Consider the following 143086-nt stretch of genomic DNA (forward strand, 5'->3'; position numbering starts at 1 on the left):
GCATACCAGCACTGAACTCTAAGCACGAGGGGCCAGTGTAGTCTCCGCCTAATAGAGACATAAACTTAACTCATGATTTGAGTCAGCTACCTACAATTTTAAGATCAACCAAAATATATGCAAAAAGATCAAGATGTGTACAGAACCCCAAAGTCCATTCATCAGAGCTGGCTCCTGGTAGCTGTCATGGGACTGTCTTTCTTTCTTACCTGGTGTCCAGGCCTAGCTCAGGACTTAACTTCCTTCCCATGATTATTTTTAAGATTTCCATTTAACAGTGTACCATAATGCATTTATATTCATTCTTTTTCATCTTCTCTGTGTCTGTGTCTATCTCTAGGGTGTGTGTGTGTGTGTGTGTGTGTGTGTGTGTGTGTGTGTGAGCTATTAGAGTTGAGTGTTCCCCTTTAGGAGACCATAGTCCTTTGGTGTCTTACTTTCAGACATCTGTCTTGTGTTACTTCATAGGGAGAGAGAACTCCATCTTGCTGGGAAGCCCTTTGTGACAGTTATTCACATATCTTAGTGAAGACTAAATGTCTTTATAAATATTGCTCATGAGCAAAGTGTTGCTCAGACATACTCAGGCTTCTTTTGTTATTGAGTAGGCTGTGAACCACACATTTCATACAACAGCAGAGGCCTTCAGGCCTGTACTCCCCCCCTGTACACAGGAAGGTAGGTGATCTTCTGTTAGGATATAGTAAATGTCCACCACATGGGGTGGAGTACAAAGATGTCATTCTCTGTATCACAGCTATGGCCTTAGGAGGAAAGGTGGAACTGGCTGACAGTGCCCCTCCTTCTACATGGATGGAGACTTCCTGGCCATGACAGGTTACTGTAGCTCCATTTAGATCTCATCTTCCATTAGTGCTGAGCTCCCATTGTTGACCAGTGTGACTGGAATCCCAGGTCAAGGCTGCATAGGCAAATTTCAGTGTGTGCTCCTGGGAAGAAGGAAGCTCTCAAAAACTCTTGTAGCAGGATGGGTGTCTGCAGCCAGTCTGAGCCACATTTTTTTTTCTCCACAGGTTTCATTCATGGCTACAAGTGCAATTCACACAAGCTGAGTTATCTCTTGTGGAGGGGGACACTATGCCCAGCCTTGAGGATGTGTGGTGAAGAATGTTTTTAGCCAAAAGAAGCAAAACTTTAGGTTATTAAAACTTGAAACATTTTAATACTAAATTTGTAGAGTTATAGCTGAAGAATAAAATGTGATATTTTAGCTAATGGGATGTATAAATGTTTTTCATAGGTGATAATGTAACTTTGTCATGGAGAAGTTCAGTGAGAACCACTGGCCAGGTGAGAAGGGTTTGCTGGGCTGTCTCAGATACCTCCCAGTGGAAAGGACCACTTGCCCATCTCTGTGCTCTGTGGGCCAAACTGCCTCCAACATGCTTCTTCTCAGTCTCAGATTGGATTTCTGGGGGTCAAAGTCAACCAGGCATATTACTGTGGCTGGTAAGGGGCTCAGTTAGCAGAACCCCAGGCTTAGAGAAGCTTACCTATTAATAGAATTTTCTGTGACACCTTGACTGGCCTACACTGTAACTCAATGACAACCTGACCCTGCCTGTGATTCTAGGAGACAAGCTCTCTGCATGGAGCAGTGCTAGATAGAAATTAAGCTGAGGCCCAAAGCAGATCTGTATTTAAGGGTCTCTAAATTTGGCCCCATATGGGTGGAAAGATGTAGGGTGGTATGCAGGGAGAACACTTTGCCATCTTCAGGCCTGCCTGCTCACAAGGCAAGCTCTTAAGGTGAGCAGAGAAGTGGCAATGCCCCAAGGCTAGGTACTCCTCTCTTCCCTTGGAGTTCCCCAGAGCTACGAGACCTCTGGTCTCAGTCTAGTTGTCATGTTTGACAGCCACTTAGGGGCTGGAATTTGCTCATGGCTCATTGTCAGTGAAGGCCATAGGCAGGGCCTTCTTGGCACCTTCAGCAGTGGTATGAAAAGAAACTGGCCATGTCTGTCCATGATGGTTTGAAATATGCCAAGCTTTTCCCAACAGTAAGAGCATCCTCACAGTCCTTCATCCTCAGAACAGTCCCCATACCCCACAGCCCAGCTACCCTTATCACTTCCCTGGAACTGTCTTGGCTTGAGGCCTGTGTACACCCCTGTGTGCACTTGCAAAGCAGGACCCAACTCCATGGCCGGCAAGGCTCTAAAGCATGCAGAGTCAGCCTTTGCCTTTAGCAGTACCGTTCTTTGTTGCTGAGCCTGGGACCCCTTCTGCTCATGTCACCAGTCTGCCTAGTCCCCATAAGGATCGGAAAGAGTAGGCAGCTACCTATACAGGGCCCACCAGACCTCATCTGCCTGCTCACACCTACAAAGAGATGCGATTTGGCGTGGGAGACATATCCTACGGAATCCACCAGAAGATACACTAGAAGTCAGGCTAGGGTTGCCAGCAGCAGCAGATGACTTCATGTGCCTATCTCAGGACTTTAGAGAAACACAAAGACTGTCAACAAAGGCTCCTGCCAGGCAATAACAAATCTCTGGAGCTGTTTTCTTGGAGACCCTGAGGCACTAGTTGCTCTCCCACAGTGGGCTGCATTTCCAAGCCTGCTAGGACTACACCCAGTAGGCCCTTGCAGGAGGCTGCACCTTCTGGTCTCTGTGTGACCCCTGATGGAGACTCCTGTAGCATGTTCTAGGACACTGCTGCTGAGGCCCTCTCTGGAGGAGACAGAAACACCTGTGCAATCTAGCTGGAAACCTGCCAGTGCCTCAGCATAGCTCTCATTCCCCCAGCCACTGTCCTCAGACTTTGGAGGTTGTCCCCTCCCTGAACTCCATGGTGTTCTAATAGGACCCATCTTGGCCAGGCTACTGCTCTGGTGTGGGTATCTCCCCTAGGCCTGGGTCACAAAGAAGACAGCTGGACCTTACCTTGGTCTGCCGCATTTGCATCTCTGGAAACCTGGACATAGTGGTCTACTTAGGTACTCTGATGCTGTAGGGGTCATGTGGACACACACTTGTTACTGGATTTAGGGTCCACTAGGACAATCTAGGACAAGGTTTCATCTGAAAAACAGACACTAATTCCATATGCAGACACCCCTCATGCACCTTTTTTCTGGTCCTGGGGATACAGGTAGGAAGGAGCCTTTTCCACTGAACCAAGACCCTCAGACCAAGACCCTGTTTACACATAAGGTCACATTTTGAGGTTCCAAATGTAGTGAATTTGGGGGCACACCATTGCCCTAGCAGAGGTGTTTTGCTGGGTCACTATGGAGGGATGCTCACCAGAGGCACTTCCATCTAGATTTGGTGGTGCAGGTCCCCTGTACAGGCTGTCTCCAGGTGAGAGGCTTGTGGCTTCAGCAGCTCTCATGTTGTAGGAGGGTCAAGTCAGAAGACATTATCTGAACCCTAAAGCCCATCAAGCTGACATCTTGGACTATAGTTGTTAACAGCAAGTCCTCTAGAACTTTATAGTATTGATATCAGTCTGCATGGGTTTGGTTCCCAACATTGGGCATCTCACAATTACCTGTAACTCCAGTTCTAAGGCATCTAACATACCCATCTGGAACCCCAGGGCACCTGACAGGCATGTGGTGCACATACTGACAAACAGGCATATATACACACAATAAATACAAATAAAATTAAAAAATAGTCGTCTTTTGAAAAATATGCTAGTAGAAACATAAACATGAATGCCAGGTTTTCAGTACTTTGCTTACATTTTGATTTCCAGGGGATGACAGGGCTTGGGGCTTTGTGGGACATAAGACAAGTGGCCAAGCCAGGATCCCATAAAGAAGAGCTGAGTGACAGAAGAGGGCCTGGGTGTGGCTCTCCACTCTTCATACCTCACAGTCCTGTACTCATATGACTTCCATAGTGGGAATTCGCAGGAGAGCAAGAATTAGAAGTGACTTAGTCATTTTTGAGTAGCTGAAGAAAGCAGGCAGTCTGAGGGATTTGAGAGTCAGAGACCACCATGGGGGAGGGGTAAACTGCTTCAAGTGTCAATGTGGGTCTCGTTTCTGAAGTTTCAGAACAAACTTCCCTCAAACAGGAGTTAATTTGTCAGACACTCATCAACACACACACACACACACACACACACACACACACACACACACACACACACACTCCCTTTGGGTTTACTTGGCTAGAGTCTGAGTTGAAGTCAGAGGCTGAACCCTGAGTAACCTGGAGGGCTGCCCCACCTTACCAACTCCATAATCTTCTACAGAGCCAGCTCCTACTGAGGCAGTGCGGCCATGACCTCACCTCAGAGTCAGCGGGGTAGAGATCCCGCGGCAAGTATCCCTAGGAGGAAGGAAAATCAGCAGATTCTCGGGATCTTTCTCATACAGGTACCCGGAGCGGCCAGCATCTCATCACGTGCATCTAGCTCTCGGCGCAAATAGGAATCAGCAAACGGCTGCGTTCAGGGTAGGCTGCAACTGCGCCACCAGCCTCAGCTTCTCTTCTTGGGACTGGCCGCACCCCCCGGTGCCCCAGGGCCAGGTGTGCCCCACTAGCTCTTCCCCAACCACCTCCTGGTTCCCACGCTCCTCAGCTCCACAGACGACCGCGCCCTGGGTCGAGCTGCGTCTATAGGCTGGGGGTGCCTGCCGCAGCCTTGTAAGGCAGTAGCGGTCTTCGGTCTCGGTGCGCCGCGCTCCGGTCGGGAGGAGCCTCAGAGCGCGCCTAGGCAGGGCAGGAGGAGGAGGGGCACGTGGGCGGGGCTGGAGGGCGGGGCCTGCGACTCTGGCTGCTCAGCGCCCCCGGGCGCAAGTCTAGTCGCGGAGGCGCACCAGTGGACGCATCTTGGAGGTAAGCTAGCGCTGGGCGCTGTCCGTGGTCCGAGGCGCGGCTCCGGGGCCAGAGGCTCGGGACGCCTCCGGTCTGTGAGGCTGGCCACCTGCCACTCTCTGCGGCGGCTGGAGCAGTGGTTCCTCCGAGACCTTGGGGCCGTGGTGTCAAGAGTGGGTATGCACGTACACTGAGCCAAGCGCATTGCGTCGCCACCTAATACGGTGGACCGAAAGCACCCCACGGTTCCCCACCAGACCCAGGTGCTAGGCCTGGCCGGGACTTGGGTCGCTGCCCATGGAACCTGGAGGCAAACGATGTAAAGAGAAGCCACTGACCCGAGCCACGCATATGGGAGCAGAAGCTCCCCTCGTCCACGGGTCTCGAATCCTGAGCCCGCGTTGCGTCCTGCAGGTGACAGAGCCTGTTTGGTCCTTCACCCTCCTTGCGAGCCTACATCTCGCAGTCGAGATAGCCAAGGGTTCTGTCAGGGTCGCATCTTGAACGTCCATGTTTGCGCGCGGGAGAGGGAGGGTCCGACCCTTACTCGGCGGTTTCGGTTATGTAAACGAGGCCTTGAATGAGGTGGGGAAAACAAGTAATGTCCTTTGTGGCGCAGCGTTGGACAGGCTTTGCTGTCCTGGTGATCGGTCCTGTGCCTGTCCCGGGGCTAATGATGGCGTTCGGCCCAGCGCCCACTTGCGTATCTGGCCTCTCTTGGTCGCGTAGGTGGCCTGCATAGGAGGTGTGAGCTCCCCAGGACTGGAGCAATGGGGGTGGGGTGGGGGTGGGGGACCCAGCTTGATTAGCCTTCAGCTGGGTTCTCTGGCGGCGGGCTGCTGTTTCTGCTCGCGTGCCAGCCCCTCTCCCATCACGTGACCCTGGAGGCCTGGCGAGGGGGAGGGGCACAATCTGAGCTTAGCGTCTCTAAAGGACTCCTCTATTCAGAAAAGCTCGTGATTGCCACAGGGGCCCACCATTAGAAAAGGTGCCCTAATTCAAGTGGCGTATTGAAAATCCTTGTCTTAACCGATGGTGAAGTGAGGATAACTCGCGGAGCGGCACGTTTTCCTCCTGGTGCTCCTTGGATCCACCTTCTCCATTCTTTGAGGTTGTGGAATATAGCTATTTTAACTATCACCTAAGGGTTTGGAAGTTTTTATAAGCATTAGAAATTTTCATTTAAGAAACCTGAAACCACTCATGAGGGGTGGAGGTTTGGGAGAAGTCCCCATATTTTTCTGGAGATTTCTGGGCCTTGAAAACAGCTCTACTGGGTTCCACAGAGGATGAAAACCAGCAGAGTCTGCTGGCCTATCTATAGTGCACAACTGAAGGAGGAGCCTGTAGGAGGCGTGATTTCAGTTCTGCCAGGAAAGGGGACCTTGCAGTCTTGTCCAGCCCTTCCCCCTTGCCCAGCAAGGCTGTGCCCAGAGACCCCACACAGGAGAATGGAGCTTCTCCCTTCCTACTGGAAGGAAGGGATGGAGCTGCTCAGCCACAGCCTGGGTTCAGACATGGTGCCCACCCAGCCCCTAACACCTTCATGGGGTCTCCTGCTGCTGGTTCAGCCTGGTAAGACCAGCTTCCTCATAGAGTAGGGTCACAGTGTTTCAACCTTAGCATCCTCTATTTATGGACAGGGCTTCCTTTGTCCACAGCATCCCACTACCTACAACACCTCCCAATCAAAGCAACCCCACTCATGGCAGCCACCACCCATAGTGGCCCCATCCATGACCCACAGAATCTCCTTCACCAATGGCATCACTCACGAAGGGCATTCCCCACCTAGGACAGCCCCACCAAGGACCCACATCATCCTCCCACAGCACCTTCAGATCCATGCCCCATCTTACCTCTGGAGCACTTGAGGAGCCTCTTCCTAATGTCCTATGCCAGACCCAGGAAAGGCCCTGCTGGGGTCCCAGAGGATATGGTTTCTGTGACCTGAAGCCTGTACTTGTGTGCCCCACAGATGACTTACTGTTATCAGAGTAAAGTCCATGCAAAGAATGTCACTTCCTGATGAAGAACGAAACCTTTTTAGGTCCATGGTCTCTGTTAGCTGTACAGTGATGCATCTTAGCTGTAAGCTGTGGTTTGATGTCTAGATGCCCAAATGTAAGGCTTTCTTTGGTCTTTCAGGCAAGTGTGAGGAGTCATGGTTCATGAGTCGTATCTCAGGCTCCTCTCCCACCTGCCAGGCTTAATGAGCTCTGCCAGATGGCTGGCCCCTCAAGGTCCCTCCCATAGGGACCCTGCTTCAGTGCTGTAATTTCAGTTTCCTCCTGGCAGCCATTCCCATTGCCCTTTGTCCCGTGGTGGAAAGTGTGGGGGTGGAAGGGTCTTATTAGTTTCATGAACATATATCCCTAAACACTGACTTAGCTCTTGCCTGTGTTTTTTGACCTTTACACATATGAAATCACACAGCAACAATTCTATTGGACTGTCTTGACTAGATTTAGTCTAAGCAGACTCACTCATAGCTCTAGCTTTCTCTTCTGTGAAACCTCTTCTTTCAATTGTCTTTGGTTGCTTCCCTATTGGGAGATCAAGAATACAGCCTACAAACTGAAAGGCTCCTGAAGAACTGAAGTTGTTAGGCCTATTTTGTGCACCTTCAGATTTAGTGAGCAGGGGGTGTCCCACCAGTTACCTTCCCGTGTGGTGCTCTGTGCTCCACATTCCACCAACAATTGCCTAGGTCAGTCTTAAATGTCCCCACCTTGCAAGGTGTGTCTGATATCTGGTTGGGGCTGTGTCTGCACTTTCCTGATTATACTAATGAAGCTTGGCATTTCTTGTGTTCTCTGGCTCTCCCCTGGACTGTCTTGTTCTGTTGAGTAATCTCCCTTTTTTTCTTATTGACTATAGAGGCTTTTTGTATATTGAACAAATCAGTGTTTGTTGTATATAACAATCTTTCCTTATTTGAGCTTTGTCTCTTAATACTCTTTTAGTCTCTTAATACTCTGATAAGCAGAAATTCTTAATGCCAGTCTGGCGCTGTTTAGAATCTTTTCCTTTTGGGAGTATGTACTGTATGTACTGTGGCAAATCTTCCCTACACAAGAGAATTTGACTGTGGACAGAAGTATATGGACACAGGAGCTGATCTTCCTCAAGTTCCCTGTAGGTGTGTTGTGTGATTATTCTACATCTTTGCTCACCTTGTCTGTGCACCTCCCTTTTTCTGCCCCAGCACATAACAATTGAAGGTGAGATGGGTGTCACAGAAGACAGTGCCATATGTAGTTCCATGCAAAACTCAACTTGGGTTGACTTCACAAGACCTCTTGGTCTAGCCCCATCTGACCCTCTGACCCCCTCATTTGGCTTTGCCCTCATGGGGCCTCTGCTTAAGTTGCTCTGTCTCAGAGTCCTGCTTCCTCTTTTGGTCAGAGTTTAGAAACTGTGTGATGACAATGACACACTGAGTGACTTAACATAACATAAACTCATTCTCCTATGGTTCTGGAAGCCAGAAGTTCAATGTATCAGGTAAGCCGTGTCCCTGCCCTGGCTCTGGTAGGTCCTTCCTGTCCCCCAGCTTCAGGTTACTTAGGCATTCCTGGCCTTGTGCCTTGACACTCTGATAGTCTAGAGGTCATCTTGTAATTCTCTCTCAAGTCTACCTTTGCTACTCTAACAAAATGCCAAGGATGGGGAATTTATACAGAACAGAAATGATTTCTCACAGTTTTGGGGGCTGAAGTCCAGGATCAAGGCACTGCAGGGTCACAGTCTGGTAAGAGTGGCTGCTTCCAAGATAGTGCCTTCTTGGAACATACTCCAGAGGAGAGGTCAGACCCCATGTCACCACATGGTAGAAAGGCCTTAGCCAATTCCTTACAGCCCTCTTGGGAGGTCTTAATCCACTCATGAGAGCCCAGGAACCAGATTTAATCCCTTCCCCAAAGGCCTCATACTTTTGGAGGGATGCATGCAGACACGGCACTGCCTGGTCTCTTATCTTGCAGGGGCAGAAGGGAGGGAATTGACATACAATTTACCTTCCAATTGTGGATAATCTAGGTTGTCAAGACCCTATTTCCAAACCAGGATCCATGCATAGGTCCTGGCATTAAGGTGTAGATACTTGTTTTATTTGGTGATCATGAAGCCATGTTGATGCTGAATTAGGAATCAGTCATCTACTGGCTCATCAGCATCTTCAGGACCTGCCCCATGGAGCTTCTAAAGGGAGCATGGTGGCAGACCTTGACATTCCACTGTGAGGTAGACACTTGAAGGAATTGTCATATAGCATCTCTGCTGTAACTTGATCCCAGAACAGGGACCCACAATAAGCACATCTCTTGATCTTGATTTTTATCCATTTGGATTTGTGTAGAATGCTGTATTGGCAAGTATTTTGGAGGATGGTTTAGAAAGGGTGTTTGATCAGATGATGTGTGATGCGATTTGATTTCAGTATTCACTACTGGCTTTAGACAATTTTCTAGAGCCTGGATCTCATACTAAATGCTGGATATGAAGGGGCTACCACTCTCTTACTCTCCATTCACATTTCTACAGCTATTCAGGGTTCTGGGGAACCTGGTCTCCGGCTAGACAGTGGGGACACCTTAAGGAGTCACTAAACACTCTGAAATGTCTCATGGTTCTTCTACATGCTCAATCTTAGGCTTCCACCTAATTACAGGGGTTTGTTGCATTTGTTCTTTTTTTAGAAGGTTTCTGTGACCCCATAACCAAGAATGGTGGCTATCCTCATTCTCTTATTCTAGAACTGTAAGCCAGAAGTTCAAATGGTCACTCCTGAAAGTGGTTGTACCCTTGTATTCCCTATTGAGGGACAGTCAGGGCAACATTGTAAGCAAGGTCTGACATGTGGATTCCAGGAAGGTAGGGACACTGGGTAGCTGGATAGAGCATCCAGTGACTTTGGGGAGTTCTGGGCCCCGCTTCTGTTGCCATAGCTGTTGAATACAAAGAAGGGCATAGGAGGATAGAGGGGTCTAGGACTTTCTCAGTTTCTTATCTTCTGTGCTTTCCCATTCTCCTTGTCCAGGATACCCCCTTCCTAAAAGTGTGGGATTTTCTGGAGCATATAGTCCTGCTCAGGCCTCAGGTATAGGAAATGAGTGGACATGGATACTGGGCTCCCGTTTTCCTACAACACCCAGGAGAATTGTGTTCTGTTTGACCTAGACACAGTGAGAAGCACAGGGTTTGGTTCTCAGGTCACCCTGTAGGCAGCACCCTGGCCTTGGGACTCCAATCCTGCTGACTGTTCTTGAGCAGTGATTGAGACCGTGTACCATCCTGGTTAGCCCTAGTCATACTCTGGGCTATAGGCTTCTGGATGTACTGTGTAGATGTGACATGGATGAATGACAAGGGGCCTGGCTGGTTTTCCTGATAGATTTGGGCTTCTCTTATTGCCCCTGTGTGCCTGCAGGGTATATACATTCAGAAAATGCCCACTTTGTGGGAGTTCACTTTGCACAGGATAGAAGTTCCCATTGAGATAAGAGGCCACTCACATGTAGTATTCTGATGAGAAGCAGGGTGTATGGCTGTATTATTAATGAAACAAACAATTATCAAAGGATGTGTTGTGTAAGTACACTCTAAAGTACAGAGCTTGTATAGGACGGGCTGCCTATGACCCATCCTCAGATGAGCACTCTCTAGGGCTAGCTGGATGTGTCTAGATCCCACACTGTCAGCCTCACTCTGGTTTTACATGGGGTCCCATAGGGCTCAAGCCTTTGTGGAATGTAGTGAGGAGGAGGAGGTTGTGAGCTCCAAGTGGATATTGTCCATTTCTTCTCCTCCTCCTCCTCCTCCTCCTCCTCCTCCTCCTCCTCCTCCTCCTCCTCCTCCTCCTCCTCCTCCTCCTCCTCTTCTTCTTCTTCTTCTTCTTCTTCTTCTTCTTCTTCTTCTTCTTCTTCTTCTCCTCATCTTAGACAGACTTCTCTCTCATGAATATCAGGGCACAGTTTCTAATTAGCTGTCCCTGGCCTCACTTTTGCTGATGAGGCCTATGGAACTGAAAACAGCTTATCTGGTGGTCAGGGATTGAGTGGCATGTGTCTTGCAAGTGGATAGAAGTCTCACCTCCCTAGATTTATCTGGAGATTGCTTATTTTGTGCCCTATGATTCTCCATGCCCTATCAGCCTCCAGTGACCAGGATGAAATGGCATTCATGGGACATTCTAAAGAAAGAGCTATCCCTGCCCTGTGTACTCTTGAGCCTTCTCTGCTCACAGATACCTTTTCCTTGTAGGCATCTAGTTGTAACAATACAGTAAATAGAACATTTACTGATCCCTCATTTCTACTCCTCCTGTAACAGGCTGTGCCCTGAGCTACAGAGCAGTTGAAAATAGTGACAAAGTCTCTCCTCTGTCACCTTTAGGTTTTTCTTTCCTTCATTTTTGATGGTGGAGATACATGTGTACATGTTGGTGTGTGTTCAGATGTACCATATATGAATGTGTGTGTGTGAATACATGTGGCAGCCAGAAAGAAACCTCACTGTAATTTCTCAGAACTCACTAATTAGGCTAGTCTGTCTCCATCTCCCCAGTGTATGGGGGATTATAAATACATACTACCATGCCTGTTTTTTTTTTTTAAACATGAATTGTAGGAATCAAATTCACCTACTCAGCACCAACTTATCTCTTTTACAAATATACTGTTATAGTTTTCTTCAAGAAATTGGTTTATTTTTAGGATTTGCTTCAGTATTTTTCGTTCTGAAAAATGATTTCCTACAGGCTTTGTTGGGGACAGGTCAATCCTTTGGAGTTGGCAAGGAAGACCTGGGGTATATGGGATACAAGAAATCTTGCCTGAGCGAAAGGGAGCCCTCAGGGTTTGCAGAAAGCCCTGTCTCTGGCATCTGACCATGTTCCCTCCCACTGCAAGATCTGTAATTCTACCTCTCGCTGGCCTCCCCTGCCCTCCTCAGGCCTGGTCTGAAGATGCAAATCTGGTAATATAGTCTGTCCCTACACTCAGTGCTGCTGTGGATAAGTTACCATCTCCTGTCCTCCTGGCCCCTCGGGGAACATAAGCAGCCATCTCTGGGTCACCAGCTGGCGCCACTCCCCTCCTTCACAATACCTTCTCTCTTGGCTCCCAGGGCAATCACTGCTGAAGGAGGCTGGTCCAGGAAAGGACACCTGCTGATAGGCAGACTCCATAGGATGAAGTTTGACGTACATCCCTTCTGGCTGAGACAGTGAATTACAGGCTATAAAGAAAGGCATATCCTAGGCATACAATGCATATCTAGGATACGTATTTGAGGTATAGGACTCACACCTTGGAAGTGCAGAGTACACCTGAGAAGTTATCATCCCTTTACCACCATAGCTGGTGGACCAGGTGCCTTCCTGGAACCTCTTCTAAAGCCTAACTTCCCTGATGGAAATTTTAGTGGGACACACCAAGGTCTCTTTAAATTTTAACTTTGCCTCAGATGCTGTGGAAAGGAAAACCAGGAGGCCAGGGCCTTTGAATGGAGGTGGGCAAAGGCTGCAGCTGGCCATCCCACAACACTGGAGGACTGAAGGAGAGAATTAGGCCTGTAGGTACCTCCGTATTCCAGGATATCTTGGGTGCAGTTTTGATTCTCTTTAGATTCCTATTTTTTTCTCACTGCTATCACTGTGAGCTAATGGAGCAGTCCACACTAGAAAAGACAGCCTGTGGGTAAGAGCTCTGTGTCCTCACAGCCTACTCCTGGGTGTGCTCTGATAGCACAGCACCCTTCCTCTTTCTTTCACACAACAAGTAATAGTCTAGTGGTCTTTGTATAGCCACAAAGTTAGGACCTAACCCACTGCTACTTTTATTTTAAAGGCCTTTTAATAATGTGCTTGCTATTCAGGTAATACATGTTAAGGGTAAAACACATCAAAGATGGAAGCAGAGTCTGGAGGCCTGACTACTGCACCAAGGTGCATCCTGAGCACCACCCAGGGAAGGGTGTTGCTGGTGCCCTTCAGTGGTTGCTATGTAGATCTCATACTGGCCTGATCCTGCTGAAAAATCTTGGCACTGGGGCTATAAAATAGTGTGGCCATGCTGTCAGCTTGTCAGTGAAACCATAGATGTCAGCTGCTCTGCCACAGGGTCCAAAAAAGCTCCAGGATGTCTTATTCTAGGGTTGAGTTGAGATGGGTTCTGCTTTCCAGACTAGCAGCAGCTTGGATGTTACTTCATCTTCCTCTTGTTTTGTGCAGGTAGCTTTCGACCTTCCTGCTGCCCTGACTCCCGAGTCTTGGTCACTCATCTTCCTAGAGTGTCACAGCACTAATGAGCTCTCTGAGCTCCCTCTGCAATCCCTAGTCCCCTGGATGTGGGTAGGAGTCCTTTCCAGAAGCCTTTCTCCTACAGCAGATGAACAGTGGTGGGGCTGCAAGTGAGGGTCGTCCGCTACCCCTGTGGTTCTGACTCTTTCAAACGAGGCTCCTCCCCACCCTGGTACCTGTTCACTATCTTGTGGGGCCAGTGTGCTGTAGGAACCTGGACAGAACACAGTTGACACCTGTCTGATGAGTAGTGGCCACACAGTGGGAGACATATGCCATCACTTTCCTAATGTGCCATTACCGTGTTGCTGGTTTGCACAGAGTTCTTTCACTTGGCTTGAATTTGTTGCTTGCCAGGATCTGACCTGCCTTAGTGTCCTGCAGTCCTCAGAAGGGCAGAGCCCATCTCGTGTTTCAATATCCTGTGAGGGCTCAGGTAACTGATCAGGTACGTGGAGTTGATTCACCACCGTGAGTCATGTCTTGTGGGGATACAGGAACTCCTGAGCTTCACACTCAGCTCAATCTTCCCATTTAGTCTTTGCTGTCCTCATCTGCCCTGTTTGGGGCCCCCACAAAGCTCCATTTGGGGGTGCATTGGAGTGCCTTAAGAAGAGTCCCTCATCAAAAAGGCTGAGCTTTTCTGCTATGCTTTTATTACCATTTTCAAAGGGAGTGGGCAAGAAGGGGACCTGGCCCTGTGACTGACTGCTATCTGTGTCATTCTGTCTGTTTATGGAACTCATACCACTATGAGCTCAGCAGGGGCCACAGTTCACATCCCTCAGGGTAAAGATATGCCCTGGTCATATTGACATTGAGATCTCCAGTCTGGACAGGGCTTGCACATTTCAACTTTGTCACTGACCCTCTATGGAGTGTATGCCTATACCAGGAGCTCTTCTTACATTGAGCTGTTAAGCACTCAGTTCCCAGAGAGATGCTTACTGGGAGTTCATTGTCTCTGTTTCCCAAGCTAGAAATGGCATGTACCTGCCCTTGCTGGAACAATAGTGGCCATGTTGCGATCATCTGCTTATCCTTGTGGTCCTGATTCTTGCTGGGAGGTGACACCATCTCCTTAGTCTTCTTAGCCTTCAGGGATGTCTGCCTGTCTTGAGAATCAACAGCCTGAAAAACCCAAAGACTATGGCTATACTTCAGGCTTCCCTATGGGTTCCCTCCTCTGAGCTCAAGGGCCAACTGCATGTACTAGGATCCCAGGGTGGACCCTTATTGTGTGTCTCCAGGGTCACTTACCACCCGGGCATGGCTCATCTTCTGATCAGAAGACTCAGGTCAGAGGGACAGCAAGCATAGCATGACAGGCCTGGGTCCTAAGGATGGCATCATTTTATAGACCCAAAGCATCCCTCCAGGCAATCACCCACAGCAGGTGAGGTCCAGGGAGGAGGCTATGGAAATGCAGCTGGTGGGATCAAGTTAGAACCCACTGTTGCTGAGTCAGACCCTGTCTCCTTTGCCCAGAGCCTTCATGTGTCAGGTTGGCAGAGTCAGTTCCAGGTCCAACACTGACCTGCTGGGAATTCAGCTCAGAGGGGTCCCAGCCCCTAGGGAGCATGTTCTTCAGCTCTTGCCATATCTTTCTGTTTTTTGTTTTTTGTTTTTTGGTTTTTTTTTTTTTGTTTTTTTTTGGTTTTTTGAGACAGGGTTTCTCTGTGCAGTTTTGGTGCCTGTCCTGGATCTCACTCTGTAGACCAGGCTGGCCTCAAACTCGCAGAGATCCGCATGGCTCTGCCTCTGGAGTGCTGGGATAAAAGGTGTGTGCCACTGATGCCCGGCATACCTCTTGCCATATCTTGTTGCCTGGTACCACATACTGCAGCGAGAACCAGGGACACAGATGGGCTGTGAGAAGCAGAATGACCCTTTTCTTCCTCTTCCCTAGCAACATGGCTGACAGCAAGGCCAAGCCTGCCAAAGCTGCCAACAAGACACCACCCAAGTCCCCAGGAGATCCAGCCAAGGACAAGGCTGCTAAGAGGTTGTCACTGGAGTCAGAGGGTGCAAATGAGGGGGCAGCTGCAGCTCCTGAGCTCAGTGCCCTGGAGGAGGCCTTCCGGCGGTTTGCAGTACATGGGGACACCAGGGCAACAGGGAAGGAGATGCATGGCAAGAACTGGTCGAAACTGTGCAAGGATTGCCACGTGATCGATGGGAAGAATGTGACTGTCACTGATGTGGACATTGTCTTCAGCAAGATCAAGTAAGTGTCATGCAGGCTTAGGTAGCACAGCTCATATCAGTAGCTGTGAGGGTCCCTGAACTATCTTGCTTGCAGATTCTGTGCCCACTTCTTAGCTTCAAGCCTCCAGAAATGTCTGGGACAGTCTGGGGAGTACATTGGCCCAAGTGCCTTGGAACTCCTTGGCCATGTCCTGAACTGTGGTCTTAGCTTCAGTCTGTTTGGCCTTGGGTGGGGGCTTTCTGGACTTGAGAAAACTTAGTTAACTCTAACCAATACCCAGGTTAGTGAGCTGTTGCTAGACATGATCAGGATCTGCTTAGGTGAACAGAGACCCAGCCACCGTGGGCTGAGTCTATGAGGTTAGTGTGGGGTCCAGGCCTGTTTGGCCTTGTTTCCAGGATATGGCAGTGGCTCATTACACCCTCTTCCGGTTCCTTGTCATCTCTGTTAATTTTTCACTTGAGAAATGCTCACACGTGCTGACAAATTGATGCAGATCAGAGAACGTCCATTCATCTCCTGTGTTGTCAAATATCTATGTGCTATCAGGTCCTGTGGTTGATCTCTGTGGGTGCTACCAGCTGAGCATTACTTCTTCCTCTGGCATTGGGTGGGTGATGTGGTCTTCGTAACTGTGGTTGTTGATCACCATTTTGATTGTGGAATTGTTGGTGTTCTCTAGGCATAGTAAGGCTTCCCTGCCCTCAGGTTGTACGCTTGTACCTGGAGGAGTCTCTGAGCAGAAAGGTAGAGGTAGCCTGGCAGATGGCTCACGAGAGCTCCCACAAGTATCTCATGCCAGGAATTTAGACATTCCTGGCAAGATGGAGGAATTTAACCTGTGTTCCAGTGGAGAGAGGTGAAGTGAACAATTACTAGATGCAGGGCACCGTGATCAGGGGATTTGGGATATTGGTATCTTCCTGTTCCAGATGAAGCCACCTGTAGCTTCCCCCAGATCCTGGTTGAGAGAGATGAAAGAAGGCTTAGCTAGAATTTTCAAGGTCCTGGCTCCAAGGAAGGGGCTCTGTAGAGATTACTGAGCCAGAGCCTAGCTGTCTCCACCCATCCCAATGCTGATATCAACTTTGCTGTGTATGGGGAGTTTGAGATTCTACAAAGCAAGAAAATCTGAATCCCATGCCCCCTGGTGAACTTCCTATTGTACATAGTATATGAGAGTGTGTCTGGAGTATCTTAGGTTTGAATAAGTTGTACTGGAAAGGCTGAGAAACGTATCTCAAAGGGGCTCTGCATCCTGACCTCCAGGCCCCACTGACCCCAGAGGACTCCAAAGAGAAGTCTGAGCTGGTCCACTCTGCTTGCTCTGTTTCCTTGTGGCTTTCAACCCCAATGAGAAGCTGAAGAAGAGACTCTCCATGCAGCCTCAATCTCTGAATGCAGATGCTGTGTGTACAGAGTTACCCCCCCCCCCCACTTTCCCATCCATCTCAGATCCTGTTCCTATGATGACTCAGACCTACCTTGTCCTGAAGTTCAATTGTTGTGAGTTAAGATGTGAGAAAAAAATTATGGCCAGTGGCTCAGATGTGATCACTTTACCCTGATGCTCACTGTGAAAGCTCTCATCTCTATTTTGGCCAAGTTCCACTGTGATAATACTGGCACCAGTTCCTCCCAAGCCTATCTGGGAGGCACTTGGCCAGGGATCCTATGAACTTCTAGACTGTAGTTCTTAGGTTTCTAAATCCTTCTTTCTCCACAGCTTCTTCTGTGTGCAATACTGTTGAGTAGCACTGGCCCCTATGTGACTCCCATAGAGGAGGGTCTACTGAACGTCATATATTCATTCTATTGCTTTTATAGCAGAACCCAAGACAAAAGGTCAGAAGATGGCTTTTCCCTCAAGTCCCTAAATAGGACTGCATACTCATTGGAGATAGGGAGCTATGAGGAGTTTACAAAGTATAGAACAGGTCATAAGGACACAGGCATATGTATGCAGCAAGATATCTATCAGCTCAAAGGACCTCCATACTGCTGCTCCTCCTTCATAGATGACCGAGAAATCTTGATGCTTATAGTCCCTGAGATTCTCTAAATTTCACCAAAGTGACTGCACCTGAGTTTGGGTACTGACATCACCATGGGTCTTGTCTGTCGGGGGCTTTCCCAGACTTGGTAGAGCTTACTGTGTTTATCACCTGGCCTGTCCCAGCTGTCACCTGCTGGGAAATGTGCAGCCTCCTAAGAGAAACTGGCCTTATGGGTTCCACTGGAAAGTTCCAGGCAGGGACAGACAGGTAGGTCCTGGTAAACAGAGGTGCTCTGGTAGGTTGGCCAGCCATGAGTGAGGGGCACTGACCCAGACTGCAAAAATGATCAGCACTAGAGCCTCTGATACAGACAATTTTCTCATCATGGTGCCAAGAGCTTGTGTTAGGCCTGTAGACATGCCCTGCAACACTGAGACCTAGAAAAACTAAGTTAGCTGTGTCTAGCATGTGCATACAGTTAAAGCTGATTACTTTATGGAGCTCACCACCCTGTCTAAGCTGGCAATGAACTTGGATAGCTCCTCACCTTATCTTTCCCCATGTTCCTTCTCCACCAGCAGGTGTCCCTTACAGACCCAACCCAGAGCTTACCAGAACCCCTAGAAGCTGTTCCTACACTGAGAATACATGGGGTGTCTTTTAAGCAAAGCCAGTGAGCTCATCATGCTCTTCTTAGACATGTCCCTCACGATACTATGTCCTCAAGATAATCAAGAACTAACCCAAGAACAAGGAGACCCAGAGACTTGTGTCTTAGGAAGCTTCTAGAAGGAATTGTTGGAAGGTAGGAAGAAGTGGCCTGTCCAGAGGTTAGTCATCTTCAGTTTCTTCTGAAGAAGGCTACCTTCCAGCTGTTGTGTGCCTTTATATGTGCACCCCACCCCATGTAGGACTTGTGTTTTTATCAGTCTCTCAGTGGGTGGTACTATGTGGTCATGGGTCTTTTGGATGATGTGGGCCACAGAGGACTGAGAACTCCAGCTCCACATGTCCTTCCTGACATGTTGTGAGTGCAGGGGTGGGGGGTCGGGAAGTTGAGGGGGGGGTGGGGGGGGGGGGTGGGGCACTAGACCCAAATAAGTGAGCCATGTGAAGGGAATGCTTATTCCCAGAATGTAGAACTTCAGATGCTTAGACTCCAGGACACAGCCATTCTTCACTATAGACTCTGGGCTGCCTGGAAACCTTGGAGGGTCTCTCCCTGCCTTGCAAGTCAAAGTCCTGGAAAGCAAGTATATGCAGAAGCTCAAAGAAGGCTAAAGGCTGTGAGAGTCTGGACAGACAAGCTTCTAATGCCAGCTGTGCTCGCTGACACTGCACACACTGGGGCAGGTGTCTAGCTGGGTGGCTGGGGGAGCCCAGGTGAGGATCCTGCACTAAGTAGAGGCCTTCACACCTGGATCCTTGAGAACCTAGAAGCTGCCATTCCCTCACCTCTACCATCTTTGAATTCTCCTTCCCTCTCAGAACCTGAACTCTATTGAGGTTATGCCCTATGTCCCACTTGGAACATCTCTGTTCTTGAGGAAGAGCCTCACCTCACAGGCATGTGTGAACAGAAGATTTGGACTCAGACTCATGCTGTCCTCAAGTGTAAGGGGCAGTATTCTGAGTACCAGGGTGATGGAGAATACTGAAAGGGCTTCAGAGAAGGACGGGGGGACTCTGGGATTGAGATTTCCAGGAAAGTTGTGGCTGTGGTGGCACTGTTTGTATTATGAGAGCTGGGTGTTTGTGGTCCCTGAGGGACAGCAACGGCAGCTGCAGAGGCCTTTGCCTCCTATGGGAATTTGGGGCCTGGGAGGAAATTGCTTAGGTACCTCCAGGAAGTTGCTGACTCTTGACAGGACTTGAGAGAAAAAAAGTTCAACTATTTCTGTTTTGGGGCAGGTTGCCATGGCTCTGCAGGCGTGGCGCCAGCTGGGGTATCTGCAGCCTTTGTTTAGGTCCTTGTCACCATGGCAGCGCTTGTTTGTTTTGATGTTACCATGTGTTAAATTTTAAACAAATTTCTTGAAGCTCTATACCAACTTTTATTGTGGACTACTGTTAACCTAGACTCTCCATCTTGCAAAAGGCTCAGCAGTGTCAGTCTCCACAGCTAACAGAGGCCTGACACTGAAGCAAGGCCAGGGGTGCAGCTTGAGAGGTACCTGGGGGCCCTCGGGATAGTGTCTGTGTGGTACTGTCTGTAATGGTCTATGTGCCTGAGTGTCTGGTGTGTACCTGCCTATGCTTGTGGAAGAAGAGGTGTAGGAGCCTCGGGGTTGGGCTGAGCTTACCTACTGCCTACTTACTGTGACCACCATACTACCAGATGAGAATGCCCAGAGATCTTTGGCCTCCCTGGGCCAGGATTGGGTGCTGGGTACCCTCCAGAGTAAATGCATGGATTCCTGCCAACAATGTGTAGAGTCAGAAAGTAACTTGGCTAGGGTGTCGGGGCTGGGTGTCCATTATGTCTGGATACAGGTCAGAAGGAAGCAAGGCCAGTCCCTACATGTAGAAAGCAGGGTCTAGATTTGTCTAGCCTGAGATTTGTCAGCTACTGCCGAGTATATGAGTTGCTTGGTGTTCCTTACATGCCACAGCTAGTCAGCAAGGCCTGTTGGGATTCTTCTGACATCTGTATGCTGCTGAGGAGGCTCAGCAAAGCAGCTACCTGGGCTAATGTAGCCCATTATTCTTAGGAACAGGCTCTAGGTATGGAGAGTCCTGGCAAGAGTTTTGGGAACCCATGCGAAGGACAGGGTTCTGTATGTACCCACCCAAACACCCCAGAGATCCAGGAATCTGGCATGTGAGGACTCTTGGAGGCAGCCTCTGTTCCTGTGGAACCCACCCAGTTCCTTCACCTATGGCACACATGTCCCTCGAGCTCCTCCTTCAGGATGGGTCTTGGGTAAGACTATCAGTCACATGCTCCAGGGGAAAGTGGCCTAACCCTCCAGGCCTTGAATGGAGCAAGATCCAGCATGCGTCTTAGTCTTCAGGTGTCCCAGTGTCTGAAGCCTGGCTACTACTATTCTTGCTTCTGCATGGCCCTCTAGTGGCTGCATATGGCAGTGCAGTGTGACCCCCCTCAGACAGCTGCTGGGTTCTGACCTCTGCTGGGGGATAGACAGGACATGTAGACTTTTTTTTTCCCCCGATAATCATTGAGCTAGTGGACCCTGTGGCTCTGTGGTCAAGTCTTCAGTAACCAGGTAAGGATCATGCCGCTGTGAAGAGAGGTACCTTCCTGCTCCTCAGCTCCTCCACCTAGCCTTGGGAAGTTGGCTGGCCAGTGTATGAAGGACATGTAAGAGAATGAATATCCATAACTTGTCACTTGGAGAATGTTTATCCCACAACCTCCAGCCCCTTGGAAATCACGAAGTGACAACTGCGAAGAGGCTTTAAGGATGATGTGTCCCCAACAGAGGGAAGTAACCATGCTGCAGGTTACAGATGTCCCCTTTAGGCAAGCTGGTGCCTGCCTGTAAACAAACATCTGGAATGTGCCCAGAGCAGGGCTACAGCAGTGTTGCTGCCGGCCTCTGATTTCCTGAAACAGGCAGAATCCTTGTGGCTGACCAGCATCCAGGCCCCTCTAGGCAGAGAGCACACTGCCTGCTCCCAAGGAATTTCCTGGGTCCAGTGACCTGCTGAGGTTACAAAGAACTGGCAGCCTAGACTTTCAACAGCATCAGCACAGAGCCTAAGGCTGGGTCTTGAGGTATTTGGTTAGTCAGTGGGCATGGGAGAGACATGAGAAAGAAACAGGAGACTGGTGTCTCAAGAGAATGACCAGATTTCTGCACCCACCTTGAACACATCTAAAGAGTCAGAGACATCGGTAGCAATGGCCAACTTGAGGCCCATGGCAGCTGAGGCTGCTCTGTGGTTCAACAGCCTCAGGTCAACATCCATATTATTTCTACAGAAAACCTCCAGAAAGGCTTCCTATGAGGAAGTATCCCTGCAAGGCAAGACCCTGGACTAGAGGTCCTCACTGCCCAGGGGGCCTTTCCAGGTCCTTCAACTGCCCTTAGACCACCACACGTATAGGGAGGGTATATCTTTCCACCCAGGAATACCTTCTCTGCCTGCATAGTATCTTGCTGACAAGGATACTCCCTAGTGGTTACTTTAGAAGCAATAGCTTCTGTAAATTCCAGGAACTAAGAAGCCAGGCATCCCTGTCTTGTCCTGTATACCCCATCTTTCATCACTTAAGAGTTTTCTTATTACTCAAGCATTGACAGGGACCCCTTCACAAAGGTGATGAATAGGCTGGACTAGGGGCTCTGTGAAAGCCCAAAGCTGAAGTGGGGAGTGGTAGTGTCTGTGGTATTGGCCATAGAGTAGACCTTCCTCAGAGGACTCTGTTGCCTGACATTGGGTCCTGGCCCCCCTAGCCAGGTCCCAGAGTTCCCAAGAGACTGAGAAGGTGCCCTGTACATATGTGGACAGGGCCTGGGAAGCAATCCCAGGCTCCTGGAGTACATTTGAGCAGACACCCACTTGTAGGCTAGCTTTGGACAGCTTGGGAGCCAAAGGCAGGGAAGGCCAAGCCCTAGGGAGAGTCCTCAGTCCTGGGAGCTCCAGATATAGACTGTGTAGGAGAACCCTGAAGAGGTTTTCTCATTGTAAAGAAGAAATGGGCATTGTCTTCCCAGAGCTAGTTGGGAATTCTGCTTCAAGAAGTGCCTGGGTCTCCTGAGAAGAGTTCCCTGTGAACTGGGCCTCCTTTCCCCAACAACACAGTTTGACTTGTGGGGACACAGGCCAGAAAGGGATTCTTGGTACCAGTGGGGCAAACTTCCAGCTCTATCTGAATGTGGCCTGTGATGGAAGAGCCCCTCCAGTTACTCCATCCCCTAGTGACTCATGCTGGTAGTGCCTGGTGCCGAGGCTGCCCAGAAAGGGCCGTGTGCCCCAGCAGCAGGTTGCCAGGCTGACCATTAGGCCTGGCATCCTCATGTCAGCCCAGGAAGGGTTGTGAGTAGGAGACAAGAGCGCCATTGACTTCTCAGGACAAACAGAGCAGCCCCAAGGGGCCTTAGATCAACCCCCCCCCCCCCAAAGTCCTAGTAGAGAGGGAAAAGCTGTCAGTCCCAGGCACCACTGACTATGAGGTCAAGCAGCTCAAGTGCGCTGGATCACCCAGTATTCCAAAGGTAGCTGGTAAGTGCTGGGGCTGAGAGCACTGAAGGACCAGAACCCACCCTCCAAGACACAAGGCATCTACTGAGGCTCCATTACCTGTATCACAGGCAGTTCTACAATGTTCACACAGTCCCACTGTGGGGCTCTAGCTCCTATGTTGTATTCTTGATCCTCAGTGGCTTCCCCAGTCTCCAGAGAAGTAGGGATGGCCCACATCATGGGGTTCTGTGCATTTCTCAAAAGATATTTGGCTCAGTTCTCCTATGTATTCCAGACAAGTGTCAATTTTGAGACTCTTTTAGACACCAGTAAAAAATCAGGGTATGTGGGAACAGTAGTATTTTCAGGTCTGGTTCCTTAGCCCAGCTACTGGGGGTCCACTTTGTTATTATGTTGTCACTGTGTATCCTTACAATGCTGTCCACAGAATGCTTTATCAGGCCACTGCTAAAGGGCATTTGGGCAGTTTTCAAGTTTGAATGACTGAAGAAAATCTGTACAATATTCACACATGGGTTTAACATGAGCTTAAATCTTCATTTCTCTCCAATCACCCTCCCCTCCCTCCCAGAAAGACTGGCTCATGGTCATTCCTCCTTATCATGCAGCAGACATTACCCTCATTACTTCTGCTGTTCCCATGGGTGACTTCCTGTGTGTGTTGGCTCCCTATCCATGGGTTTTCTTTGGTGAGGTGTCTGGTCCAAATACTTGGCCCATTTGAAATTTTCTTTTCTTACTCTGAAGTTCTTGGCACACTTCAGATCCAAGCTCCTTTTCAAGTTTGTGTGTCCTAGTATTTTTGCAGCTCTGTGGTGTTTATCCTCAATGCTATTTGAAAGAGCATGGTTTTTAATATTCTAAAGGTCAGTCTGTCCGTTTTCTATTATTGAACATGATGATCTGGCGTCATTTCTAAAAAAACCTTGCCCACCCTAAGGTCACCCAGGTTATCTACCAAATGTACTTGAGAAAGTTGGCTCTGGGGTCATGCTCTGAGTAAACTCTGCATGTGGTGTGAGCTGTGGACCCTACTTGGTTTATTTTGAAGAGGTAGCAGTTGTTCTTGTTATTTTTTGAAATGTTCCTTTCTCCTTGACCTTGCTCAAGTTAGGCACCTGTGTGGGCATTTCTGATCTGTATGTCTCAGACCTTGTTAGTATCTCTCATACTGTCTTTTTGTAAGGTGTATTGGAATAGTGTGGTCTCAGGCCTGCAACTGTTTGTTTTCTTAAACTCATCTTGGCTGCTCTGGATCCTGAGCTGATGGACAGCCATAAGAGCCCCACTGGGATTTTGTCAGTCAGCTGTATTAAAGTCCTGAACTCTTAGCACTGCAGCTGGGGTCAGTGGCATGCCTGGCCATAAGAGGTAGCTTATCTCAGGCCATATGACTAAACTCCCCAGCAACATGCAGGACTTGCAGCCTTGTGCCTCATTCACATTATGTCAAAACTTTGAAAACTTCACTAATTTGGATTAGTTGGGGGTGAATGCCAAGTTGAAAATGGCTTAAAGTAAAATTACTACAAATAATTTCATAACTTTTAAAAATACTACCTGAGCAGCCTTGGAGGAAAGTTTTTGTGAAATGACGGTATCTGGAAAGCTCCCTGATGGCCGGGTGCACATGGTAGGTGAGACCTTCAGCCTCATCACCACTCCAGCTTGGGATCCTGATAGGGACAGGTGTTATGGCTCCTCCGAATCTTGCCTACTTAGGCCCCTGCTGAGCCACTTCTGACCTGGGTTTAGGCCTAGGCTCCCTCCAGCTCCTTGACTGGCTAGGGTGTTCCTAAAGGAGATAAAGTGATCTTCTTTCCTGGTTTTTCCTCTTGCCCTCCCACCCAGAAGAGACCACACTGCCTATTGTGGAACAGTTCTTAAAGAATATGCTTCCTTCATTCTTTTCAGGCTGTTGGCAATTGCTGGTGATTTCTGCCTGTGACCAGTAGAGACCACTGCAGAGTGAAGGGAGGGATGGTATACATGTGGGGTTGGCCCCAGAGGACCACTACCTGAGGACTTATAAGGCTTATCACCCACAGAGGGAAGTCCTGCAGGACCATCACCTTTGAGCAGTTCCAGGAGGCACTGGAGGAGCTGGCCAGGAAGCGGTTCAAGGACAAGAGCAGCGAGGAGGCTGTGCGTGAGGTGCACCGGCTCATTGAGGGACGAGCGCCTGTCATCTCTGGTGTCACGGTGAGGGGGTGAGGCAAGGGTGGGGCTTAGTACTCTTGATTGCATCTGCCCTTGGGTTGACTTATTAGCCCCATAAGTCTGGGGCTAACCTGCAGCCAGGAGAGGTAATCCCTTGTCTGGACATGTGGCCTAGCAGATTCACATTCCTCGCCAGCTCCTCCCACAGCCCCTGCCACCTCCCACTGAAATGCTGCAATAGATGGTGGCAATTTTTACCCAGTTCCCTCACTTGGCTTGTGATAACACCCTCTTCTGTTCTCTTTCAGAAAGCTGTGTCCTCACCTACAGTGTCACGGCTCACAGACACAACCAAGTTCACAGGCTCCCACAAAGAGCGATTCGACCAGTCAGGAAAGGGCAAGGGCAAAGCTGGTCGTGTGGACCTAGTGGATGAGTCAGGTTATGTGCCTGGCTACAAGCATGCAGGCACCTATGACCAGAAGGTGCAGGGGGGCAAGTAGCCTTACAGGTCGAAGCTCTGGACACTGCAGGTGCCAGGCACAGGACTTACACCCATTGCACTTCATTACATTCCTATGTTCAACTGGGCAGAACTCAAAATACACCTCCACTAGGCAATGGTGGGGGCAATGCCCAGGCCTCCTCCCGCTGGGTGCTTTGACACTTCTCTCTCAGACCCCAGGTTTGGGCCATCATTCATTGTCCTTTCCTAACATACCTGCCCTGTCCACAGCTGGGAAGTGGACCGCTACTTCCAAACTGTCTCCCAGGATCATACCACACTGGCCACTTGATCTGCAGGTAAAAAGGGGTGTTTTGAGTGCTGTTAAGTATAAGGATGAACAGAGCAGACATTAGAACTCACTGACTTATCCAGGCACTTCTAGGGCAGTAGGAGCTAAGGAACTAATCAACTGCACAGAGTAATTCATCTTTCCTGACCACAGGACAAGACTGAGGCTATCTGGTTGTTGTGCCAGTGTGTGTGTGGAACAGCTCATATCAGTACACATGTGTACACACACACACACACACACACACACACACACACACACACACACCTCATGCTCATCAACCAAGTTCTTGCTGAGGGTAGCCAAGAGACAATGGAAGCCCCCTGGTTACCGGGGGAGTGACTTGGAGCATGAAGCTGGAAGTTTTTTCAGTGCTGGTCTAAGAAATGGCAAGACTATGTGATTGGTCTCAAGAGTGGTCCAGGGAATCTAGAACATGAAGCTGCCATGACTTCTCCTTGCTCTATCCCATCACTAGGTTGGGACACATATGATGCTGAGACATTTGATTCAGACCAAGCCTGGGCAGTTTTTCCACCAGTGTGAGATGGGAGCTTCTGCCAGGGCAAATTATGCTGTACTTTGCTCAAAAGTATGTGTTTTCAGCTCCATGAAGCCACCTCGGGGTTCAATTTCCTAACTTTTCTCTCGAGTGCAAGTCCAGGGCCATGGACACCAGAACTAACTCCCCCTCCCCCCAAAAAAGGCTTGCAGCATCTACTAGGGTTTCTTTTACTGCCATAGGAGAGAACACATGACTCAGCTTATCCACATGTAAGGGTGCCACTTAGGCAGGCCCAAAGGCATGTGCTGCCATCATTACAGCCCCACAGCAATTGTTCCTTTGCATGCAACTTGCTGGACTATGTGTTCTTGTTCCTAGAAAGAACCCACATTGGTCTCAGGACATGGCTCCTAGACAGGTGGTTGTTGATGGTGGGACATCTTACATGCCTTGGCACAGCACAGGTAGACAGCAAAGCTGTCTTCCTCACTGCCATAGCACATAGTAACATTATCTACTCTTCTGGGGCCCAGAGAGCATACCTTCACTGCAGCATGAGAGAAGACTGCCTACTAGCCTGAGAGAGAAAAGCAGGGGCCTCAGTACCAGACCTCCTCCCACAAGGCTCTCTGAAGGTCCAAAGTTATCAAGCCCCTCAACACAGCCACAACTGGAGGATGGAGGTGGTCCTGTAGTCTGCTTCTTCCCAAGGTTCTGAGAGTCTGCAGTACCTGGCATTCAAAGCCAAGTAGTGGAGCCTCTGTTCTGAAATCTGACCTCGCTGGTCTGGAGAAACAAAAGGATACTGGCATTTCTCATACTCTCCTCCAGAACCCCTAGTCCCCATGTAGCTGGCAGTCTCTTGGTCTGATGCTGTTCTTTTCTACTGCCTATGAACAGCCCAGTTGCCACCATCATAGCTGAGTGAAATGGAGCACACACAAATTCATCAGGAGGTGACTGCATATGGGCCAGGGCAGGTTAGGGTGGTGTCTAAGAGTTCCCATATCAGGCAGTGGGTCAGATGTTTTCCTGACCCCATAGTAGTCTAAGGACCCTGGACACAGTCTTCCATTCAAAGGGCCAAGATAAAAGATTGATATCCAGATGAGGACCCAGGCAAAGTCCAGGGTTAGCTGCCTGGGAGCACCTAGAAAACAGTGTTGCCTATGAGCATCTAGGAAACAATGTTAAGTGTCCACCTTCATGGGACCACCCAGCCTCATGGAGAAGCTTCATTATCAACTGGCCACCTTGCCCATGTGCTGGAGATTAAACAGAACAGCTCAGAGTGGCAAGCCCATATAGGTTCTGGGCAGCAGAGGACCAGAACTGCTATCTGAGCTCCCACAGGTAAAAGCCTCAGCAGGAGAATATAAAAACTTCAGAAAGCATTTGGTCCAGACCAGACCTGGGCAGTTGTCCCATCAGTGTGAGATGGGAGCTTTTGTTCTAACACAACTTGGGCTCTGAAAATGAAAACTGGGTCACACTGCCTTGCTGGTCCTCACTGTCCTAGCACAGAACCTGAACACCCTTGGGCCCCCGAGGGACAGTCTTAGGCCTTCCCATGTAGTCCCTCAGCAGCACCCTGAAGGTATGCCAGACAAGTGGTCTTCATTGTGTCCCTTTTACTCCCAGAGTTTCCTCACACAGCACCTTCCTTTAGTCAGTGTTAAGTTTAACTTTGAAAATACACCCTCCCTCTAGATGATATATCATCTAGCAAGGAAAGGGTAGTAACAATTAGATCACGAAGACTCAGTGTCTCCATACTGTCAGTTTAAAGTGTCTATGGAATGCGTTGTGGCATCTGTGTACCCTCTCAATACAGAAACTGGTTGGACTCCAACTCTTCTGCACAAAACAGATGTGCATTTTCCTCAGTTTCTGATTTGAACACACAGGTAGAGTGTTTGTCTCTGTTGCATGTTTTATGCGATACCAATTAGCTTTTACTAAACATGGATAAATAGAATTCAGTATCTGTGAATAAAAAAAAAAAACAACCCTGCATAGCATGCAAACTGAGACCCAGAGCCATGTGCTATTAGATGATAGACATACAAGAGACAGGGACAGGTTCTCTCAGGTGATGACAACCAGGAGATGACATTTTTTTTCTGGAGCGGATACCCAGGAGACAGAGACATACTCTGTTGTGGGCTGATACCCAGGAGACAAAAAATATACATTCTTATCAGGGGAGGACACTCAGGAGACAAAGACAGGTTCTCTTAAGGTGTGACAGCCAGAAAATAAGGAGAGGTTCTGTTAGGGGCAACACTCAGGGACATGGGTTAGAGTGACAGAGAAGTTCTGTTGGGGGTGACACTCAGGACATGCTCTGTGTGGGGGTGTTGTATACAGGAGGGGACATTCAGGAGAAAGGTACGGGTTGCAGGAAGAACAACGTAGATGGGATCTTAAGTGTCAGGGAGGAAGGGAGGGAGGGAGGGGGTCTGAGAACACTGACTCTAGTGGAATTCTTATTTATTTCTATTTAATGCTGTAAGATAAGCAACTAGTTAGTGGGAATGTTTTACCAAAAATCAAAATTCAAATTACATGTTTAAATATTGTTCAAAGTCTATATTTATACTGGAGTATTTTTACACCTTTCAGTATCCTATTACATGGGGCATAGGGACATTATGACAGATGGAGAGAGTTCTGAAATGGGCTGCACAGCCACCTCTGCCACGTTCCTGCAGTCTCTTCTAGGGAGATGACAGGTGCCTGCCCTGGGCCGCTCCAGTTTGTTTCAATGAATAGTTTTACTAGCACACAGCTGTGCTCGGGTGTTTACATCCTGTTCTGTAGCTGCTTTGGCATTAGAACTGGCTGAGAGGATCTAGACAAATGCCATGGCACAGACACCTATGATATTTGCCACCTGTCCCCTTTCAGGGGAAACTGCCTGTCTGCCTGGCTATCTCTCCATCTGCAGACTTGTATACTACCTGGCTACAGCATGGGCACATTGGGAAAACCCCGCCAACACCTTTTAAAATGGCAAGGGTGACAATTTAGCTGTACTGTGAAGACAGAAAATCCTTCCAACACTGAGCCAAACTGCTCTTCTTCACCAACATACTACTGACCATTCTGAACTTTACACTTCAGGGGTGTGGCCATCTTGGGACGCTTAAATTATCTCTTCCTTTAGACCTCTTAAACTAAACCAAGCCAAACAACAAAGGAAGCCTGTACAACTTAAACTTGAAAGGAATAATATGCTACTACTACTAGTTTGTACTAAGTTTTTTTTCAAGAAAGGGAGTTAAGTTTATATATATATATGTGATATATATTTTTACACTATTTTATTAATGTTAGGGAATATGGAGTATATCACTTTATCAGTGTGATGGGTAATGTTGATGTCATGAGTGTTCTGACTCAGAAAGGCACTTATGCTGACATCTATACCACACTTGCTCAGAATGTCTGTCAGGTCAGGATGGCCCTCCTGTCCCTCCTATAGAGTACAAGGCATCTTAGTCACCTGTTGGACATATCATCATGGCCTGGCTCGTATTGCTTTAGTGAAACAGCTTGTATCTATCAACATTTTGTTCATTGTGTTTGCTGTTATTAACATTGTGTGTCAAGTTGGTAAAGTGATGAATAAAGGTGTTAAAATGTGGATTTCTATTTTCCTCAAAGTATATGCTATCTATACGAGTTGTCACATCCTCTGGCCAGCAGGGCCTTGATACCTGGGTACTAACATGGAGGTGCTAACCAGCAGAGAGCCTCATGTTACTCTTACTCAGACAGGGCCCATACACCAGCCATCTGTTGGATTCAAGGCCAGGTCTGGCCCTTAGGTGAGGTCCAGACTTAAGGCAGACCCCATAAACTTGCATACCAGCATTCCAAAGGCAGGCACATCATCAATCTGATGAGTAAAATTCAGGTCAACCTCAAATACTAGTCCAGGAAGACTGCTACTCAAGAGGAAGGGAAAAAAGTTTTTTTAGAAATTAATAATTTGCTACCAGTAGGCAAAACAAACAAACAAACAAACAAACAAAAAACAAACCCAAAAAACAAAAAAACTAAATGCAGAAAAGTGGTCACAAGGAAATGTCTTTGACATAAAGTAAAACAAAGACAATAAGCAGGCAGGTGGCTTCAGATTAATAGTAGCTATGCAAATATTTTGTGAAACTAAAAATATTTCATTAAGATACTTGGGAACAATCACACACAAACCCAAAGGTGAAAAGAGAGGCTAGTGCTCACAGGCTCCTGTGTACCTTGGAGGTATCCAGAGTGCTGGCCAGCTTCCTGATTAGCAGGGGTAGAGAAGCTAAAAAGACACAATCTAAAAGTGGCCAGGAGTAGTGGTGCACACCTCTAATCCCAGCACTCAGAAGGCAGAGGCTAGAGGATCTCTGTGAGTTCAAGGTCAGCCTGGTCTACATGGTGAGCTCCAGGCCAGCCAAGGCTACATAGTCAGGACCGTGTCTCAAAACAGAACAAATAAAACAACAACAACAACACCCCAGAAAAACCAAGCACCAACTAAACAAACAATGACGACACTGGAGCCAGAAAAAATCACACTAAAACAAATATACAAAATGGAACGGCAGACAGAACAAAAGCAAAGAAATACAAAACAGGAAAACTGATGAAACAATAAACCCAAATACATTTGTAATTTTGGGAAATGTCTAATGCCATGACTGGCATCAGGAGGAAGGACAGACAGGAAGCTGGTTCAGCAGATACATGCTGAAAAGGTAAAGCACAGAATGAGCGTGAGTTCACCCACCAGTAACTCACTGAAGATGGGAACACCAGGCCTACTTGTTCACTGGCTTGATGAGCATGTCTGTGGTGTGGAGCTGAGGTAGAGCATGTCTGTGGTGTGGAGCTGAGGTAGAGCATGTCTGTGGTGTGGAGCTGAGGTAGAGCATGTCTGTGGTGTGGAGCTGAGGTAGAGCATGTCTGTGGTGTGGAGCTGAGGTAGAGCATGTCTGTGGTGTGGAGCTGAGGTAGAGCATGTCTGTGGTGTGGAGCTGAGGTAGAGCATGTCTGTGGTGTGGAGCTGAGGTAGAGCCAATGGCCAGAGACTATCTTCTTACCCAGATAGCGAGGTCTTCTTATTAAAAGCTCAAGTGTCACAACATATCCACACATTGGTACAACTTCAAATACTGAAGCTGTTAAAGCACTAATCAAAGATTATCAGTTTTATGTAAAAAATAATCTGAAAACCAAGGCAACGTAAATTAATTCATAGACATACAGGACTTACAAAAACTCAAACAGATAGACAGTTATCATACAACTCCTGACTTGGGGGTTAGGAGCTGCAGAACACAGCTGAATGCCCCCAAAGCCTCAAAGTTGAGGCTTGAAACTCACTCACTGCTCTGAACACAAAATCTACCTGGGCCAATGCAGGGCTTGGGCGGGAGAATCTTTCTGACCTTGTGAGGCTGAGACCAAGGTCCATTAGGACAACTACTGAAGTGGCTCAGCAGCTGGCTTTTCCTCTGTCTGGTCCCGCAGGACACACCTGAGTTCCTCACACACTGTGGCCCCAAATCAACTCAGGAGAGACTGGGCTGTTGGAGAGAACAGGCTCTGCCACATCTTAAAACAATCATACTGAATTGGTATAAAAACTCTACTCACAAAGAAAGTTCCTGCAGCAAGCACACAAGCCTCTGAGCCAACCTGCCACTGCTGCCCCAGAGGCTGCAAACAGGAGTGTGGGGTCTTTTTGTAATGTGGGTGCCACTTATTACGATCAATCCATGTGAGTCTATTAAATGGGCAACAGAATGTAAGATATAAATTGAGGAAACATTCACAAATACAGAATGGAGTAGACAGCAAAAGTTGTCCACAGAGCTGACCAGGAGCGAATCTGCCTTGCGTGCAGGAGCAGGGAGATGGGGCATGTGACTCTTCTCCAACTCCTTCTAAGAGGTCACATACAATGGCAGGAAGCACCACCTCTTTTGGGCTGTAGAGCCCAAGGTCATGGGTGGAGCAAATATCACTACAAAACTCTATTATGTAGGCCTTATTAACTCTGGTCATTGGTGATCTATTTAACCATCATCTCCTTCACTTCTGGGAGCTTAGGGTTGGGGGTCACACTGTATCTTTCCAGTGGCCAGCCACATCCTGAAGCCAAGCACACAATGATACCATCCTTCAGAGAGTCTAAAGGTTCTAGGTGCTGTGTGCTTGGAAACCAACAAAACCCAAATATTTATTTCACAATATCACAATGACCACAAAAGGAAAACTTAAAAAAAATTAGTACCAAGAATGAGCTAATAATAAAAAGACTGATACACAGAACCAGAATAAAGTTTGAAAGTTCCCTCAGAAATATTATTAAAAAATAAAAAGGAAAGCCACTGTTTATAAATATGATCCCCAAATCCCAGAATCTTAGGCTATTTCTCATATCCAAACTTGGAACAAGTGTTCTAGATTTCAAATTTTCTTCTTTTTTTTTTGGAGCTGAGGATCGAACCCTGGGCCTTGTGCTTGCTAGGCAAGTGCTCTACCACTGAGCTAAACCTACCCCCCCTTTTTAATTTACAGACTTCCAGGTGAGCATTCCTAATCAGAAAAATGTAGATCTTTCTGGGTATCATGTTTTGTTTTGTTTTTCATTCCCCCACTTCAGGCTAGAAATGGAATTGAGGCTCGTGTATGTCCGGCAGGTATTTCACACGGAGATGCACTCCTAGTCTAAGTGTGACTATTTGGACACCAACACGATGCTCAAAAAGTTTCAGATATTCAATCCTTTGTTAGTAAGGTTTTATTTCATTATGTTCATGTTTCCTTCGACTCCTTCAAGATATTCACAATAGCTTTCTAGACAACCTCAGGCATTCTCAGAGTGACTGTACTCAGCAGCACCAGTACTGGTGCACTGGCTTCACTCTAGAAGAAGTATCTTCCTGGTGGGTTAAATTTGCCTATTCTAATGAGCACTTTTTACATATTTAGTCATCAGGGTTTCATTTTGTACACTGTATTTAAGTCTTCCCCTGGCTTTTGGCTGAATTGTCTGTTTATTTGCAGGAGTTACTGCAAGCTAAGGGTGAGGCAGGGAGTGGGGAGTTTTTTTGTTTTGTTTTGTTTTATTTTTTTACTATGACATGGTAACATACAAACTCTTAAAATGTTTTTCACATTTATAAATGTTATTTATTTATTTTTTTTGTGGAGCTGAGGATCGAACCCAGGGCCTTGCGCTTGCTAGGCAAGCACTCTACCACTGAGCTAAATCCTCAACCCCTAAATGTTATTTTTTATTACAACTTGGCACTTACTTCTTCTTGCTTATTTACTGTGTGTAACTGGTTTTTATAGAAGAATTTAAAGAGAAAGTCAGTTATAATTTATAAAGAGCCACTTAAAAGGTTTACTTTTTAGACATAACAATATATTAGTTCTTTAAATAAAGACTTCTTGTCACATGAAAACTTATTTTAATTACACAAAAATTTCACGAAATGGGAGGGAAAGATACTACAGGTACTTTATGACAGGATGAGTAATGACAAACAGGCATTTCAAACTCGGCAAAGCCCCAGGGTCAAAGATCAATTTAGGACAAATAAGCAAGCTGAACTTTAGACAATGAACACATTTTGAGGATTCTAAGGTAATTACAGTCTCACCAGGGTATTCAGATGGATACCTGCCCAGGCACAGCTCAGTAGGAGCTAGCAGGACTGGCGGCCTCCAAGTCGGGAGCTATGGTGAGGGAAGAGGGCAGCAGTCTTCTTAAACTCCTGGAAGCTCCAGTGCATCTGCTCTACCTCGGCTCTATGTTGTGCCCGCGTGTGGCTCAACTCCTGCAGGAGATGTTCATTGGTGCTGACTAGGGAACTGGAGGACAAAAGGAGAATAACTGCCGAGTTCCTCCCAGTACCCAGCCTGCTGTCGTGTCCCAGCTGCCACAGCCTAGCTCAAGATCCACCAGCATAAAGGCATCTCCAGCCCTTGTTCTGGCCGAGTTTTCCTGAACGCAGCAGTGCCAAGGCCACCACTTGTTCATGGCTCCATTATCTTCCCCTTCTTACTGACGACTGTCCCTGTCTATGACTTTCCCATACCATACATGGGGTGCAACCTGACCCCTTGGCTTGAGCAAGCCTCCTAAAGGCACTTCTGGTCACTGTGAGCTGAGCTTGGGAACAAGCTGAAGGAGTGAATGGTGATGTCTTCCTGACATACCACAGTTCTATGACAAGACAATGATAACCTTTATGGCTAATAAAGCCATATTCTGCTCTAGAAAGACCCACTACTGCAATGTTTCTAATTCCTAGTCCTACATGGTTAATTGTGCTGTGGCAACAGTACGTGCAGAGCTGGATTCAGAATGCTACTGCATTTTTCACAAATTCTCAACACCACTCAGTTCCCCAAGGTGTCCACAGTGAACAGCATCACAAGTTTAGATAAAGCAAATAATACTAACCTCTGCCACTTTTGAAAACAGTCACCCCATTGAATAGTCGACTAAGCAGGTGCTGGCCCTGTCTGCTGAAATCACAGAAACGGCTACTGCACAACAGCACGCGCATGAGTGGACCAAAGCCTGACCCACTGTCTTCAGAGTTCTGCACCTTGCTCTGCCCATATCTGGGCTGGGATGCTGAGAGCTCAACCACCAACGTCACTGGATATACCACAGATGGCCCATTGGATTCCAAGAGTATACTGTTTTGCCTGCTATTGCTTTTGCCCCTAAATGAGTAGCTCAGATTCCTTCCTTCCATTCCTCCCTACTGAGTCGCAGTACAGTCTTTTCTGCCAAAAGCCTTTCCCTCCAACTACTGTAACTCAGGCCTGTGATGGGCCCTTGGCCGGCCTGTAATGACCTAAAGGGAGAGCCTGGCTTAGCTTGACTCCACATAAAGGTATGTGGTCACCTAGTAAGGAAACAATGAGAAGGGTTAGAAGGGAGGAAGGAGGGAAGTGGTAACAATGACTACAGGCCAGCCCTCCCACTGGAGGCTCCAGGAACAGGGCTGCTCTGATGACCTGTTGCCTCCTTCCCAGAAGAAACTTGCTCAACAAAGCGAGGGTCTGCCTTTCCCAACCCAACATTCCTAGTCCCCCTTTGACTACCCACACAGAAGAAGTAGAAATATAATTTCCATTTTTCTAGGTGAACAGCCGTGGGCTGCAGTGAAGGGAAAGTACATACCACAGGAACCATGCCTCACCATCTCTCACATGTACTTAGCCCTCAGATTTCCTATCCATACCTCCTGATTCATGTACACCTCAGGTGTTCACCTCAGGGTGTTCACCTCAGGGTCCACACCTCAGGCTGCATACTTTCCAGACTATACCTCAGAGTGCTTGCAGTCATCATCATCTCAATTTTTACCAAGAAGGAAATATTCTCGGATGTGCATGTGGGTCCTGAACACCAACTCCTGAGAGACACTGTCAGCTGTTTCTCGGTGCCCCCACCCCACCCCTGTGGCCCACACAGACATGGACCTGTGACTCTCCTGCAGCATCTGTGTGAGCTCCTGGATCTTGTCATAGTGCTCCAAGTGCTGCTTCAGCTCCACAACTTCCCCTGAGAGCTGTTTCATACTTGCCTGAAGTCCTGAGGGAGGAAGAAAGGAAGTAGTGTTGTGTAGTGATGTTCATTCACACTTTTTGACCATTCTGGTTTAGATTACAGCCAGAAAAAGAATATCAGAGACACAAAGACAGGGGTGAAGAGTATCAAGGCAACATCTGTCTCCCTCTATGGGAACTCATACCCCTGCCACTCATACCTGATACCCTAAAGCTGGTAAGCCTGAGGAGACACATCCCTATGTGGAAGCAGAAGGTGATGGCAGACACAGACCTGGCACTAGCAGAAGACTCCTCCACTGGATCTGCCTGTAGAGTCTCCTTCGGGAATCAACCTACACCCATGAGGGAGCCTATGGCTTAGGGAGAAGCATTATGAAGTCTGTGGTGGCCATATGGCTGATGTACCCACTCATTTCTTCCTACCACTGCCAGAGCTGGTGTTCTCTTTCAATCTATGTGACTCTTATTTATTTCTGAGTTTCCAATTCAAGAGGGAAAGAGATACCTCATTTACTGGCTCCCCACATCTGAACAAAGGATACAGATAAAGCCATATGAAGACACAAGGCTCCAGGAAGGACAGTGTGGTAGAGGCTGGCAATGGCACTGGCATACACTTCTCAGCAACCAGCAGTGCACAAACATCTGGGATGATTTGTGACAAGAGCATAAGTCAAAGGGGTTCTAGGGAAGACAGCAGTGGCGGCCTGGCCTCAGGGCCTCCCAAGAGCCCCACATTAACCAAACTTCAAGAGATGCTAGATGAAAACCCAAACCCCAGAGGAGTGTCAAGTCCCTAATCCAAGGGACTAGGCCAAGCCCCAGAGGTATGGAATTGCATGATGTCTACATCTATGGGGGTATTTGTCATTAGTGAGGCATCTGACAGATACAATGTGGAAGAGACCCAAAAGACCCATTTTCCTGGGCCACTGACAGGACTATGGTAGATTAAGTGAAGGTTTCACCTTGCTAGTGAGGGGGAGACCAGGTGTTGTACTTTGTCTAAGGAGTTGGCCATCCCAGTCCCTTTTAGAACAGGGTCCTCATTGGGAAAGACAGCTGCTGTTGGAAAACGCTGAGCAAACCATGACAACAGAGAGAAGGGGGAGGGGGGGACACCAAGAAATTCCAAAAAGGAGGCAGCTGTATTTCTAATCCATGTACTCAGAAAAGGTGCCATGGCTTATCTCCTTGAAAGACAAGTGTCATGTAAAGTGAATGATAGAAAGGTCCTGCAGCCACAGCAGGAGTGTGAGGAATCATAGCTCCTGAGAGCCAGGTCTACAAAACAGGTCCACCCCCACTCCCCACCCACCATTTCAAAATGAGTAAAGACAAACATAAAATGACACAAGAAATAAAGAGCACCCGAATCAGAATTACAGAATGTCAGAAAACTCATGCTAGATTAGCAGTAGAGAGTATCACATAAGAAGTGAGGGCAAGGCTAGAAGGAATAGGCCAAGACAATGTATGTAATGTCTCATAGAAACAACCAGCATGGCAGGATTAACCCTAAGGGTGCAGAGTGGCATGCATACCTTGGCAATAACCAAGAGCTTTCATTATGGACCTAAGACCCACTCAACAAGAGGGAAATCATGCCTGGTACTGGAAACCTAGGGCTAGTGAAATCATGAATCTTGGAGGAAAACCTATAACCATCACTTTACCAAACCAGCATAATCTCTAACTACACTTTAAATTATATTTGTCCTTATACCCACAGATAAGTATAGTCCTCCCCCCTCATCAAGGAAATGTCTCTTTGCAACAGATTATAGAAAACAACAACCAATCAAAATGCAAAATTGTGGAGCCCAGTCCCAATGGATACATCTACAAATAATTCACCACACTTAAGTTTCAGGAAACAGTGTGGAAGAGGGGTGGGGGTGGGAAAGACTGTGAGAGCCAGAGGATCATGGGGCTGGCTATAAGACTGTGTCTTCTGGTAATGTCAGAAGCTATACCCATAAAATCTTGTCAACACGACTGCTTAAACATGAGCTGAACAACAGACATGCCTAAGTGGACAGGGAAAGACCATGAAGCTTCAACCCTACACAAAGAACTAAGCATACATACAAGTAACATTATATAGACTGAGAAGGTTATATTTAAGAATATATACACATACACATATACATACATATGCATATATGCACTTAACAACAATTAATGAAAAAGGAGGCTATGAATTTGGAAGTAAATGGTATATGAAAGGGTCTAGAGGAAGGAAGGGGAATGGGAAAATGATATATTATAATCTCAAAAAGAAAATAAATAAATAAAATGGGATGGCACCTGAGGAATGACATCCCCCAAACAAAACAAAAACCAAAAATCCCCTCTAATTAAAAAAAAAAAAAAAAGAAAAGAAAGAACTCGTATTATTCAACAAAACACCCTAATAATAGCAAGCAGCAAGGAATCTGAGGAGACACTTGGTTCAAGAGTCAGACCTGGGTGGCACTCCTCAACTGTAGTGCTTTGTGTTCCAAAGGCTCTGGTGCCAAGGATCAGGCAGGAGGCAGTTACCTCCTAGCTCTCTGAAGTTTCCCTTGAAACAAGAGCAATGTGTGATCAACAGTCTGCCCTTCTGAAACACAGAAGGCTTGACTCTTTTTGAAATGGAAAAACAAAACACCCCAGAAAGTACATAAAGAAATAAAAATTATCTGGATCTGAAAGAAACAGTGATCAAGACACCTGCTTTCTCAGGAAGCAGAAGAGTCAAGATGTAGATGGTGGTGGAAAGAGCCAAAGAAGTGACCTCCACACACTGCCCCAGACTAGCTGCTATAGATAGCCATTAACAACTGGACTGGGTCTCTAGACCCACTCAGACAGTATTCACTGATTCCAACTCCTGGCATAAAGTTATTTAGAACAATGTCTACCCTATGCATGCATGAGCACTCAAATTTCACTAAGGAGTGTTACCAAATAAACTGTACACTTACCAGTGATCTGCAAAGTTAATGCAGCTGACGTGTCTGAAGTTTTTACTTCTTTTTTCATGCTGAATAGAAGAGATTTTAAGTTACTATTCTCTTCCAAAGATTTGTCTAAATGTTGCCTCAATGTGTCCTGGAAGCATAGAAAACAAATGTAGACAAGTCAAGTTCAGTCAATATATTTAACAAATGGGATAAAATTTTGGACACTCACCATAGACTCAAGTTTCCCTTTCCACAGTATAATTCTGAATCACAACACAAAGCAAAAATCACACTCAAGCGTACTCTCCCACCAGCAGGCTCCCCTAACTCCCCATGGAAGGGGAAGGATATGAGGAAAGGGGAGAGGGGAGGCGGGATATGCATCAGAGGAATTCAGGTGCAATACTAGAAGAGCAATGACTATAGCTGGTGGGTCCTCTCCCTCCATGAGGATCATATTGTCACAGAGATGCCCAGGGCTTCTATACTATTCAGTATTACTGGTATCCTTCCTATGGGAACTCCATTATGATCTGGCTTCTCAGTCTACAAATGTGGGGGAACTCTATCAGTTATCCCCTATCACAAGTAGGAATTGAACATCTTCACAGGCAGGGAAAAGGCTGACTATAAGCTGGGTGTTAAGACTGAAACATAAGACAGAGACCAGGACTACTATCAGAGTCAGTAATGACAGCTGTTGCAAAGGTGCCAAAGGTCACCTTCTCGACAGGAGCCATGCAAGCTGCCTGTGAAGTCAGGGCTCCCACAGATCTGTACTCACCCACCTGCAGCTCAGGTAGCAGACATACTCATAAAGGTCTAGGCTCTAGACAGGACCCCATGCCTCCCACCAGGAAAAGAGGAGTATAACAGGCATAGCACCAAGACCCAAGACCAGTTCACAGGAAACTTATTTTGTATATGGCAAGCCTACCTTCTCCACACAAATATGCCCACTAGGCAGGATGCCTCCTATTAAAGGCTGGCTGCCAGACCCAAAACCATTTCTCTCAGCTGCATCTTTAAATCTTCCTTTCAAAGCACCTCCTGCAATGAGGTCCCCACATAGGCTCTTCCTTCTGGCACTAGCTCTCAGTGCTGGGTTGTGCTGGCTCCCACCTCTCAATCATACTCCATGCTGTGATGGGCAAAGGCAGCAGGGGACTGAACACATCCAGACTGGGCAGGTACATGTGCCTTGGAAACTATTTAGGATACCAGGTTAGGGGCAGAGCCTCTGCCTCAAGACATAATTCTAGATGTCACAGGAAGCTCCATGCAGACTAACGTCCCTACCCAGTGAAGCTCACTAGGACTTGTTAATAATCACTCTGGACAGTGGCTCTTATTGGTCCTTTACAGGCACTTTCCCAGCTGTCCAAGGAGGTGGTTTTTACCATATGAACTCCTGATCCACTTTCTAGGCTACCCCTTCTTCTCCAAGGCTTGATAACCAGAAGCATAGCTCACTCAGCTCACTCAAAAAGACAGGGAACTTTAGCCTGTTCCTGTCCTGGCACTTAAGGCTGCCCTTCAGCACAGATACTTCTGTGTATTACTTCCATACTGCAGGGTTGACTCATACTGTGTCTGCCTTAACAGGTACTACTGATTGTTTTCTTGTAACACTATACTGTGTCCCATGGGGCCAACAATCCCACATAGACAATACTCTGCATAGCACTGCAGTCTAGGTACACTGGGCTCTGGCCCTCTCCAGATGCAAGAGCTCTGTGCACATGCTGGAGATCCATAGTGCTTTCAATACCAGCGACCATCTGTGTCAGTTCACTGTTCTTTGTTTTCTAAAATGAGATTCCGAGTGTCATCTCTTGTTTAGATCTTCCCAAAATGAAGATATTATTTGTCAGGCAACTTTAAATTTCCCCTAGAAATACTGTGGTATATTCATCTATTTTACAAAACAGGTGACTAACACAGGAGACAAGCCAGGCAGCTGCTGCAGGGACCCACTAACCCAGAGTGTACATGGTTCCTAGGTGCTGACCTTGCCAGGAGTGGACCAATCCACTGGCAGAAGGGATAGACTCGTATCCCCTTCTTGGTGTCATGAAGACTCCCGCAGCCCATACAGAGGCCCACATATCATCAAGGCCTTCTGTGAGCAAGCCTGAAGAAGATCCTGACCTGTTGGGCTTTCAGATGAGAGTCTTGAGTCTTGGCAACTGATTTGTGCTTAGTTAATCTCAGTCTACTGCAGAAGCTGGCCACAGCCATGTTGGTCCATGGATCATTTTGAGGTTATGTACTACAAAGCCACAGAGCTAAGTAGAAGATTGGTACTTACTCTGGCGGATGCACTGGTAGGTGGCTCTGTGGTCCAACCCTTCAACCATCAACATAAACTTAAAAGAAGTGAGGGCACCCCAATACTAAAGTAAACACAATACACCCATAAGGATCAACTTAGAGGACAAGTCCAAGTTTGTATGGTTCTTTCTGGGTACCATCTGGTGTTAGAGAGTCCCTTAGACTCAGACACAACCTTCTAATGTTACCTGGTTGGTGCAGAACAGAGCAAAGACCACAGATAACCCAGATAATTGGAACCTTATGCAGCAGGACTGAGAAGCCTATGCCAGGGACAGAATGAGTCTGGTTCATTTCTTCTTCCCCCATCTCTTCCATCCAGACTCTCTGAGAAGAGAGCACCAGGCAGAATTTTGGCAATCAGCAGCAACACCATCACAGGTTCACTTTTTCTGGGACCTGGATGTGAAACAGGTGGATTCCTGGAGGCAATAGCTGCTAATAGGGGGAAGCTGCTTGATCTGGAGCAGCAAGAGGGAGCCCAAGAGTGGCTGTGGAGCAGAACAGCCAGCACTGCCCTTGGTCTGTGGGCCAGATCTGTCTTTCCCTCATGCCGTGAACAAATGCAAACAACACAGAGCAGATGACTAATGCTCACCAGCTCCTTCCTTGAACTGTTGAGTTCCGCCATCACCTTGTTCACCGCAGCAGTGTACTGCTGCTGCTGCTCAGCGAGGCGGCTTTGCAGAGACTTATTTTCAAGAGATAGGTAGCTAATTTCTTCCTTTTCAAGTGCTGAACTGTCCCGAGCTGCTGTGAAGTCTTGAAGAGATGATAAAACATGCTTGGCCTGAGCTGGAAGTCAAAAGGAAGTACAGTTACCATATCACAGCTACAGGATGGAACATAAAAACAAAATGCTCACTACACAGCTATGTGACTGGAAAGCAGAGCACAAAAGAAAAACAGACACCGGTGTCCTGAAACCACCTTGCTTGCTTCCCTGTAAGAATAACGGACATGGCTTTTAATTTATAGAAAGGCAACCCTGAGAAAAGGCTACATATGCCAGGTAGCCACATCAGGAAGATATGGTGAGTATGTGGTAGCCTGGCCTGTAAACTCCAAGGTGGCAACAGCATCACAACCATCACAGCTATCACAGACCCCTTCTGTTGCAGCAATACACTGGCCCTGATGAAAGAATACATGTACAGTCACCAGGATCCAGTACTGCAGTTTCCAGGTTTCTGATCCAGGAATAACTAAAACGGTCACAGCCTCAACCCCTGAGGGTAGTGGTCAGGAACTGCTGGCTACTTTGAGTCAACCTGACACAAGCTAAAGTCATCTGAACCTCACTTAGGAAAATGCCCTATAAGATGGGGCTGCAGGCAGGTCTGTAGGGCATTTTCTTAATTAGTGATTAATGGGGGAGGGCTCAGCCCATGATGGGGGTGGGGGATGGACATCTCTGGGATGGTGGTCCTGATTCTGTAAGAAAGCAGATTAAGCAAGCCATGAGGAGCAGGGCAATAAGCAATATCCTTCCATGGTCTCTGCATCAGCTCCTGCCTCCAGGTTCCTGTCCTGACTTCCTTTGATGATGAACTGTGATGTGGAAGAGTAAGCTAAATAAACCTTTTCCTCTGGTTTGCTTTGGCCATGGTGTTTCATCACAGCAATACTAACCCTGATTAAGACAGAAGCCATGGCAGGTAGTAGCTTAGGCAGCTCAGTGATGATGGGCCTGGCTCCCAAAGGACACTCATATATAGCCCAAGCTTCTGGAGAAAGCAGCCATTGCCTAGGCTCAGAGCACAACACTGCATGAGGAACCCTAGCACATTCTCATTCTGAATCTCCAGTCTGCAGAAGCAAATAGACCCAAGGCTGGTCTATTAATAATATTTGAGACTCAGTAGGGAAAACAATCTTGTTGGGTTCCTATCACATATCTGAAGCTTTGTGACTCTAGGGTCCTGTACTTAATCAGACATACCTAGAAAATCAGAAAACAGCAGATAGTTTCCCAGCCTTCCAAATGCCCATAAGATGACAGAGTAATTAGAGACCAACAATGGGCACAGCATTTGTAGCATGGTAGATGGTAGCCCATAGAAACAAAGCCCTCCAGCCACCAAGAAGGGCAGTGACAGTAGGTAGGACATGTAACAAACATGCAATACTCACTCGAAGATGTCTGTTATCTAGCATGGGCATAATTATCCATTTCTCTGGAACCCAGGTTGTGTGAACACTGAGAGGCCCAAACTTAGCAGTTGAGCAGCATCTACCAATAGATGCTGCCAGGACTTACCAAGGAATGCCTCGTTGTCATGCAGGGATCCACTGCCACTTGAGCACCTGTCTATTAGGTCAAGGAGTGCCTCCAGGAGTGCCACTTCCAGAGCAGGCCTCTGCTCAGGCACTTCGGCCAAGCCAAGTTTAGGAGACAGCTACAATGAAGACACAAGCTTAAGACTGGCTTTACGCTGGCAGCTCACTGCAAAAGCTAAGTCTCTAATACAACAAGCCAGAGTATAAAATGCTTGTCTCCATAATGGAAGAAACCCATGTCCAGGGTCACAACCTTGGGCTGAGAACAAGAGACACCTTCTTTGGAGACATCCATTTGTGAAGCTAGCTCCTCATGAGGCTGTGACAGCATAGCACTCCCCTCCCACATTTCCCTTCTTTTCCTCAATCCAGAGACCCGAGAAACAGGCTGCTAATCAACATGGTCACATCACATATGAAAACTGCCCCTGAACTAACACTGTAGTCAACTAACTACCGTCTGTCTCTAACATGGCCCAGAAATCCCAGAAGTGACCTTAACTATGGCTCCAAATAGCCATCCTCTGTTGTGGAATTTTTTTGTTTGTTTGTTTTGGTTTTTCGAGACAGGGTTTTTCTGTGCAGCTTTGCACCTTTCCTGGAACTCACTTGGTAGCCCAGGCTGGCCTCAAACTCACAGAGATCCACCTGCCTCTGCCTCCCGAGTGCTGGAATTAAAGGAGTGTGCCACCACTGCCTGACCTTTATGCTGTATTTGTTTAATGATATAAGGATGTGTGTTTAATTATATAAAGATGTGTTGCATCTTTAGACATGACTGGTCTAATAAAGAGGTGGACAGCCAACAGCTAGGCAGAGAAAGGATAGATGGGGCTGGCAGAACGACAGAATAAATAGGAGGTGAAATCTAGGCTCAAAAAGAAGAGAAGAGAAGAGAGAACGAGGTACACACCCAGGGTGAGAAGCCAGCCAGCAGCCAGCCAGACATCAGAATAGTGAAAGTAAGACACAGAGAAGGAAATAAAAGCAAAAAGACCCAAGGCAAAAGGCAGATAAAGAGAAACAGGTTAATTTAAGTTAAAAGAGCTAGCCATAACGAGCCTAAGCTAGGCTGACCATTATAATAAGTTTCTGTGTCATGATTTGGGAGCTGAGTGGTGGCCCCAAAGAAAAAGCCTGGTACAAGCTTCCCTTATTTTTGCCTCAGGTCCAGCTTAGGACCAATCAAAGACTCAACCACCTTGAAGCCCCTCTAGGAAGCCTCTGTGTCCTTGAGGGTATGAGAATTCTTAATTCCCTCAGCAGGAATGAATCCTTAGGAAACCATAAAATACATTTCCAGATTCTCCCTTCATAACAGAGTTACTGATGATTCACCTGCCATAAACCCTGATTCAACTTTTGAGACAAATGTAAATATGTGAAAATCACCTCTACTGTGTGGCTGTACTTGCCTCTCAGAACCAGAGAACTAGAACAGGCATGCATGTGATCAAGCACCAAGGAAGTCATTTAAAAGCAACTTTCACTGTGGGGTCACAATTAGTACTGAAATATAAGACGTGGCAAGCAAGAAAATTGTGTTGCTAAAACACACTTACTGGGAATGAGGCATGCATTCTAACTGGTCATAATAAAAACCTAGAGCCAGATATTGGGGTAAATGATGAAAGATCAGAGGAAACAAGCCACAGCCACTTCTTACCCCACCAACTCCACAAAACTTGTTACTGAATGACCCTCAGTCCTCAATCGAAAGGGGTCTCTAGTTTCTGTCTCCTCTGCCTTACATGCCTTTCTCTGCCCAGCCATATCATTGCCTGTAGTGCTGGGATTACTGGTACTTGTGCTTCCCAAATACTGGTAGCAAAGGTATGAGATCTCAAGTGCTGGGATTAAAGGCGTTTCATTCCCAAGTACTGGGGTTAAAGGTGTGTGCCACCACTGCCAGGCTCTGTTCTCTCCTACACTGGATCAATCTCATGTAGAGCTGTGTGGCCTTGAACTCACAGAAATCCAGATGGATCTCTGACTCCTGAGTGCTAGGATTAAAGGTGTTTACCACCACTGCCTGGCCTCTATGTTTAATCTAGTGGCTGGCTCTGTCCTCTGATCCTCAGGGCAAGCTTTATTTGATACACAACATATCACCACAGGCATGTCTCTAGCTGCTGACCCCTCTGCTCCAGCTGCTCACCACTCTGGGGTCACTTGTGCCATGAGATGTCTGCTCTTCAGCCTCTAAAGACTCGGGATGAGACATGGCCACCTGACTGTGGCCTTCCATGCCATCCTGTCTGCTCAGACTTTCCTTGAGGCCAGAGGGCACATCAGCCCTCTCTAGGCAGCTCAGACACTCCCGGTCTGAAGGCACCTGGAATCTCCCACCAGGCATCCTTCGCTTCCTGTACTTTTCAGGAACAGGCAAAGAATTTAATATATTTTGTGATGGCAAACTTGATTTCTGAGAAGATGAACCACAGTCCTCAACATCCATAGAGTCTGTAATACAGAGAAAGTGAGCAGAGTCCTCATTAGACTGAATTCTCTGGGATATAGAGGCTGCTATTATATTTAAAAAAAAATCCACAAATGTGAATGTGTGTCCATCAAACACAGGCATATGCAACAAACACAAGAGTATCTATGCACACACATAAAGACACATAAGAGGAAGTAGGAGATGAAAGGAGGCACACAAGGGAGCAATGTCATAAAACATGGATTTCGAGGAAAGCGTGGATGAAGTAGACAGAATCCATCTTTATTAAGTAGCAGTCTTCTGGGAGTACTTGCTCCGCATCAGGTCAATGGAATAGATGTGTCAACAAAGTTCTCTATACAACATCACACATGCGCATTTCCAAGATATGGGATAGGATGACCAGATGACACGGGACATCCTATGCACTTGCTCACTAGCCCTCTTGGAGGGGCAGCCATGCTTGTCTAGGGAAGAAAGGCACTGCACAGGGAAAGCACTGCACAGGGCATTGTGAAGGTCTAGACTTCACTTTACAGGCTCAGGGATGTGCCAGGACAACTGGAATGGATACAGAGCAGTATCCTGCAGCCATCCTGTCTGTAGTTTAGGCCCTTGAAGCTATCTAGATAATCTTGCTGAGCAGTCCAGATAATCCTGTTCAGCAGGTTGTGGTTCCCCGCCAAAAGTCTAACCCAATGGTTTCAAATGTGGTTTCGTGCCCAAAGTCTAGACCAATAGTTTCAAAAAAATCACCTTGCCCCTTGTACCCAATCCCAAGTTGCCAATTCCCAGCTTGTGGTTTTTCCCTATGAAAACCCTCTATACCTGGGCTCATGGCCACTACCACATTTCCTTCCATCTGCTGTGCAGTGGTCCAGGTTAAACCTGAATAAAAGGACCCTTATGTGCTTGCATTGGACATAGGTTCCTTGGTGGTCTCTGGGGGTTTTGCAAAACAGGTACAACAGCAAAACCCTGGCTTAACCACAGCCCAGAATTCTAGAAAGCCACATTACCTGACCATTGTACTTCTGAAGGCCCCACAAATGTGACTAAAACAAGAAGCCTCAAGATAACAAGTTTATTTATGTGGGAAGTTTTCATACTTATACTATAGATGCTCATGGTACGCTCAATTAACTTATTCAATCTTCCTCATCTTTGGTACTTAAAATGTAGCTACTGTAATGAGCTTGGCCTGTGTATTTAGAAGAAAGCATGTGCCTATGGGGCTAGACAAGGACAGAGAGAAATGTGAGAGTCAGAGTAAGAGTATGTGTTCACAGTGGGAAAGACCAAGAAATTTACAAACTTGCAAACTAAAATATGGGTGTATAATGCCAATGTGCCAAATCCTTTCCAAAGATATTTTAGAACTTCATATATAAGTATAAAGAGATCAGGAAAAATTTCAGAGTTGTAGCAAACACTGTGAATAATGTATAACTACTTAGAAAGGCCCTGGCAGGATTTGGTGATTACCTGGGTGTGAAGTGAAGCAGGTGTGCTGCACATGCACATGACAGGTCTCTGGCACTCCGTGCTGTGGGGTGAGCTCCCCACAGAGCTGGTCTTGTGGCGAATGACCTGGACAGCACCCTTTGGAGGTGCCTTTCTTCTTCTCATGGCCTCTTCTCACTGAGTCCCCACATTGATGCTGGATGGACAAAGGACTCAACAGATATCCGGAGTCTATTTTATTAAAAACATTTTAAGTCTTACTTCATTAAAAATTACATTTTAAGTTTGTGAGAGTATGTGAAATCTATAAAATATACCTTCCTTTAATTAATAAATAAGACAAGGATGTCTAGTAGGTTAATATAGCAGTCAACACTGCCGTGAATTCCAGGTAGTTCTACAGGCAGGAAAATGGCAGTGCTGAAGGGTGACAAGACTCAATCCCAAGTAACCAAGATGGCGTGGCAGTGTATGGGAAGACAGGGTTTACAGAGCAGGAAGCAGATGCAGGCTAACTGCCTCAACAAATATCCAGAGTTATTACATGATGACTCTTTTCAACACATGCTCAGAATAACTAGAAATGGGAGATCTTGTGAATATTAGTTGAAGATGTGTTATATTCATTTATGTTGTGGAATATTTGTTTAATGATGCAAAGATGTGTTGCATTATTTTCTGTTGCATTTGTTTAACTCTGTGAAGCTGTGTTACTTTGCCTAACACCTGATGGTCTAAAGAGCTGAATGGCCAATAGCTAGGCAGGAGAGGGAGAGGCAGAGTTGCCAGACAGGGAGAACAGAATAAAGAGGAGCAAAAAAAAGACGAGAGGAGGATGACAGGGGCCAGCTACTCAGCAACAGAGCCAGCCATGGAGTAAGAAGTAAAGATTTAAAGAAACAGAAAAAGATAAAAGCCCAGAGGCAAAAGGTAGACGGGATAATTTAAGTTAAGAAAAGCTGGCTAGCAGCAAGCTCAGCTAAGGCCGGGCATTCCTAAGAAAGAATAAGTCTCCGTGTGACTATTTGGGAGCTGGGTGGTGGGCCCTCAAAGAAAAGGGTAAGAGATAAAAAAGAAAAAAAAAGAAAAAGAAAAAAGTCAACCACATTTTGACACCTAACTTGGGGCTTGAATATCCCTAGGGCCTGAGAAAGCTGAAAAACAAAACAAAACAACAGATATGACTCCTTTAAGAAACTCTGCCTTACAGCAGAACACTTAAACAGCCTTTTCCACTCCAAATAGAAACAAAAAGCTGAGTGAACAATGCCTGCCACAGTGCAGTGCACTGGCATTACCGAAAGGAAAATGGTGCTGGTGGCTGGTGCTGGTCACCAAGTGGAAAGGTCACGATCATGACAGAACCCAGTGGTACCTTTTAGAGCTTTATTAGGAGGGGAAGGTGGGGGAGAGAGAGAGCCAGGCCTGGCAAAGAGGAAACACAGATAGAGAGGAGCTCAGAGGGAGAGACCGGGGAACATGGCGCTGCCTTATAAAGGCCAGGATGCACCTGCGTACACAGGCTCATGTGCAGAGATCACACAGTCACATCTGCGTGACTATGACTGAGTAACCATGAGGCACGGGTCACACGGGACATATGACCCGGAAATGACTAGGCAGAGGTGACTAAGTGTCCCGCCGGGCAGGCACAACCATGGGATGTGGTTGGAATTCTTATCAATTACAGAGTTGGGGGTCTGAATGCAGTTCCTAGTCAAACACACATCCAGCTTGGCTCCCATGATCCTTGAAGCAGGCTGAGACAGCCATCTAAGCTGTGTGGAGGTCCTAGCTGAGCCTCTTAGCAGTTTAAAAACTCATGCGGTCAAAAAGACTAGAGATATGCAGTAAAGACAAATCCAGACAGAAAAAACTTCTAAACAGGTTACAGTATGTTTAACAATGTGTGTTGACTTAAGAAAAGAAAATGGATAGACAGTCATAGAAAGAAAGAAATAGTTTAAAAATAATAAAGTCTTTAATGATATGAAGTCACATGCCCACACGGTTGGGCTTGCGTGGCGGACCACCTAGTTATTTCTGGTTCAAAATAGTCATTTCTGGGTCAAAGTATCTTGCGTGACTAGGACTCCGTGGCTTTGCATGGTTGCGTGAAGCACGCGCAGCCATGTAATCTATGCACATGCATGGAGTAGCCACATGCATTCCTGTACACATGCGTGGCCCACTCTTTAAAATGCCGGTGCCATTTTGCACAGGTCTCTTCTCCTCTCTCCTTTCTCTTGACCATGTGTGTTTCCCACAGGCCTGTCACGTCTGTCTCTTCCTATCCTATCTCAATAAAAACTCTTCTGTGGATCTGTCGTGTTTTGGGACGTGTTCCTCGCGGGGTAAGAGCACCAAATAACTAACATTTAAAGCAAGAAGTAAAACAATAAAAACGAATAAGCCAGAGAGAAATGGGAAATACACAGTGAGTTTGGAACCTTATGTTGCTGTATTGAACATGAATTTTTTGATTGCTGAGAGACATGGGATTGAAAGACGGACTTGCTGCAAGCCACAGGAAAATGTATGGAATCCAGCTACTATCACAAAAGCTACTACTTAGAAAGGTCAAAGACTTTTCTAAAGTCCATGGCTTAAGAAGGCTTGGTGATATTTTAGCTTTTGTATGTACATTAGCTGGTTCCTGCAATAATTTTCTTGTGTGCTATATATGCTTCCAAGAACTTCTAACAGTGCATTTACCTAAAATTCTCCTCTAGCATCCTAGACATAGCTTTGTTTCTTGTGTAAATGAAGCTGAGATCCTCCTTTCTCTCACAGCCCAAATGGCATTCCAGAGCAATTGACTCAGAACAAAAGGTTTTTTGTTTTTTTTGCATACAAGGTGCAAAGTAGCTTTGAGACAGGTTTCCTAGCTCTGAGCAGAGTTATCCCACCCTGCCAGTATTTGGCCACATAGAACAATAAAAGCAGTTTTCCACCTGTAATATTGTAATATCATAAATACTGTAATTTATGATAGACTAGTAATTTTCCACCTAACCACTTATAAGAATATATTTTGAGCACATAAATTCCCTTCCTGATTTATTCCAGGCCTTATCTGACCTCACCTCCTCTATTCACTCTTTTGGGTTGCAAATGAAGCTGGCTGTCACAGCTCTTGTACGAACCTTGGAAGCTTTGCATTGTATTGTCAAGTCAAGCTGCTGGCAGGAGAGAGACCAGTTCCAGATGAGGCGGGAAGGAACCAAGATGGAAAAGAATGAGGTTGAAGATGAGGACTGGGATAGAAAAGGGTTAGAGTTATGAGAAGACAGGAGATGAGACAGAGAGGAGCTAAATATAAGAACAGAATTGAAGCTGTGTAGATATAATTTCAGAGGAATAAAGTAGATGGATGAAGGAGCATCGTGTACTTAGATAATTTTCCCAAAGAATACCCCATGCTGTTAGTAACATCTCTTCTGGTACCCTGGGAAGAAAATTAAAGAGGGTGGACCTAAATAATTTCTAAAAGGGACTGCTGAAATAATCCAGCCTAGATAGTTTAAGAATGCCTTAACTTTAAAATGGATTAGTTTGAGAAGAGGTTTGCTTTTGTTAACACATGTGGAAACGAGAGACTGTGGATTCCTTCAAGGTTGATATGGATCAGGGTTGATCAGCAAAGACCTCCGGAAACTTGACAGGTGATATCTACCAACAAATGTCATAACTGGTCTTCCAGGACTTGGCCATTATCTCAATTTTCCTGGAGAGCCCTAAAGATGCCTTCACCAAACAACAGGAAGCAGTCTGGAGAACACAATGTCCACATTCCCAAGATATTGGGTGGGTGGTCTTTGTTTATTTGGTGGGTTATGGATGTTTGTTATCATTTAGGGGAATATAGGAATACAAGAAAAAAAGACAACTATTAATCTCAGATACTTTGCATTGGCATGGATTTTGTTATATTGATACAAATTTAAAGTTTTTTATATTTTTGTTATACTGTATATATGTTTCTACGCTTGTTTGGTGTATTGTGCTTATGCAGCTCATTTTAAAATAAAATGTATAATTAAAAATTAGTTTATAATTATAATTCATAGTTTATAATAATCAAACATGTAGTTACATTAGGTATGTTTTCAAGGTATATTTTAGACAGATGGTTTCCAAACACTTCAAAGACCTATAGAATATGGCATTTAAAATGTTTTGTTAACTTAAGGTTTTTCATGATGATAAGACATATTTGCTCCTGGCAGCACCAATTTACTTCAAAAAGGATGATGGGCATCGAAACACCACATGGAGTTTGCTTTCAATGTGGCAAGGCTAGCCATTTGGGCAAGAAACTGCTTTGCCTTTACTGCTGACAGTATGTTGTATAAACTGGACATGCTGGACACCCAGGAAAGCAAGTGTGGAATTTTAACAATATAAGGTGGGGCAGTCCTTCAAATTTCTTGCTTCATAGAAAAGTCTGCCAGACATTCTGCAGGACACAGAGGAAAGCAACTGATGAACTTCGTCAATGCCAGATACTCTAGACCTGCAGGCAGAAGATGGATGCCCTAAGTTGCAGAGGAAATTTGAGTGACTGTCCATGCAGTCATATGTTTCTGTTGATAGGTAACATTATGTCCTTCTTAGGTCTTTGATAGAGTTAAAGACTAAATAATTAGAGTTGTAGTTTTCCTTAGTTATGATAGAAAGTAAATTATGTATAAAACTTTGGATTCACTAAGATAGGATAGATAATGGGGTATTTTCTCTAAATTTGCCAGACACAAATGGACTGGACATTGTGAATGTAATCCTTGATAATTGTTCTTATTGTATATAGTTATACTATGTTAAAGGTTAAAACCTTTCATTTTTATTTAGAAAAAAAGAGGGAAATATTATGGAATATTAGTTGAAGATGTATTACATTCATTTATGCTGTGGAATATATGTTTAATGATGCAAGCATGTGTTGCATTCTTTCATGTTGCATTTGTTTAACTGTGTGAAGCTGTGCTACTTTGCCTGCCTAAAACACCTGATTTTTGGTCTAATAAAGAGCTGAATGGCCAACAGCTAGGCAGGAGACAGGATAGGTGGGGCTGGCAGGCAGAGAGAATAAAGAGAAGGACAACAATGTGAGGGAGAAGTGAGGACACCATGGGCCAGCCACTCAGCTACACAGCAAGCCATAGAGTAAGAAAAAAAAGAAAAGACATACAGAAATAGAAAAAGGTAAAAGCCCAGAGGCAAAAGCTAGATGGGTTAATTCAAGTTAAGAAAAGCTGGCAAGAAACAAGCCAAGCTAAGGCCAGACATTCATGAGAAAGAATAAGTCTCTGTGTGATTATCTGGGAGCTGGGTGATGGGCCCCCAAAGAACAAAGAATAAGAGTGAAGAAACAAAAACAAAAACAAAAACAACTACAGGGAGAGGTCTTGACCAGTAATGCAGTACTTTCATGTCACTCATCACTGACTTCAAATTGTGGACTGTGTGCAAACCTGGGTAGTCTTTCTATAGCATGAAGCAGAAAAAGGTCTCATATTAAGACACAATAAAGCACATTCTATTATAGAAAAAAAAAGACTAATTGGACTTATTTGTTCTTTGAAACACTGTTATGAAAGTGAAAAGGCAATCAATGGATTGAGAGAAAGGTCTTAGAACCAAAAAACACATATAATTTGTATGATACAACACCAAAAACGGAAAGGAGCCCATTAAACAACAGGATGGGCAGGCTTTAAAGTACCACAAGAGAAGATACACAAATGGCCAACACTGCATCAAAACCCTTCAGGAAAAGGCAAGGTAAGATTATAAACATACCCATGAGAGGAATTAGGATTAAGAGGACTGAGGACACCAGTATTGGGAAAATATGGCTCAGGATCTGCTGGCCCCAGCATGAATGGCTCTAGGAAACTCATCATGGAGTAGAAGACATTGAATTAAAACTTATAAGCAAGTCTCTGGTGCATATTAAGTTCACACAGAGTGAGAAGTTCTGAGATCCTGGTAGGTATAGTGGCCTTGAGCACTGGCATATCATAAGAGCCAAGTGACTGACTGTTCCTCCTCACAGGTGCTGTGGATGTCTAGCTTTCTTGTTTATATCAGATTTTTTTTTTTTCTATGCTCTAAGAAAGAATGAAATTCAAACAACTGCAATTATGGCTAGACTCAACTTAGATCCATTAACTTTTCCTTTTGTAATTCCATAGTCCAAATACACAGTATTCAAAGCCAATACTAATAAGCATTCCAAGTCCATGCTGACACCAGGTCCTGCCTAAACCATGGAGCTTTCACTGTGCTGAGCAGCGCACCTTGGGCATAATGAAGGTCTGCCTCATGTTCCTTTTGGCTGGAGTTCGTGCTCCCAGGAGGATTGCTTAGGTCCCACTCACACTCAGCAATGAGGTTCAAGACAGCCTCATCATCAGCATCCATAACCAAGCATTTCTTAGCTGAAGTACCTGCACATCTGGTTCTGGAGTGGTGTGGTCTGCAAGGAAAAAGAGAAGTCTTCTTCAGTGTCAGCAGGCCCATGTGTAGTACAGCCCACAGGAGAGCCTCACACATCTCTTGAGAAGAGTTTAGTGGTTTCTCTTTCTCTCTCTCTCTCTCTCTCTCTCTCTCTCTCTCTCTCTCTCTCTCTCTCTCCCAACAAAGCTCTAGAAAGGTAACCATGGTTCATGATTTTTCCACCAACCAGCACTCTCCTCCCTCGGCATGGTCGCCGCGGGTGGTGGCCAGTCATGAGAGCCACTGCTTAACCAACAATGGCACCTTGGGTTAGAGAATCCCAGTTAAAATTTTTAGTATGTAAAATTTAAGACCTATGTTATTGAAAAAAACATAACTAAAGTATAGTATTGATTTTGCAAGATAGATGTTTAGCTTGTTTTCCACAAATGCTTAAATGATTATTGTTAAGAAGTATGGGATATATTTTGTAGCAGAAAAAAAAAAAAATCACTATTTCTGGACCTGGGAATAAGTTTTAAATCGGTGTGACACCAGGCCTCAGCAAAGCTGAGAGTGTAGCTAGGGGTCCTGTGTATACTGAGCATGCTCATGGGGTCAATCTTCACAACTGCTTGATTTAGCAAATAAGATAATGGCTAACAGAGGTGGACTGTAACTTGGAAAAGATTTCCAAACACATGTAGTTCACTTTGAAAATGTTTCAGCTAAGGGATGAGTTGCATGGGTTTAGAGAGTAGCTCTCAGAGCTATTTATTACAGGAATACTGGGGGAGCTGACCGTTCACTATCTAGTAATTTCCTCTTACATGTGGCTTTGCTCTCTGGTTTTAATTACTGTAGTCAACCGAGCCCATCCATCAATTTTGTGTTTCTTTTTAATAGTACATATTTTGTTAGGTTTATACACAAGCATTTCTTTTTTTTATGTGTTCTAATGGAAACATACACCATGGTTTCTTAATTCACTGAGCTTTTTATTTATATCTGCCCAGATGACTGTCTCTTACCTTCTGCCTCCTTGCACTTCCCCTGCTGTACCTTTTTGCTGTTTAAATTATTATTCTTAAATTGCTCTTACAGATTTAGAGAGTAGTGAGGCTGGCTCTGAGGTTAAGAACACTGGCAGCTCTTCCAGAGGTCCTTAGTTCAATTCCCAGCAACTATATGGCGGTTCACAACCATTTACAATGAGATCTGGTGCCCCTTTGTAGCATGCAGGCAGAACACTATACACATAAGAATAAATAAATCTTTTTTTAAAAAATGAGAGAGTAGTGATTCCCAAAGGCTAAAAGGGAGGAGGCAGGGAAGAGTGAAGAAGGACAGGTCAAAGAGTAGAAACATACAGTAAGACCTGAGCATTCTAACACAGCTGAAGCACATGAAAATGACCTTAAAAATAAGTTTAAGAAGATGATAGCCAGGTGGCGGTGGTGGCGCACATCTTTAATCACAGTACTCGGGAGGCAGAACCAGGCAGATCTCTGTCAGTTTGAGGCCAGCCTCGTCTACAGAGTAAGATTCAGGACAGAGGTCCTTAAAGAGGAAATTAAAAACTCCCTTAAAGAAATCGAGGAAAAGACAAACAAAAAGTTGGAAGAAATCAATCCCCTAAAGAATGCCAAGAAAGCAGCGGGGGGGGGGGGAAGCAATCAAACAAGTGAAGGAAATAGTTCAAGACCTGAAAATTGAAATAGAAGCAATAAAGAAAACACAAAGAGAGGGAACTCTGGAAATGGAAAACCTTGGTAAGAACTACAGATGTAAGCATCACCAACAGAATATAAGAGACGGAAGAGAAACTCAGGTGTTGAAGATACGATAGATGAAATAGATTCACTGGTCAAAAAAATGTTAAATCTAAAAGATTCCTTACACAACATCCAGGAAATCTGGGACACTATGAAAAGACCAAACCTAAGAATAATAGGAACAGAGGAAGAAGAATCCCAGCTCAGAGGCACAGAAAATATATACAACAAAATCATAGAAGAAATCTCCAACCTAAAGAAGTACCTGCCTATAAAGGTACAAGAAGCTTTTAGAACACCAAATAGGTGGGACCCCCCCCAAAAAAAACCCCAAAAAACTCCTGCCACATAATAATCAAACCACTAACTACACAGAGTAAAGAAAAATATTAAGAGCTGCAAAAGAAGAAGGCCAGGTAACATACAAAGGCAGACCTATCTTACACCTGACTTCTCAAAGCCAGAAGGGCCTGGACAGACATACAGACAATAAGAGACCATGGATACCAGCTAGCCCAGACTACCATACCATTCCAGCACTTGGGAGGCAGAGGCAGGCGGATCTCTATGAGTTCGAGGCCAGCCTGGTCTACAGAGCGAGATCCAGGAAAGGTGCAAAGCTATACAGAGAAACCTTGTCTCGAAAAACAAAAAACATAAACATAAACAAAAGCAAAAACAATACCTATCCACAAATCTAGCCCTAGAGAAGGTACTAGAAGAAAACTCCAACCGAAGGAAGTTAACTGCACCCATGAAAACACAAGTAATAGATAATCTCATACCAGCAAAACCCAAAGAAGGGAAACACACACACACACACACACACACACACACACACACACACACACACACAAACACACACTACTACCACCAACAGCAGCAACAACAACAAATAACAGGAATTAACAATCACTCATTAATATCTCTTAATATCAATGGACTCAATTTGTCCATAGAGACAAAAGCTAACAGAATGGATATGAAAACAGAATCCATCCTTCTGCTACATACAAGAAACATACCTCAACTTCAAAAACAGACATAACTCAAAGTAAAGGGCTGGGAAAAGATTTTCCAGTCAAATGGACCTAAGAAGCAAGCTGATACAGCTTTCTTAATATCTAACAAAATAAACGTCAAACTAAAATTAATCAAAAGATGGATCATCCTTCATCTTTTGATTTTTGTTTGTTTGTTTGTTTGTTTTTTGAGACAGGGTTTCTCTGTGTAGTTTGGTGCCTGTCCTGAATCTCACTCTGTAGACCAGGCTGGCCTCATTGTGTGAAATATGACACAATATTCATCAAAGGAAAAATCCATCAAGATGAAGTCTCCATTCTGAACATCTAGTCCCCAAATACAAGTGCACCCACATTTGTAAAAGAAACATTTGTAACATGAATTCTAATAGGTCTTTTAATAAATAACAAAAAACAGATCTAGATATGTAGCTGAAGTTATCCTGTTCCTGCCCTGCTCCCATGGCCCTCAACTGTATGGCTGTGGCAGGCTTTTTGCTATCTAGTTCTTCTATCTTAAATTAACCCATTTCTATTATTCTATACTTTGCCACGTGGTTAGTGGCTTACCAGTACCTTATATCTCACTTGTCATGGCAGCAGCTGGCAGCATCTCTCTGCCTCAGCTTTCCACTTCCCAGAATTCTTCTCTCTGCTTATCCCATCTATACTTCCTGCCTGGCTACTGGCCAATCAGTATTTTATTTATTAACCAATCAGAGCAACACATTTGACATACAGAACATCCCACAACATAGATACTGGGGTAAATGCTGAAAGATCAGAGAGACAAAGGAATAAGCCACTGTCATGTCTCACCTCACCAACTCCATGAATCCTCTGACAGAAATCCTCTGATTTCACCCAAAAGGCTCCAGCTGAAAAAGTCTTCAGTTCCTGTCTCCTCACACCTTATATACCTTTCTCTGCCCAGCCATCATTTTCTGTCTCAACCTTCCAAATACTGGGATTAAAGGTGGGTGCCACCACTCCCTGGCATCTATGTTTAAACTCGTGGCTTGTTCTGTTCTCTGATCTTCAGGCAAATTTTATTAGGGTACACAATATATCACCACATTTTCCCTTTTTTGTCTAAAATAATAAAACCACAGGCTCAGACCAGAGCTACATACAGAAGGAATCTCCACCCCACCTAAGCCAGGAGTCCCTACCCCACTGGCTAAGTTTCTGTTGCAGCCTCTCTGCAGCAAACTCCCCAGGCCCAGGCTCCAAACATGCTGGAATTAGCTGCTTTCATACAAACAGCTGGCTCTATGGTTTCTTCCCTTTGGCTTTCTCTGGGCCCCATCCTCAGGCTGTGCCACACCATCATCTGAATCATTGTTGTCAGCAGATATGATGAGTCAATTAAGATTTCTTAAAGGGAAGAATTAGTTAAAGAAAAAATTTTTTCCACACTAAAAAATGGAAAACACGTTTACAACTGAAGGCATTTAATCTGTTTGACTATACATTAGATAGTCTAAAAATGGAACAATTAATGAGAGGATAATTAATGTTATGGGACTTATGTAATGTCAATTAAAAATAGTATTTGTTTGATAATTTCTGTTTTATCACAGAAAAAAAAGTTGGTTAATATGAGTGCCAAGATAATTCTAGAAAAACCTGTTAAAACAGATCTCAGAGCCAGGCGGTGGTGGGCATGCCTTTAATCCCAGCACTTGGAATGCAGAGGCAGGCGGATCTTTGTGAGTTCGAGGCCAGCCTGATCTACAGAGCAAGATCCAGGAAAGGCACAAAGCTACACAGAGAAACCCTGTCTCGAAAAACAAAAAAACAAACAAAAAACCCACCCCCCCCAAAAAAAAATCAGATCACAGATATTCAGACCCAGAGAGAAGAACTTAAAGAAGAACCAATCTCAGCATTGCATTATAAGGTTACAGAGAAACAGCCTAAGGCTTTCAAATGTCCAGTAACCTTATGAGAACTATCAAATGATAGATAACCTCAAGGTTGTGTATGAGCTGACTGGACACCTATTCAAATGTCAGATCTGAGGAAATTCAAAGAAGCAATAGTCTCATACAGCATAAATTCACCTTTTGTGAAGCAGATGTTAAACTTGTGGCCAACTTGTAATAATAGAATTATCCCTCAATACTGTAGAGTTTTAGTTACAGCAGTTGTGGAGGCTGGTCCCCAATTACAATGGAGGACATGGTGGAAAGATGGGGCTAAAACCATTGAACAACAAAGTAGGGCTAGAGGTATGGATATCTCCCAAGATCAACTTCTTGGAAAAGACAATTATGCTGATATACAAAGACAATCTTTATATGATGACCACATCCTAGCTTTATGCCACATGGCAGCCTTGAATGCTTGGGACAGAATTGAAGAAGTAGGAAGGAAAATTGAGTTATTTAAAAAAGTTATATAGGGCCCAAAAGAAATTGATTTCACTGACTTCTTACAAAGATTGACTTAAGCAGTAAAAAGGATGATACCAAATTCAGAAGCTAGACAGATAAGAATTGAATCTCTGGCTTTTGAAAATGCTAACACACAATGCAAAAGGATAGTTAGGCTGTTAAAGGCAAGATCAGCACCTTTGGAGGAATGGATCTGAAATACAATTAATACTGAATCTCATGATTATGATGATGCTTGGACAGGAGAGGTGATTTCCAGAGGTTTGAAGAAAAATTGAAATGTCAAATGTTTCAATTGTGATAATCAAGGTCACCTAAAAAGGGCTGTAAACAGGGCCTTCCGAGAAACAATCTTTTTGCTAGGAATAATTCTGTAGCGCCCGCCTCGATCAGCAAGGAAGACGCGACACCGGGATCCTTCTCATCACAGTTTATTCAGACCTTTGATTAATTGCATTGTGTCTCTCTCGCTGGGGCAAGCCTCTCCCAGCACCTAAGTAGGGCTGGGCTGCCAACCCCAAGCAGCCACGTGGGCACTGTCCACAGGTTCACGCATATGCCAGCAACACATGAATCCAGCCACAGCCAAATAAGGAGCTGTTTACCATAAAGAGTGTTTGCCATCAGGAAGGCAGAGGGTAGAAGCCAGAGCCATCTTTAGGGTGCGGTTACACGGGGCTCTCTACAGTTTCCCCTTTTTGTTTTACAAAGCAACAGGCAAGAGTAGAGGTCTGATCTCTGTTAAAATGGAACATGTACTAATGTTTGTCCAGGCGTCGTCCACCCAGAGAACACTAGACCCGTCCGATACCCTTTTCACAGAGGTGGGAGTTAGGGTACCAACCCACATGCAATCAGACTTGCTCTTCTTGAGGTCAGTGTATCATAACCTCAAGTGCAGTGCGCAGGCCTCGCATCCTGTGCCTAAATATCTTTTAAAGTAGCCAACCAGGCTTGGGGAGACTGTCCTGCATCAATGGCCATAAAGGCTTGGACCATCATGGCTGCATGGCGACGCTGTGAGATCCTAATGTGACAAATGCACCACAAGCATACTAGGGAGGTGAGCACCAGTAAGCCTACTAGGGCTCCTATTCCCGCCCACTCCTTCATGTGGCCCATGGCTGTAGCAATCCAGGAAGACAATCCCTCCACCAGTCCGGTATCCACTCGAGTCGAATTCACCATGACAATAGCCACTCTCAGCTGGTCCATCAGGTTATCAAACTCTCCAGTCCAATTACCTAAAAGATAACTAGACAACTTTTTAGATAAATCTGTAGCATAACAATTGGAAGCATCCAAATTCAAAAAATTCAGAGTAAATAATGCAAGAGAAAGTCTGTCCTTAGGGGTACGGCCATAGCCTATTCCCCCTTTTTGTTTTTGAAGCAACTCCTTCAAGGAGCGATGTGCACGCTCCACAATGCCTTGACCTTGTGGATTATATGGTAGGCCATGTACAAGTTGCACATTCATCTGTTGACAGAAGGAAGTGAACTTCTGTCCGGTATATGCAGGACCATTGTCTGTCTTTAACTGTTGAGGCTTACCCCATGCTGCCCAAGCTTCTAAGCAATGAGCAATGACATGGAGGCTTTTTCTCCTGCCATTGGGGTGGCATGAATGATTCCAGAACAGGTATCAACAGATACATGTACATATTTGACACGTCCAAATTCAGAGATATGTGTAACATCCATTTGCCATATTTTTAGGGGGAGCAAACCACGAGGGTTAACTCCTAAGCTAGAAGGATGATGAAAAATGACACATTGGGAACAATCTAGTATCATCTTTTGTGTCTCTGTACGTGAGATAGAAAACTTTTGTTGTAATGTCCTTGCATTAACATGAAATTCTTTGTGGAAAGCATGTGCTCGTTGTATGGCAGAAGCCACAAACATCCATTCCTGTCTAGTACACTGATCTACTATATCATTGCCTTTAGCCAATGGACCTGGCAGACTGGTATGTGCACGGATATGTTGCACAAAAAAGGGATTTTTACGTTGCCAGATCAGTTTCTGTAATTGTCCAAACAATGAGCTAACCGGGCTAGAAGATTTGATGGGCCCTGCACATTCAAGGCTTTTCAAAGCATTAACAACATAACTAGAATCTGACACTAAATTAAAAGCAAATGGACAAGCCTTGAAAACTTCAAGAACTATTGAAAGCTCCACCTGTTGAGGTGCACCTGGCAAGAATTGATGCTTTACAGGTTCATTAGAATCCACCATATAAGCACCACAGCCTGTCTTAGACCCATCTGTAAATATAACACTTGCTCCTGGAATGGGCTTTGAAGCAGTTACTTTAGGGAAAACTACAGGATGTTCTTTAAAGAAAGTTAATAGTGGATGTTTAGGATAATGGCAATCTATGTGTCCTGGATAGGTACAACGCAGAATTGCCCAATCATCTATGGCAGTACATAATACCTTGACTTGAGTAGAATCATAAGGAACAACTAGCGTTTGTGGTGATGTCCCAAAATATTGTAAACATTGTTGAATACCCTGTTGCGCAAGTAATGCTACAGCAACAGGATAATATTTAATTGATTTTGTAGGTGAGATTTTAGTATAAATCCATAACAAGGGTCCTTTTTGCCATAAAATTCCCGTAGGTTGTAACTGGGTAGGCAGAATGCACAGGGTAATATCCTCATTATTTTGCACTCTTTGAAGAAAAGCTCTTTGTAGCCTATCTTCTAATTTTGTTAAGGCTTGTTGGGCTGCATTGGTTAATTGCCTCGGTGAATCCAAGGCTGCATCTCCAATTAAAATATCATATAATGGTTTTAACTCATAATTGGCCATTCCTAAACTTCCTCTTATCGAATTTATATCTCCTAATAATTTTTGAAAATCATTCAATGTGCAAAGATGATCCTTCCGTAACTCTACCTTTTGTGGCATGATATGATGATTAGTTATTTTAGAGCCAAGATAATTGACAACTCTGCTCTGTTGCACCTTCTCAGGGGCAATACAGAGTCCCTTTTGCTTTAGCAGTTCTACAAGTGAGCTATATGCTTCTTGAAGAATGCTCTCTTCTTTAGCTGCTAACAGTATATCATCCATATAATGGAGGCATTTTAAGCCTGGAAAACGTGCTCTCAAAGGTTCTAAAGCAGTTGCTACAAATAATTGACACATTGTAGGACTGTTGGCCATGCCTTGTGGCAATACAACCCACTGATATATTTTATCAGGTTCCTCATGATTAGTGGACGGTAAAGTGAAAGCGAATCTCTCACTGTCTTTGCTATTCAGTGGAATGGAAAAGAAGCAGTCCTTAATATCTACCACAATAATAGGCCAATTTTCAGGCAAGGCTGACAGCAATGGAAGACCACGCTGTACAGGTCCCATAATTCTCATTTGCTCATTTATAGCTCTAAGATCATGTAACAATCTCCATTTTCCTGATTTCTTCTTGATGACAAATATGGGTGTATTCCAGGGAGAAAGAGAGGGTTTAATGTGCCCTTTCTCTAATTGCTCTTTCACTAATTGATATGCAGCATGTAATTTCTCAGAGGAGAGTGGCCACTGAGGAACCCAAACTGGCCCCTCCGTTACCCAGGTTATGGGAATGCCCTCCTCAGCGGCCCCTAGGAAAAACCCAACCCTTGTTTGGGTTTCCTAGGTACTGTTTGTATTGGCTCCTTTTTGCCTTGTAAAAATTTTCCCAGGCCAAAATCAGGATGACACCCCATGTTTTTCATAATATTTTTAGATTCTTTGGAGTATTCATTACTCAACTAAAAGCCCATGGATTTCATAAGATCCCTCCCCCAGAGGGACACTGGAAGCTCAAGGACATAGGGTTGTATAACGCCAGAGTGACCTTCGGAATCTTGCCAATTTAACAAATTTGTACTAACATTTGGAACACTGGCATAACCCAGTCCCTGAAATTTTTGTGAGGAAGCCTGTATAGGCCAACCTCAAGGCCAATCTTTGTTAGCTATGATACTGCAATCTGCACCTGCAATCTGCTCCAGTATCCAAATCTAGGTCTCTTCCCAATTTCTCTCAGGAAGGCACTGTGAGGCTTCCTGAAATTGCAAAACCAAGGAGCAACTACATCACACTGTTGTAAAAATCGTTCTAAGGTGCGTTTTTTTATTTTCAGTTTCTTAGAGAGAAGCAGCTCGTTAAGAGCCAAAAAAATTGGGTGCGAGGAGGAGGCGCCCATGTTAGTATACTTTTTTTTTTTTTCTTTTCTCAATTTGAGAAGTTTCTCGGAGGTTTCTCAGAGCCTCTGCAGAATTGCTCCAGCCCTCCGGTTTCCCTGTTTGTTTTGTCTAATTACCGCTTTTATCACGGCTCTAGAATTACCCGTCTGCTTTTATCGCAGCTCTGCTATCCCGCTCTCCCTTCTACAGGTGAGCGTTACCCGCTTTTGTCGCGGATCCCCAGTTTTTTCTGAGGACTTACCGGTATACCGCCTGACTGTAAATGAGTTCTGAATCCGGAGAGAGCCGTGGTAATTGTCCCCGTACGTTCGTTTCTCCGTTTTCCCCATACGGGCCACCACTTGTCGCGCCCGCCTCGACCAGCAAGGAAGACGCGACACCGGGATCCTTCTCATCACAGTTTATTCAGACCTTTGATTAGTTGCATTGTGTCTCTCTCGCTGGGGCAAGCCTCTCCCAGCACCTAAGTAGGGCTGGGCTGCCAACCCCAAGCAGCCACGTGGGCACTGTCCACAGGTTCACGCATATGCCAGCAACACACGAATCCAGCCACAGCCAAATAAGGAGCTGTTTACCATAAAGAGTGTTTGCCATCGGGAAGGCAGAGGGTAGAAGCCAGAGCCATCTTTAGGGTGCGGCTACACGCGGCTCTCTACATAATTCCAATAGAATTCCCCTCCCTTCTGGATTATGCAGAAGGTGTGGTAAAGACAGACAATGGACTAATGAATGTAGATCAACAAGGGACAGACAAGGTAATCTCTTGCCTTTGCCATTGAGAAACAATCTGAGGGACCTTTCACAGGCCCCCATGTCAAATTCCGTCCAGTCCTTTCCTGTCATTGTGGAAGAAACTTCTTCCCAGAGCAATTAAAGAACCTAATGACTATTGTAAGAAACCATACTGCTCTGGATGACAGAACATCTTTAGAAAGTAAAACAAAAATTTAAGTAGAAACCATGAGTCAAAATTGATAAAGATTAAATTTGGAACCTCTCCAAAGTTAGGGTTGGGGAAGGGTTTTGTTGTCTTTCAGGAGAATGAAAGCTAAGGAATCTGAAGACCCCTGGGCAAATGTGACATCTGAAGATAAAGGACACATCCAGAAAAAAATGTCCCATGAAAAAGATTTTCTGCAGTGAACCATGACCACGCCTACCAGCAACTTTGAAGTCTCCAAAAAGATGATGCGATCCCACAACGATGATTCCATCAGGACTATGGTAATGCTACCAAGCTGACAAATACCACCCAAAGATTGGCTTTGGACTACACACTGCTCAGGACAATATTGAGATGGCTAGCTGAGATGATTCAGCCTCACAGACTACTCTAGCCAGGACTTGAGCCAAGCCCTATACTTTCAAATTATGCAGAGACTGGACAACAAATGATACAGCTACTTCTCCCTTGACAATTAACCCAAAATTTTTCTTTTCAGGATCCCCTAAGCAAGAAGTAATTTTAAGAACACAACACTCACATTCCCAAGAGGTGGGGTGGGAGGCTTTTGGCCTTTCAATGGGTTATGGATAATTGCCATTGTTTAGGATGGTTGGTTATAAGTTGTTAATTGATAATGGTCAGGAAAAAAAGCTAAATGAAGAAGATTAGATTCAGGGTTCTTGTTTGAAAAAAAGAAAAAGAAAAAAAAGAGGATATAGATAGGTAGATTACTAAATAAAAGAAGATAAAGCAATGATGGGATAAAAGAGTAGATTATTGAATCTATTATGAAAAGAAAAAAGGAAGGATATGGACATGATAGAATAAAAAGGTAGATTATTGAATCTGCTTTTAAAAAGCAACTACTTGTTTTAAATATTTTACATTGGATTGGATTTCTGTATATTGTATACAAATTATGTATACAAATTTGAGATTATTTTATTAGAACATACTGTACATATAATTCTAATCTTGTTCAAATTATTATACCTATACAGTCCACTTAACAATGTAATGCAAATTTCTAGTCCTTGAAAATTATTATTATTATCAAATATTTAGGATATAAAGAAATGCAGGTTAGTAGTTAGTCCCCTATTAAAATCAAACTTATAGTCAGGTTAGGTATGTTTTCAAGGTCAAATAGATATATTTTAGATAGACAGGTCATCTTCAAACACTTCAGAGATCTACAGAATACGGCATTTAAAATGTTTTAATAACATAGATTCTTTTTCCCCCCTGGATCTGAGGACCGAACCCAGGGCCTTTCACTTGATAGACAAGAGCTCTACCACTGAGCTAAATTCCCAAGCCCAGATTCTTCTTTTTTTTTTTAATGACTCTGAACATGTCTGCTCCTGACAGCAGCACTCTACTTCAGAGAAGATGATGGGCATAGAAGAAACTCCTTATGGAGTTTACTTTCTTTGTGGCAAAAGTTAGACATTGGGCAAGAAAGTGGCCTTGTCTCAACTGCTGACAGTATGCTGTTCAAATGAACAAGCAGGACACCAAAGAAAGGACTGCTGAACCTTGCCAAGATAAGGTAGGAAGGCCTTTTAGAAAACCCTGCTTCACAGATGAGTCTGTCAGATATTCTAGGCTTGTAGGCTGAAGATAGCTGCCCCAATGTTGCAGAGGAACCTTGGGTTACTGTCTAGGCAGCCAGCTGTTTCTGTCATTTCTCACATTTTTTTGAAGTCACTTGCTTACATTTCCTATTTACTTAGGTAATATTTCCTTTTTGGGTCTCTGAGGGAGTTGAAGACTAGATAATTATAGTTTTCCTTATTAAGAAATTCACTAAAGAGATGTACAGTGTATAAGTTTGAAAGACATCAAAAGATAGTTTTCAGTTGGTAATACAAGCTAGGATAGAAAGTGAATTAGGTACACTTTGGACTCACCAAAATAGGATAGATAATGGAGTATTTGCTCTGAATTTTCAAATGTTAATGGACTGGACATAGTTATTATAATTCTTGACTATATATTATATATACTTATTGTATTTATTGTATAGTTTTTCTTATATTAGTTATAATCTTATTATTTTAGACAAAAAAAAGGGGGAAATGTGGTGATATATTGTGTACCTAATAAACTTTTCCTGAAGATCAGAGAACAGAACAAACCACTAGATTAAACATAGAGGCTAGGCAGTGGTGGCACACACCTTTAATCCTAGCACTGGGAAGCACACATACCTTTAATCATAGGAAGTGATGGCCAAGTGGAGAAAGATATAAGGCACGAGGAGACAGAAACCAGAGGCTTTTTCAAGCTGAGTTGGTGAGGTAAGAGGTGGTGACTGTAGCTTGCTCTCTTCTCTTTCAGCTTTCACCCCAATATCTGGTTCCTGGTTTTTTATTAATAATTTCTTTCTTTATTTCTCCCTTGACCCAGTGGTAATTCAGTTGACAATTGTTCAGTTTCCATTAGTTTGTAGGCTTTCTGTAGTTTGTGTTGTTAACTCCAGCTTTAACCCATGGTGATATAAGATAGAGGGAGTTATTCCAATTTTTTTCTATGTTGAGATTTACTTTGTGACCTAGTATGTGGTCAGTTTTAGAGAAGGTTCCATGAGTTGCTGAGAAGAAGATATATTCTTTTGTGTTTGGGTGAACTATTCTGTAAATGTCTGTTAGGTTCATTTGAGTCATAACATCTGGTAGTTCTCTTATTTCTCTGTTAAGTTTCTGTCTGGAAGACCTATCCATTGGTAAGAGTGAGATGTTGGAGTCTCTCACTAGTAATATGTGAAGTTTGATGTATTATTTAAGCTTTAGTAATATTTGTAGCTCGAATGTTAAAAGGTCTTATTAATAAAAAACCAGGAACCAGATATTGGGGTGAAAGCTGAAAGATCAGAGAAGCAGAGCAAGCTACAGTCACCACCTCCAGAGTAGTAGCAGTTTGATTCTTCCATGTCCTACGACTTAAGTACATGTCTTCAGAAGCAATGTCTTAGCACCAGAGTTTGGATCAGACCAACTGCAGTCTCTTGGGTAGGCTTGGTGCTCATACAGAGATGCAGCTCTTTTAAGAGACCCTGATAGGCAGCAAAGCACTTAAATGGTACGCTACCAGCAGGACACTAGATAGAAATGCCAGAATACCTGCTGCAGCACGGACACAGAGCTGGGACAGTTAGGTGGACCCAAATGGGGTGGAGCCAGCCACCAGCACTATGTGTGGTGGAGGGCCTACCAGGTTAAGGTTTGACTCACAGTTAAAGAAGGCTGCAGATGTTTACAAAGTCAGGTCCAGACTGAGAAAACCTCTAAACAGGTACAATATGTTTGAGAATGTACTTAGGTGCTAAAGAAAGAAAAGAAAATAGGTATAGACAGTCATAGAAAAAGTAGTTTAAAAATAATAAAATCTTTAAGGAAAGTATAAAGAAGTATAAGAGAATAGACCACATACAGATGGAAAATATACAGGGGGTCTGGATCCTATATGGTGCTTTGTTGACTTTAAATTATTTGGAATGCTGATAAGCAAAGGGCAAATGTTGCTGGGAAACACTGGATTGCAAAAAAACCCAACCAACCAAACAAAAAAAACTGGTAAATTAAGACAGCCTATATATTTTAAGGCCTACATATTAAGATGTCTTAACTTCAGAGTGGAAGTAAAAAAATGTGTTATGTTGGGAGAGAGATTTCCTGTGGAAACACAAAGCTATGAATTCATTCAAAATTAATAAAGACCAGATTTGATTGGGGAAGACCTCCTGAGAATTTTGGCTACACACATGAAGGAAGAAACCAAGAAGATCTACAGGATAGGTGACATATGGGCTGATCCCTCTACATGGGAACAGCTCTGAAATTGGATGAGACATGATAAATCTTATAGCTACAGAGTCCTCATGACTTATTACATGGCATCCTTTCATATGGCATGGATGGAGAATCATATTACTGTTTGGTTATACAGTCCAAACAGACTTAGAAAGTTGACAGATATTTTACCTGCTCATACATAGAGCAGAGAATCATCTTTAGCTGATTTGTACATACTGCACTTTCCATACTTTGTTTGTTTGTTTGCTTGTTTTTTAAGACTTATTTATTTTGTATACAGCATATATGACTGCAGGCCCGAAGAAGGCACCAGATTGCGTTACAGATGGTTGTGAGCCACCATGTGGTTGCTGGGAATTGAACTCAGGACCTCTGGAAGAGCAGCCAGTGCTCTTAACCTCTGAGCCATCATCTCTCCAGCCCCCCATACTTTTGTTAATACAGATATGTACGTTACCTTTAAAATTTTGTATTTTCAAAAAAAAAAAAAAAAAGAAAAAGAAAAGATCAGACACCCATGAAGACAAGTAGCACAGGTGATCCAGCTTCACAGAATGTCTCTACTGCAGTTTCCTCAAAAATCTGTATCCAAAACAACTTCAAAGCTGCTAGGTGAGATGATCCAGCCTTACAGACTACTCTAGCCAGGACTTCAGATAAGCCTTGTACTTTCCCATTACACAGAAAGCAGACAACAAATGATACAGCCATCTCTCCCAGGACTTGACTATTATCCCAATTTTCTCAGGGTCCTGTAAAGATACCATCATCCAGACAGCAGGAAATAATTTTAAGAGCATGACATCACATTTCCAAGAAGTGGGGTGGGTGGTTTTTGGTCATTTGATGGGTTATGGATGTTTATCATTGTTTAGGGGGGTTGGTTACAAATTGTTCTTGGTCAGGGTCAGAGAGGACACTAAGCAAAGGGGGTTAGATTCAAGGATCTCTTTCTGGAAAGACAAAAAAGGAGGGGATGTAAGAATCATAAGATAAAAGGGCAGATTACTGAATCTACTTTTAAACTAAAAAGCAATTATTAATCTCAAATATTTTACATTAATATGGATTTTTGTATACTGATACAAATTTAAGGTTATTTTTATTATTCTGTATATATGTTTCTACTCTTGTTTAAGGTACTGTACCTATACAGCTTACTTAAAAATACAATGTACAGCTCTAGTCCTAGCCATTATTGCAAACTATTTAGAATAATTAAGAAATGCAGGTTAGTAGTTAGTCATCTATAACAATAAAACTTGTAGTCATGTTAGGTATGATTTCAAGGTTAAGCAGATATATTTTAAATAAATAGGTGGTCTTCAGACACTTCAGAGATCTACAGAATATGGCATTTGAAATGTTTTAATAACGTAAGGCTTTTCATGGCAGTGAGATACATCTGCTCCCAGCAGCAGCACTCTACTTTGGAGAAGATGATGGGCATCATAGAAACTACATACAGAGTTTACTTTGTTTGTGGCAAAAGTTAGACACTGGGTAAGAAACTGCCCTTGCCTCGACTGCTGACAGTATTCTGTCCAAATTGGGTAAGTAAGACACAAAAGAAGGCAACTGTCGAACTTTGCCAAGACAAGGTAGACAGTCCTTCAAAAAGTCCTGCTTCACAGCAAAGTCTGTCAGATATTGTAGACCTATAGGCTACTGCCCAATGTTGCAGAGGATCCTTGGGTGACTGTCCAGGCAGCCAGCTGTCTCTGTCATTTCTATAGTTTTGGAAATTGTTTGCTCCGTACTTCTTGTTTACTCAGGTAATATTTCATCTTTCTTGGGTCTCTCATGGACTGAATACTAGATAGTTATACAATTTTCTTTGTTACCAAATTTAGAAAAGAAACTTACAAAAGAGATGTAAAGTTTATAAGCTTGCGAGACATAAAAGTTTAAGTTTTTAAGAAATGTTTTAAAGTCTAAAAAGATTTTTTTTTAGGATGGTAAAACAAATTATAATTAAAAGTGGTTTATGTTTGGACTCATCAAGATAGGATAGATAATAGAGTAATTTCTCTAAATTTGCCAAATAAAGATGGACCGGACATTGTGAATGTAATCCTTACATTGATAATTGTTCTTATTATACATAGTTTTAATGTGTTAGAGTTGAAACCTTTCCTTTTTAGACAAAAAGGGGAAAATGCTGTGGGATATTTGTTTACATTGTGTGAAGATGTGTTGTTGTGATTGGTTTAATAAAAAGCTGAATGGGTAATAGGTAGGCAGGAGAGGTTAAGTGGGGCTTCTAGGCAGAGAGAGGAACTCAGAGAGTTAGAATGTAGGTGCATAGGAGATACCAGAAAGACACAGAGGGAATCAGACATACAGAATGGAAAAGAGGTAAAAAGTCATTTGGCAAAAAGTAGATTAACAGAAGCAGGTTAATTAAGTTATAAGAGCTAGTTGGGAACAACCTAAGCTAAAGGCCAAGCTTTCATAATTAAAAATAAGTCTCAATGTCATTATTGGGGATCTGGTAGTCTCACAAAAGAAAGTCCAACTCCAATTGAGCTCTGATTAAAAGACAGAGATTGGCAGAAAAAATGAAATGCATGATTCAACTACATGCTGTGTGTTAAGACACTCACTATAAAGATGCAAAAAGATGTTCCACACAGTGGTGGTGCTTGCTTTTAACCCCAGCACTTGAGAGGCAGAGACAAGAGGATCTCTGTGAGTTCCAGAAAATCAGGACAAAGAAAAAAGTTAAAAGAAAACAAAACAAAACCTTGAATTAGTTACTTTTTTGTTATTGTGATAAAATGCCACTTGAAGAACTTAAGCAACTTAAAGAAATAGTTTATTTAGCTTAAGGTTCCAGAGGGATAAGAGTCCATCATGGCAGGCAGACATAGCAACAGGAGCAGGAAGCTGAGAGATCACATCTCAATCACAAGCACAATGCACAGAAAACACACTGAGATGGAACAAGGTTACATACTCTAAGCCTGTCCTCCTAAACTCCCAAAATATCACTACCAACTGAGACCAAGTGTTCAAGTGCCTGGGTCCATGGAGGACATTTCTCATTCAAATCACTACACACCTTATCCATAGAGAAGCAAAGATAAGATTTATTTCTGACTTCTATTCTGAAACCAGAAGAGGAGCAGAGCAAACTAAAGTGTTGAAAGGAAAACAAAATAACAAAACATAGAACACTATCTAGAATTCTGTTTTCAGCAAAATTATTTTTCAAAGGTGAAGTAGAAATATTTTGTCAAATGAACATTGGGAATATGATGCTAGAGCTGCTCTCCAAGAGCTGTTAAAAGTTCCTCAAAGAAAAAGTCAGAGGTCAGAAACCCCCATTTACATCAACAGGAGGAGGAGCACTTGGGGAAGGAATAATAAAGGAAAAACTTTTTCCTTATTTTTAGCTGATTCCATAGATTACAAAATTTCAAAATAGTCATAACTTGTCACTGTACCTGCCTGTGTATTACATGGACAACGGAAGCCAAGTATGAGTGAGTGACTGACAGCATCTCAAGTTAAGGAGACTTAAAGGGTCTGTGAAAGAAGTGCAGTATGAGCTGAAAATGGACACAGATCAGCTGCATACTTCCAACTCTACAGCAACTATTAAGAAAGGTAAAAAACAGAAGTATAGGCTAACTAGAGAAAATGAAGTTATATAATGTTCAGTAGAAACCAAAAATGCAGAAAGAAAACAGAAGACAAAAACAAGAACAAAGAAAAGAATGTAGGAAAGAGTAATGATCATGGTAGCAATAAGTCCAAAGACATTAATAAAACACTTTAAATACCAATGGTCTAAACATACCAATTAAGAGAAACAGATTTAAAATAATAGTTCAAACACACACACACACACACACACACACACACCAACAAAAAAAGATCCACTTATATGTTGATAGAGATTTCTTGTCATTCCCCCTCAGGCCGTGCCTTGCCCTGAGACTGTTTTATAAGTAGCATTTTTCTCCATTTTGAAGATGAAGGAGGATTCTACACCTTGATGCACACATAAACAATACCATCTGTCTGGTACAACCCACAAGACACAGATCTATAAATAATTCATCCCTTAAAGTAGAAAGGGTACACCTATAATTTATTACCACCCATAAATTATCAAAGCAAATTGGGACAGTAGGAACACATTGGCATATGATAATACTATCAGGAAAGCCAGGCCCAAGAACTTACCAGACTGAAGAAAGGCTGAACCACACTCGGAGAAGGACACCTAACAGACAGCAATGGTCCCACTGACCTGCCACGACTCCTCTGGATAGTGAGTTAAGTGACTGACAGGCAGAGAACTGTGGGGGCATTTACCCACCAACCCCACAGCTCCCCAGAGTTTTCTTGAGTGTCAGCAGCAGGAAATATTAGATAGAAGGATTTATATTGTGGAGATAAACAGATAGAAAATAAAGGATAGCCTCAAGAGGGCCTGGAACCTTTTCCAACGGGCCCCAACTAGCTCTGCCCCAAGGTATTTATAGAGATGCCAAGGGGTGGAGCAAAAGACCTCCTCCCCCAGCACAGCCAAGTGCAGACCATCTCAAACACCTACACTCAGGTCCATGGTCCTAATCATCCTCTATGAGGACCTGCTGGGTAAAGCCACCAAGGAACCTGAAAACGGGCTCCCACAGAGAACTCCCAACTTTCCCAGGAACTTTAGCTTAGCTCAATCCCATTATAGATGTGGCCTATGCAAATTGTAATGTTACACAGTCTATGGTGCTGCTCTTTGCTTCAACAACTCCTACAATCCCACATCTCATTTTTATAATGGCTTTTGTTGTTGTATAGGAACATGGTCTTTCTACATAGCCCTAGCTACCCTCGAACTCACTATGTAGACCAGGGCAGCCTTGAACTTACAGAGCTCACCTGCCTCCGAAGTGCTGGGATTAAAGGCATGTGCCACCACTCCCAGCTCATTTCTAGAACTTCATACAATTCTGACCTTGCAGCCTGACTCTACATAGCACCTCCAGCACAGCCTAAGCAGGGTGCATTATCTTATTCCCATAGAGACTCTTTCTGCATCTCTACTGGCTTCCTACCTTCTGCCTCTCAGGCCTCTTCAAAACTAATCTCTGCTGTAGTAGTATCTTTAACTCTTTGTAGCCATTCTATAACCTACACACACACACACACACACACACACACACACACACACACACACACAGAGAGAGAGAGAGAGAGAGAGAGATTGATTGAGAGATTGAGATATACTGTGTGACGTGTGACCTGACAGCTAATATTAATAATTAAGGGTGAATAAAAGAATTTGTGTTTTCCTTGGCTAGCCCACCTGAGAAAGTGGGACTACTTCACAAACCCCTTATATCTTTTTTTAAAAGATTTTTATTATTTATTTATGTATGAGTGCTTTATCTGCATGTACAACTTTATGCCAGAAGAGGGCATCAGATCCCACTAGAGATGGTTGTGAGCCACCATGTGGTTGCTCGGAGTTAAAACTCAGGACCTTTGGAAGAGCAGACAGTGCTCTTAACCACTGAGCCATCTCTCCAGCCCCACTTATATCTTAGAAATTTATTGTTATTCAATAAATTCTAACATTATGAAAAGACATAAATATGTTCTATGTTTCTGACAAATTGTGCTCACACATTGTCTCAAAGAAACCCACTTCAAATATAAAGAGACAAACAGGCTAAAAGTAAATTTACCCATAGATACAGACCATCAAAGGGGAGAGGGAGAATCAAGCCAGGAGTACAAATAAAGGTACAAATTAAGACTTTGACAATGAAGAAACATCAGGCATTTGATAGGAAAGACATTTGTATGTAACATTTATATATGTCCCAGAAAATATGTGCTACCTTAAAAATTTTATATACAAAATGCTGCAAAGGAAATTAAGCAATTTTATTTTGTGTTAATATGTGAGCACTTATTTGCCACAGCATACATATGGAAGTTACAAAATAACTTTCAGGAATCTGTTTCTCTCTTCCACCTTGTGCATTCTAGAGATGGAACGCAAGCTGTCAGTCTTTGCAGATAAACCACCTTTATCCAATGAGCAACCAACTGAACAATTTATAAATATTTGTTTTTAAGACTATTTTGTTACATGTGATAGGAGGTTCCTTGAACCTTACTAATTTAACTTACATTGTACTTTTAATGAAGATTGATTCATTAGTTACAGTTTTTTAATTATTTGCAAAGCAAATGTTGTTGACTTCTTAGCCATATCTACCAGATGTTATAGGCAATTAATATTGGCAAGTACCATAAGCAGTATCAGAATAATAAAAATGTGGCACATCGACATGATGGAATATTATTCATTTGGTAATTTGTTTAGTTTTCTTTTTCTTTTTTATGGATTTCTACTGCCACTGATAAACTGAGAATATCTTCAAAGAGAAAGAAAAAGAAAGGAAAACTGCCTTAAACCAGTGAAAAGGAAGTTGGACATCTCAGACACAGAGTTCAGCAAGGAGTATGACAACAGAGTAGGGGCTACAACTGACAAATCAAGATTAACATATAAAAGATGAAAATCTGCAGAGAAAGGCTGGCAGTCCTTTCTTGCCTGGGCTATATGTAATGAATACATCATATGCAAGAAAGGTCTGCAATGTAAAACCTGGTAGAGGGGGGTACCATGTAAATGTCAGATAAGGGTCATGGGACTCTTCTTTTGGAGTGCATGCTTTGCTTTGCTCATAAGCCTACTTCCCTTTCATAATAAACTCTCTATTTCCAACCATGTGTTCTGGTATAATTCCTTGCACTAGGGTATAAAAATCTATACAGAGCTGGAGAGATGGCTCAGCCATTAAAGGCTAGGTTCACAACCAAAATGTGAGAATTTGTACACTGGAGGTACCCAGTGACTCAAGTTCACACCTGTAACATAAGCAGTGCCAGAAGGAAGATGTGTCCTAACATGTCCAATGGTGGGATTGCAAACTTATACAAACACTATGGAAATCAGTGTAGTGGTTCTTCAGGAAGCTGGGAATAGATCTACCTCAAAATCCAGTTATACCACTCTTGGGCATACATACAAAAGACTCTAAGTCCTACTACAGATATATTTGCTTATCATGTTCATTACTGCTTATATATAATAGACAGAAATTGGAAACAGCCTAAATGCACATCAACTGATAAATGAATAATGAAAATATGGTACATCAACACAATGGAATATTATTCAGCTGTTAAGAAAACAAAATTTGCAAGTAAATGGATAGTGCCAGAAAAAAAAAATCATCCTCAGTAAAGTAATTCACACCCCAAAAAGCAAATACTGTATGCTTTCTCTTAAATGTGGATGTTAGCTTGTAAGCTTGATATGTGTCCTACAACCCACATAATCACAGAGTTTAGGAAACCATTAAGGGACTGGAAGGGAAGAGAGGATCGCCCAAAGAGGAAACAGAATATATTGTTATGGAAGATAGAGAGAAGACTGGGGTGGGAGCATTAAACAGGCCTGGTGATAGAAGGGAAGGGTAAAGGAGGGACAACTAACACTAAAAGCCATTTGAGGAGCTATATGAAAATCTGCTACTGTATTAGTTTTCTAAAATATATGTGTGTTGGATAGCTCTATGTCAACTTAACACAAGCTTAAGTCATCTGAGAGGAAGGAACCTCAATTAAGAATATGTATCCATAAGATCAGGGGTGTAGGCAAGACTGCAGGGCATTTTCTTTATTAGTGATTGATGGAGGAGGCCCAGCCCATTGTGGGTGGTGCCATCCCTGAGCTGGTGGCCCTTGTTCTATAAGAAAGCAGCCTGAGAAGTGAGCCAGTAAGCAGCACTCCTCATGGCCTCTGCATCAGCTCCTGCCTCCAGGTTCCTGCCCTGTTTAAGTTTTTGCTTTGACTTCCTTTGGCAATCGACTGTCACCTGCAAGCATAAACTGAAATAAACCTTTTCCTCCCCAAGTTGCCTTGGACATAGTGCTTCATCACAGCAACAGAAACTCTAACTATGGCAATATACATATATGAAAGGAAAGCAAATTTTAAAAACAAAAAGAAAATATTTTCTCCATAAACTACTGATCGAGGTCAAGACATGAGGCTGATATGCTAATGTTCTCCCTTAGTGCTGTAATATGAACAGCAAAATAAAGGGAAAAGCGACCCAAGAGACACCAAGAGATCCAAAATGCAATGTTCTGTGGTATGGCCATCTACACAGCAGCTATCTTGTTCGAAATGGACTGGTAGTATTGAAGGAACATCTGAAGAAACCAAGAGACAGACTCTGCACCATCCACCATCTACTTTAGCCCCAATCAGTACTGTGAACTTCTTCCATCTGCTATGCACACTTGTCCCTCAGGGATAGTTGGCACATAGACATTCATGCCTGATGGCTGAATGTCCTGTCAACAGGAAAGTTTGAAATCCATCTGAGTAGAACCACATCAGTCCATACCTTCCAACTGTTAAAGCTGAGCAGCTCTGCTTTGAGTCCAGTGAATCCTCTGAAGCAAAATGAAGCTGAGAAGCCTTCCGTTCACTTTCTCTCACAGGACGGTCATCTAAAGAGAACAACAGGGGCAGGTGATTGCCATGTTCTTCATGAGTGTGGACACGCCTAGTTCCCCAACTCTAGAGTTCACAATACAGAAAGGCTTTGGTGCTTCAGGGATGACTCAGACCACATGCTCTCATCAGCAAATGGCATGCATCATCCTGGAATGATGAGCTCTGGTGGCTACACTTAGCTTTCCAACAATACCAAGTATAATGCCAAGAGGCTATCCTATGCCCTCAAAGCTCACTGTCCATGAGCTACTACTGTAACAGGCTGATGTCCCAGGCAAAAGTAGGACACATGTGAGGTGCACAAACATTTGAGACGTGCTTCTTAAATGTTTATTAAACATGTGCATGCCAGACACTGGATGAGTCTTGTCACATAAGCAAACTAAAGGGTCTTGCATAAATGAGTCTGCAACATATTGAAGAAGACTGAGATTATGTGAGTTTGCTCTTAAGGGTGAACTGAGTCCTGAGAATCTTAATATTGGAATGCAAAGACAAGAGAAATTCTAAATGTCCCAACTAGAGATGTGAGGCTTCAGAAGGTATAGTGATATTTTATTTGTATTGAAAGGTGATTTTATTTGTATGTTAATAAAGTTGCCTTGGGGTCAGAGCAAGCCATAGCAGAAGCTGGGCAGTGGTGGTGCACGCCTTTAATACCAACACTTGGGAGGCAGGGCTAGGCAGGATCTCTGTGTGTTCAAGGACACAGCCAGCATGGCAACACATGCCTTTAATCTCAATACCAACCATAGAAGACCTGGAGGTCTGTACAGACAGGCAGTGACGAGGAGGTCATGTGGCTGGGTTTACAACCAATGAGAAAGCAGAACAGAAAGTCTATAAAAAAGAAAAAAAACACACAGAAGTAGCTCTCTTGTGGAAAGAAAAGACAGAGCAGCAGTGAAGGGTAAGGTTTTCAGCTCTCAGCTATTGCTCTGACCTCTTGGCTTTTAACTCTGCAATTGGTTCTGTGTTTCTTATTTAACAAGACAGTTACATCTACAAGAAGGCCTTGACCAAGAGTTCCTGGAACCTCTTACATAAATACCTGAGGATGAGGAGGCCCTCACTCTTAGAATTTTCCCATTTTATCACACCATTCATGTTAGACATGTTGTTAAGTTCCCATGCTATCTCCTAAATGGTATTTACCCTATGGCATAAAATTATAGAAAATAGTAAAAAGTGAGGGAAAACTCACAATGTTGTATAATGTCTCTTCTCTAGACTAGCAGGATATGTCTAGCTGAGCTACCTTCCCTCAGAGGCAGTACAAATCCTGGACTATTCCACCAGAACTCAAATGCAAACCTTCTAAAGCCAATAAAGCTCACCCCCTTCCACATCCTTTCCTGCAGCAGGAAATGTATAGGAGTAATGTATCCTATAACCCAAGGCTACTCTTTTGCTTCTTCCTCTACAACCTATCCAGAGCCCTTCCAAATTCCCACCCACAGCCAGGACCAAGCCCCTCTGCAGGCCCAGTATAGGATCAAGAAGCTCCTCTTCTAGCATCTGTTGATCCAGAGCCTTTAGACAGGATTTTCCCAATGACTATGATTTCAGTAACATTCCTTTGCTGTATGAAAATACCTCTTATATTCTTTCTCCATATAAACTCTTTATGATTCTGATCTAAACTTTCTTGGCAAGGGGAAGGCAGTGATTTAAAACTGAAGAATCTCAAGATTACTCATAGTTGTAATACTTCTAAAAACAAAGCCAAACTCAACTGTTTATAAGTTACTTAAATAGTCAAATAAAGAATAGAGCATAAGCACCTCCCAACTGTCTTCAGATTAAACAAAGAAATTCCAAGTATGTTTTAACTAAACAGTGTGCTCTGGGCACGTAGCCCATCTGCTCAGCACTTGTGGTCTAACAGTGTTCATGCCCTCAGAAGGTCTACAGTACACACCTGTGCTTTCATCAAAACTGAACTGTATATAGGACATGGGGTTTCTCATGAGGACTGGAACATTAGTGTCAGTGCTCACAATGTGCTGGAGCTGGGCTCTCTGGGTCAATACACAGAAGGTACAGGCACTAAGCACTCTCCAGCCTTTGACCAACAACTGTACTTTGAGGCTACAGACACATGGTCACCACTGCAGGGGCAATGGACCAGCCACAAATGAGACAGGTCTGCCACCACTGCTACTGGCCCATTCTGCCCTAGGAGCTGAATTCTTATGAAAATGAAACCTGTTGGGCTAGGAGAGGCTAGCTCATTTACTCAGGGCTATTGTGTCAGGTCTTCAAGTCACCTTCAGAGGATTGAAGAATATATTTCCAACTGAGTTACTAAACAGGAGACTTCTGGTACTAACCAAATTATAGCTGACCAGAGAAAGGACTGCTTTGCAAGGATGAATTCATCCCCAATAATTTATACTGTTACAGAAGGATGAAATAAAAGGAGCATGTGCTTTCATGCTGCTAAATTCTTCTGTTATCTCTAGAAACATCTTCAAAATACAGAGAAAGGGAGTTTAAGGTATCAGAACACCATTTATACATGAAAGACCAGTTCATGACCAAAACATTCTAGTCCTCGGTGCTAAGACATGATAGCTCAGACTGTATGGATGAGTTCAATTTGATGTTTCCTCATAAACGCTCTTGACCTACTGATAAACCCACAGGACAGGGCTTACATAGTACCCATCTCCCAGGGCTGAAGAGTGGCTATGCAAGGCTGGCATGTAGACAATGGGAAGGCTGACTGACATGTCTCTCTTGCATTTATGCATTGGGTATAAAACCAAGGCTGACTCAGATTTGGCCAACCCATGCCTGTCTACATACAAGGGTCAGGTAGAATTACCAAGAGAAGCTTGTAGACACTCAAGCCACGCCAGTCTCTTTTTGCTACTGTTAACTGAAAAATAGCATCTGTTTTTTAAAATTATATCTAATTTATGAATATATTTATGAGTATGGGTGCACATGCCTCACAGTGCATATGTGGAGGTCAGAAAATAACTTGCAGCAGTCAGTCCTCTCTTCTCACCATGTGGTTACTGGGAATTAAATCAGGTCATCAGACTAGGTAGCAAGTGTCTTTATTAACCTTACCCACTGACCCAAAGACTGGCATCTAAACTTTACTTTTTCCAAAAGACTTTGAATGGCATCTTTGCTTGCAGGCATTTGCTATAAAGGAAAAGTGGTCTATTTTTCTAATACTTCTATTAGACCTTCAGTGGTTCTATTACTTTGATGACCCTCTGGGCTCAGAAGGGCAAGGTTTCCAGTGGCCACTATGACAGGAGGTCTGATCCCGATAACAATAGAAATGCCAGGAAATGCGGGTGGTGGTGGCGAATGCCTTTAATTCCAGCACTCAGGAGGCAGAGCCAGGCGGACTCTGTGAGTTCGAGGCCAGCCTAGTCTACAAAGCAAGTTCCAGGAAAGGTGCAAAGCTACACAGAGAAACCCTGTCTCAAAAAAAAAAAAAAAAGAAAAGAAAAAAAGAAATGCCAGGAATTGGTTACAAGCTCCTTGTCCTACAAGAAACTATCTTGGGAACTTAAAGATATGAACTCAGAAATGGCCTGTAAACTTGGCATTTTGCTGCTGCTGTTGGTGGTGGCAGTGGTGGTGGGGCATGTGTGTGTGTGTGTGTGTGTGTGTGTGTGTGTGTGTGTATTACATGTGCTTGCTAGTGCATGTACATGTATGTGTGCATGGGGCGGCCAAATGTAAACTGCTCTGGGGCGTCTCTTCTCAGGGGCTATCCACCTTGTGTTTTGAAGTAAGGTCTCTCACTAGGCCTGGAACTTGGTGATTAGGCTGGGTGGGTTGGCTGGCTGGAAAATCTGACCCAGTGAGGATGAAGGATACCCCAGAGCTAATAGGGATTCAGGCCATCAGTGCAAGAAAACAGCTTCAGTTTCCATCAGGGAACAACAGCAAAATCTGTTCAGGAGCACAAAAATGACTCCACTGCATGAGGATGTGAGTACAATGGCTCCTCCACCTACCTAGCTGTCGGAGCTTGGGGAGCATGTGCACGACAAATAGGCGATAGTCAGACTCATTCTTCACAACGGGGTTAAGCCGGAAGTCCACATCCTGGAGCTCTGTTAGGGAGTGGAGCCTAAATACTTCTGCCAATGAAGAAATACAGTTGTAGTAGAGATTGAGATTCTCCAAGAAGACCAGATGCTGAATGCCCTATTAATAAGAAAATATCTCAATTAGTGCATAATAAAAAATAAAACATTGGTAGGAGCTAACCAATTTAAACACACTTATAATGAACACATACTATTCTCAGAAAAACTAACAATGCAACATGTTCTCTTTTGTGAAGTTCTATGTTTCATATAGGACAGCAACCATATGGGGGGGTCTGAACACAGGTCTGTGAGTCCCAACAGTAGTAGCACAGATACACTCTCCTGAGTGCCCAGTTATGAGTCAAGCTATAAAATTTACACAACTTCATTTACTCTGCACACACCCAGATCAGGAGGCTAATGTTTAGGGTTTGAGAGGAGCCAACCCTTGGTTTAGCCAAAGCTGGAGCCTGTACCTAACTGAGTCAGACTCTGAAACTAATGTCAAGTATGATCTCTACCAAGTAACATCTTCCCAGGTAATGACACCATATGTTTCTTTCAAGGCAAGGCCCTCCTCTCTGAATTGGGCCATAAGTAGTGTTTATACAAACTTCCCCACTTGTGTCACTTTGGGGGACTCCTTACTTTCTCATCATGACTGGGTACCTGCAATGAGCCTCAAATTCACACATTGCCATTGAGGGTTGAAGGCCAATGCCAGGCCATGAATAAAATACAGGAAGAGGAAACACCGCAGATAAAAGGATGAAGAGGGATGGGCATGCACACTTTAGTCTCTGGGATCTTGTTTCACTCCATTTAAAGATAATCCATTGCTGCAAGCCTACTTGGAAAAGTCAAGGACTTCTTCAAAGGTCAAGCCATGGCTTAAGAAGTCTTGGTGGTATTTTAGCTTTTATATATATATGCTGGTTCCTAAAATTATTTTCTTTCTAAAATGCCTATCAAGCATCCAAGGCCATACAAAACAACTCCTAGGTCAGGCAGATAGCATTATTTCTTGTGCAATTTAGGGTGAGACCCTCCTTTCTTATACAACCTTACGAATAGACCCCTAACTTCTTACCTAACCACTTCTAGGAATGTAAACTGAACACATAGATCCCCTTTTTGATATACTAACTGGTCATTAGCACTCAGTTGACCTCCTCTTACCACTCCCATTTTGGGTAGTAAAAGAAAACCTGACAGTCACTACCTGAGGAAAATTCTTACCTACCTTTATGACCCTGTAGAACTCAAGCCTGGTGACTTTGCTAGGCCAGAAGATTGCTATTGCTTGGGTTTATAACTGGATTCCAGAGAGACTTAGAGAGAACTGAGAGAATTAGGAGACAGAGAAAAGAGAATGGAAGAACTACGTGGGTAAGAACTTGAGAGGAACAAACTGAGATGGGGAAGAACTAGATTGAAGGGCGAGAAGAGAGTACTAGAAGAATGAGATGGAAGATGAGGAAGAGCCAGATGGGGAAGAACAAGGTGAGGAAGAATAATATAGAAAGGAGATGAGGGAAGAGCTAAAATGGGAAAGAACTAGATGGATGAGAACCTAGATGGGGCAGAACTAAGATTAAGATAAATCTTAGAGGGACAGCAGGTTAATGTGGGGAGAAATCAAGCAAGAAAGGAGACAGACATGAGAGCAGAATAGAAGCTGTATATAGAGAGAACTGACTCAGAAGAATAAAGTGTATGGACTAAGGAGTTTTGTGTATATCAATTTATTTTTTTCATCAAAGATTAATTATCAGCTGGTTGTAGATTCTTCCTGGACCCCAGGAGGGTACTATCGAGGGGCTGGACCCCCATAGTCATTGATAATCCATCTTCTTTAGAAATCTATTACTTTGGTATTCAAAGTAGGTTAAAGATATATTGGGATGGGTAAGGCACTTGGCTTTAGATGAACAGTAGTGACAATATAACACAATCATTCTAAATGTACAGTTTATAAGCATTCTTTGCACAGCTTCAAAATATGTTGCATGTTTTTAACCATTAAAGTTTGTTCCTCTCATACTGATGGTGATACATTTTAACAAGCCTACAACGCACCTCAAGACTAACCAAGGAGTTACGTGAGAGATCTAAGGATCTTAGAGCTGTCAAACGCATCAGAGAATTCCCCAGGTGAGTAATCTTCTCTTGGTATGTTCCAGGAATAGACAGAGATCGAAGCTCAGCTAAGAATAGAAAAGCGTAAGATTTTAATCCTTTTTAAAACTGAAAGTGGTATAATAGGAAATTCAATTTGGTGGGATTATTTTAGAAACATAGCAGATACTGTCAGACACTCTGCTTGACCAAAGTGATTAGGCTTACAGTCTAGGGCCCACCAGTGCACTTCTTATAAATCAAAGGTTAGCAAGAATTCCCTGCCCTCAGTGCTGCTCACCTTGATCCCTATCATATCACTTATCCTTCATCATCCCCCTGTGCCAGTAAGATTCTGCTCCCTCTTTTCCTCTCAGCAATGGTCAATCTATGGATCCCTGCCTGTAGCTTGTCAGCTAAAACATCTACTTCCCGGTGTCATACTGGGAACAGAATCTTCTTTCCTCACACTGCAAAATTGTACTGCAACAGGGCCTGAGCCCATCTCAACAGCCTTGAGTAGAGTCTTCATTAATGTTCTTGATTTGTTTGTTTGTTTGTTTGTTTGTTTGTTTTTGAGACAAATCTAGGTAGCCAAGGATGGCCTTGAATGCTAGATCTTCTTGCCTTAGACTCCTAAGTGCTAGGATTACAGGTATGCACCACTACTTCTTAGCAAGTTCCAGGACAGCAGGGTTACATAGAGAGATTTTGTCTCCAAAAGACTCAACAAATGAGTGAATAAATAAATAATAAATGTGGAAAGTTGCTGAGAACTAGTATTCATCACTGTCTGCTTCATAAGTGCAAATGCAAATGTGAACAGCTGGCTTACACTCTAGCCACTAGGCCTTCCTCACTTGACTTTTATCTCCTCCAACTGTGAGTCAAATTAAACCTTCAACTGTGTGTCAAAATAAACCTTTTCTCTTTTAAGTTGCTTATCAGGTATTTCATACAGGAAATTTAAAAACAAACAAACAAACAAACAAACAAAACCTAATATACCCTCTTAGTAAATAACAAAATCACTAGACAGAAAATCCTCTGACTAAACTCAACACTACCAGATACAAAGATCAACCTGATACTCATTCCATTCAACAGCACACTTCTCAAGTATACTTGGAACACTCTCCAGTAGAAAGCAGATTCTGGGTCATTAAACAGTCTCTGCAGATTTGAGAAAACTAAAATCATACACAGTATGTTCTCTGACCATTAATAGAGTAGTTACACTAGAATTAATAACTGAAAACAACAAGAAAACTTCCAAACATGAGATTTTTTAAAAACAAATTTCTAAAGTAAGTATAAAACAGCGAGTAGTTCTCAAGTAATTCATAGGTCTAAGAAGATACCTAAAGGGATATTTTAAAAGCATATTGGAATCAATGAAAATCAGAGCCAGTCATGAAGGCAACTGTTTGTAATCCCAGCTACTTGGGAATCTGACTAAAAATCCAAAACCAGCTTGCTCTAAATATGGAGATCAAGGTCATACTGGCTTAATATCACACTTGAAAACTATAAAAGGTTGAGGTGAAGTTCTATGATAGAGCATTTGCTTAGCATATGCAAGGCCCTAGGTTGTATCTTCAGTAATATTTCAAACAGGAGGGAAATACAACACAAACAAATGTGTATGCAGCTAAATGGTACTTAAAGAGAAATTTATAGATTAAAATATTTAAATTATAAAACAAACTTTAATCCATACAATGAGATTTTGCTTCTAGAGCCCAAAGAGTAAAATCAACACACAAAGAGAACAAGTAGAAAGCCAGGCAGAGGCTGCAGGTGGATCTCTGTGAGTCCCAGGAAAGGAACAATACTGCAAGTGGTGTATTGAAATGATCAATAACAATCATAAACCTCAACATGACTGAAACACAAAGCCAGATTACCAGTATCATTCATGAAAATGGGGATATCCTTACAGACCCCACAAGCATTAATAAGCTAGTAAGAGAGTGCTATAGACATATCTCTATATGCTTGACAACCAAGAAAAAACATGTATTCAGTTAAAAAAAAAAAAAGTAACAAAAATTCACTCAGGTGAAACCACTATAGTTTAAAAAACAGAATTTGTAACTTAAAATATTCAACAATGGAAAAATCTAGGCCTGCATGGTTTCATTGGAAAAGTCCATGAAAAACAAAACAAAAAAGTCAAAAAATCAGCACAAATTTTACACTACCTCTTGCACAAAACATGAGGCCCTGATGTCCAAACCATACAAAAACAGTCCTGCATCCCTCAGAAACACAAATACAAAAACCCTCAACGAAATACCACGTAGGAATCCAAGAAGGCAGAGAAGGGAGCTACTGCTGCATCAAAAAAACAAACAAGCAAACAAACAAACACAGAACAGGCCGACCCACCGCAGAGGAGAAACCAGCCCCAAGGTTCCGGGACCGCAGCCACGCCCCCACCCCACCCCCTCAACTGGCCAAGACCGTCTTCGGCGAAGCGGCGTCCGCACTGAGGCACGACTGCCAGACCAGGCAGGCCTCCCGCGGGAAACCCTGAACCCCAGGTGTCGGTCCCACACGTACCCAGGTCCCGGTGGGGACCCAGGCCGCTGCGCTCCCGGACAGTCTCCTCACACAAAACCAACCGCTGTCCTGGCGCCATGTTTTCAAACCGGACGGCCTCGCGCGGCGCCTGCGCAGTGTGGCGAAGTGGACGGACCAACTCTGCAAGGGGCGGACCCAGGAGGGGGAGGGCGGAGCATGAGCCGTATCTAAAACTTTCTCTAAGGCAGTTTCACCCACAGCAACCTCACCGGCTGTGTGCAACCCCACCCTGCTCTGGACCCTCCCCAGGACAGCCCCAATGGGCACAGTGTGGTCTGTAGTAGCAACTGCTAGTGCCGCGGGTATTCGCGTCCACTGCCATTTCCGTTCACCTTCCCCTCCACTCCCTCTTGAGGTTCCCTCTTACCCAGACCCTGGGATGCTGCTCTTGCCTCCCACCAGTTGCCTTCCCAGAGAGGCTTCCATTCAGTCCTCACCCTGTGGTTGGAGAGACAGGCAGTGTGAAAAAGTTTCACAGTGTTCCCCTGCCTAGGACACGTTGAAAGTTCCTTCATCAAACTTGGGGTCCACTGAGTAGAACTTTGTCCGTCTAGTTGACTTCCAGGCAGTGAACAGATAGATACCTAAGTTTTTCAGAAGCAAAATAAAAGCTTTTATAGTTGCCCCCTAAGAGAATGGCACCTCAGCACAACCTTCAAACACCCTCTTTCATCCTATTTTGTGTGACTGAAGTCAGAGTCCAAGAGGGCCCATGGGAGAGGAATAGTCTGTCTGACACAGAGACTGGGGACCAGCTCTTCCAGTAATGGAAGTGCCAGCAGAAACTTTGGAAATAACATTTCTGCTTACTAAAGTTTTGCATCTTGGTTGAGAAAAGGGCAAGAGTTAGCTATGCATCCTGCAGAGATTCTTACAAGCCTCAGTAGGAGGTTATGCTAATGTTATACTAGTACTAAGTACTCTTTAAGGCAGTTCATTAAATACCACTTACAATGGTAACATTAGATTGTGAGCTAAACTCAATGTATTTAAGCTGTCTAATGTGCCCAAATCTACTTCTTTCAAGTGAATGTATAATTGGATAATGTCCTTAAGTTCCATTTGAGGTGTTTTCAAGTGAACCAACAGCACTGGAAATGGATTTGATATTAGTGAAAACACAGAGCAGGGAACAGTGATGTGACATAGAGACAGAGATGGTGAACCAGGCCGGGCCACATCAGGAGCTATCTCCTCTGCCTCTTAGCTCATAAAGATTTCCCATCTAGACCTGAAGTTCCCTTAGCAGGAACTTTCCTTAGCTGGGGGCCCACAGTGTCATCTTCCACCTAGAGATCTGCAGGCTATTGGTGAAATTATTAAGGTCACTCCACGTAGTTAAAAGGGAGGTTTATTTTGTGGGGTAACTTAAAAATGAAGGGATAGGTTGTGGGGTCTGGCAAAGATATGGCACAGTCCGGCGGTGTTCTCTGGAGAACTCTGCTCGGTCTACCTCCTGCCTCCAGCGTCCCAGAACCAAGAGAGACCTCTCCTCTCCATCCTGGGTCTCCCGCTTCCTCCCTTAGCCCCGCCTTGTGGGTGTGACAATTACTGAAGCCTCAATGGGGGTTGGAACTTCCAGGCCAATGCTGGGATGGCTACCCACTACAGCAGGCAGCTCTTCCACCCAGAACATTCTCTCGACCTCACATACTCTCTCTCCCATGCTGTCTCCAATCTTGGCATTCATTACATGTCTGAGATGGAGTAAGGAGAGCCACTCTAGCTATGTATAGGGCTTGTGAGGACAGCCTCTTGTGAGGCCAGCTGAATTAGTAGGGGATAGAGGAGCCCTGACTCTTTCTACCTGATACCCCTTTCCGTTTTCTAGGATCTTCCAATAGAGGCTCTCACTCCCCAGCCTGAATCCCTGAACCTGTGGGCCTCCAAAATATAGGGCCAGACATCTTCAAAAAGTCCAGTAAGGAAGCAGGGCTACGGGGGTGACCCATGTATGCCAGAAGAAAATGTGGGTTCAAGCTGAAGGTTTTTGCCTTTCTCCATGACCGTTTTTGGCTATAAGGAGTAGAAGGAGGTGTTGTAATTTTAAAATGACAGGAAGGAGTCACATTATACAATGGGGCCCACAAGGAAGGTTTATTGGGGTAGGGGGAGAACAGGGGCAGAGAAGGGGGCAGAGACCTTTCCCTGGGGACCAGAGCTAAGGAAGAGAAAGAGACAGGAGGTGGGCAAGGCCTGCCTTTTATAAGGAAAAGTAGCAAATGTGCACAGGCGGTGCTCTTAGTGGCTGTAGCTAAGGACATATCCTGTCAGGACCCTAAAGGTAGACCAGTATAGATGCCTAAATGCTAACAGGAGGAAGCTGTGGTATTCACTGGGGATTTTAGATAGGACAAGGGCTCATCCAGGTTCCCTGTAGTTTGATTTTTCCTGCCTGGCCCACAGTCAGGACAGATCTCTCTCACCCGCCAGGCCCATAGACGCTCAGACCCAACCAAGTAATCACACAGAAACTTACATTGTTTACGAACTGTATGGCTGTGACAGACTTCTTGTTATCTGTTTCTTTTATCTTAAATTAACCCATTTCTTTTAATCTATACTTTGCCACGTGATTTGTGGCTTACCATTGTCTTTACATGCTGCTTGTCATGGCGGTGGCTGGCGGTGTCTCTCCATCCAGTCTTCCACTTCCCACAATTCTCCTCCTCCTTGTCCCACCTACCCTATCCTTCCTGCCTGGCTACTGGCCAATCAGCACTTTATTTATTTTAACCAATCAGAGCAACACACTTGACATACAGAACATCCCATAGCACTTCCCTTTTTCTTTTTTTTTTTTTTTAAAGCAAGGTTTTAACTTTTATACAGTAAAATTTTAGATAACAAAACAATTATCAAGCAAGAATTACAGTTACAATATTAAAGAAGATATCCTATCTTATATTTGTGAGTCTAAAGTTTTATATCTAACTTATCTTTTATCATAATTGAGGAAATTATAACTATCTAGTCTTCAACCACATCAAAGACCTCAGAAGGATATAATATTACCTGAGAACTGGGAGAAGGATACAAGCAACTTTTGGGAGTCTTGTAGGGTAGACAGAGACAGCTGGCAGCCTGGACAGTCACCTAATGTTTTTTTGTAAAGTTGGGGCATTTGTCTTTAGCCCACAGGGCTAGAGTCTCTTGGTCACTTTTTTCAGTGTCCTGTAGAATGTCTGGCAGTTTCCTCTGCAAAGCAGGAACCTAAAGGACCATTTTGTCAAGCAAAGTTCAGTGGTCACCTTTCTATGGGTCCTGCATGTCCAGTTGATCAAGCAGACCAGGCAAGTACAGTTTCTTGCCCAAATGGCTGTTTTTGTCAAGGTGAAGATAAACTCCATATTAAGTGTCTTTAATGCCCATCCTCCTCTCTGAAGTAAATCGGTGCTGCCAGGAGCAGATATGTCTCACTGTCCAGAAAGTCTAAATTTTAAAAATATTTTAAATGCCATATTCTGTAGACCTTTGAAGTGTTTGAAGATTACTTGTCTATCTGAAATATATCTATGTATACCTAGAAAACTTAACATGACTGTAAGTTTAACTATCATAGAAGACTAATTGATCTGTATTTCTTAATTACCCATTACAATCTAAATGAATTGCATAAACATAATACCTCAAACGAGAGTAGAAATATATATACAGAATAACAAAATTAACTTTAAGTTTGTATCAATAGACTAAAATCTATACCAATGTAAGACATTTTAAACAAGTTGTTCTTTAAAAGTAAGTTTATTAATCTATCTTTCATCCTATTGTATCTATATCATATTCCCTTTTTTTCCCTTTAGAATGAGATCACATTTATAATCAACCTGATTTAAATAAAAATATTGGTTTTTCTCTGTCCCACATCAGAGGGCTCTTCTGATTTGGGACATAAGAATCTCTTAACCTTTTTTTTCTTAGCCATATGTCTGGGTTTAGAGAAGGAGTGAGCCAATTCCATCTCCAAAGCCAGCTGGGAATTTGGGCGTAGTTTTTCTTACTACTTCCTGCTGGAGGGGGGCACTGTATCTTATGGGGACATAAAGAAAATTTTAGGAATATGGAGTAGTCTGTGAGGGTAAACCTCTGAGCCAGTTGCCTTGAAACCATTTTGGATGTCTGATCATCTGGGCCATGGTGTCATCGGAGACCTTTCAGGTGGTCTTGGCTGACCAAACCTGATGTATCTTAATCTGGAACAAAGGGGAAGTGCTGTGGGATGTTCTGTATGTCAAATGTGTTGCTCTGATTGGTTAAAATAAATAAAGTACTGATTGGCCAGTAGCCAGGCAGGAAGGATAAGGTAGGTGGGACAAGGAAGAGGAGAAGGTGGGGAACAGGAAGGCTGAGGAGACACTGCCAGCCGCTGCCATGAGAAGCAACATGTAAAGACAATGGTAAGCCACAAGCCTCGTGGCAAAGTATAGACTAACAGAAATAGGTTAATTTAAGAGTAATAGCTAGACAATGGTAGGCCTGAGCTAATGGCCAAGCAGTTTAAATAATCTAAGTGTCTGTATGATTATTTTATACGTGGGTTTTGGGACCGCAGGGGCTTGGTGGAATCTGGAGAGAAGCTCCCCAGCTACAGTCCCCCTGGCCCTGTGTCCTCACTGGGCCTCATAGAGCAATGGGTGGCTCTGTTGGCTCCCGTCATCCTGCTTATAGGAGCAGTACTCTAGTATGCTTCAAGTTAGCTGAGCTAGGTCTTTCTTTCCTGTTACAAAATTTGGGCTTGTATGTTACCACAGGGAAGCACACAATAGTACTTCCTCCTAAAGCCAAGCAGTAGCCACACCAGCCTGCTGACAATGCTGAAAGGTACCCTCCCGTGCTCACAGGTGGACTTCCCAATGGCACAAGGCACACAGCTGCTAAAGGCTCTGGCTCTGACTGTGTCTCCCCAGACTAGTGTTAAAACTCAGCAGCTGTGGGCAAAGGGTACTGAGCAGCCAATAAGAGCCACATGCAGTAAGTACTTCAGGAGGAGACTCAAGCAGGGGCTGTGTGAGGGAAGTGTAAAGCTGTGGCTGAATGCAGAATGGCTGTCATCCTTGAAGTCAAAAAGGCTATCTCAGGAAGTGAAGCAGAAATGGGGATAGGGGCTTCCTACCCTGTTCCCATTGCGCCTACTCTTAAAGCAGCTCTGATCCAGGGCCAGCTTCCTTTCCTGTTGCAACTGTTCATTCTTAAATGTTAAATGAAGAACTCTTCTCCCTAGCTGTATCTCTACTAGTTAAGATCAACATTAGTGTTTGGGAGTTGTCAATATATTACACACATACACACACACACACACACACACACACACATACACACACACACACACACACACACATGTACAGAGATATGCTGGCTGCTTCATGTAAACACAATTGGTATGGGCCTTGAGGCCTGTATCAAGGTATCATACCATACCCATTAGCTAAATCCAGTGAGAGAACCTCACACAGATCAATGCCTTTCAGGAGGCATCAGCAAGCTGTTCCCTTATTCTCTGTCAAGAAAGGAAGCAGGAAGACCGGTCCCCAGCAGTGAATCTGACCAGGTCTGATCCTGGATGCCAAGCCTGAGAAAGGAGCATATGTGTGAAGCATCTCACAACAGCATGAATTGCCTGAGATGCCAGGGAAAATGTTCATGTGTCAAATGTCACCTCATAAGACAGAAGAAAAGTTGCCCACTTTTCTTCTTGAGATTTGCCCTGGGTTATTAGGCTGGGCCACATGCAGTCCTTATAAAAGTCAAAAGACACTCCCAAGAGGATTCAGTGGAGGCTGAAGAGAGGCTGAGGTGAGGTAGCCCTCGTCTGGGAGCACCTGAGGTCATAGGGGCTTGAGAAAACAGCAAAGCCCCTCCCTGGTGTTGCAAAGGGAGCCCAGCTCTGCCCATAACTCTGTGCGACTGTGAGAAAATAAGTCAGTGTTGTTTCAAGGGAGCAAGTCTCTAGAGATTTGATAAAGTAGCTACAGAAACACCACTTCACACATTTGTCAACCTCAATCACAGAGAGTATCTAAAGACTCCGTGTTTGGGATTGAACACCACAAGGAGACCATGTGAGTTGTTTATTTGAGGCATATTCAGGACATGAGAAAAAAGACTTTCAAAGGTAAAGTGAAAAGCCTGCATAACTTGTTTTGAAACACTAATCGTTGGCTCTCAGGATAAGAAACCAGGATGGCAATAACTCAAATGTGGACAGGCAGTACTGGCAAAAGTTTCCCATGTAAGGCTGGGGTACTTTCTGCCTGGCTCTGGCTCTGCTGGTCTTAGTCCATAGATAGCTATTGCTATGCAGGCACATGAGCATGAGATTCCCCTTCTTCACAACCTCTGGAGGTTTTCAATATACTTTGGTTGATTTTGATACAAATAACTCCATTTGATTATGACAACTTATATATATTCCAAATCCAAAATGCACCAAGACAGTAGAATATAGAAGACAGCTTGATGAGGCCCTAATATAGAAAGTTGTCCACAGATGTTCGCTGTCTCTTCAGAAATTCCGGAGAGATCTGGTCAGGTCACATTGCTACTGTCCAAAGTTTTCACCCACATTTCCAGTATATATCAGTCCTGAGCCTGCATGTGTGATGGGTGATGTTCTGTATGCTGTGAATGTGTTGCTCTGGTTGGTAAATAAAATGCTGATTGGCCAATAGCTAGGCAGGAAGTATAGGTGGGATAAACAGAGAAGGAGAATCCTGGGAGAGAAAGGCTGAGTCAGGAGATGCCAGCCCACCATCCAGGGAGCAGCATGTAATGACACACAGGTAAAGCCACTGAAAACGTGGCAACATATAGATTAACAGAAATGGGCTGAGCGTAAGTGTAAGAGCTAGTCAGTAGTTAGTCTAAGCTAATGACCAAGCGGTTTTAATTAATATTAAGCCTCTGTGTGTTCATTTGCCTGAGTGGAGGTGGAACGGGGCAGGACACAGGAGAAAAACTTCAGCTACACATGTGGGGAGGCAAAAGATAGCTTCAGAGTCTAGTCCTCTCTGACTCTCAGAAGCTCTACCCAGGCAGGGCTCACATCACACTCACTGCCCAGCTGGCTCCTGCGGGAGCACACAGTAGCACCTGCCTCTGCCGCTCCCCACAGAAGCATCTACAGTTGATAAGGATCCAGACACAGCCATCGTAAGAGGCACAAAACCTACCTGATATTCTTCAGGGTTGAGAACACCTGGGGCACCTGGGGCACAGCAGCCTGTAACTTCACCTTTGGGCTGTTTGGGGCAGGAGCATTGTAAGTGCTATCTAAATTAAGAGCCTATCTTAGAGAAGTCGAGGAGCCAGGGAGTCAGGGACATGCCTGGCTCTGACCCAGAACCCATGCAGAGAAGGCCAAACTTTCATCTATTAGACATAGTGATCCCTGGGAAGGCCTACCCCTGACAAGCCTGCTGTTTCTGTTGGTACATGCTTGCAGGTTTTTCTGTGCTCTCTCTCACTGGAGTAGTACTACCCCTCAAAGGAAAGACAGAGCTATCTTCTGTGGACTCTGCTATTTTGCTATTTTCTGTGCTCACTTGGCCTCAGATAGACATTTCCAGAATTCAGTCCTTAGAAATTGTTTTTTTGTCTTGTTTTGTTTTTTAATCTCAGGTCCCTTTTGGTATCAAGGATCAGGAAGCACATCTTTTAAAAACCAATTAGCCATACACTTTTGCTGGTTAAATACATGTTTTACTTTGGACTCAATTGATTTTTTTCAGATATATGAAACAATGGACCTGACTCACCTATTTGAGCTCACAACCTCTTTCCTGCCCAAGACCTTTGAAGTCCTAAGTCACCCACACCTGGTCCACATGCAAGGCCAGCCGACACACACCTGAATTCCCAGCAACTTCAAGGGGTGTGTTTAGCAACTGGCTGGCTCTTGATCTGCCGACATGACTGATGCCTTAGAATCCCAAGGTGGGATGCACAGTGCGACATGAAGCCACAAGGAAAATGGAAAAACATGCAATGCAGGGATGAGCAGGAAGATCCACCTGGCAGGGGGTCATTGTGTGATGGTGGGGTAGGGTGGGGAGCTCCGTTACGGGAGAGCTCACCCTTGCCAACTTCTCCACCCAGTTTCAGGGTCCTGACACAGCATCTATCTCTGACCCTTGGCCTTGTTCCTGACTGCTATCTTTCTTAGCTTCCCGTGTTCTGGGAAGGCAGGTGTTCTGGGTCAGAGCCCAAGGACTTTGCTGGCTTACTCCTAAAGAAGGGCCTCATCTCTCTGCTTTCAAGTTGCAGGCCTCCAGGTTCTAGGTCCTACTCTAGGATGTGAGTTGAGCAAGCCCTTGAAGAAGAGCAAATGACAGGTAGGGATCACAGACCTCAAAAAAGCTGCAGGTCAGAATGAGGCTGAATGTGGTAGGGCAAAATAGGCTGACCAGGAGGGTGCCATGGAGTTGGGGGGGCCCTCCAGCAAAGAAGGATTCAGGCCCTTGCCACATAGACTGGGGATGGGGATATGTGCCTATCTTACTTGTAGCACATGCTGCCATCATTGACCATTTTCAAATGAGGGTTCAGACACCACTCTTTCTGCCTCATGTTTCTTCTCACTTGGGATTATTTTTTCAGCTGGTCTCCATTAGACCCATTTCTTTATCTCATCACTTCATTTGGTCTTTCTCTACTTCTGTGTCAATCTGCATTATACTAAATCAAATGGCAGCTATGTCACACACTTACTTTAGTTTTATTTTGCTTTTCAAGATGAATATCACATTAGTTATGCAGTACATTAAATGACTAGTTTAATACCCTTGAATAGAAACCCTTAGAGATTTGAAGAAAAATTAAAGATTCCGAGTAGAACTTTAAGGAAGTAGAAAAGATAAGAAATCAAAACTTGTGATCAAGTGTTTTTCAAAGGTCACATATTAATTGCACTATCTCTTCACATGGACCATAGAGTCATGAGCTGGTTTCTCTTTGGAGTGAGCTATTTCCTCTTGTATAAATCCAAGGCAAGGCACTGCTGTCTCATGTACATCATTCCCTTTCTTTCCTCTCTTTTGTGCCCTCTCCTAGGTGCATAGTGGCATCGCATTATTGTTTTCCTTTGTGGATAACAAAGCCGAGCATCTTTTCATGTTCTTTAGTGAACATATTTTAATCCTCACGAGGGATGGCACTGAACTCTTGAGATGTGATCCCTCTGTGCTCCTTGCCTATGAATAAAGCAGAGATGGGTTTCTGTGTGTCAACACTGGGCTCTGGGACCTTGCCTAACTGGTTCTAGCAGGGCTTGTTTCATTGCTAATTCCTTGGAAGTACACACGAAGACAGTGATGCCATCAGCAGACAAATGGTTTTATTTCCTCCTTCGTGAGCCTTGGCACCTCTTGTTTTGTGACTCTATCTGGGATTATTTCTGGTATTTGCAATATGTGATAAGAGCAGACCTCCTTGTGACTTCAGCTCTGGGAGAAAGGGCCAGTTTCTACCACAGTGAAGGGCAGTGTTGGCTGTAGGTTTTTATGGAAACAGGTTGATTGGGTTACTGTGGCCTTTTGGAAAGAGCAGAAGAGGTCCCAAGGGAAGGAAAGCACCCATAACACGAATCTTAAAGGTCTTATAATAAATAACCCAGAGCCAGATACTGGGGTGAAAGCTAAAAGATCAAAGAAGCAGAACAGCCGCCACTAGCTTACCTCTACAAAATCCTCAGCCTCAACAGAGCACTGTATCAGTAATAAATAAATAAATCTTTAAAAAAAGTTTGCAATTTATAAGTGAGTACATACCATCTTTGTCTTTCTGGGTCTGGGTTACCTCACTCAGGATGATTTTTTTCTAGTTCCATCCATTTACCTGCACATATCATGCTATTATTTTTTAACAGCTAAGTAATACTCCATTGTGTAAATGTATCACTTTCTGACCAGAACACCAATAACACAGGCATTAAGATTGACAATTAATAAATGGGACCTCATGAAACTGAAAAGCTTCTATAAGGCAGAGAACATTATCAACAGGACAAAATGCCAGCCTTCAGAATGGGAAAAGATTTTCACTAATTCCACATTTGACAGAGGGCTAATATCCAAAATATATAAAGAACTCAAGAAACTAGACATCAAAAAAACTAAATAATCCAATTCAAAAATGGGATTCAGATCTAAACAGAGAATTCTCAACAGAAGAATCTCAAAGGGCTGAGAAACATTTAGAGAAATGTTCAACATCCTTAGACATCAGGGAAATGCAAATCAAAATGACTCTGAGATTCCATCTTACACCTCTCAGAATGGCTAAGATTAAAAACACCATTGACAGCTCAAGCTGGCAAGGGGAACAAGGGGAACACACCTCCACTGCTGGTCCAAGAGCAAACTTGTACAGCCACTTTGGAAATCAATATGTTGGTTTCTCAGAAAACTGGGAATTGATCTACCTCAGGATCCAGCTACACCACTTCTGGGCATATAGCCAAAGGACACTCTGTCCTACCTTAATGACACTTGCTTAACTATGTTCATAGCAATTTTATTCATAATAGCCAAAAATGAGAAACAATCTAGATGTCCCTCAACTGAAGAACGGTTAAAGAAAATGTGGTACATCTTTTTTATTTTTTTATTCTTCTCTTGTATATTACATCCTGACCACAGTATCCCCTCCCTCCTCTCCTCCCAGCGACCCCCAACATCCCTTTTCCCCCATCCATTCTTCTTTGTCCCTCCAGAAAATGGCAGGTGTCCCAGGGATATCAACCAAATCTAGCATATCAAGTTGTAATAAGACTAAGTACATTCCCTCATATTAAGGCTAGACAAAGCAACCCAGTAGAAGGAAAAGGATCCCAAATGCAGGCAAAAAAACCTCCCACTGTTAGGAGTCCCACAAGAACACAAAGCTACTCAGCCATAACACATGCAGAGTACCTAGGTCAGACCCACACAGGCTCCCTGATTGTTTATTCAGTCTCAGAGACCCACAGTCAAACAGAGCTCAGGGAATCCTGTGGAAGTAGGGGAGGAAGGATTGTAGGAGCCAGAGAGATCAAGGACACCACAACAAAACCCACAGAATCAACATTTTCTTAAAGTATCTGGAGTAGACAGCTTTCCTGTGGACTCTTTTCCTATCCTGGTGATTGACAGGCCCATTTGAATGAACTCCTAAGGAGGGGAAAGTGGTATGCCTTTGTTCTTCAACCAGTGAGCCCACTTCTAGATAATCTACAGTCTTTCTGGTAGTTCACAAAGTTGTGTTTACATCTGGAGCCGGTGGTGCAACTCAGATCCCTTAGACCAAAAAATCATGTAGTAGAGAGATTAAAAAATTCAAGAAAGGAAAAATATTATGTAAATAGCCACCTTTTACTACTAAGAAACAACTTTTTTTCAATGGGTCTTAAATTCCTGCTACCTCCACCTTCCTCTCATCTGTAGCTATTCTTTCATATGATATTTTAAATTCAAAGGACAGCTTTTGTGACACTTTCCCCTTCTTTAGAATTATTGTGTTAACAAGGACACAGAAGGCAGGGCCTAAAGCTGATCATAAAAGGAGAGATCCATCTCCAGTGACTTTCAAGTTCTTTCTTTCTTTCTTTCTTTCTTTCTTTCTTTCTTTCTTTCTTTCTTTCTCTCTCTCTCTCTCTCTCTCTCTCTCTCTCTCTCTCTCTTCTTTCTTTCTTTCTTGTGTATGTGTGTGTGTGTGTGTGTGTGTGTGTGTGTGTGTGTGTGTGTGGTGGGGGGACAAGGTTTTTCTGTGTAGCTTTGGAGCCTGTCCTGGAACTCCCTCTGTAGACCAGGCTGGCCTCAAACTCACAGCTATCCCATTTGCCTGTCTCTGCCTCCAGAGTGCTAGGAAAAGTGTGTGCCACCACTGCCTGGCAAGCCTGCTATTTTCTAACTAACTTTCTAATAATGCCCACTCTAGAGTTGATGCTCTAAAATGAAGAAGGATGTCAAGTTGATCTGACATGGTACATGAAGGATTCAGCATACGGGTTTTGTGGCATAAGGATACCATGGTAATAGGAGGGTTAAGGAATGCCAAAGAATGATGCAGAAATCACACCAGGCAACAGACCTTATGTGACAGATTTTTGGGGAGGGAGGGTGCAAAAGGTTGCCTCTGACCAGGGATAATAGAGAAAAGGAGATGGTGTTTGTGGGGGAACAGGCCATTACAGTGTGAACTTTATGGGGGGAGGTATGGAGCATTCACAACAGGAAAATACACGACAGTGGTGGCACAGAACTTGTTGCTTTGGCCTCTAGCAATGTTGTGTTGCATTGGCCTTTAGTAATGATGATAACGATGGAGGGTAGGGTAGGATATGGGGGAGCACCTGGTTCTGGAATGTGGGCTATAGCAGCAATTAATGAGGCAATTTCATGTAGTTTATCTGGTAATTAAAAGAGGTTTATTTCAGGGTAACTTATAACCAATAAAGGGTCAGTTACAAGATCCAGGAGAGGTGAGGTGCAGTCCAGTGTGGTTCTCTGGAGAATTCTTATTTGGTCTGTAATCCAGCATCCAGGATCACCAGGAGCCAAGACAGCCAACACATCCGCATCTCGGGTCTTAAGGGGTCTCTTCTCGGCCATGCCCCAGGGGCAGGTCATAGGCAGGTGTGGCAGTTACCTGCTGCCTCACTAGGGGCATTGCTTCAAGGTCAAAGCTGGAAAAGCTACCCACTACGTCTCCCCCTTTTGTCTAAATAAGAAAGTTCTAACCTAATTTTAAAAAACTATATGCAATAGGAATGATTATCAAATATTGCCCAGGAGGAATAAGGAGTAATAACCTAAACAAGATGGAACTACAACCAACAAAACCAACATCAAACAAGAGACACATACTAAAATCCAGAGGAGTCTGGACCATAGGTAAATGACATGCTACAGAGATCATTCTAAAAGATGCCCTATCCTGAAGAACCTGAATCTAATACTTAATATGTTCTAGCTAAGATATAAGAAGATTATAACTATAACTGTTAGTCTTCAATCCCATCAAAGACCTGAGAAGGAATATAATAATAATGCCGAGAAACAGGAGAAGGATGCAAGCAACTTTCGGGAGTCTTGCAAGAGTAGACAGAGACAGCTGGCAACCTGGACAGTCACCTAAAGTTTCTCAGTATCATTCAAATTGGCTACAGGCCTAGAGTATCTGTCAGACCATTTTCAGAAGCAGGTATTTTGAAAGACCATCTTAACCTGTCTTGGTAGAGTTCAATAATCACTTTTCCTTGTGTCCCACTCTTTTAGAAGGAACAGCAGTCGAGGCAAGGGCAGTTCTTTGCTCAGAAGGTCATTTTGTGCCAAGAAGAAGACAAACTTATAAACAGAAATGTCTCAGAAGCCCAACATTCTCTCTGGATCAGATTGGTGCTGCCAGAGAGATTGCTCAGAGGTTAAGAGCACTAGATGCTCTTCCAGGGGTCCTCAGTTTAATTTCCAGCAACCACATGGTGGCTCATAACTGTCTACAGTGGGATCTGATGCCATCTTTTGGTGTAAAGGTATACATGCAGATAGAGCACTCATATTTACGGAAAGTAAAAATACATTTTTAGATTTAAAAAAAAGGCTTCTTTTTATGGCACTTGAATTTAGAATTAGTACCTTCTTGAGTATTCTTTTATTTATTTCTTTGTATTACTTATTCCATCAGTGGGCAGTTCTAATATTCAATGTCTTCACTCTTGTTTATTTTTAGGCCTTCTGGAATGACCAAGGGGGTCCAGGTATGAAGAATTATATTGTTGTTGGGCCATAAGAGGGTGAATTGACTGCAAATAAGAGGAAATAAAATTATAGCAGTAGTGATGCACACAGGTACGAAGACCAATAGACTTAGCACTAAGATTATAATACAAATAACCACTTGTACAATAAAAACTGAAGCTTCTGTTGTAAAACTTTTCTCCAAAAGGAATCGTAGTACCCAATGAGATTTGAATCTAGTTTTGTAGATCTTGTACAGCAGATGAGACATTGGTGTAATTACCAGTAATATACACAAAGCATTTAACCTTAATAATCATATGACTGCCCATCTGAGCAATCTTAAGGGTACTCTTTTTGTTGTTATTGTTTTGTTTGTGTGCTTGTGTTTGTTTAAGGAACTATGCATGAGCACATGTGTGCACTTTTATATAGAGTCCAGGGAGTGATATCAGGTATCTTCCTTAAGGTATCTTGCTTTCCTATTTATTTATTTATTTATTTATTTATTTATTTATTTATTTATATTTTGATGCAGGGTTTTGTAAACAAGGTCTCAGTAAAGAAACTGCTGAAATGACTGCTCCATGAGTAGGAAAAGGATTTTATTGTAGGTAAGAGAGAGAGGATAGCCAGAGGCATCTGGAAGAGTCCAGAGCAGAGAGAAAAAGAAGCAGACTGATCATGGCCAGGACTAGAGAAGCAGGGAGTGGAAAAATCATGTAGGTTATTAGTGGTTGAGGGGAGGAAAGCCCGTGAACTAGAACAGCTTCAGAATTTAGGGTAGAGGAGGAGGTGAGAAGCGCCAGGAAATGAGTAAGAGGTACATGTGAATAGGCTTTGATATGTAATCATAGGGAAGTAGCCCTTTCTGGCAGGCAGAAACCCATTTCACAGGTTCCTGAGGAACACTGCTATAGTCCAGTTTGATCCAAGCAAAGACTGTCATTTTGGGGAATTGGGGTTCCCTTTGAACCTGACAGTTCTTTGTATATAGCCCTGGGTGTTCTGAAATTCACTATACAGACAGATCTGGCCGAGAAGTCACAGTGCTGGGGCTAAAGGTGTGCACCATCACACATGGCCCCACTTTTATTTGTTTGTTTGTTTGAGACAGAGTCTCTTGTCTCTCAGTGAACCAGGAGCTCTGCAATTCAACCAAAAGCATCAAACCTTAGGAATCCTCCTATGGCTGAGTCCTAGCACTGCTAGCACTGGGATTACAGGCCAAACCTCAAAACTAAACAAAACAAAAACCAAAAGTGGGTGCTGGGAATGCAGCTGGAATTCAGGTCCTCAGTTGGTAAAGCTGCAAACACTTTCCAGTTGAGCCGTCTCTCCAGCCCTGACACTATATGGTTTTTTATAATTGCTATTTTCATCATGTAGACTTCAGAATTAAAGAGGGAAACAGGGCTGGGAGGCTCAGTGGGTTGAAGTGGTTGCTCTACAACCCTGATGACCTGAGTTAGATTTCAGAACCCATGGGAGGAGAAAACTGACTTCTGAAAGTGTTCCTCTGATCCCACACCTCTGTCGGGACATATGTACCTGTACTCACACATGTACATCACACACACACACACACACACACACACACACACACACACACACACACCACATGTATACATTATAAAAAAATTTTAAAAGAAGAGGAGTTTCCTAGATCATGTCATCTAAAGCCTTCTGAGTATATTTAGCAATAGTTTGGATATGCCACATGATGTCCTCTAGTTCTGTAGACGGAGTAAAAGTGGAAGCTAAATGGTCACCTGTAGCATGAATCTTAAAAGGTCGTAATAAAAAAACCAAACCTGGAGCCAAGTATGGGGTGAACGCTGGAAGATCAGAGAGACAGAATAGGCCACAGCATCCTCACCTCACGAGTTCCTCAGCTGATCCTGTTTCCTCAGACTGGAAGATTCTGTGTTCTCGACCAAATGAATCTCAGCTGAACTGCTGCTAGAAGCCTAAAAGCTTTGCCAGCCAAATGTTTTTAGTTTCTGGTCTTCACGCCTTATATCTTTCTCTTTCTGCCGTCACTCCCTGGGATTAAAGGTTCACTTTCTGGGATTAAAGGCATGTGTCACTATGCCTGGCTGTTTCCAAGGTGGCCTTGAACTCACAGAGATCCAGAGGGATTTCTGCCTCTGGAAATGCTAGGATTAAAGGCATGTGCTACCACTGCCTATCCTCTATGTTTAATATTGTTGCTGTTCTGTCTCTGACCCCAGATAAGTTTATTAGGGTGCACAACATTTTGGGGAACACAATACCACCACAGTCATCCTAGCATTGTTATGGAAAACAATGATTTTTATAACAAGTGATTTAGCACATGATCTAGAGTTTTCATTGTGGGTGTATAGGAAGGTAGAATCAAAGGTTGAATAGAACTGAAGACAGACAATGAGGCATGTCTTTTTAATGAGGGAGGAGAAAACAGTAAAACCTTACTTGTCTGCTTATTTCCTTGGGAGAGTCTTTCTGTAGTCCATATTCATTGATACTTTGTTGAAATTTGTTGAGTCCAGAGATAACTGGCTTAAAGATTGGGTTTCTTCATCTCAGAAAAGATTTGAACATAAAAAAGAGTATTCATCAAAGCACCTCAACTAAATGGAATAAATGAAGTGGTGATGTCAAGGCAAGACCCCACCTAGCTGGACTTCCAACTTGTCAAAAAAGAATTAAAGGAAAACTTTATTAGCAAGGAAACAATTAACAACAGAAAGCTGGTGAAAATATAGTTGAACAAGAATCCAAGTTCCAGCCCCATCAAGCAGCAGAACTTGGCACCTTCAGCCATGTGGTTCTGACTTTAGAGTCAAAAATACAAGAAAGGGGTGTGGAATCTCACCATAGCTAAGGAAAACCATTGAGGGTAGGTGTGTCCCTGCATGGAGGCCCAGAGAGGCCATTGCCTGAAGCTGTGAAGATGAAGCCTGGATTGTGTTGGAGATCCCAAGATGTTGGAGATGCCAGAGTCATGGAATACCTGCCAAGGAAAGCTGCAGTCTGGGTGTGGAACCAACCCAAGGAAGAGAAGTATGTTGTAGTCAACTGCTGTGGGGTAGAGACTCAAAGACCACTCAGCATGATAAAGTCTGAATTGAGTCTGAACTAAGCCAGAGAGAAACAATTCTCAGAGAGCACTCTTGAATGTATTTTATAGGGAGCTTTTAAAGGCAAGGAACACAGAAAATTACACCCTGGTTGGCAGTTTCAAGGAGAAGTAAAGTAAGCAAGCAGTGTAACAGAAGCCAAAAGCATGCAGTTAGCTGGGGCCTTTCAACCCTGAGTTTTCTAGAACAGGGTTTGGTACTTTCCCATGGGACTTCTCACAGTGCAGGTAGGAAAAGAGGGGGCCTGTTTCAGGTTAAACCAAAGATGACTTTAATTGAGACAAGATGTAGGAGTCTTTGCCGTGTCACACAACAAAGCTGAAAGGAGCTGGAGATCTGAACAACACTTTGACATCAGACATGGAAATGTGGACTTTGGAGTTTACTTTGCTGGTTTTCAGTTTTGCTTTGGTCCAGTATTTCCTATGCTCCCTTTCTTTCCTTTTGAAATGGTAATGTATGTTCTGTGCCATTACATATTGAAGAAAAAGAGGAATGGGGAGGCCAGCATAGTCTCTCCTGTTCTCTGGGGTCTTTTCACTCCATATATGAGGAAAATGGAAATTTTTTACATTGCCATTATTAGATTGAATGTATTATTTAGAATGAAATATCACTTCTGACACACTTCCCTTAGAACAGGACAGAAGCCAGTGTTGCTGTGGCTCTTCCTTAGGGTGACCTTCTATCCATGTCTTTTCATATGGTGCACAATATGTATCTGGGATGTCAGAATTGTTGAGTTAATGACAAATTAACACCCCAAGCAGCACCAAGACATGGAAACCATGTACAGACACCACCTTTCCTTCAACCACTGCCATCCTTGCCATATTTACCTCATATGTATTTATGGTGAGATTTGTGTCAAAGGAAAGACATGGCATTTTTGCACCTCAGTAATTCATTAACATTTCCTGAGAGTCGTGCTGGCTCTTTGTATCACTCAACACACCATCACAGTTCAGCATACAGACCTTCTTCATACATCATCACTTCCCCAGGAACATTCCATTCTGCTGGTTTCTTTACCATCTCATCAAGGTATGTACTGTACCTGTCATGTGTTATGTGGCCGATCAGCCTTATTGGTGCACAAAGAGGGAACAAAAGGGTGACCACACCCTGCTGTGGATGATTGGTTGGTAAATAAAACACCGACTGGTCAGTAGCCAGGCAGAAAGTATAGGTGGGACTAACAAAGAGGAGAATTGAGAAAATAGGAAAGCAAGAGGAGACACTGCCAGCACCACAACACCCTGCTTTTCAGAAGTTTTATTTATTTATTATTTATTTTCTTTTAGAACTTCAGCCAGTGGCAGATGTATGTCTAGATCAATGTGGAACTGCACCAGGGAAGCCAGCTACACCCCTTGCAGTGATTCCCCACTCTTCCTTCCAAAGGTCTCAGGGATGCTGCATGCCACCTTCCTTTTCTTCCACTTCCTGTGTCTCCTGTGGTGGTATTGTGTTCCCTGAAATATTGTGCATGCTAATAAACTTATCTGGGGTCAGAGAAAGAACAGCCACAATATTAAACTTAGAGGATAGGTAGTGGTAGCACACACATTTAATCCTAGCATTTCCAGAGGCAGAAATTCCTCTGGATCTCTGTGAGTTCAAGGCAACATTGGAAACAGCCAGGCATGGTGACTCATACCTTTAATCCCAGAAAGTGAACCTTTAATCCCAGGGAGTGATGGCAGGAGGCAGAAAGTTATATAAAGCATGAAAACCAGGAACCAGCGCTAGTTAAGCATTTGGCTGGTTAAGCTTTTAGGCTTCTGAGCAACAGTTCAGCTGAGATCCATTTGGATGAGGACTCAGAGGCTTCCAGTCTAAGGAAACAGGACCAGCTGAGGAACAGGCAAGGTGAGGTGTGGCTTGTTCTGCTTCTCTGATTATCCAGCATTCACTCCAATACCTGGCTCCGGGTTTGAATTTTATTAAGACCTGTTAAGATTCATGCTACAGTCACCCTCCCAGCAGCTTGCTATGCTCCCAGGTGAAGATGGTGACATCTGTCCTCCAGTGTAACTCCATTTGCAACTTCAAAAGCAAAGGGACACACATGCTGGCCCTTCTCAGATCCTGTGGCCTGCCCACCCATCTCCTCACATGTGTGTGAGTCAGCTCAGGGCAGATGATCCTATTGTCCACAGCCAAGATTTGAAGGTCCAGACCACCAGAGCTTCCCATAGATGTACAAACAGGAGCACAATGGATACTAGATTGGTGAGAGACCCCACGTGAAGGCCTAGGTTTGAAAATACTAAACACAGACACTTTCAGGAGCAAAGAAGAAAATGCTAGGTGCTCACTGTTATGTGAGTGCCTACAGGACAGTGCACACACAAAACTGTATTTCAAACACTGATTGAAGGCAGCTCCTATCAAAAGACAAGGACCTGACATCTGCTTAAGAGTTGCACTGTTCACAGGCTCAGCTGACTCCTGACCTTCCAGAAGGACTGACTCTGTAGCCCTCTTTTGCAGAAAGTCTTTCTCTGTCCCGACAGCCAGCTCCCAAATCATGACATGGAGACTTATTAATTATGAAAACTCATCCAATAGCTTAGGTTTGTTTCCAACTAGCTCTTATAACTTAAATTAACCCATTTCTATTAATTTACATTCTTTTACATGGTTCGGTTATCTTTACTTTGTAAAGCCCATTCTGCTTGCTCTTCATCCCCAGTGTTTCCTCCCATCTTCTTCCCAGCATCTTCTCTGCCCCAAAAATCCTGCCTAGTCATTGGCAATTCTGCTTTTTATTAAACCAATCTGAGTGACACATCTTTGCAGTGTACAAAAGATTAATCCACAATACTCTTTGAGTTTTTCAGACACTCAGGCTATAAAGCAACAACTGGATGAATATGCCATTGTTGAGAATTGACTGTGCTAACCTTCTTAGGCCTGAGAGAACTAAATAATAATGCATGCTGGGCCCTTGCTGAGTGAAAGAGCTCTGGTCCATAGGTAGACTGCCTGCTAGAAAATGAGTTTATGTAGTCTCAGTGATGGGAGGGCAGATGTCTTAGGACCAGGATGGGACACAGCATCAGATGCCCACATCACAGACTTAGGGTATTGCTTCTGGAAGATGGGCTGGTCCTAGCTCCCAGGAAACTGGAAGAGGACAAGTCCAGCTGACTGGTTAGAAAAAGGCTGATGGAACACCGGGACCATACCTAGCAAGGAGCCAAAGGATGACCTGGCCCACTAATCAGCACCACCTGACTCGCCACCTCACACTGTTTCAAGACACCTTCAGGGTCCCAGTTCTTCAGGACAGCACTTCCTTTTTAATTAAAAAAAAAAGTGCATGCAGATATAAGTGCCTGAGTGTACATATGAGGAGACCAAAAATTGATGTAATTTTTCCTTGTTACTTTCCACCTTATTCTTTGAAGTCTTTCATTGACCCATAAGTTGTCTGTTTTGGCTAGACAAGATAGCCAGCAAGGCCCTGGGATCCATCTCTCTCTACTTCCACACTTGCAGCATGGGATTATAGCTGTGCACTACCGTATTCAGCCTTTAAACAGATTCTGGGACCCAAACTCAGGTTCTCATGTTTACACAAGAAGTGATTTACCCATGGAGCTATTTCCCCATGCCAAGGGCAGGGCTTCTTAAACTTTTTAAACTTGTGACTCTTTTCACACAAAAAATTTTTACACAAACCTGTGTAAGAGATATATAAGATCTCTCTCTGTGTGTGTGTGTGTAGATTAAACATTTTATGATGCTAAAATATTTTATTTTAAAATAATTCTTTGGTATACATACAATTAAACACTTGTTAAAAATAAAAGGGTCATAAACTGATGAGATGTGCTTTTTATTTTTAAATAAAGAATTAAACCTTGCTAAATACTTGACAGTGCAGGCCATAAAGCAATGTCTTTGTCACAGTTAGTCTTGTCACCCTGACACAAACTAAACACACCTCAATTAAGGAGTTGCCTCCATCATATTGGCCTGCAGGCACATTTGTGAGGCATTTTCTTAATTGCTAGTTGATGTGGACAGGCCCAGTCAAAACACTAAAAGTGTTTTCCATAATTAAACAATTTGTTCTTGAAGAACAGAAATCTCTATATACATGGCAAAAACTTAGTAATTCATAATGTACAATAATCTTGAATCTGAGTCAAGGTATTAACAGGCAGCATCCCTTGGTATTATGTGGTATGATGGCATGCACAGTGAAAAATACACTTTTTTTTTTTTTTTTTTATAGAATCAAGACTGCAGTGAGGTTGTGCAGTACAACACAGGTCAGCACTGGCAAACACATTGTATACAGGATATTTTAATTTTGAGTCTAGTTGTAAGTATTGTGTCTTCACAACCTTCTACTGTTGCCAGTTTTGTTTGCAGCCCAAATATTCAGTTATCTGTCTTCTGTGAAATTAGGATCCACCTATAAGAAGCTGTGCTTTAGAGTAGGGCACAGGCTGGGATCAGCAAGTTTTTCTCAACTCAGAATTCATAAAGAACCTTAAGCCTGCTTAAGCCCTTCAACAAACAAAACGGTGATAGGAAAAAAACTATGAAGCTGTTGATTATACTCAAATGTATAGGTAAGCATAAAAATTATCAGTGAGATCACAGACTCACCTCTACTGGACCGTGTGGCTCTGGCCTATCCATATAGTCTCTCTGTGATGCCTGCTCCTTTCACCAAGGCTGTAACAACAGCTGTTGGGGGTCCTATCTGAGCCACGAGGAGATAGAATGGTTGCTCACTGCTGCCACTTATTGAGATCAAGGACTGATCAAGGATTGAGTTGTTGTTGCTGTTTAAATCAAGGTCCCTCCGATTCTGACTTCAATTCTACCTTTCTTGGATCCAGCTCATCTTGGACTAATCTCAGACCTCATGGGATACTTTTAGTTTCTGAACCCAGAGACAAATCTGGGTAGAAATGACATCTTAATTAATATTAATGAAAGTTCCAATTCCTGAAAGATGTTTATTCAACTAATCAGGTATACAAAACATCTTTTGTTAAATTAGATCAAAGTACCTTATAGTTGTGATGCTATTGTAGACTGAACAATTTGAAATTTGTTGCTAGTGTATAAAAAATAACTCATGTATGTTCTAAGATACTGCTAAATCCACATCAGTTCAAGCACTTGTTTTGAAGAACTTTGGAAATTTGTCATATAAATAATGATACTAGTAAATAGCAATGTTTCACGTTCCCCTAACATTTCTTCTTCTTTATTCCTTTCTTTATTGCACTAGGACAATCCATAAGTGAAGTAAAATGACTCAGGTGGATCCCTTGCTATGTTCCCATTGCAGGTGAAACACTGAATTGTCTACCATGCAATGTCAGCTGGATGTCTTACACTGATGTCTTTTGTTGCTGAGAGATTTTTGTCTTGAATAATTTTTAATTATGTTTATTTTGTGTGCATGTGTGTGTGCATGTGTGTTCGTGTGAAGGTCAGAGGACAACTTTGGAGCATTGGTTCTCTCCTTCTACTTTGGGTTCCCAGGATCAAACTCAAGGTACCAGGTGTTTGGCAAGCACTTTTACCTGCTGAGCCATCTTACCAAACCTCATTTTATATAAAATTTGAATTTCATTAAGTGTTCTTTTTTCTCCATTGAGATTACACATTTTCCTATTTTAATACAGTGAAATACATCAATTTGATTTTTAAATGGCAAAGTAATCTTGGATTCCTTGAAAACTTCTACCTTGCTTTAAAAAATGATTGAGTTGTGCTTACAGGTACTTTGCTGGCCAATGTTTTGTGCCTATTTCATGATGGATGTTGATCTGAACATTTTTATAAAATTTTTGCCAATTCTTTATATCAGAGTACAGCTGTCTCACAAATCATGCTAGAAATATCTCTTTCCCAGACAGTTTGGAATATTTATTAAGTGCTGTTATTATATCTTTACCAACTTGGCAGAATTCATCATTAATACCATCTAACTCTGGATTTTCTTGTGGAAAAGTTGATAACAAATCAAGGTCTTAATAGATCCAGGACTGTCAAATTTATCTGTCCTATCAATGTCAATTTTGTTAAATTGCAGTTTTAAAATTATTTGTTTTGTAAGTTGCCAAATTTATCAGCATAAATGTGCCCCTGATCTTTCTATTAATGTCTTGACATTGGCTAGAGGGTCTGACCACAGTGTGATCAAAGTGAGTCTCTGAGTACACGCTGTGGCTTCTCCAAGGTTCTTGAATGCATGCTGATGTCAGTTACCATGGAGGAACTTTTGGCCTTGGCCCTTTAACTATTGCTTGGACCTGTTTTTACCTTCAATACTGGGTTCTGCTTTTTGTTTTCAAAAGTAGAGTACCCTACCTTGTGCACCAAAAGTTCTCTTTCCCTAACTCTGGAGACCCTTCCCTTCTGTGGAGGTCCATGACTTGCTATGGCTTAGTTCATCTAAGTCTATTATTTAAGTGGCTTTTTCTAGTCATTAGAACAGAAATCTACTATTACTTTCTATAACATTACCAGAAGTAGAAGTAAAGTATGTATTTTTCTATGTAAACATTTATCTGTAAGATTATGGACATAAGCTTAGAATCTAGAATGTCCCTCCCTGTGTTCCTGGTAAAGACCCTTCTGGAAACCTAGCAGGGCCTATAGTTGTCCTTTGCACCCTTGAAGGCTTTAGTGTGTCTGGGCAAGATACCTCTCCATTTGGATAGGTTGTTTCCTAGAGGCTGGCCTCAGGTCAGGTCTCCATAGCAGCACAGGTGCATATCTCCCACTCTGTGTTGCTGGCACGCATCCTATTGGTCACAGTCATGAATCCTCTGGATGAAGGTGGCATTTTGTTGAATTTATAAGCATTTTGTGGGAGGTTCTCTAAGACTATGCAAATATCTTCTTTCCTCTGAAATTTATTGCTTGGGTAATAGTTACAGGACTATTATGACCCACTTCAATAAATGGAACTCAATTTGGCAGTGGAGGTCTATGGTGGCACCACACCTCTTTTCACAGGGCTGCTGCTGTTCTTTGATCGCTTCCTGATTCTTTGAAGTGAGATATTCTGGCTCATCTCAAACTTTCTGTGTTTAGCTGGAGTTTCCTCCTCCTCCTCTTCTTTATTTTATCTCTTTGTTTGTTTGTTTGTTTGTTTTGTTTTTGAGACAGGGTTTCTCTCTGCAGCCCTGGCTGTCCTGGACCTCACTCTGTAGACCAGTCTGGCCTGGAACTCAGAGATCTGCCTGCCTCTGTCTCACAAGAGCTTGGATTAAAGGCATGTGCCACCAAGCCCAGCCCAGTAGAGAAGGCTCTCAGAAAACACAATGTGAGTACTGGATATGGCTTGCTACACATGGCATTTCACTTCATGCCCCTCCCAGGCCAGAAATGGGGAACACATTTATGTGCATACTCAGACAACACATGATTATTTATATCTAGACTTTATTTTCACATGCCCTGATTCATTTTGGTTATAACATGGTTTTTCTCCGATTCCAGTATGAGTCAGTTTAACATCATTGTCTCTTGCAAATTGGACTTCTCTGACATTAAAATACCAGCTGTCCTCAGCTCACCTCATCAGGCTCTCTGGATGACCATACTTCCATTTCTCATGGGCCACACAACAGGCCATGTGCTGTTTTTGTTCCCTCTCCTGGTATGCTGTGGCTCAACTGTGCAGAGTATACCTCTAGGAACCATGTGGGCAGAGATCTTATATTACAGTAAGGCTACCTAACCATAAGTAAGTTGGAGAGTCAGTGGCACCAAGAACCAGGTGAATAAAGGTCCCCAAACAGGATGGGGAGTAAAAGAGCCTGGAAAGAGCAAATGCTCTGGGGGGGTGTCTCAGAAACCTGAGGAGGAGTTGGGGCCCTGTGGACACCCTTTGCTATAGCCCCCTTAGGCTGCTAACTTGAATTGGGTGTTATCTGAAGTTTCTCTTGTCTCATATGGTGCTCCTATCAGGGGCCAAAACCCTTGATAAAGAGCCAATTAAACCCTGCTTCTTCATCTACTGTTATTTTATGTGACAGCAGTAACTAATCTCTGTGGACAGGTAGCCTTTTATCTCCCAGGACAGGGAAGTGGGCAAAGGCTTTGAACTCCTGCCTGGAGGAAATGGCCTGCTGCTTTGTAGGGAGATGTCTTGAGGTGGCAGGAGACATGGGCTGCCTAGAACAAGGCTGGGCCTATGGTCAATAAGGGGGAGGGTCCCTCTGATAGCTATAGGGCAGCCAGGTATGTGCCTTTCTAGATTGGGCTTGCCTGTTGAGAAGCTCAGGCAGAATCAGCCTTGTGGAGCATAGTCCCCAGCATGTGGGCATGGAAGTCGGACAGTCTATGCACCCTTGTTCTGCTGGCCTGTCTGGTGGGTAGTGCTTACCCCCAGGCACTTTCTGGCCCATACCTGGGTCCAGAGCTTTTCCATCCTTGGAACAGCAGTAGGTACTCAGTGGTCAGTCTACAGTGGCTCTCTGTGAGGGCTCCCTTCCTCACCACTGCATGTACCTTGGTGGCTCTTCTCTCTGTCCTAGGTAAGCAGCCTGCATGGGCTTGAGGTTTTTGTTCTATGTTCATTAACAGAGCTTTTTCTATTTCATGTCCTACTTTCTAGGCACCATAAATAATCTAGTAGCCTTGTTCTTCCTGTATAGGCATGGGCCTCCAAAGCCCTGGTATGCATATATTGGACCTAATCACTCAGTGATCTTCTCATGGGTTCGCAGAGACCCAGATGCCCTCTGGGCTCTCAGTCTACACAATCTCTCAGCTGGTCAGGAAAAAAGAGGCTGTGCTTTGAAGCCTGTTGTATTTTGAGGAGACACTGAAGTGAAATGCATTCTGACTACACTGGGTTGAGTAGCCCCTGAGTACATACAGATGCTGTATAGCAATCCTTTATCCACAGTTGGGGAGGAGTCCTATGCCTGACTGCTGTCCATCTGTGTATAAGCTGCACAGATAGGAACATGTCCCTTGCATGTGGTCAGCTGTCCCATCTAAATGCTTGGCATCTTCCTTAGATTTGATGCCACCTATGAAAAAAGATTGAGGTTTAATACCATTGTCTGTACCAAACCATATACCCAATGAGTAAAACTATACAGAATTGATAACTCTAGTGATATCTAAGGCAGAATCTGATTTAGGGCTGTTGTATCTAATTAAATAAGAGCTGACCACTATCTAGAAATGATCAAATTACGATGAAGAAAATAGAGTGTTGGGGACAAGACTCTGATCTTTTTTAGGAAGACCCAAAGAGCTGGGACACTTCTTAGCAGTCAGTGCTGGTCACTCTTATTGGCAGTAGATGCAGAGGCTGGTCCAGCCCCACTTGGCCATTAGGCCCATCGACACATTAAAGAGTATGTGAAGAACGGCATGTCAAATGGAAGACTGACCTGGAAGACTGACTGAGACCAGAGCTCCTCAATAGAAAAGTCATCCCCATGACTGGGGCAGCCTTTCTCTACTCCTCCCCAGTCAAAACATCGCCAGCAACCTTACATGTCACATACCTGGGGAAAATGAGCTCACAACACAGAAGGTAGTAACTGATCTCTTCCCTCTTAGGAGGAGGGAATGTCACTCTACTGTGGCCATGCTCTCCATCCTCTTGGAGTTCCATATGGGTATGCAGGTGTCATCTACCATAACCAAAGAAACCTAGGCCCTCCTCATCCCTCACATGCCCTTTTGACACCCAACAACCCTGAACGGGTTTTCATAGCTTGGACGCAAAGCCTGGGTGAGCTAATGCTGTCTTTACTTCTTATTTGTTGCAAACACTCCCAAGTGAGCAAGTGGGTTCCTGGTGTCCCAAAGCCCACTGATATGGACGACATGTGGCAGGACTCAGGAGCTGGATTTGGGGATTCCGGGCATTGGAGTTACATTCTAATGAAGTATTCCTTCAGAAGAGCACTTACAGGAAGAGCTTTGAGATGAGAGTCATAAGAGGGAAGACCTTGCCCCTCTGAGGTGGGAAACCAGCAAAATAGAGCAGGCTAGAGCTGAGGCCCACTGGTCCTTAGGAAAGTGGGACTTGGCAGGAGAATCTAGGTGCCATGGGCACCACCTCACACTTCTCCCATGTTCCCCTTGTACCAAGATCTTACACGCTTCCTATGGTTTCCACGTACCCATGTCTCACACCTTTCTCAGGTTTCTTTGTGCCAAGGTCATACCTTTTCCAGGGACTCTGTATGCCAAAGGCTCACAGCACTCTTGTGATCCCTGTTTACTAAGGTCTCATACTTCCCAGGGTCCCAGCATGCCAAGGAATCATACTCTTCTCAGGACCTTTGTGTGCCAAGGAGTCACAGACCTCTGCAATCTTGGGGCCTCATTCTTGTCCCGGGGTCCCTGTGTGTGTGCTCTAGACAAATAGCCCTTGACTACAGAGACTCCTTCTGGAGGGGAAACAGGCCCATGGCAGAAGTTTATTGCATAGCTGGTGAAGAAACTTGAGAAGCAACTGAGCCTCCATATAGCCCCAGGAAGGTTAACTGGGCTGGTGGGACCTTGAGAAGAAGAGACTGGAGAATATCCCATAAGTGGTGAGGCCTAGAGGAGGACTTTCCATGTTAGGGAAAAGATACTGTGCAAGAAATACTCAGAGGAGTTGAGGAGGGGAACTTGCTCTCTGGCTTATTCTAAGATGGGAGGAAGTCATAGAAGTTCATACATTGTAGGGTCATCTACAGAGGAGGAGGCGAGATGTGGATGGGAGTGGAGTGGCAGGAGAGGGATCCGTGAGTTTGCAGCAGAGATGACCTACACATTGGGTAGAAATAATATCTCCATCTTGCCTGGAAGGAGGATATAGGTCCCCAGATGATATGAGTGGTTAAAAGCTTGGAGGAATTTCTCTCTATTCTGGGTGCACAGAGCAGGCAGAGTGCCCAAGATCCATGTAGATAAGGAACAAGCTATAGAGAAGGTGTCCAGAGGATGAAGCAGAAAATATTGGTATGCCAGGAACACAGCATGAAGTTACAGAGAAAGTGGACCAGGAACACAAAGTAGTAAGGGAAGCCTGGATATTAAGGTGGAGCTACAGAGTGGGCTACAAGGATGCCACAGAGTTCTAGGGCTAAGAAACCAAAGCTCAAGAATTCTATGTGAGTTTCAAAACCACCAAGTCAGACAGAAACCAATGTAAAGGGTCACAATGAACTAGCCCCTAACGTTTCAGATGATGAGTGACCTGCCAGGGGTAGTATCATTTGACCTGGAGTTTTAGGGAACAGGGATGAAATATGGTTTAGAAGCAGTGGGAAAGTTAACAGGTCAGGAGGAGTAAGGAGGAACTGTGTGTGAACCAGATGTAAGGTCAGGAGGAGTAAGGAGGATGCCAGTGTGTGAACCAGGGTGTGACTTGTGTCTGAGACTTCCTGGGGCTGACATAGCAGGAGACAAAGAGAGGAGGAGCCCTGGATAGTTTATCCAAAAGAGAAACGAGGCAGTGGTGGGAAGTGTCTTATTCCTGGATGGGTACATCCTCCGCTATGAGCAGTCTTGTTAGATCCTATGGGATGGGGGTGAGGGAGGTAAGATCTAGGGTGAGCCTGCCAGCCAAACCTCCTGACCTTAGGGCTTGTTATTCCCTCTGCACAACTCAACTGAGCTGCTCAGACCACTATAGTGGTAGGTGTCTGTGTTCTCACGGATGGAGACATAGACCCTGTCTTGCTGGCACTGGAAGTGTAAGCATAGGTCTCTTTAGTGCTGTGCAAAGGGCCAGGGACTTTCAGAGGTAATCTGTAATGAGTCTGTGGCCAGACATTTACTATATCCCACTGAGCCTGCTCCAGCAATGCTGGGAGATGCACTCCTTCTACCAAGCCATGCTGATGACTGTAAAAATCTGCTAAGACAGTGGGGCTATAGTGACTTTCTCATTATGCATGTGGACACTGAACTTGGGTAGGAATTGCCCCAACTGGAGAAATCTCACCAAATCTTCCCATGAGATGGGACTCCCCCTAGACCCACATCCTCAGGAACTCCTGATGTCACCTGGCCTTTGACCTGTGGATCTTCTGGTGGCATCTCACTTGAGTTTTGTTTGCACTTCCTATTACTGATGAACCGAGTGCTGTCTTTATTAACAACTGGTGGTTTCTTTTCTGTGGCATACCTCTTTGAGTCTATGGACCACATTCTTCCTCTTTTGGAGTCTTCGGAGGCTCTCTTGATATGATCTTGTCACTGAGGAATGACCACATTATTCTCCAAATCTGGGTGTCTTTCAGATTCCTAAGTTCATTTTTTCTGTTTTATTTTGGTTTTTGATTAAACAGGAATTTTTACTTTAATGCAAACTTACCATTTTTTCTTTGTGGTTAATATATTTGTGTTCAATTTAAGAAATCTTTCCAATGATTGCCTAATTTTTCCCCCAGACAGATGCCCAATTGTTTGTTCTAGCACCTTTGTGTTGATTTTCCACCCCTTCTAGAGAGAGTCCATCACTATGCCCATCCCCAGATGGTCTTATGTGGTTTGCCACACTCTGAGTTTCTACATGAAATTCATCTTCCAGTTTCATGCTGAACTGTGCTGTCCCACTCTGTAATATTGCAACTCCTCTAAGGGCTGCACATTCCTGACCTTCTTGTCTTCTAGACTATTCTGGATTATTAGGAAGGACTCATGCAGGGGTGTGTACTGTTTGGAATGCATCCCCTAGTGTGGCCTAAACCAACTGAAACTGCACTGAATCCACAGATAAGCCTGTTCTTTCACGATCAAGTCCTTGCTCCCAAGAATTTCCCACAGTTTGCACCAAGTGAAGGAGGGCCCCACTGAAATGCAAGGCCTTTAGACTAACCAACCTGCTAATAGCTTTCCTTCCTATCTCATCTCCAGCAAGGAAGCTCCTGGATTCTAAGAAGTAGATGAGGAGGAAAGGGTCTTACTCTGGAGCATCAGCCAGCCCTCAGTCATGTCCCTCTCTCTAGGGGAAGTTAAAGGGCTGAAATGGATCATTTTACTTGTTTGTCCAACTGAGTATATGTTGCACATCTTTAAAGTTTTGCTAGTCAGGTATGACTAACAAACTTCTCTACAAGTTTCAATTGTGAAAACTGACAGATTTTACCTAACTTGCAATGAAGAATTATTGATAGCTATGTATTATCTGTCTCCCAATGTCTTTCTTCATAGGACACACCCTTCCCCCCAATCCCAATCAATCCTGTGCACATTGATGTTGCTTCGGATGCAATGAGACCTAGCCTCCCCCACCTCCCAACATCACAAATCTCATTTCCTCCGAGTCCTGGTACACTGACCTTCCATCTGTATTGTCTGCAGCAGATCTACAGTGGATCTTCACTGGCTCCCTAGAAACTTCATCTCTCCTTTGTGGTGGCAGGACATCACATCAGAAACAGGATCCAAAGTCAGCAGAGTTCCTTTTCAGAAGTCATTTACATTTTGATCTGTAGAGATAGCTCAGTCAGCAAAGCATACTGGACAAATGTGAAGGCCTGAGTCTGATCCACAAAGCCCACAGTTAAAAATCTAATGTGCTCTAGTAACTGGAGAGGTGCTGAAGAGGTGGAGACAGGCAGATCCCTAGGGCTCACTAGTCAGACAGCCAACTCTAATCAGAAATCACCCTGAGAGGTGTGAGACACTGTCCCAAAGCAGGTGGATGGTCTCTGAGGAGCAACACTTAAGTTGACCTCTGGCCTCCTTCACATTCATATATGTACATATGTACCTGCACACACATAATAAACACTATGATCAAAGTAACTCAGAGAGAAAAGAGTTTATTTTATCTTACAGTTGTCTATCACCCATGGAAATCACAGCAAGGAACCTGGATGCAGAAACTGAAGCAGAATCTATGGAGGAGTACTGTGCACTGGCTTTCTCCTCATGGCTTGCTCACTTTACTTTCCTGAACCATCCAGGACCACCTTCCTAGGTGGTATTACCCAAGGCGGGGGTGGGCTGGGGGCTGGGCCCTCCCACATCAATCAAGGAAATGCCTGATAGACTTGCCTATTGGTCAATCTTATGGGGGTGTTTTCTCAGTCAAGAGTCCCTCTTCCCAAATAACTCTAGCTTGGGTCAAATTGACAAAAAAGTAGCCAGAACACATAATTTCTTTGAAAGTGATCTGTAAATACCTTGTGGCTTCTTTGAAGATAAATTTCAAGTTACTTATAAATTGAATGCAGTTCCAATCATAATCCCATTGGGGCATATGAACACAAATTGGCCAGCTGGGCTGAAATTTACACAGGAGGGTGAAGTTTGTGAAGAGCCACACAGCACTGGCTCAGGAGTAGCAGGCGATCATAGCATGTCCTTACAGAACTCTGCTCCCAATATATGAATCTTGGTTCAGTTTTCTGAGCTGTGCTCAACTTCTCCTGGTCAGTAGCTTTTGTTTGAAATTTTTCCTTGAGAAATGTGTTAAAACGTGAGATTAATCTGCTGTGAAGTTTTCCCTTTGTGCCTTTTTGTGGTTCATTGGTACTTTTCCACTAACCTACCTCCCCTGAAGCCCACATGGTTCTTACTAAGCTGTTGTTTTAACAAGTATGCATATGTTTGTTCCATTAATGATAAGCTAGTGGGCCATTTTAAAGTATGTGGAATGATGCCCTTGGAGGGCCTTGTTTCCTTCCAACTGTGCCAGGGACCAGGACCTCCCCACACTCTGTGCCATTTTGGAGGAAGTTCAGGGCCACAGAGGATCACAGAGCTGGGTCTCCTGGCCTATAAAGTTGCTAGCAGCAGCCTCAAGTGTGCACAGGGAGCTCATGTGTGTATAAAGAACTGTACTTGACACAGAACCACCCAGTAAAGGACTGTGGTGAAGGGTGCAGGCAGTGTTCACTCCCCTATCAGCCCAGAGCACAAGTGTGCTGTGGGATGTCTTGTACAGCCGACATAGTAGCCTTCCCAGGGGAAGTAAGGAAAGAAAATGCATACCCACAAGAAATGTGTGTGTTCTGGGGCTTTGATCCTTCCTATCTTTTAGCATTTGGCCTCTTGTCCTCTGTCCCCAAGCCACACATATGGAACCACACTAATTTTCTCTTCCTCATCACCTCATTTAAGCCAACTGAACACCAACATTTGGAGACAGCCTAGAATATCAGAGACTTCAGAAACCATCATTTTATTGGTATCTCAGGTCTGCTTCCCAACCACCCCAGCTAGGGAAGAAGAACTGGGTTTCAAGGATAGGACTCCTCTGAGGGCTCTTGGTCACCTACCTTTACTTGAGGTCCTCAGAGGCCCTGAGAACATGAAGCAACTCCTCCTGTCTACACAGTGCCCTTCAGTTACTTTGTGTTCATTGACATGTATTAAGTGTACACATTAGTGGCATTCTGTGTGCTATTTCCACACATGTACACAGTGTGTACTGATCAATCCAGCCTCCCTCCATTTCCCCTCCTTTGCTCCAATACCTAGTAAATACTCCTACATCCAGATTGATGTTTTTAGGCTGTACACAAGCAAGAATAGGTACACTTGTATCCCACTCCTCTCCTGTTAGCATATCCTGCAGCTGCATGCATTTTGCTGAAAATGTCAATATTTTGTCTTTCTTTATGGCTTAATAACATTCCATTGTGTGTGCATATATATGTATATATATATATCACATTTCATTTATCCATTTTTCTATCGATGGATACCTACTTAGGCTGACTCTAAATCTTGGCTCTTGAGAATAGTACAACAAATGCAGGTATGCAGGTGTCTCTCTAGTATGATGATTTAATTTCATTCGGATTTGTAGGCAGATAGTAGAATCATATGATAGTTCTAGATTTTGTGTTTTGGGGGCCTCCATAACGTCCTCCAGTGGCTGTCCTCATTTACATTTCAGGCAGCCTTGTGTGTGAGTACATTCTCCACACTCTCTCCAGTATGGTTTTTATATGCCAATAACAAACTCACTGAGAAAGAAATCATAACATCAATCACATTTACTATAACCATAAAAAATAAGTAAAATAAAACCAAGAATACATTTATCCAAGGATGTGAAGGACCTCTACAATAGTAATTATAGAATTCCAATGAAAGAAAATAAAGAAGCAAAAGGGTGGAAAGGTCTCCTGTGTTAGTGGATTAGAAGTAATACTATTGCTAAAATGTGCACACTACAAAGAAATCTGCATATTCAACATACTCCCCCATCAAAGCACCAATGACATTCTTCATAAAACTAGAATAAATGATTTTTAAAATGTATAAAGATACTTAGATTCAGAATAGCCCAAACCATCAATCCTGAGTGAGAACAGCAGTGCCGGGATATCACAATACCTGACCTCAAGCTACATAACAGATAAAGAGTAAGAAAAACAGTGTGGGATAAGATGAAAACAGACATGTAGATGAATGGAACAGGACAGAGAATCCAGGAATAAGCCCACCAAGCTATAGCCAACTGAATCTCAACAAGGGCACCCAAAATATATATTGCTAAAACAGGATCTCCAACAACTGATGCTGGGAAACTGGGTATCCATATGTATTTGAACACTACCTCTCATCCTATAATAAACAAACAAACAAACAAACACAGAAAGGAAGGAAGGAAGGAAGGAAGGAAGGAAGGAAGGAAGGAAGGAAGAAAGGAAGGAAGAAAGAAAGAAAGAAAGAAAGAAAGAAAGAAAGAAAGAAAGAAAGAAAGAATCAAATTCCTAAGTGTAAGATCTAAACTCAGGACAAAGGCAATATCTGGAAGAGGCCCTGCCTATCATATACTAAGTCCTGTATTCTATTCTTAACACTGGAAGAAGAGGAGGAGGAGGGGTGGAGGAGGAGGAAGAGGAGAAGCTGAAGCAGGAGCAGCAGCAGCAGCAGGAGGAGGAGGAGAAGAAGAGAAAGAGAAACCCATTTCTAGGGGAAAATAGAGGAAGATGTTTTAAGATATTTATATGGGGCAGTGGAATTGAGTAAAAATTGAAGATAAGATTGCATCTACACTAAAGAGTCTCTGTACAATGAAAAAATCATGAGAGAAAATCTTTGTCATGTATTCACCTGACTGATACTTGCACAGGGGTGGCGTCTGTTCAGGCCTGGAGTCAGGGCAAGGCTTGGTCTATACAGGGCTGAGTTTGTACATGGTAGAGTCTGGAAGTGCTGGGTCTGGGGTAGAGATTTGCCTCAATATACACAACAAAGCCTGCCATATTCTCTCCAAGGCTGTCCCTCACATCTTAAACTACCTGTGTGCTCAGGTGAGCAACCAATGACTCTCCTTCCAAGGGCCTCTACTATGCCACAGCCAGCAGGGGGCAGGCAGTCACCTCTTCAGGGCCACCAGCAGTGAGCTCAAGGGGACTCTGCTCTACTAATCATTTCTTATTTGTCTTGGGATCATATGTGCTCATTTTGTTCCCCTCCCCCTTTATTTAATTTTTATCAGAAATAATGATTAGAAGTCAGAAACCACAGCTGAAAAAAAAATCACGCTTGGGAAAGGTGGGGCAGGTTAGGGATGAGTCTGTTGCTTCCTACTCAGCCCCACTTCCCCATTATTGTGGGCCCCAGGAAATAGAATATGAGGCCTTCTCAGAACTTCTGTTTCTGTGGTCCCTGACCCTCATAAGCCCACATGGATGTAGCAGCAGACACCATGGTAGCTTCCTGGGCTGTGCCATTTCCTGCCTACAATGCTCTGCCTGGCTTCTCTGTCGGGGCTCAGAAAGGATGTGCTTCTAGGTGCCATGCTGAGGTGGAAGCTTACTTGGCCCTCTTCGGTCACTATCTGAGGCCTTGTACCAATTTTCAACATCCCTCTAGTGTTGGAGATTTTTCTAGCACTGACAAGTTTCTAGGTTGGTGTCTGAGGTAGTGGGACAGCAGAACGGCTCATGGCTTAGTACTCAGGCACAGACACAACCTGTGGCTCCTTTGTGGTTCCTGCTCCTCCAGGACTAACAAGCACTGGCCTGTCTGAGACTCCTGTGGTTCAAGCCTTAGCTCAGGTGCAGGTTAGCACACTGAGACTTGCACATGGTTCCCCTGCAGAATGTGGCAGGGCCAGAAACTATGCTCACACTGGGGTGAAGTTCAATCTTGTGCCCTTTCCTACCCTACTAGACAGGCCTGAAAGATTCCAAGAGGCTGGGACCCTCATTTTCTGGTGGCCCAGAAACCCTGCAGAGAGAAGGCTGCCCCACCACAGATATTTCCCTGTGGCCCAGACCCAGCCTAGTTTAGCACATAGCTGGCTTCCTTTGGCCTGTGGCTGTTTCTCACTACAGATCCTGAAGCTGTTTCCACCTTCACATTATGATTTTGGGATTTTGTTGTTATTTTGAGCTTTTTTTCTTGATTTTTGGCTATTTATGTACGTGTGTGTGTGTGTGTGTGTGTGTGTGTGTGTGTGTGTATACCTGAACATGTGAGGAAGCTAGAAGTTATGTGGTTACATTGGGTATCTCCCTTTATGGCTCTCTATCTTAGTTTTTGAGACAGGAACTATCACTGAACCTGATTGGCTAGACTGGCTGGTCAGTGAGCTCCAACCCTGTCTACACCTGGACTCCTGAATGCTGAGATTACAGGCTCATGCCAGTACAACCAGTTCACATATGGGTGCTAGGATCTGTGCTGATGTTCTTATGCCTGCCAAGGCAAGGGATTTCCTGGACGAGCCATCTCCCCAGCTCCTGGACTCTTTTCAGGCAGTCTTGCTATGTAACTCTAGCTGGCCTCAGACTCACTGTATAGACCAGACTGACCTCAAACTTGTGGAAATCCTCCTTCCTCTGACTCCCAGGTGCTAGAATTATAGGAATGTGCCACCATATTGGCCATACCATTCGTTTGAGACAGGAGCAATTGAAGCCATAAGCTAGATTTTATGCTTCCCTTCCCCTGTAGGTCCTTCGTGGACACATCTAGGAGCCATGCTCAGTTGAACTTGGCCTTTCCCACACATAATTACCTTATACTGGACTGGTAATACAGTGGCCACTGATCATGTTTCTGCGTGTACAAAGAGCCTCTGTCATTGGAGGTGAGTAGAGGTTTGGTTAGAACTTTAGGGATTCACACCTAAGGATCAGGTCCAGGATCCCTGGAGTCAGAGCTTCTTTCAGCATGGCTGGGCATCTGGGTAGAAGATCTTGCTTCTGTTCCCCAAGCAGCCAGTGGATGCAGGTTCTCCCAGAGGCTCTATCAGTTTACCCTCCTTAAGGGAAGAGACAATTCCTTAAGGGTCTCTTTCTCTAGGGGTAAGTCACCAACTTCCCCAGCTGCTGCAAGTTAAGATATGGTTCCTGAAGGCAGATTGCCCAGTTGCCATACCTGCTCCGTGCTGACTGGAATTGCTGAGCTGATTATTCAGGAGATAGCAATGTGTAGAGGCAGCATTGTCCCAGGCTGTGCATGCGGAAGCAGATCCTTATAGAAGTGCAAGGTCACCCAGTGAGGTGGCCACAAGTCATCTCAGAGCCCACTCCAGTATTTGTCTTCCGTAACCTCCCAGTCACCCCAGAAGAGGCTGGCTGCTGAGTTTCTTTTCTATTTTTAGTTATCTTGTTCTATGCTGGGGATGATTTTATAATATGCTTGAAATTTCTCTGGGAAGTAGGTAGGGGTGTACACCCTAAATAAATATGGTGCCTTGTGATTTGGTGAAAGGTAATATTCGTTTATTTCCCCTGTTGTAAAAATGCTCTATAATCTGAGTGAAGCAAGAGTTGACAACCTGGGAGATGCCCCAGGAGGAGAAAGCTCTACTTGCTGATTTGCATAAAAAAGTCAAAATGGAAAGAAAGTTTTTAGGAAGAATAGAACAAGGCTGGATACCCCTGTTGCCCTATTTCCAGTTCTTCTTTTGGTGTGTCTGGCCAGCCTCTTCAGCTTAGCCATGTGAACAATGAACAGGAATCCCAGGGGGAAGGGCACTCAGAGGGCAGCACCCACCTCCCAGATGACATTTCACTAACTACCATCAGCAGCTTTGCTGAGGTTGTGCTATGGTTTTCCTACCAGAGCCCAGTCTGCTCTTTCCCTAGTGACTTCTTTTCCTCCTGCACTCATAGCTTAGGAGGAAAGATGTAAAGATTTGGACCTTGCACTAGAACAGGAATGAGCAGACCTTTATTCTGGCAAGGGTCACTGGGAGCTGCATAGCACTGGACTGTGGAGGTCATTTTTTTCTAAATATAAGAACTGATATAAAGTTCCTCACTAGCCACTTTTTATTTAACAGCTTTACTGAGGGGCAATTGACATACAATCAGCCCCATAAAGCATCAATTCGATGTTCTGACATGTGTCTCCACTGGAGAAAATACCACCATAAACAAGATAAGAGATGTCTCCATCACCCAAAGGTCCTTGTGTACCCTGAAGTTCCCTCCGTGTCCATACCTCATCTCAGCACAACCAAACTGGCTCACCCTGTCACTGATACCTAGTTTTCATCTTCTAGAGCTCTTACAGAAATGTGATTACACACTGTTACTTTTTTTTTTTTTTTTGTCCTTCTGCCTTCACTTGGAAGGACTGTTCTGAGATCTAGCTCTGATCTGAAGCACAGCTGTAGTCCTATTCACAGGCCAGTTGTATTCCTTTGTATAAGTGTACACAACCTTTCATCCTATTGTGCTCTTGAATTCTTTCCAACTTTGACATGACTTTAGCCTTTAGCCACTCTCACTGTCTTTGATAGCACCAACACAATGTGGTTTTCCTCTCAGTCTTTAATTTTATCTTAACTTGTGTTTTTTTCATTTGTTTTTTTTTTTTTTTTTTTTTTTTTTTTTTTTTTTTTTGTAAGAAGCAGATAATTGGGCCTGAGATGTCCCCACCTCCAATCTGACACTCCTTTCTTGGTAGTGTTTAAACCATTTGTATTTAATGTGATTGTGAAAGGTAGAGTTTAAAGAAGTATTTTTTTGTTGTTTTTTATTTGTTCCATCCACTCTTTGTTATCTTTTGTTTTCTTTTTTCTATGATCCCATTCTATTTCCTTTAGAGTCTGATTTTGTTTTTGTTGTATTATAATCTATGATGCACATCTATGATTAATCATAGTCTACTTTCACGTGACAACATTGAACTGAGGATCTTACAACTGTTTTCCATTTCTTCCCTCCTGGACTTTGAGTTGTTTCTGTTACATGCTTTTCCTACACACAATATAATGCTATTTACTATATAGTGATAATTTGCTTCCCATATCTTAGAGATCATGCTTCACAATGCTTGATGTCAATTGTCTTGAAAGCTTTTGCTTCCCATGTCTTATTTCTGAGTCTTTATTTGGTTAAGACCACCTGTACTGTAATCCTTGTCCTGGCTACTCCTTCTTACTTGGAAGAGGCCTCAGCTAAAATAGTTGTTAAAAATAATCTTTTAAAATAACCTACTTTAAAAACTTTTTTCTTTGCTACTATGTCATCTGTATTCAATGTAGAAAGAAAAAAGAAGCTTTAGATAAAAAAGTAAAAGTTAATAAAAATAAATACAACGTATCCTAAATCTCAGCTTTCAGTGTACAGTAAGGCCAGACTACATGTCTGCCCAGATACTTTTCTGCACACATCTATATATGATATTACTTTTCTATTTAATGACAATCATAGTGAATATGGGTCTGAGTTTTTTCTCCTGACATCACATAGTTTTCTATATCCTTAAAATTCAGTTATAGCACTGCCTATTTATAACTTTTTATTTGCTGAGTTCACCACATAAGGACCCATACTGACTAGCAGAACTTCAGGTACATGGTAAGTATGGGCCTGATGGGAAAGTAGGTCAGGAAAGAGATAAAACTCTAGAAATAGATGACCATTTACATGGGGACTAGCCTGTCACAGGAGTGGCACCATAGATCTGTGGAAATTGGATTACTCTCCTTAAGGTGGTGTGGTTGTCAGCTGGCCATTTGGAAAATATTAGGCAGGGCCCACACTCCATTCCTTCTGCCGAGATACAATGTATTTATACATGTGTGTAAAGCCACTAGATTGCCAGGATGGCCTTTCTCTCCTTACTTTAACAACTCATACCCTCTAGAGGACACACCTGAATCTGGGCACCCACCTTTAGGGACCTGTGGAAAGTCCTACTGCCTGGGCAGGTGCTGCATCAAGTTAACATGTTCCTGAACTATGGGGACATTGACCCAGAGCTTTTCTAGAGTGAGCACTCCATCTTTTCATCTTAATCTCCACCATCATCAAAGCAGAGGTCTGTCTACTGCTGAACCTCTGGGCTGTGGCTGTCAGACTGACATCCAGCAGTGTTGTGTACTAAGCCTGGGGCACGAATGGGCTCCAAGGTGTTAAGAAAGTAGGGCCTGCCTTAGTTACCTGGCATGCAAAAGAGCCTCATGCCAGTGATTCTAATGTTCAGTCTGTGAAATACCCAGAGCTCTAATTCATGGCAGCTCTCTCCTTCCCTAGGTCCTGTGGCTCTTTAAAGACCCCACAGCAATGTCTCCTCTCCCTTCTGAACTGGTCTTGTTTCTCCTTGTGGACTGAGGACCTCCAGCTGAATTCCTGGGAGCCTCTTGCCCCTCCACACAAACTGAGGTCTTACTCTGTTTGTAGACGGAGGCAGACATAGGCAGGTGCTGTGCTCTAAGCATTGAGAGGGCCTGAATCTGAAGAGCGAGATTGCACTGTGAAGGGACCTTTCCTGCCTTATTTCAGGAGCAGGAAGTTTGTGTGGCTGTCTGAGTGGCAGGAATAATCAGATGTCACAAAGTCCAAGCCTTGTAATTCTGTGAACTTTATTAGGAGGAGTGGCTGTCTCCCGACATGCTTACCCCATCCTAAACTCATTGAGGCACGAGCATACAGTGTCCCAACCCAGAGCAAGGCTGATGAGCGCATGAGGCTCTGAGCCTTGGCCTCAAGTAGGGAAAAGGGCAGAGGACAGGGAAGAGTGAACAGAAAGACCTTGAGGTCTAGCTGCCTGGGACTAGAGCTGCTGGTATGGGGGGGTCCCGTTGGGACACTATTACTATGCTGTGACTGTGCGACCCAAGGTCCCACTGACACACCCATACTTCAGACTAAAACCCCCAGCAAAATCATAAGGTTTCTTTAATGTCAACCTAGGGGTCATACCAGGACAGGTGTGGCCTTGAGTGGACTTTCCTCCTGATAAGCCCCTGGCAGCTGCTCTGGCCTTGGCAGGGGCCAACAAAGTGACTTTCCTATACCTCCTCCTTCCTGGAATCTTCCCAAAGGTGTCCAAGCTTTCCAGGAACTACAGAGGCTGGACAAGAGCATAGACTTAGGGTTCTACTAGATGACAAGGGGCTTACGAACCAGTTCAAGCTCTAGGCATAGACTCTGTAAGCTCCATAGATGACTGTACATGGATGGGGTTGGGGAGGGCAGGTTGCTTGCAGCCTAAGGCCTTGGGCATAGTTGTAGTCCCTGATCTTTTCCCAAGAGGGAAAGAGACTCCTCAAATTCCTTTAATAGAAAGCTAGTCTTCTGCCTCAGTCCTGGCCTCAAGTAATCTGTGGTTATCTTGATTTTGCTAGTAGGTAGTTCAAGGCACATACTAGCCTTAAGTCATCCACAGAGTGCAGGCCCTCTGACCACTTGGGCAGCTAGCCAGTGATGACCAGTGATTATAAGACTATTGAGCTACTTTAAAACTATAAACTGTAAAAACTACTTTCAGAGACTATGACAGGGCGTGGATGATCAAGAGAAGGGGTAGAAAAGTCTAGTACTAGATAGTAGAAGATTTACTAGTCTGAAGAGACTATTGGAACATGAGAATTTGTCCCAACTTGTATTCAACTCAGAGCACTTGCTAATCCTCCACTGTGAAGCAGAACCTTTTACCATAAGGCAACCCTGGGTGCCCATAAATGGCATCATGAATGAAAAAGACATCTGGGCAGCTAGCCAGGAGTTTTGCACTGTCAGAGCTCCATGCTGATCAGGATCCCTCACTAACCAAGGCTGGTCAATGAGCTGATCTGGCTCCTAATCACCAAGGACTAACTCTGACAGGGGTATCCAAATGACCACACTTTTGGAGAGACAGAGTTGAGGTTGGTGTTGGGGAGGTAGCTCAGATGATAAAGTGCTTGCTACACAAGCAGGGGAACCTGAGTTTTATTCCCAACACCCAGGTAAAAACCCAGGTGGTGGTGTGGGCTTCTAATCCTAGTGTTAAGGAGGCAGAGACAGGCAGATCTCCGAGGCTCTCTAGCCAGCTAACCTAGTCTACTTGGGGAGACTCGGGCCCCAGTGAAGAGGTCATTTATTAAGTAAAAAGATGGACAACTTGTATGGATGATGTCTGGCTTCCATATACATATGCACACACATAGGTATACTTGCACATATACAAACACACATGAAATACAGAAGAAAAAGAGAAAGAGATAGAGGCATAGACAGGAAAGAAAGGGTATAGAAAGCTAGGTATAGCTGGAATCCCAGCACGTGAGAGGCTAATGTTAAAAGATTGTGAGTTTGAGGCTAGCTTAGGATACATAGCAAGATCACATCTCAAAAAGTCAAACAAAATATAGGAAAGAAGGACAAGGCCTACTTATTCATTTACAGTTTGTTTGAGGGCTTGAGATTTTGAGGAAATACTGCAATAACCTCTTTATTCCAGAGGCTAGTGACAGAGGAAGAAATAGTGACAGAACCAGCCTGCTCTAAGCAAGGACTCTTCTACTTGGCCTCAGGGTAGACTCCTTTGGTGTCTTCTGGGCACTATGTAGCTTGTGTGACAGCTGGGACTTCCCTTATTGCCTAGCTAGACAGATCCCTGGGAAGGATCAATCACCACAGTCTTGATCACATAGCAAGAAGCAAATGCCTTTGGATGGCCGTTCACTGCTTTGTGGTTCACCAAGGGCTCCCCACAGCACCCCCAAGAGCCCATCTATGGGAAGGAGGCTGATCCCCAGGAGGACTTCTAAGCACTGGCCCTGTTTGCTCTCTGCCCTAGGATCCAAGGGCCCAAAGCCCAGCTTGTGATTTCAGCCCAGCTACAGGGCACACCACCCTCTGGCTCTGTGGTTGCAGTTTAAAAGCATATAAACCTAAATGAGGCAAGGAAGTGGAAGTGAGAGGCCCCCACCCTCTCTAGGCCTCCATGTAGCATTAGCCTGATTGGCAGACCTGTTGGCTTCCTGGCCCTTCACCTTCTCACAGTGTGAAAGAGACTAAAGGTGAGGTGGTGGAATAATTCCCAGTTTCCTGACTTTCCTGATAGCAGTCCTGCTGGCTGGGAATACAGGTGAGACTGGACATGGCTTTTGAGAGTGGCCCAGTTCCTGGAAAGGAAACATTTCTCTTTTACTGATTAGGATTCAGAAGACCTTGAGAGGCCCACAGAGGTTAGATCAGTGGCTGTGGGTCTCCTCTGAGCCCTGGACAGGGCCATTGAGGGGAAATTATCACAATTCCAATCACAAGCTTCTGCCTCACACTCCTGCTGTATCCTGGGCTTTTACCCGCCTGAGAACGTGAGGGGAACATACTGGCCAGTAGGAGGGTCCTCCCTGCTCTGACTCCCTTAGAAGGGGCAGGTCAGGGTGAACTTTCCATTTCTCTAAGGGCTGTAACAGGAAGATGATTTGGTCTACCTTTAAAAGGATAGCTCAGCCTCCTGCAGGGTTAGAGAGGAAGCAACAGAAGTAGCCATAGGGGTCATTAAAGCAGTTGCCCAGAGTTCCCTTAAGAACAGGGCACACTGGCTGCTCAGATGCTCTCAGCTCCAAGAATGTCCATTATGATGATAACCAGTCAGAGCCACTATCCCTGACGCTTTGTGATTAGGGACCCGAGGAGAACAGCTTTCATGCCTCCAATATCATGGAAGCCATTGTGGGCCATGTTCCCTGATCCCTTCCCCTGGCGGCTTGGCTCCTCTAGCCTCTCTCAGAAAACCTCTGTTCCACTGCCAGGTGCATCTCTACATCCTGGCCACCCATGCTTGGTGTCCCTCACAAAGGTAGTGTTGTATTTCTTACTTTTTCTCTTCTTGGTCACAGGATCACCCACACTGAACCTCTAGGCCCCACCCACAGGCCTGCCGTAGCCCAGAAGGGATGTTGGTGAAGAAGCATGGGTACAGAAGGATGGGAGGGACCCAGGGATACAAGGCAGTGAGGGCTCTGCTATCCAGAATGGACCTGGCTCCGGGCTTAGCCTCTCCTTAGATACCTGCTTCCCACAGAGTGAGGCTACCCAGGAGATGAAGTCTACCACTGGTCTTAAACTTGGTCCCAGACCCTCATTAGGGACAAGCAACAGACAAAAGTCATACGGGGAAGCAAGGGTTGCCATAGATTTAGACCCTCTGGATTCCCTATGAAGTGATAAGAAGCCTGGAACACAGTCCCACCCTCTGAGTTCTGAGAAATGTATGCTGCTCTCCAGTATGAAGTTAGAATTTTGTCAAGAAAAAGCTATCTAGATGCAGCTCTGCCCAGGTGAGTGTATATGAGGTCTACAGATAGAGGACCAGGCTTTCTGGCTTTCTGTCCCACCTCTTCCCTTCTTTTACATATCTGATCCCCTCAGTCCAGCATACCTTGTGGACCAGAAGGGTACCAGGAAGCTAAGACAGAAGAGCCTGGTCCTAGCCCTGTCATAGTACCCATATATGACTGATTCTATGGACAAATTTAACAACCACAAAGGTCAGTGGTCTTACCCCTGCAGACACTGGGCTGTATCTAGTCAGTCAGAGAGCTATGCAGCAAAGTGGACATACATCCAGATTTGCTGTGGTTTGGCCTAGCAACAGCCAGTAGGACCTATGCCATTCACAGTGTGCTCTCCTCTGAAAAGGCTGGGGACACACCCCAGAGTCCATCCCTAGGGGTACTAGAAGAAGCTTCACTGGAAGAGAAAGGAAGCCCTAATGGAGAAGAACCAGGGTACCTGATGATGGCTCAGACAGGTGAGGACAACCCAACTACCTTTCAGTGTCATCTCATCCTGTGTCATAGTCTGCCTCTGTAGTTTCACCTTGAGGCTTCTCTCCCTGGCTGGCCTGGCTGGAACTTTGGAATTCACTATGCCAAGAGAAAATTCCTTGTAAGCTGGGCCCACAGTTAGTTTCACCATCTGCATCGCATGCTCTTGGAAACTGAAAGCTGTGTTTTGATGAACTGGAGGCCTGATCACAGAGGCAAAATTCTCAAAGGTAGTGCATCTCCTGGAGAATCCCTTCTTGGTGGTTCCCAACACTAGGCCATCAGGATGGCAGTGGGCGATTCCCAGCACTAGGCTTCCTCCTTTGGAGTCACTTCTATTTAGTGTTCCCAGACTTCCTCAAAGCCAGGCAGTGTATATCCCTATACCGGTGACGTTCTTGTCTCTTGGTAGCCCTCTGACTTTGATGTCTAGCATACCTACCCTGAGGATTCCTGGCCTTCATAGTCATACTTGGCAGCTGACTTCTCCTCATTCAAGGTCACCCAGTATGCACCTTCCTCACTCAAGCTGTCCAGGCCTGCCGTGAGTCTGGGCTCCTAGAAGTGCCCTTGCATGGCCACAGGAATCTGCAGTGTTCTGTGGGGCCTATTCGACAGTTCTCTTTGGGCATTCTGTGTTGATCTCCAAAGCTCACTCTTGTGAGCAGCTCACTGTTGTCCTGACCTACTTAATATAGACATGACTGCTGTCTTCATTATTGTGGATGAAATCTCACCATGTCTGGATGAATCTGGGAGCCCAAGAGAGAAACTGGAGTATTTGGAAGAGAGACTGGGAGGGTCCAAAGATTAGAGGATACCTCTGAAAACTGAGACTCTTCATCAAGAAAAGACCCTGAGGTCTGAGAGATGCTGTCTGGAGACCATGAAGACAGAAACATCCTTGGTTCCATTGGAAGTGGAAGGCAGGTCAGGAGGTAGAGGGCAACGGAATCTTGCTCCAGTGGTGGGAGATGGCAGCATGGAACCACATGCAACCCTGAACAAATTGCTTTGGGAGAGCTTGTCAGAGAGAATTGGAAGTTGGAGACTGAACACTTGCACAGACAGGGGAGGGGACCATTTGTAGCTGGTGTCATGGTAAATGATATAAGTGAGGAACTTGGGCTGGGTTGAGGCTTTTCTTTCCACTTCAACCAGACCCTTTGCAGGGTTCGCGTAGAGATAGTGACTGGGTTCAAGGTAGTGGTGTCTCCACTGCCCAACATTGCTCAGAAGTGAAGCAGGGAAGGAATCTGAGGACAGCTTCATGGGAACTGAGGGAGGCCTCTGGTGGGGAACCTCAGTCAGCCTGGGAGGCCAAGGATTATAGAGGCAGCTTTCCAGGCTGGCCAGTCCTATGGCCCAGGAGGGTAAGAGAAGTCCTGGTCACCACTGAATGAAAGCTGTTGTTGTGGCTAGTGGCACACAGCACCCTGTGTCATAAACATTAATTAGAACAAGTTAATATATAATTCCACACCCTTCAGTATTTCATCAGTGCTAGGGCTATTGTTCGATAAAGATTTAATGAGGAGAAGGAAAGCAGATAAGAACCTTCTCTTATTGTGAGATGCCAAGGTCATGAGGAAAGGGAGCCAATGACCCCTGACAACAAACCAGAGAAAGGTGTGGAGTTACCTAGGCCTTGCCCCTCTCCTGTCTGCACCCATCACACTGGGGGGGGGGCACTTTGGGATTCTTTGGACCTGGCTTTATTGGAAACTCTTCTGGGAGTTGTATTACTGACCTTATCTCATACCATTGTCCACCTGGTCTCAGACCATAGTGAAGTACTCATTTATATACGCAGCCACCCACCACAGGAGCCCAGGCTGAGTCAGGATCTTCCTGCCTAGAGAAGCCTCTTTTTCTCATCACAGCTATTCAGTTCCTGAGTCAGTAGCTCCCTTCCTGTAGGCAGGTTATGGAAGGAATATAGTCTGCCGTAAACTGGGTCCCTCCCAGGCAGTCCTGAGAGTGTGGGAGATGATAGAGTGCTATGGTAGATGTATGGACTGTGGAGAGGCCTAGCTGCCAATGGAGAAGTAGAGGCTCTGGGGGCGGGTGCTCTGTCCCTTCCCAGGGCACAGAAGAATTAGTGTGAGGAAAGGGAGCTGATGGGAACTGTTTTCAACTCTGCCCTTCTGCCATGATCAGTCCATCAGTGAAGTCACTTTGTGCAAAACTAAGTAGTCTTTGGTCCAGGGGGTAGGAGTTGTGACCACCTTCCTCGGGAAGGAAGCAGAGGCCCTGGTATCACCCTCTGAACTTTCTATGAGCTGATATAGGAGGGAAAAGTGGGAATTTTGTTCAGGCAACAACAAATAAAAGAACAGACTCATGAGCCTGGTACCATAGAGTCAGCTCCTACCTGAGGTCCTTAAGCTGAAGAGGTTGAAGCAAAATTCCTGCATCCTAGATCATACATACACCAGCACACATGTGCTTTAACTTATTCTGTTTCAGACAGAAAGTCCTGAGAAGGACAGTCGCCATGCAGATGCGGTTGAGGATTGTGGCTCCATGCCCTGTCCTATCCCATTACATCTCTAAAAAGTTTTTGTACCCTGGCAGGCCAGATCAGACCAGATCAGACCAAATTAGAAAAAGCCCTGGTTCCCTGGTGATCCTCCAACCCCATAGAGAGGAGGTGGAGACAAGAGACCGGAAACAGCCTTGAAACAGGGATTGCAGCTTGGAGAACTTGTGGCTTTTAACAGAGAAACAACGTTGTTCTTCAGCAAATATTAGTCACTTGGCTAGCCAGAGCCTGAAGAAGTCAGAAGAAGCTGTCTTGCCCATGCATGCCTGACAAGTCAAACCTGCACCCAGACAACAACATCACAAAGGTGGTGTGGTACACTGATGATCCTTCTGCTCTCCATGTATGTCCATATGCTACTCAGAGACAATCAAGACTCCTGGACCCCTACCCCAACACCCAACAGGCACCCCACGTAATGTCTTGGGCATGCTGACTACTGGTTTGAGGAGTATGAACCACTGGTGGCAGGGGACTAGGTAGCTTTGAGTTGAGAATCTGTGCTGAAGCTGGGGACAATGACCATGGTCTGTGTCTTAGTCATTGTTTTATTTCTGTGAAGAGACACCATGACCAAAGCAAGCAACTACTAGGAGAGAAAGCACTTAATTGGGGCCTTGCTTACAGTTTCAGAGGTTTAGCCCATTATTATTATAGTAGGAAGCATGACAGCATGCATGCACATGCTGGAGCAGTAGCTGAGAGCTACATCCTGATCCATAGGCAGAGAGAGAGAGACTCTGGTCTTGGCATGGGCTTTTGAAACCTCAAAGATACCACCAGTGACATACTTCCTCCAACAAATCCACACCTCCTAATCCTTCTAATCCTTTCAAATAGTGTCACTCCCTGGTGACTAAGTATTCAAATATATGAGCCCATGAGAGCCATTCTTATTCAAACCTCCACATTCCACTCCTGGCCCCCATTGGCCTGTGGCCATATCATAATGAAAAAGAATGCATTCAGTTCAACTTCAAAAGTCCCCACAGTCTACCACAGTCTCAACATTGTTTAAAAGTCCAAAGTTCAAAGTCTCTTTTGAGATTCATGGCAATCTCTTAATTGTAACCCCCTGTAAAATCAAAATAAAAAAAATCACATACTTCCAACATACAATTGCACAGATTATGCATTCCAAAAAGGAGGAAAGGAAGCATAGTAAGGAAATACTGGACCAAAGCAAAACCAAAAACCAGCAGAGCAAACTCCAAACTCTGCATCTCCACGTCTGATGTCAAAGTGCTCTTCAGATCTCCAGCTCCTTTCAGCTTTGTTGACTGCAAGATATTCTCTCTCTTAGGCTGGTTTTACACCAGGTCTGCAGATTTTCTTGTCAGGTATCCCATGACTCTAGCATCTTCAACATTTTGGGATTTCTAACACAATCTAGACTTTATCTTTGCAGCTTCATGCAATGGCCTTTCTGGGCCTCCATGCAGGGACACCCCTGTCATACTCTGACCTCAACAGTTTTCCTTAGCCATGGAAGGAGAATCTGCAATCCCTGTCTTACATTTTTGACAAGGTCAAAACCATGTAGCTGAAGCTGCCAAATTCTGCGTGGGGCTGGAGCTTTGCTCTTTTGCTCAATTGCATTTGCATCAGCTTTCTGTTGTTGATGGTTTCCTTCACAGATTAAGCCTTTACTTAATTCCTTTTCACAAATTGGAAGCTTAGCTGGGTGGGGGTCTTGCCCTGAGGTCACCATTTCCTTGATCCCATTTAGTATCAGGCTTTTCTTTAATTTTTTTTTCCTTGAGCACATGATTTGACTCCAAGATCACCTTTCCTGGTGTTCCTTTTCTCCTCGAACTGTAGATTTTTGTATTTCTCTTTATCCAACTTATTTCTTTTCATTATAGATCTGCATAAGAGTGATTACTGACAACCACAGGACAGTGTCAATGCTAGACTCTCTTGAATTCTTCTCTGCCAATGCCATTAATTCAAAACTCTTCAATCTATTCTTAGGAAGATTTTTATGAAGGGTAAAAGTAATCACATTCTTTACCCAAATATCACAAGAATGGTTTCTAGACTGCTTACTAATATTCTTTCCTTCTGAAACCTCTGGAGCTGGGCCATTATAATTTACATCATTCTTAGCACTACTGTTTTCCAACTTCCTACTAGAATGGCCCATTAAACCCAGCATAAAGCATTAAACCACTTTTCTAGTCCAAAGTCCCAAAAGTATTCCATATTCCTCCAAATGAAAGCACAGGCAGGCCTATCACAGCAATATCCCACTCCCTGGTACCAACTTTTATCTCAGTCACTGTTCTAAGTATATGAAGAGACATCATGACCAAGGCAATTATTAGAAGAGAAAGCATTTAATTGGGGGCTTGCTTACAGTTTTAGAGGTTTAGTCCATTATCATCATGGCAGGGAGCATGGTAGCATGCATAGTGCTGGAGCAGTAGTTGAAAGCTGCATATTGATCCACAGGCAGAGAGAGAGAGAGAGAGAGAGAGAGAGAGAGAGAGAGAGAGAGAGAGAGAGAGAGAGGGAGAGGAGAGAGAGAGGGAGAGGGAGAGGGAGAGGGAGAGGGAGAGGGAGAGGGAGAGGGAGAGGGAGAGGGAGAGAGAGAGAGAGAGAGAGAGAGAGAGAGAGAGAGAGAGAGAGAGAGAGAGAGAGACTGACTCTGGGCTTGGCATCATGAGCTTTTGAAACCTCAAAGTCAACCCTCACTCCATGATACACTTCCTCAAACAAAGCCACATCCATATCGACTAATCCTTCTAATCCTTTCGGATATTACCACTCCCTGGTGACTAAGCATCCAAATATACGAGCCTATGGGAGCCCTTCTTATTCAAATCACCACAGTCTGTGACCAACCAATGACTAATAGAACATTGCTGTCTATTGGAATAAATAAAACAATTTGTTGTCCTAGTCATCAACTTCTTTAATACCTTGCCACCCTTGTCTACCAGCTACCCTACAGCTCAGCAGGGTGAGTGTGATATACTGACCAAGCTCCATATTAGTCTTTCGCCTGGAAGGTGGTTTGTTTAGGTTCATTACAAACAGCCTTCTGTGCCTGTAGAACACCCTTATAGGACTTATACTCAGGGTGCCATTTACCTACATTTGCCTTCACTGAGCCTGGATTCTTGACTCTAGGATTTTTTCCTAGAGTAGGTAGCTACAAACTTTTACTCATATACAGCAGATGTGGTGTAGATTCCACAGGCCCTTGGTATGGGCAGAATCCCTGTCTCTTAGTGAAAATGTCCAAGGCATAAGCAGCAGAGGGTGGGCATTAGGGCTGGATGGGTGCAGAACACTGGTTCTGTAATCCAGTGGCCCTAGGCAAGCCACCAAAGCCTTCAGCTTCCTGGCTTTAAAATGGGATTAGGAATACAATGTGAATGCCAGGCTAGCCTGCCTTCATGTTTCCCAGGGGTATCAAATGAAATCCAGGTGAGGGTACATAAGGGGGTGCCAGCTAGAGGCTGTTGTTGTTTTTCTGTGTATATAATACCAGTCTCTAAATAGGGAAACTCATAGACAGAACAATGAGTGCATTCATGTGCAGACAAGCACAAAGGGCCATCCACGTGGCCTACTACAGGGGCCCACAGCAGCCAGTGCTGTGGGAGACAGGGAGCACTAGTGGGTGTTCAGTTCAAGGAGGGCACATTCCTTCCCAGTAGTCCCTTATATCTTGTGCAGTCAGAGCACCCTGGCTGTGCCCATAAGGACAGATGCTGAAGAGAGACACTGAGATATTTTTATCAGGGAGGTACTGCTAAACTAGAGTGGAAACCAGAATCCATGCAATGTGTGTTCAGACACTCTGACATTAGGGCAGTATGGCTAGGGTATGAGTGATGTGTCATCTTGCATCTAAAGCTGCCAAGAGGCCACTTCAGTCAGGGAGGGGAACATACCCCACACCCATGTCCAAGGAAAACACCCTTGTTTTCACAAGCTGAAATAGTGGAAGCATGAGATTGATCTTTGAAAATATTATTCCTGAAATATAAACTCACAGCTGGTGTTTCTGGCAGCAAGACTTCAAAATCTGGTTACTGGTGCCCTCCTCTCCTCAGCTAAAGCTGCTGGGGGAGACATTTCTGAATGATGTCTTGTACAGCAGATCTTGAAAGAGGTCTCTTCCTCTTCCCTCCAAGTTCCCCTTGCTTAGGTGGGCTGCCCAGGTGGGGAGAGGCTCCCACACCCTCTCCAGGGCCACAAAACAGTGACTCAGATGGTGCTGGCAGCCTAATCTGCTCTTGGGATTACACTCCATAAACCCACAACTCCTGGTTCTAGGAAGAAGTCAGGGTTTATGCCTAGCACGACCATGTCTCCTTTATAACCCAATTGACCTAAGCCCAGCCAGGGCTGGTCCAGGACAACCTGTACCCACCTGGGGTGAGAGTATGGCTGAGTTCCTCCTGCAAGGTCTCAGGTGGGTCTGGGTGGGGCTGCAGAGTTGCACTCATGATGGAATAGGTTCCCTCCTAGTGGAGAAAGAACAGGGGGCTGGGGTGAATCAGGGTCTCGGGAAGGACCAGCTCCAGCCTGAGTTGTGTATATCCCACAGGGTTCCCAGGCCCAGCTCACAGGGAAGGCTGACGAGCAGCCCACTTGCTGGCCCCTGAATGATTGGCTCAGCTGGCATTCATCTTCTTTCCCTGTTTGAGTTGGGCTAATATGTGGAGTCCCACGTCTACAGTCCTTGAATGTGACGACAGATTTAAGGGAAGAGTCTGTGGGGTTGGAAGAAGCCAAGGGGCCCTTGTGTGCTGGGACACAGAGTCCTTCCCCAGAAACTATTCTGTGCCACCAGGGTCTGGCATGAGTGACATTCCAATCTGAAAGGCTAATGTGTGCAAATGAGTTGTATTCTGGCCTCTGCCTAGGAATTCCCCATCCTTCCACAACTGCAAATACTGCTCTCTGAAAAATTTCCACCGTCTGTTGATGCTGCCCTGCTTTCGGGGTCCAGCACTACCTTCGGTTTAGGTGATGCCTTTTCTCTACCATGTGGACAGAGTCTTTGACAGTAATGGCTGGGAACATAAGGCCTGGGGTTTTCCCTGAGGCCCTTTGTCTGATGTCCTCTGCCTTTGGAGTACAGATCTGGCTCAGAGACTGTTAGTAAAAGTCCCTAATCTCTTTTCCAGTATTCAAAGAGGCCCTCCAAGCCAGGTGCATGGACAAATTTCTTCCTACTCTGATTGCTCTGAGCTTGGTGGGCAACCAGTTGGCTCATTTACCTGTTGTGGTTCCTACCAATCCAGATTGGCTATGTTGAAAGCAGAACAGAGGAGGTGAACATGGCATGACAGCGGCTGCAGCTTGTCATACCCACTGCAGTCAGCCCCTGCCTAAGCTTCTGATGGAAAAGTGGGGTCCACCCTGCTTCTGGGGGTGGCCACTTCTTACCTTCTAGAGGATAACTTTATTACCCCAACAAGTCTCCCTGGTACCGGGGGCAGTTATCTAACTGGGGGCTAATTTTGACTCCTGGTTCCCTGTGGGTTTGCAACATGCTGTGATGTGGAAGCCTGCTGACAGACTTTAGCCCCTGCTGTACTTAAGAATGCCACTGGTGACAAATGCATGACCATTTTTATAGCATGCTGCTGGGATCTCTGGACTTGTTCCTACGAACAAAAGTATCATTCATCAGGGGAATCCCCCTGCATTCTTAAGAAAGAATATCAGGAATAATTCTGCAAACAAAACTGTGTCTGCTTGTCATGAATAAAGCTCATCCCAACATCCAGGGGTCCTTGCTGGGCCCAGAGGATGGGCTCTCTTCATGTGCACAGTGCTCCTAAGGCAGTACCACCCTAAATCCTTCAGCACACACTGTATCAGACATAGACAAAGTCCAGCAGCCTTCCTCTCTTGTGCCTATTGTCATCCAGCTTTTCAAGGCTTAAGACCATTGATTTCTAGACAAGGCAGGGGCCCTTGACAACTGGGACAGCTGCACTTTTCAGGCCCAAGGAGACTTGGCCATTTTCCAGCACCCTGGATTATTCCCGTCTCTGGAGCTTTCTCCTTGGCTGATAGGGGAGCTGCATGTCATTCCCGCTCCAGGAGGTCTGAAGTACAGGAGGGTTGACACTGCCTGCTATGGGTCATGACTATGTTGTCAGGCATCTTCAAGGGGTACAATACAAATGTAGAGAAGGTCTCTTGGTTTACTTGTTGCTGCTCATGCATTTGAAACACAGACACATGGAGCAACTAGAGCTGGTGAATAAAATCAGATCTTGTCCAAGACAGGTGGGATCTGAGATCAGCCAGGTCCAGAGCACTCTACTCTTACATTAGGCTACTGTTCAGAAGTACCTGGGGACTGCCCTCCCTTTCTGATTCAAAATGGAAGTCCAAAGAGTAACCAAAGTCTCAGGTTTTCTCCAGGAGGGTTAGAATTGCACAAAATAATTACATTAAGATTGGTTGAATGGGTGCTCCATTAATGGAACCCATCCAGAGCAGAGAGGCTTGGCTTATAATAGTGACCAAGTGCTGGGCCTCCAAAGCTGGTAGGCTGTCTGAGAGCAAATGAGATAGTAGGCTAAGCATGCAACACCACACACAGGCTGGTGTCCAATAGTAAACCCCATGAAGACTTTGTCATCAAGGAATCCTCATTTTACAGAGTGGAATAGGAAATGCAGAGAGGTGGGACATTTTTGTGATACCCCTCCCCTGAGACACCAGTGCTGCTTGTTTTCAGTCTGCTCCTACCAGATACACTTGATTATGGGTGTTTGTGGGGGCCTTGAAGACCACAAGATGGTTCTGGTGTGTCAGCCAACCCCACAGTTAAAAGAGCTCTCTTGTCTTCAGTGTGATTCATGACATCCACGCCCTTCTACTGAGGAAACATTAGAAAAAAAATCAAGATCATAGTTTCTGTAATGAGGCAGATGCACAAGCCCAGCATGCAAGCTTAGCCTGAATCTGGTTGTACACACTCCAAAGATCCTGAGGGTCCTTGGAACATAGAAGGGAGTCAGAGGAAAATGTCTAGATGATCACCCAAGTGTGTGACTTGGGGGACATCAATTACACCAAGCTTTGTGTGAACAAGACCTAGAACACAGCTTTGCAGGGAGGAGAGCCAACCCACATGGCTGAAGGTAGAAATTTGGCTTTCTGCAAACATCACAGTGTGACCATACCAACTAAGTCTAAGGTGAAGTCATCAGGCCATATAACTTATGACCACACTATAGTGTCTTGGGTCCCCATATGGTGAAATTTGTGCCTGCATGATGGTGTTTTGCCTGTGAGTTCTTTGGAATTTGGTATATTCCCTTCCTTATTCTTCAAGTGCAGTTTTCAGAACAGGAGGGTCAACTGAGACACGCAGATGCATAGAGTGCTGGAGGTACCCACAATATCCACTGTTTTCTCACTTCCTCTGCTGCTTGGAGACACTAGTTCATCTTCCAGCTGTCAGGTTAGAGGAATTATTTTTTTTCCAGTTTGCAAGCTGTCCTGCCTGCCTGCCCAGCTTGGCCACAGCTTGTTGAGTTTTTCATTTGCTGAGTGCAGTTTGGTGACTTTGTGTCACAGTTCAGTCTACAGAATGTTTTAGGCCTTGTTCTTCCCATAGTGGTTAGCCTGAGGACAGTTGGGCACCCTGCCACTTGAGTTCAGGTTGGGAAATACGGGTCCCAGGCCCATGTGATCTTTTTCTATAAGGCTGTCAGAGTCTTGGCTTCACTACAGAGCTTATGCATGATCTGTGGGGCTCTCTCCCAATAGGGGACCATACAGGTGGGGACCCGGCCCAGGGGCCATAAAAAAGAGGGGTTACATCATGATGGCCCTTGTACTAGAGCACTAAATGTGGGAATCAGATCTAGCAAGGAAGAGAGCTGAAAACCCCATGGAGATGATCAAGAACTAGGAAACTTCTCAGGAAACATGAAGCCTCACGGAGTGGGAGAAGGTGGGTGACAGGTGCAATTAGATTATTGGTGACAGGAAGAGCAGCACATGGCTAGGAGCTGTGCAAGTCCTGGTCCTGAGACCTGGCAGCCTACTGGCTCTAACCCTTACTTCAGAATGCAGTGCAGTAGAGACAGAGCAGCCTCTAGTCTCAGCTCCCACCCACTGAGAGCCATCTGGGATTGGCAACACAACCAACACCCTGTTACCCTGTAGTGGCCTAGCCTAGTGGGTTAGCCTCTGATGTGCCTAGCCTGATCAGCTCCAAGGTTTCCAAGGATCCAGAGCCACAGCACACACCTCTGTGACAGCAACCTGACTATCCCAGGCCTATCTGACACAGGCTGGGGAAGAATACAGGTCAAGTGTTCAGAGTGACTCTCCTTCAAGTTCCAGACTGGGCAAAGGCCCAGGCTTGAGCAGGGAATGTCAAAGGCACCAATAGGCAGACCCAAAAACATGATGTTCAATTGTTTTTGAGAAATGCAATTTGCAACTGTATGTTAGCAACCAAAAAATAAATAAATAAAAGTAACAATAACTCTGTCTTGAGTGGCGATTTGGGTTTTGGTTCCTGAAAGAGCTCCCAGGTGGACCTCTTCTAAGTGCCTGGCGCCCAGCGGGCACCTTCAATACACAGTGCAAGATGGGAGGCAAGGGCAGTTCTATAATGAACCCTTCTTCCTCCAAGCTTCTTCTACACCCAAGGTGGTAATCTGTAGGCAATGTGTAAAAGGTTCTCAAACCTCTTGAATTTATGCTGAAAATTAACATTTTGTCTTTCATGTATTGTCAACAAACAAGTATATTTGCAACCATTAGCCACTTCATACACAAGTTTTCACAAACCATGCAAATGAACTTCATAATCAGAAGTTAATATGTCAAACAAGATGTTGTGCACTTTTATTTCCTTAATTTTGAAGCTCAGGTGCTTGTGGGTTTATTAGTTTTTTTGGACTGCTTCTCAATATCTTTGAGCTCCAGTTTAACTATGGGCACTCCAGGTGTGTACAAGAAAATGCCCAAGAGCTCCAGAAGGTCTATACATGCCAGCCTGAACTCAGGAGGAGGTAGAGAGCAGCTATCAAATCACCACAGGTGTCACTGTTCATACGGTTTACCAAATGTGGGTGCCTGTGGGATGGCTTAGGCTTTCTAAAACCACAGCCTTGCAGAAGAAAAGCAGGCCATGAGAGCTTCCTGCACCTTGGCCCCAGTCCACTGATGAGATGCAACATCACATACCTATCATGTTTTTGCCATGGCTGTTGTCCATTACTCTTTCTCAGTCACCAGAGTGTGCTAGAGCCTTCTAGCAAGCCTGAAGCATATGTACACTCGTTCCCAAGTGCCCACAAGCCCTGCCACATAGCCAAGCTCTCACCTGAGCAATAGATAGTGAGTTATGAGGGTGCCTTGCTCTTATTTGTGACATTGCAGGGGCTCCTTGCTTTCTCTGCCTCCATTAGACAAACTTTCCCTTCTCTTAGATGGCTTATAGTGTAAGTGGTACCTCATGCTAATAGTCAGGGATGGAACCAATGTTCATTTTGAGTTCCCATATGTGTATTGTAATGCTATGGAATGCTGTTCAGCTTCTGTTAGAATTGTGTGGGCTCTTGGCTGCAGACTCTCAGGTTAGGCAGGAATAGATAAAATCCTTGGAGGGCCATTTGACATTATGGACACACTACTGTCATGGGATCTGACTTTCCTGTGTAATACAAGGAGAGCACCCAGAAAGTATGCTCCACTTTAGGCTTTATCCAGGAGCATCTAAACTGGGAATAAGACTGTTCTCATTCTTCTAGCTTTCCTTTGGGATAGGAGGCTGAGAATGTGACTGGGAACAGCAGGTTCGGTTTGACCACAGGAGAAATTCCAGAAACTCACCATACAAGATACCCAAGTAAGCAAACCTGGTGGCCAATTATGGAGTTGTGATTCCCCATTCTATAGCAGGCCCTGTGATTGGCTCAGTCCAGCCACCCATCCTCTGCCCCAACACTCATCACCTACCACTTAACCCTGCCATCGTTCCATGCAAGCCAACACCCATCAGCATAAAACAGGGAGACAAAAACAATAGCCACTCAGCCCAGTACTTCTTAGAAGCCCTGATCTGTGTGCTTTAGATGCTAAAATGTAGCCCTGACTGTCCTGGGTTCAACTACCAATCACTGTCTAGTCAGTCTCCTATTCACTCACTCACTATTTCATACACGCTACTGTAGACCAGACACTATTCCAAGTTCTGGGGATCAGCCATGCCACTGCTACAGCCTTCACTTATGAAGTAGATGTTCTACAGAGAGGACAGTCCATGGACACAGTCCAGCAGCTGATGGCTGAGCTAAACTGAGGAGCAGAGCTGGCAAGGAGTCAGGAGCCCAGTATCAAAACACTAGATACTAGAGCAAGACCTCAGGGAGTCCGGGTAGTGAGCATGAGGAGGGATGTCTGGAGCCTCGAGAAGGGTGTTGCCTACCTGGGCAAGTAGGGGGGCATCAGCAAGGGTCAAGTCTGAGGGTGGAATGAATCTAGGGAGAACTGGACCTGTCCTCTGGGTTGGGTACCCCAATATGAAGACCTAGAATATGTCTGAAGGTCCTGAAGGGTGTCTAGCCAAGGGTTTCCAAGGATTGAGTGCGGTTGGAAAAGGAGCTGCCAGGGTTTATGGTTGAAGGGTAGGCTTGGGAGGGGAGAAGGGATTTGGAAAGTCAGCTCTCACAGGGAGCTAAGATGCACAAGTGAAACCTAGATTGCAACACTGACTAAGGAGGGATTCTAACACCCATGGACAGAAAGAACAGAGGGGACAACGGGAGTGTGTTCTGTGGTCACAGGCCACAGGTTAGAACTGCTGTCATGGAGGGCAGACTCCCAGGCTACAATATACAGGACTTAGGTGCTGATAAGCACTGCATTGTGTTACAGAGTGTGCACAGCATCTGTAGCCTGAGAACTCCACTCAGGTGAAGTTGGGCTTCTTGATTGTGACAGAAAGAATTTTAGAGAAAGTCTGTGTGAAGCAAAGCTGGAGTTTATGAAAAGATTGTAACAGATTTAGGCATAGGGGTTAACAGAAAAGGGAATTCAGGGAAAAGGACAATATATGTATAAAGGACAGTATAAGTGTATGTATGGGTATGGGGTTCTCAGGAGGAGTCACTCTTAGAGTGTTTTTATAGTAGCCACGCATATAATTTTAGTGGTGACTTCTGAAGTTATATTTTAAGGGTTGCTAAGAATTTTTTTTCCTAAATGAGATTATAGGTGGGATCTAAGGTGTACTGAGTAGGGTTACAGGTGATTACGATTGTGCAAGGGGGTTAAGACTTGTTGTGTTTCTTCGAGTCAGGGTCTCATGTATCCCAAACTGGCCTTAAATTTGTTACACAGCCAAGGCTTGCTTTGGGCTCCTCCTTCACCCCCCAATGCTGATATCACAGCCATGCAGCAGCACACTGACTATGACCATTTTTTTCTTTTCTCTTTTTTTCCATAAACAAAGTCTACAATCTTATTTGTGAGATTTCCAGAAAACTGCAGGCTTGTATCTGGGAAAGGGAGTAAAGTCATCTATGCTTAGGCATTAAACATGGTTCACTGCCATTTTAACATTTTAAAAAATCCCTATAAAAGGAATATTGTCTGTGTTTATGCAAAGTTCACAGCAATTTTTAATTGTGATGGAATTCTTGACTTTCACGTCACCAGAGGCTTGAGGATACTCTGGAATGAGAAGCCCCTTTCCTGTCCCATGTCCACTTCATTTTCTCTATCTTTCTATACTGCCTCAAGTTTACTTAGATGACAAGGTGTGATATCCACAGACTTCAGGTTTTCGATGAAAAGGGGCCTTGCTGTGTGTAT

At 44.3% G+C, this 143086-nt stretch overlaps 2 protein-coding genes across 3 annotated transcripts; one reads left to right on the top strand and one right to left on the bottom strand.

The window, feature by feature from the left end:
* The first annotated feature begins 4740 nt into the window (after positions 1-4740).
* On the top strand, positions 4741-29595 carry LOC118596213 (tubulin polymerization promoting protein). Its single transcript, XM_036206961.1, has 4 exons — positions 4741-4823; positions 15014-15331; positions 24531-24684; positions 24951-29595. Exons 2-4 carry the CDS (start codon positions 15018-15020, stop codon positions 25143-25145), a joined length of 663 nt encoding a protein of 220 aa, XP_036062854.1. The 5' UTR covers positions 4741-4823; positions 15014-15017; the 3' UTR covers positions 25146-29595.
* A 3910-nt stretch (positions 29596-33505) lies between these two features.
* Positions 33506-85016, bottom strand: Cep72 (centrosomal protein 72). Of its 2 annotated transcripts, none has more exons than XM_036207390.1 (12): positions 84935-85016; positions 82331-82458; positions 80174-80366; positions 76072-76177; positions 53319-53497; positions 47038-47247; positions 45268-45572; positions 43090-43228; positions 41428-41624; positions 38517-38643; positions 35458-35569; positions 33506-33828 (listed from the first exon to the last, which is right to left on the bottom strand). In XM_036207390.1, exons 1-12 carry the CDS (start codon positions 85011-85013, stop codon positions 33663-33665), a joined length of 1941 nt encoding a protein of 646 aa, XP_036063283.1. In that variant the 5' UTR covers positions 85014-85016; the 3' UTR covers positions 33506-33662. The 2 variants fall into 2 exon arrangements, with proteins under 2 accessions (XP_036063283.1, XP_036063284.1); XM_036207391.1 differs by having other exon boundaries at positions 43090-43200; positions 45243-45572.
* Between the last annotated feature and the right edge of the window lie 58070 nt (positions 85017-143086).

The sequence above is a fragment of the Onychomys torridus genome, chromosome 15, assembly GCF_903995425.1.
Source record: "Onychomys torridus chromosome 15, mOncTor1.1, whole genome shotgun sequence".
Lineage (NCBI taxonomy): Eukaryota > Metazoa > Chordata > Mammalia > Rodentia > Cricetidae > Onychomys > Onychomys torridus.

Excerpts from the sequence above, each read along its gene's own strand:
- LOC118596213 (XM_036206961.1), top strand. The coding sequence starts at position 15,018 with ATGGCTGACAGCAAGGCCAAGCCTGCCAAAGCTGCCAACAAGACACCA. Across the intron at positions 15,332-24,530 it reads ATTGTCTTCAGCAAGATCAA|AGGGAAGTCCTGCAGGACCA; the intron begins GTAAGTGTCATG and ends TATCACCCACAG. Across the intron at positions 24,685-24,950 it reads CTGTCATCTCTGGTGTCACG|AAAGCTGTGTCCTCACCTAC; the intron begins GTGAGGGGGTGA and ends GTTCTCTTTCAG.
- Cep72 (XM_036207390.1), bottom strand. The coding sequence starts at position 85,013 with ATGGCGCCAGGACAGCGGTTGGTTTTGTGTGAGGAGACTGTCCGGGAG. Across the intron at positions 43,229-45,267 it reads GCACAAGTGACCCCAGAGTG|CTGTCTCCTAAACTTGGCTT; the intron begins GTGAGCAGCTGG and ends TCTTCATTGTAG. Across the intron at positions 41,625-43,089 it reads TGACAACGAGGCATTCCTTG|CTCAGGCCAAGCATGTTTTA; the intron begins GTAAGTCCTGGC and ends TTTGACTTCCAG.